This window comes from Cryptomeria japonica, chromosome 4, assembly GCF_030272615.1.
Source record: "Cryptomeria japonica chromosome 4, Sugi_1.0, whole genome shotgun sequence".
Classification (NCBI taxonomy): Eukaryota; Viridiplantae; Streptophyta; class Pinopsida; order Cupressales; family Cupressaceae; genus Cryptomeria; species Cryptomeria japonica.
In genome coordinates this window covers 85,711,678-85,820,263 of record NC_081408.1, presented here as the reverse complement: position 1 = coordinate 85,820,263, position 108,586 = coordinate 85,711,678, and the positions used below count along the sequence as shown (strand labels likewise).

At 36.3% G+C, this 108,586-nt stretch overlaps 20 non-coding genes and 3 pseudogenes across 20 annotated transcripts; 19 read left to right on the top strand and 4 right to left on the bottom strand.

Moving 5' to 3' along the window:
* Nucleotides 1-19,488: 19,488 nt before the first annotated feature.
* LOC131055752 (laccase-11-like) lies at nucleotides 19,489-31,710 on the bottom strand (annotated as a pseudogene).
* Nucleotides 22,670-22,741, bottom strand: TRNAG-UCC (transfer RNA glycine (anticodon UCC)). Its single transcript has one exon. It is a non-coding gene; the product is annotated as a tRNA-Gly (tRNA).
* TRNAV-CAC (transfer RNA valine (anticodon CAC)) lies at nucleotides 22,960-23,033 on the top strand. Its single transcript has one exon. It is a non-coding gene; the product is annotated as a tRNA-Val (tRNA).
* Nucleotides 24,471-24,543, top strand: TRNAE-CUC (transfer RNA glutamic acid (anticodon CUC)). Its single transcript has one exon. It is a non-coding gene; the product is annotated as a tRNA-Glu (tRNA).
* Nucleotides 31,711-41,000: 9,290 nt separating the features above from the next.
* Nucleotides 41,001-41,073, top strand: TRNAE-CUC (transfer RNA glutamic acid (anticodon CUC)). Its single transcript has one exon. It is a non-coding gene; the product is annotated as a tRNA-Glu (tRNA).
* A 410-nt stretch (nucleotides 41,074-41,483) lies between these two features.
* TRNAV-CAC (transfer RNA valine (anticodon CAC)) lies at nucleotides 41,484-41,557 on the top strand. The gene has a single exon. It is a non-coding gene; the product is annotated as a tRNA-Val (tRNA).
* A 131-nt stretch (nucleotides 41,558-41,688) lies between these two features.
* Nucleotides 41,689-41,760, top strand: TRNAM-CAU (transfer RNA methionine (anticodon CAU)). Its single transcript has one exon. It is a non-coding gene; the product is annotated as a tRNA-Met (tRNA).
* A 2,794-nt stretch (nucleotides 41,761-44,554) lies between these two features.
* LOC131055751 (laccase-4-like) lies at nucleotides 44,555-47,128 on the bottom strand (annotated as a pseudogene).
* Nucleotides 47,129-50,767: 3,639 nt separating this feature from the next.
* Nucleotides 50,768-50,840, top strand: TRNAE-CUC (transfer RNA glutamic acid (anticodon CUC)). The gene has a single exon. It is a non-coding gene; the product is annotated as a tRNA-Glu (tRNA).
* A 558-nt stretch (nucleotides 50,841-51,398) lies between these two features.
* On the top strand, nucleotides 51,399-51,470 carry TRNAM-CAU (transfer RNA methionine (anticodon CAU)). The gene has a single exon. It is a non-coding gene; the product is annotated as a tRNA-Met (tRNA).
* Nucleotides 51,471-51,657: 187 nt separating this feature from the next.
* TRNAM-CAU (transfer RNA methionine (anticodon CAU)) lies at nucleotides 51,658-51,745 on the top strand. Its single transcript is given in 2 exon segments — nucleotides 51,658-51,695; nucleotides 51,710-51,745. It is a non-coding gene; the product is annotated as a tRNA-Met (tRNA).
* Nucleotides 51,746-53,808: 2,063 nt separating this feature from the next.
* Nucleotides 53,809-53,881, top strand: TRNAE-CUC (transfer RNA glutamic acid (anticodon CUC)). Its single transcript has one exon. It is a non-coding gene; the product is annotated as a tRNA-Glu (tRNA).
* Nucleotides 53,882-54,215: 334 nt separating this feature from the next.
* On the top strand, nucleotides 54,216-54,289 carry TRNAV-CAC (transfer RNA valine (anticodon CAC)). Its single transcript has one exon. It is a non-coding gene; the product is annotated as a tRNA-Val (tRNA).
* Nucleotides 54,290-54,423: 134 nt separating this feature from the next.
* On the top strand, nucleotides 54,424-54,495 carry TRNAM-CAU (transfer RNA methionine (anticodon CAU)). Its single transcript has one exon. It is a non-coding gene; the product is annotated as a tRNA-Met (tRNA).
* Nucleotides 54,496-54,673: 178 nt separating this feature from the next.
* Nucleotides 54,674-54,761, top strand: TRNAM-CAU (transfer RNA methionine (anticodon CAU)). Its single transcript is given in 2 exon segments — nucleotides 54,674-54,711; nucleotides 54,726-54,761. It is a non-coding gene; the product is annotated as a tRNA-Met (tRNA).
* A 25,568-nt stretch (nucleotides 54,762-80,329) lies between these two features.
* On the bottom strand, nucleotides 80,330-87,312 carry LOC131055750 (laccase-11-like; annotated as a pseudogene).
* Nucleotides 84,149-84,222, top strand: TRNAV-CAC (transfer RNA valine (anticodon CAC)). Its single transcript has one exon. It is a non-coding gene; the product is annotated as a tRNA-Val (tRNA).
* TRNAM-CAU (transfer RNA methionine (anticodon CAU)) lies at nucleotides 84,355-84,426 on the top strand. The gene has a single exon. It is a non-coding gene; the product is annotated as a tRNA-Met (tRNA).
* TRNAM-CAU (transfer RNA methionine (anticodon CAU)) lies at nucleotides 84,608-84,695 on the top strand. The gene is given in 2 exon segments: nucleotides 84,608-84,645; nucleotides 84,660-84,695. It is a non-coding gene; the product is annotated as a tRNA-Met (tRNA).
* A 967-nt stretch (nucleotides 87,313-88,279) lies between the features above and the next one.
* On the top strand, nucleotides 88,280-88,353 carry TRNAV-CAC (transfer RNA valine (anticodon CAC)). The gene has a single exon. It is a non-coding gene; the product is annotated as a tRNA-Val (tRNA).
* Nucleotides 88,354-88,717: 364 nt separating this feature from the next.
* Nucleotides 88,718-88,805, top strand: TRNAM-CAU (transfer RNA methionine (anticodon CAU)). Its single transcript is given in 2 exon segments — nucleotides 88,718-88,755; nucleotides 88,770-88,805. It is a non-coding gene; the product is annotated as a tRNA-Met (tRNA).
* Nucleotides 88,806-89,898: 1,093 nt separating this feature from the next.
* Nucleotides 89,899-89,971, top strand: TRNAE-CUC (transfer RNA glutamic acid (anticodon CUC)). The gene has a single exon. It is a non-coding gene; the product is annotated as a tRNA-Glu (tRNA).
* A 502-nt stretch (nucleotides 89,972-90,473) lies between these two features.
* On the top strand, nucleotides 90,474-90,545 carry TRNAM-CAU (transfer RNA methionine (anticodon CAU)). The gene has a single exon. It is a non-coding gene; the product is annotated as a tRNA-Met (tRNA).
* Nucleotides 90,546-108,586: the final 18,041 nt, after the last annotated feature.

Below are 108,586 nucleotides of genomic sequence, written 5' to 3'. Positions count from 1 at the left end.
ATAACTGTGGATATTGTATCACATCAAGGTGATAAAGATGAAGATATACCACAATGGCTAGAGTTTACCTTCGGGAAGAAAAAGAGAAAAGCAAAACTCTCAGAGGTCACTCTACAACAAGTAATCACTGAGGAACCTCCAAAGGTTAAAAAGATGAAAACCATCCATCATTTGTCAAAAACAGATTCCGGTGAGGTGATTGCAGATGTGGTAGTACCACATGAAGTTGAAGGACATGTCTCTCCCAGGTATCAAATATCCCAACTAAATTTGGGTAAGCAAACCAAGTGGGGAGAGCTAGATACCTTGGAGCTAGCCACAAGTGTTGTCAGAGGGTGCGTTGAAAAGGAGCATACCTCAAATATGGAGTTTAAGGTGCAACATGGGCAATATAAACAACTTCTGATAGAAATGAGTAAACCTTTAAAATCTTGTAGAACGGATGACCTACCTTCAACCTCATCACTGCCAGAGGGAGAAGTAAAGGCACTAGTGGAGGTGAGAGGAGTGGCTGCTGCCGCCAAATCTTGGACCCAGGTAAATGCAACCAAGATTAGGTTGTTCTTGTAGAATACAGTAGAAATATACCGTAAGGCAGTACAGGCAGGTGGAGCTTTGGCAACCTCCTCCACACAATGAGAGCGTAAGGAGAGCATTTTCAATAAACAACTCTGAATTTTGAAAAGGATACTATGATTAGGGGAAGAGGTGATAGTAAAAGAAGACCTCCTAGGAGGAGATAGCTATGAAAACTTACAGTCCTATGTATACATTTTGGAGCTAAAGATAGAGATGTATCAATAGTATATCAAGGATATGACTGACATTTGGGACCCTCTCCTCAGGGAAATTTTGTCATATGAGAATTTTGTGACGAATATACTGGGACCTTTTGGCCTCAGGATAGCTGATACCAGAATAATGGACCAGCAGTAAGTTTTGAATCAGTGGGATGCATATGAGGCACAACACCTAGGACCTGCTGCCCAGTTCGATGTCGCCCTTATGGATAGATACACACAACTGATTACTCAGTGTCAAGAGGTGGCAGATACGGTGAAGGAGTTAGAGGAACAAGGAGCACATGCAGATGATGTTTTGAAGAAATATAAATTTAGAATTAAACATGTAGCTAATCCTCCAGTCCAAGCAGTTGCATGTATAATTGAAAATTATAAAGCTTTTAGCAAGAAATAAAAAGTTAAGCACACAATTGCTAAAGATAGCAAGGCTTTTTCTTGTATTTTAAAATTGCTGCTCCTACTCAAGTTCCAATTTTGAGAGAAATCCTGCATGATTACGAAAATGTGGCTCACCAAGCAGGGTCTTCGTAGTGCTCATGCAATCCCCATTTTGTAGTTGTTAAGTGGAGTATCAAGGCAGAAACTTGCAAGTTAACTGCAGCTCCTAGGATTAATTCTTGATTTAGAATAGAGTTATTTCCTAGATAGTAGGGTGGAGAACTTCTATAAATTGAGAAGTTGAATTTGTTTGTAAGGGTCCCAAATTGATGATTTGTGGCCTACTTAGAGATTTTAGAGTATTTTGCAGATTGTTAAGAAGTTTGAGTTATTTTTGTTATACATTCATGGAGATTAATATGAAAAGCAGCTTGTAGATTGCGTGATCTACATTTATATTCTACCAAATTGTTCTGTGTAATCTGGTAATGTCTATTATTTTGAGTTAGCAGCGTGGTTTAATCTTTTTGTCTATCATTTTATGAATCATATTGCACACGTCAATGGTGTATGAGAATTATTGGGATAGGCCATATTGTTGATGATTTTATTTCTATAGATTTGTGAAATTGATGATTTTTCACGTTTTCTGGAGGTTCGTTGTTGAATGCTAACTTGGAAAATATTTGATAATTGCTTGGATTGCAGGGGACTAATTAAGTAGTTCATTAAGTTGTCATTATATCGATCTTTATTGTTATTTTCTTGTTTCCCTTTACGCTTCGCATTTTATTTCCCAGAGAATCTTAAACCATAAAAATACAAAAGAGAGGAAGTGCAATTATCCATAACCAATGAGTTTTAGTCCTAGCCAGTAGGCCGCTTTACAATTATAACCACATCAACCATTAAGCTATCCATCATCGTCGAGCCCTGACTACAGAGACCTTGGAGTAGTGAGTTCTTCCAAACTTGTTACTTTTCAGGAGAGGTGGTGAGTGTTTACATAAACTACCTGACTGTTGGTGAGTGTGTGAAAACACCCATCAACAGTAGCCTTTAACAGGGTATATAGCCATCCCTTAATCGGGTGATCCCTAATAGGATCGGTTCCTAACATAACCTTATTGTAAAGTCTTTAACCGGTCTAGGCTCCTAACAGAGTAGACTTCAAAAGAGTTCAAAACAAGCTTGTGGGTATTCATCCCCACCGTGGTTTTTCCTGTTTGGGTTTCCACGTGAAAAAATTGTGTGTTATGGGTTGTGAGTTTTTCATATGATGGTTGTGTGTTTTTGATTAAGTTAGATATGCATGCAGTGTTAAAGGGTTATGGTATTGTTGATACAACTCATGCATGATTATATCGGTGAAGTAGTCATTAAGATTTGAGATCTGTTGAATGTTGTCTGAAGTATCTATTTTTAACCGGTATATCAATGGTTATGCTCAGTGGTGAAGACAATCGGTCAACATTATTTTAACATGATAAAGTGTTGAAAAGTTTTTGTGTGTACTCATTCACCCCCCACCTCTCAGTACCGATTGAGACCTTAGTTGCTCATCATTATTCATCATAGGTGTCATCAATTCTATGCTGATGGGTTATCATACGAGGGAGTCAAAAACAAAAATATTAGTAAACAAGAAATATGTGCCATTTTTGTTGATCCTAAAACTGGTCAGTCGTTACCTCTTAATGAAAAGAGGTTTCCCATACATTGGTGTACCAATGTGTAGATGAAGAACCTTTTTTGGTAGAGGCGGTGGATGGTCTTTGATGATCCACCTTGTAATAAATATGAGGTGCCATTATATTTTTTGAGAAAAGTATACTGTGAGTTTGTGCTCAATGTGCGGCCAAACTATTTTGACATGAGAGAGTTCCATGGTAGAGGTGGTGGCTCTACCCAAGATAGATCCGAAGCCCGTAGGTGATTACCCATGGAGAGTCGCTGCCCCCTAGCACCCAAACCCAAGGTGCATCAGGTTGTCCTAGTAGATCTAAAAGAGTCGATGGAGCTACATACTCTTCAGGCAGCCACAACATTGACTGGTGCCATCATCCAACGTGGGACGTCATTAGCACATCCTATTGTACTGGATGATGATCCATTAGTTGCTCCAGGTGACGACAGAGAGCCCATTCCGCATATATGTGTTAGTTACTCGGGGATATGCTCAGGGATAGATGATGCGACTGGATTCACATCTCATCCGTGCATGATTTGTGGGAGTAGATGTCAGGCCCGCACGACTGAGGATTTCACGCTAACAAATGAGTTGATGGACATGATGTTTTCCCATCAATGAAAGACATAGGTGTGTTGATTTGAATTCATAACATTTTATTTATCAGTCACTTTAAATTTGTAATTACATAAATGAATTTTCATTTATACATCGATTTAAATTTAGACAAATAATATGCATTTTAGGATGCAACAGTGGTATCCCATACTCCTCCCCCAATTACTACAGCTGCAACTTCGATGCCTGAGGTATAAATTTTGTAACTTGTTAAAATAGAATAGTACCCTTTGAATTAAAAAAAATACAAGATATACTAACTATCTTTAATGCTTGGTCCAATTTTTGGTTTGTAGGTGGTGACAGGGGACCAAATGTTCGAGATTGATGACATCACACTCTCAGCGATCGATTTTGGCCTACAAGGCTATATGGTATCATATTTTGTACAACCATTTTTATGTATTATTTTGATGGAATATGCAAGTCATTTCATTTTAGATTTTTAAAATTATATTTAATTTATTATCTGTACTAATATCTCATGTTAATTTTTTTTTTTAGGGTACCCCCTCTACATCTAGGGCTTGTCCTAAGAAAAAGAATTCCTCAAAGACGCCAAAACATGGGAAGAAGGTAATTGAACACATTTTTAGTTTTACAATTGTTTGAAAATGTTGAAATCAAGTATTAGTTGGGGTTTGTAGATTGGTTAGTATTTTTTGTCTATTTTACATGTACAATGACCATTGAGCTATGTGGATTTGTTGAATGCACCTGATTCACTCGTGGATCAAGAGAGGGCAGAGGTATGTATCTCTACTTTATTTTCTTGATTTCATGATTGTATGCATGGGTACATGTGAACTTGTGATATATTATAATCTTATATTTTTTTCATACAAGAAATATCCATAGCTGTTTCATCAATGGCGAACCCTCCTCCATGCACTAGAGAAGCATCTCAGGATTCGGTACACTTTTGTTTTATATATTAAATTAATTTTTTTTAACCTACAATACTTATCATTATATTAATTGTATTTAATCTTTGATCTTTTTTGTATAGGTAATAGCGATAGTTTCTCCATCGATGGTGAGCCATCCTCAGTCCATTGGAGAAGCATCTCAGGCACGGGTACATCATTGTTCTCTATATTATAGCTTTTAAGTGTTTTTGATATATTTATGTTAGTACATTGTATTAATTGTACATTTAATCTACAATAGACCCTTTCGTGGTATGACCATAATGTGGATCCTTTTAAGTATGTCTTCAAGAAAACTCCTAAGAGCGACAAGGAGAGGAGAGCGAAGACATTAGCTCCTAGATCAGCTGATGAGGTAATCTACATTTCAATTGAAAAGGAATTATAGTTAAATGCATAGTTATGTTATTAATTATGAACTATTTTCTACAAAAGAATTCTAACTTGGCTTTTGAATTATGGTTTTGCAGCCATCTACAGATCCACATATTGCATCAAAGAGGCTTGATTTTGATGATCCACCACAACTTTAGGATCATATAGTATTAGTTTTGGTCATAGAACGACCAATACATGTAGATATATTCTACATTTTTATTGTATATCAATTTGGACATGGCATATGCCACATTTTTGTAATACTTGTATTGACTTGGCAGACATGCCTTTTTTTATATATATAAATGTTGATATTCGATCCAATAAATGTGTATTAAGTTTATTATGTTGTATTTGTTGTATTTTGTGGTTGTCCTTTTATAAATTTAATTGATCATTTGCCTATGTAATCAACAAGATGAATATAAACAACAAAAATATATGATATTAAACATTGCAATCGTGGAATATGATTTGATAAAATTTCTAAAATGTTGAATTAACCCTAAAAAATCCTTGTATTCAGTTCATTATTGTGTATTCGTTGTATTTGGTGGCTTCCCTTTTATAAATTTAAATGAATATTTGCATATGTAATCAACAATATGAATATAAACAACAAAAAATGACAATATGAATATAAACAACAATATGTGTTTGGTGTGAGAACACCCTCACGCTCGTAATGGTCAAATTTTGGTTGTCGTGTGCACAAACCGACGTCATGAGTGCGTCTGGGTGGGTAGTTTTATGCTAGGCATGCTCCTGTCATGCATCCCAAAGTGCCGGAACGTCAAGAATCATACCCTACCGGCACGATCTCTCAAGTGCCCTGAGTCCAAAAAAATGTCAAACTTTGACGGACTATTTCTTCCAATCCAGGATACATATGATCAATCTGTTTGAACCTATGGGGTTGCGTGAGGCTCCTCTACAATGGCCGATCTCAGTTTTTGACAACTCAGAGCGATTTTTAATTGGTATCATTTTTTCGCCTGCTGCAAAAATCATTAGTTGCATACAATGCAAAGTTGCAAGATTGGCTAGAATTGATTTGGTTTGTCATGTGCACAAACCGACGTTAGGAGTGCATCTGGGTGGGTAGGTTTACACTAGGAATACCCCTCTCGTGCATCCCAAAGTGCCGGAACATCGAGAGTCATACCCTACCGGTGCAATGTACAAGTTGCTTGATAACTTTTTTGAGAATTTTTTTGACAATAATGACAGTGTTTGCTCAAATTGTATCTAGTCTCAATCTATGACCCCTATGACTCGATAATGACTCAAATAATTCTCCATGATTATACAAGAATCAAGAATGCTCATGATTGACCTTATCACATCACATATACTCAAAACATAGTCACAAATTATTGATACAAAAAATAGTCACATATTATTAAAAAAAATTGCCTCTAAATATGGTCAAATTAGCTCTTGGCTATTGATTATACAAAAAAATGTCTTACAAATCATCTCATGGGTTTTTATACAAACTTTGGTATTACAATATGTGCAATTCAACTCATCGCCATTTTAATATACAAATTTTGACATGTACATATGTACAAATCAACTCATTGCCATTTAAATATACAAAATTATGCCCCTAAACATGTAAAAATCAACTCATGGGCATTTATATATACAAAAACCGAATATAGAACAATTCGTCAATGATTTATACAAAATTCTTAAAATCATTCTACTTTGAACCGTAGAATCAATCAAGTGAGCCTTCAGGATCGTCTCTAACCCGTATTGTGTCAAGTATTGCCTTGTGGTCAGATTCATGAACTTTCCATAAAATCTTGTTATGAGGTCTACCACCATACTTCATCAAATGAATATTTGTTGCAACAACAAGGTTAGAGAAATGAAGAATATGTCTGTGTGTTTCAAAGTCCTCGAACAACAAAACATCAAAATTCTTGATAGGGTATCTCCTAAGCCATGTTTCCGTCACGACAACAGACCCTATTGGGTACTCAATACCCTCTTTGTCAATGATTGTGATGGCCAATTTTCTTTTTGGCTCAAAACAATGACACAAATAGTAATCCGTTCCTTCTTCATTGTTCTCTTCTGCAACAACTGCATACACATGACCTGCATTTTATAAAGTGTTAATTAATACCAAAAATAAAGTATGATGTGTAACAAAATGAACCAAAAAGAATACTTGCAAAAAAATTAACTCAAAAAATCACCCGAATCCACTAGGTCAGCTACATGGTCAAAATCCATTGATGTCTCCATCTGGCTCAATTGTAGTGCTTTGGGAATTTGATATCTATCAATGGGAACCAACGGTCTACAAGACCATTTGTCAACCAACTCTTGTGATTCACATTCTTCCCACAAACAATACATGCATGAAGAGAAAAAACATACCATCTATCTCGTATAAATTACCAATGAACTTGAATTTGAACTCATAAATGAGTGCATGTCACTCGATCCTACAACTGTGCAACAATCTAGAAAACTTTCAATGTTAGATTCAGTGATCAACCAAAAAAATCTATGAACCATTGACGTACCTAGATTACCTGGACCCATCATAGACTTACACCATCGCACAATTGTTTCTACATCTATCAACTCAACACCACCTTCGTACTTCAATTCTTCTCTAGCTAGGGCTCTTTTTACACATGCTCCTACACCATCGTGCTCTCTCTTACCATGTCTATCCTCAGTGAAATTTCAAAAATGTTGTACACCGCTTGTCATATGCATCCTTGTCAACCAATTAAACATCCTTGCATTCTTGAATTGTGCGATGCAATTATCTAACCATATTAAGTGTTGGTTGTATCGTATGTTCCTTTCCCTTAAACTATCATAGAAAACTTTAAAGCGTCCTTGTATAAACTCCGATGAATGAGTACGATCATCACTTATGTAGAAGTGATACTCTCTTACAACCTTTCTATCCTCCTCTGTGCTATCATCTGCATGCATGAATGCTATGTGTACAAAAATAGAAACTTGTGTAGAATGATAATACATATATTGCACTTAATTTTGAGGTTGTAGTGTATAATTTTCAGTGAAATCAATGATAGAGACAATGGTGCCAAGAGGAAATGTGTCCTTACATAACTTGAATTGCTCATCTAACCATCAAGCTCTATGTGTATGCATTATGTACTCATAAACTAGTTTCTCTTCAAACATTTTCATAAATTCAGCTACACATTTATCATTTTTCACTAGCTCACATCTTTTCAAATCTTTTCCATTTTTAATTCCATATGTGAATGTCTTGTATTTTCTGAAAGAAACTAGTTTCGTACCAATTTCATGTGTGCTCTCCACATGTATGCATCTTGGTAAACATTGCAAACCACCACATATAGCACAAGAACCTTCCAAACAAGACATATTATAATAAATGCAACCATCATGTCTATTACATAGCACACTTGAAATAAATTCTCTTACCGACTTAGGAGGTGCTTGTATATTGCATTCCTACAAAACATCGTTAGTGTGCAAAGTAGAACAAATATGACGAAAAATATCATAGTGCATGGAAAATTCAATATGCATCCTACAACAACACGTGGTGCGTACATGACTAATCTTAATATAAAAAAGGTTTTGTCATTTCAAAAAATCTTTGAGAAATTCTTATTTGAGGAAACATTTGAAGGAATATTTCATAAAATTTAGTTTGAGTCATATCCAAATAGTGTTTGGCATGTGGTTCATGATTTGTAGACCCGATTCGCCTTCTAACAACATCTCTTTGGTTGGACAAAACTATTGTGTTGTCATGCCAAAAAAAATTAATTAATGTTCTTAGTGCATCAACAACAACCTTGTCTTTGCGTGGTAGTCTACCCGAGAATTCCCAAAGAGAATTATTGTTACGTTCCTCTATTTTTTGCTTTACTTAATGTTGTTCTACTAATGTTTAATGACTTACTTGTTTTTCTTATCAAATGATCTTTTTTTATTTTCTTTCTCATTATGGTTGATGTAATGACATGTCGAGTAGCATTAGAATCTTTAATACATGATTTTGAACCAATAGTTTGATATGCATCAAATAGATTTCTCACAATAGTTCTTTCACTGTTACTTTCAGATGATCTTAGGCCTAGAATTTTCATTGTCTCTCTAAAATTCAAAATTTTAATCATTTGAACAATTAATTGACATCTTGTGGTTTGATTTAAGTTTTCAAAATAGTTTTTCCATATTCTCTGAACCATTCATCTACAAGTTCGTTCATTCATTTTATTGGGCATTGGATTCAATATATTCTCATCAATGTTAATTAGATACTTTGGTTTCCTATGAATTATTCTAGGAGGTGTTAACATCAGTGCATTATGTACATTCAATTCATTAAATAGAGAAGGTGTATGTTCACCATTTAATTGATTATTCAATGTGGTATCTTCTTCAATTGCATTAGGTTCATACGGTAAATCAAATGTCTCTTCTTCAATTGCATTAGGTGCATTATGTTCATTTGGTAAATCGAATTGAGATGTTAAGGATGACATACCTTCTTCTCCCATTGTTCTTATGTCACGTAATTTCTTCATACACTGCCTTTGTCTTTCCTTTTCAGCCTCTCTTTGTTCCATCATTCCTCGCTTGTTCTTTCCCATGGTTGATATCGATTGTCCTAAATAGAATCATATTACATATATATGTAAATAAAAGTTCATAAACAAACAAATAACCATAAATATGCATCTTATCATTATTTTTTTGAATCAAACTATTAAACAATCACAATAATATTGACAAAACTAATAAGAACAACAATTCAATTATTTGAAATCATGCAAAAACAAAAAAATCACTTACTTATATGTATAAAATAATGATAGAAGTGCAGACACAGTTCCAGTGGGGCCTTCAATGACCTCAAAAACTTCTTTTGAGGTCGTTGAGGCTCTTGGGCAACTAAAACTATGTCTACGTACTGCATACGAGCTATATTAATAACCGCATATGCATTGTTAGTCCATAAAATGTTGGCAATCCCAACGGTATTTTTTCCCCATTTTGTACTAATAAGTAGCATGTACACGCTCCTAAGCTTAAAAAATGTTATGGCAGGGTAGCGAACTAATAGGCTCAATACCTCGTACGCACTTACAAGTAATAAGTACCGTGTACACGCTCCTATGCCTTAAAATATTTATGGCAGGGCAGTGAACTAATAGGTTCAGTACCCCGTACGCACTATTTGTAGTAGGAAAAATCTGAATGAAAAGGGAGAGAGAGAGAGAGAGGGGGGGGAGTAGGGGAGGAGAGAGGAGGAGGGTGGAAGGGAGGGAGGGAGAGAGGGAGAGAAGAAGGAGGGGGGGGGGGAGAGAGAGAGAGAGAGAGAGAGAGAGAGAGAGAGAGAGAGAGAGAGAGAGAGAGAGAGAGAGAGAGAGAGAGAGAGAGAGAGAGAGAGAGGGGGAAGGAGGGAGAGAGTGAGGGAGAGAGAGGCAAAAGGGGTATGGAGGAAGGGAGAAGGGGAGAGAGAGAGAGAGAGAGAGAGAGAGAGAGAGGGAGAGAGAGAGAGAGAGAGAGAGAGAGAGAGAGAGAGAGAGAGAGAGAGAGAGAGAGAGAGAGAGAGAGAGGTATGGAGGATAGGAGAAGGGGAGAGAGAGGTAGAGGGAGGGGGAGAGAGAGGGAGAGGAAGAGAGAGGGAGAGAGGGAAGGAGTATGGAGGAAGGGAGAAGGGGAGAGATAGGTAGAGGGAGGGAGGGAGAGAGAGAGGGAGATGAAGGAGAAAGGGAGAGAGAGGTAGAGGGAGGGAGGGAGGGAGAGAGAGGGAGAGGAAGAGAGAGAGGGGGAGAGGGAAGGGGTATGGAGGAAGGGGGAAGGGGAGAGATAGGTAGAGGGAAGGAGAGAGAGAGGGAGAGGAAGAGAGAGAGGGAGAGAGGGAAGTAGGGAGAGAGAGAGAGAAAAGGGGTATGGAGGAAGGGAGAGGGAGAGAGAAGGAGGGGGGAGGGAGAGGAAGAGAGAGAGAGAGAGAGAGAGAGAGAGAGAGAGAGAGAGAGAGAGAGAGGAAAGGAGGGAGAGGGAGAGAGAGAGAGGAAAGGAGGGAGAGGGAGAGAGAGAGAGGGGGGCGGGAGGGAGGGAAGGTAGAGAGAGGGACAAAGGTAGAGGGAGGGAGAGAGAAGGAGAGAGAGAGGAAGAGAGGGAGAGAGAGAGAGGGAAGGAGGGAGATAAGAAGGAGGGGGGAGGGAGAGGTAGAGAGAGAGACCATAATGACACCATATGGAGTCCTAAGGGGTCAAATGGTGTCCTAAGGGGTCGTTGGAGACCATATGACCCCTTAGGACACCATATGACCCCTAACGACACCATATGGTGTCCTAAGGGGTCATAAGGTATTCTAAGGCTCATAGGACACCATAAGACACATAACGACACCATACGGTGTCATATGGTGTCTTAAGGGGCCATATGGTGTCCTAAGGGGTCACAGGACACCATATGACCTCTTAGGAAACAATATGACCTCTAATGACACCTAAGGGGTCATATGGTGGGCTAATAAAATGATATATTATTTAAAATTATGAATAGAACATCATACAATAGAAGATCAGTAGTTTAGTTTTGATATAGCTAAGTTAGACCATTTTCAGCATAAGAGAGAATCCAAGCGAACAAACAATGAGGCTTTGCTAAAAAGCAAGTGTAAGAGCTTGACCTAACCCTAAGAGTATTGCCTTTCTAAAACATATGATGCTATTAAATTTGCAAGGTTATAGGACTGATCTTGATTGTGAGTATAGGAATTACACACTTGATTTCTTTCATGGGTATGTATCCTTCCAAGCCTTTTGACAAGTGATGATCATCATATACTACCACTGCCATGCTTACAACAAACTTTAATTTCTTTAGGTGATAGATGTTGTGTAACAACATGGGAACTCTTGCATACCCACCACTATCATTCTCTAGGACATCATCTGTGTTACTCTCCCTCTTTCTCTTCTTACCGGTTGTTTCCTTCTAAAAAAACATATTGCAAGTACTCTGACTCATCATTTTTCTTTGTTGACACTATCTTCCACATTTGCTCAGCTCATTAAAAACACATTTGAGAATAATATTGCTGCAGGTTTCCTTGTTTGTCATGGTAATGCACCCGTGTTTTGATTTCATACCCTTCTTCCTCCTATTCAATATACACACACAAATCCATCACTCAATTTTATTAGGAGAGCATACATGATAAAAATCAAAGAGGAAGTTGCAGACAAGAAATAAATTCACTTACTTCTATAGAAGTATAGACACAGTTGAAGTGGGGTATGGAGGGAGGGAGGGAGAGAAGAAGAGAGAGGGATGGGGTATGGAGGAAGGGAGAAGGGGAGAGAGGGAGAGAGAGAGGGAGAGGGAGAGAGAGGGGGAGACAATACACTTATATGTGTGTATATATATAATTAATATATTTTTCATATATATATATATACATAAATATTATATATTATATGTATATACAAATATTATATATACAATATCATATTATACACACACCCAAAATTTAAACAAACTTAGCGTGTACGCGCTTCTTACACCATAAGTACCTCGTACGCACATTTTATACCATAAGTACCCCGTACACGCTTTTGACTATTTAGGCTTGGAAATAGGCCTGGATGACAAAGCTACGGTTTGGAAGTTTGATTTCCCTCCATTTCCCTCATTTTTGATGTGTTTTATTTTATCAACTTGGTTTATCGACTTTGTCATCATCAGGATTACATTTCATCAAGTGGGTATTTCTAAAATTGCCACCATATTTTCGCCCATCTTCTGAGCTTTCTAACCATATAATTTTTAAAAAATTTGAACAAGAATAACATATTGTTATTGAATTTCTTTTACAAGTGTCTCCATCGTTCTCACAGACATAGGTGCACCATGTTTTTAATAACTTTTGATATACTTATCCAAATTTAAAAAACTTTATATATTATTGTAGTGCACTTGATTCTTTACAATTTAAAAATAAAAAAATTGTATTTTCGATTTGTTTAGTGCAACTTATGCTTCGCGCATGAACATGTACCTAATTTTCAGGATGTGCTTAATTGGAAAAATCTTTAAAAAAAAATACTCAACAAAAAATTACAAAAAATAAACATCTTCTAGTTCTCAATCTTAACTATATTTCTACCAAAGTATTTGTCAAAATACTAAATCTAACTATGACTTTTCTAATTCGCACGTCAGACACTATGTTATGTTTTTCAGAAAAAATTAGGGTCTAATTTTTGTGCGCGAAGGATTTGACCCCCTTAATCTTATTCAATTTTGGAAAAGTTTAGTAGTTTGGAAACTAGATTCAGAGTACTACAATATTTGTTCTTTGATTATCTTCATATCTTAAGTGGATGACTTTCAAATTTTGCCTCCAAGTTCAGGTTCACCTGATTTCAGAAAAAAAAAAAAAAAAGTGTCCACTTATACCCCCTTTTTGACCACCATCTTTGTGCACTTACCCAATGTATTTGTGGTAGTGGATAGGTTTATTAAAATGGCACATTTCTTGCCATGTAAGTCCACTAGTGATGCATCTTATATAGAAGATTTGTTTTTCAAAGAAGTAGCAAGGATCCATGGACTCCCATTGAACATAGTGTCTAACAGGGATGTCAAATTTGTTGGCCATTTTTGGAAAACTCTATGGAGGAAACTTGGCACCAACTTGTCCTTCTCATCAACCTATCATCCACAAACAGATGGATAGAAAGAGGTAGTAAATAGATCATTAGGGAATTTGTTGAGATGCCTTACAAGACAACATGGTGAAAAGTGGGATTCAATCTTACCTCGGTCTGAGTTTGCCTACAATGACACTGTAAACAGAAGCACGGGGAAGTCACCATTTCAGATTGTGTATGGGTTACATCCAAGAGGGGTATTGGAATTGAGAAAACTGCCCCATATGGATCCCATAAGTGCAGATGGTGAGACGTTTGTTGAAGCCATAAAGGAAGTTCATTAGCAGGTCAAGACATAACTTCAAAAGTCATCAGACAAGTACAAAGAACATGCAGATCAGAAAAGGAGAGAGGTACAATTTCATATTGGAGATTTGGATTGGGCAAATTTGAAGAAGGAAAGGTTGCCCAAGGGAAAACACACTAAGCTCATTCAGAGGAAAGTAGGACCATGTCAAATCTTGAAGAAGTTTGGCAGCAATGCCTATGAAATTCAATTACCACCAGATCTTGGCATATCTCTTGTTTTTAATGTTTGTGATCTAACTCCTTTTAAAGGTGATTCTAATGCAGGTAACTCACAACAGGTCCTAGAAGATGCAACATATATAGATCTTCCCAAACATGAGCCACCTCAACTTGAGAATATGTTGGACACCAAGATTGTAAAGAAGACCAAGAGAAATGAGTACAAAAATACTTGGTCAAATGGAAAGCAAACCAGACTCTGAAGCCATTTGGTTGGATGAAGATCAGATCAAGAAGCATGGCACTACATTACATGACCTCATCTGAAGTGGACTTGAGATTCATTCACCTCGGGAGTATGGTACATGAGCACCTCATGACTAAGCTAATAAGAGAAATAAAGGTTAAAGGTCACACATGGGAGTGTGACCTTTCAATCTATGTTATAGGATAGTCTTGTTTGTTTGATTTTTGTAATAAACCCCACCTTGTTACCCAATGACATGGATTTGGCAAGTTGATAAGCCACCATGGGCATATGGGCCTAGGGGTATTTAGTTGAGTATTTTCTAGGTGTTTATGTGTTGGAGATTTCTTAGAAAGGCTTACAACTCTAGGTAGGCAGACTTAACATGTGTCAAAAGTTGCTTAAACATGACAACTTTTGTTGACAACTTTTCATGACAACTTTGGCTACAAATAGCAACTTCTTTGCAATGATCACCTCAGTTCAAAAGGTGGTTGATAACCATTGAGTAAGGTATAAAATGTCATTCCCAATCATCATTGGGGGGAGAGAAATACTTTGTAAACAATTGGCATCATTGAAGCAATAAAATTCTGAGAATTTCCTGCAATTATGTTATTCTGCACGATGTACCGTACTGTACGAAAATTTTGGAATTAGGAAATTAGTGGGATGTGTTAGAGTGGCCAATCACATTTCATATGCATCAATTTTGAGGTCCTAATTCATCAAGACAAGGGAGAAACCTACAATTTTCTAGAAGTGGTCTAGATTTGACAGTTTTGGCCTAGGGTTTTGCAAAGAAATGGCCTCATCTTGCTGATCCTTCATTGGTGGTTCACGGATTTGGAGGAGATGAAAGTATGGCCAATTTATTTTAGGATTTTGAAGGCCTTTTTCAGGTTAGGACCAGTTGGAGGTGGGGGTTTGATGCATTAAGGTGGGCAACTCCATGTGGCCATCGTGTAAGTGGAAGCAAACATGTCTCACATTAGATGTTAGGGGTCTAATCATAGAATAGAACTTAGAAATTGGTGGATTTACCATGTCCTAAGAGTGTTCCTTGTGTTGGTTTGACGAAATAGGGTCTATGTCTACACACTCCTTTGTAAAATAGGCCTAATTGGGGCTATTAGGTCTCCTAACCAAGATAGGGATTGGATTCTTCTGTTCCCAAACTATCAAAACCATGGAGATATGTTTAGTAACTCTCAAAAGGGTATCCAAATATGGAATCTATTTTTTGGGTCCTTTGGAGAAATAAGGAGTTAATTGTGGAAAACTGGTCTGGCAGGGCTACTAGGATTAGTAGGCCTTATTGCAGCAGTTACCCCAAACTAGTATTGGGAACCTAAATTGATGATTGAAGGGGGTCTTCCTGACCTAGGGGACTTCAAACCAAACCTTAAATAGGAATTGATGCATTAGAGAGGGGATCAAACCATTGTTTTCTATAGGGTTCTTAAGAGTCTCTAGAAGACCTTATGAAGCACTCAGTGGAAGTGACCTTGTGAGGAAGCCTTTTTGGAACAAAGAGATGTGGGACCTATCAAATTGATATTTCCTGACCCCTTATAGTGTTTGTGATTTCTAGAGTCCTTGGTTTGTTCTTGGACTAGGGGAACCTATTCTATACCTATACCAAGGCTCTGCACCAGGCAGGGTGACAATTCTTTCCCGTCAATTAGTAGATAGTTTAATTTTATCAAGTTTTGGTTATTTTTTATAGCCATACAATTTTTTGTGTGCTATTGATATCTTGTAGGGTAAAATGTCCACAAGTGTGAATCTTCTTATCCAGAATACTACCATTCTTCATTTTATATGTCTTTTAAGTGTTATTAGTCGAGTGAACTGGATATGATTTTCATGTTTCAATTATTGATGTTAGAGAATTTCTGGTGAAGGTAATTAGATAGATCTTTTTGAAAATGTTGATTGGTTCCAGTGAGGGAAGATTTTTGAAGCATCTCTCAAATGAATCTTTCATTTGATTTATGTTTATACAGGCAGTAACTTCTGATGTCGTGGAAATGGGGACAAGGCAACAAAACAAAGTTCAATGTTAATATGTTTGTTCCAACCAAAAAACCAAAACAAAGAACTAAAACCATTCCAAACATATCAAAAGAGATTTCAAAAATCATGAAAGAAGTTTAACAAAAAAAAAGAAAGGAGAAGAGCCTCCCTAAGATTCTTCCATGATGTCTTTTGATGCTTCTCTCTTGTTTCTCCCCTCTCCAAGTCCCAAATGAGTGCACCTCTTAGCTTTTAGCACTATCCATGGATGCCATAAGGAGATTCAAGATGGCTGTAGATGATAAAAAAATGCTATGCAAGTGTAAAAGGGTTGCTATGAGAAATCTCCTAATGTCTATGTAAATTCCACTATAATAACAATGCTCTAATGCTCTCTCATCCCTTTTTTTGCTTGGAGAATGAGGTCCTTTTATAGGGAAAAATGTTGATTGAATGGTTAAGATTGAGTGAGCTTGTGAAGGGTCAAGATTGGTGGGTTTAGGATCCATGTGATGGCTTCAACCCAATCCCATGATGACAAGTGTCAACATGAGATGGCTTGAGAGGAGAGGTAAGGAGCATTTAATGCCTGAGGAGACATGAGGTTACCCTCATGTGGTTTGGGTTATTGGATAAATATTTTATCCAAGGGATAAACTCTTGTGCACGAGTAAAAGGGATAACCATGGTCAAAGCAATGAATGCTTGAAGAGACGCATGAGTTAAAGGATGGATGAGTTGGAGAGAAAGTCTCTAACCAAAGGTTGAGTTTGAGTTAACCATTTATGGTTATGTAAGAGCCTTTAATGGTTTTAGAATACTTTAGATGTTAGCTTGTTGGAGACACAAAGCCTTTAATGGTTATTGGAGACTTTTGAGTTGTTTTGAGAAGTGACCTTTCTTAAGGGATGTGCAAATGATTAGAGAAGGGGATTAGGCTAATTAGAAGGGGTTAGAAGAGTCTAGAAGAAGGGTTATATATGCAAGTGGATTTGGTGGGTGAGAGAAAATAGGATTTTATTTAGAAATAAAATCTATTTATGTGTGCAACTTGCATTGGTAGGAAAATGCAAGTGGGGTGGGATTTTAAATAAATATTGATTTATTTTTTAAAAAAAAAGGAATTTGATTTGTGCTTTAAATAAATGTTAAATTTATTTAAATGAGAGGAATGAGGGAAACTAAATAAATTAGATTTATTTAATAATTGGGTTATAGATAGGGATTTTTAGTTTAAATAAATTTATGTAATTTATTTAATTAAAATAGCAGAATGGAGGTTGAATGAATTAATTAAATGTGAATTGAATAAATAGAGGAATATCAGTACATTAAAATAAACATTAACTATTCATTTAATTAATAGACAAATTTATGTGTCTACAAATTCATAGTGGAGTGAATGAACTTAACAAATTTGTGATTCCATAGTAGTGAACTCTTAAGACTGCAACTTGTGATCTCATGGTTCTATGCACATGAAAGAACTTTGAGTCTAGAGCTAAAGGTTGTTGCAATTTGCGGATCTAAAGGGTGTTTTAATTGGGGTAAAATTGCTTTCAAGTATGTTGGTAGTTCCCACCGAGTAGTTGACAATGACCTGTTAGTTGAGAACATCATTCCATTATTTTGATGCAGGAGCACAAACATGATAATTCAAATTTTATGTGTTAAATTTCAACTAGCACACATTTTAGTCTTCCATTAGAAATGTTTGTTTGTTTTAATTCAAAATCACATTTTTCCTATATAGTTATAATTTTTTTTGTCATATTTTAGTTTCATTTTTTATTAAACATAGTTGTTACTATTGCACATAGTAGTACAAGTTTAAATCAAATGCATATTGTTGTCTGTGTAAATGCATCATTATCAAACAATTCAAAATTATAACTACATATAGATGAGACAATTGACATACTTTTGTATGGTTTTGATAGTCAAATCCACACCGTCAAGTTTCTAACCCACTAAAAACTCTAGAAGGCCCCATAATTACATGGACATTTTTAAGACACTCTTAATTGATTTTAGCAATCTATTTCAATATTCTTGATTTAAAAAATGGTCAATAATGTCATGCCTAACACTAGTTCAATTAGACAAATACTACTCTCAAATTGTTATATATATTTCTATGACTATTCATTATGTTTTGGTATTTAAAAAAATTATTTGTACAATTAATTCATATGTTTAAGAAGGAGCATTCATCCTAGGAACATTTTGTTGGTGTTGGAAATAAGCCACACCTGGACCGACGATAGACTGGTCCAAGAGGGGCCAGTAGCTCAGTGGTAGAGCACTCCAGCAGTGTATGGAAGGTCCTAGGTTCGAGTCCTAGCTAGTCCATGTCTCAACATGGTATCAGAGCTAGGTCTAGGCTAGGAATCCCAAGCACACGAGAGGTGTGGCTTAAGGGGGGGTGTTGGTGTTGGAAATAAGCCACACCCAGACTGACGATGGACTGGTCCAAGAGGGGCTAGTAGCTTAGTGGCAGAGCACTCCAACAGTGTATGGAAGGTCCTATAGAAGGTCCTAGGTTCGAGTCCTAGATGGTCCATGTCTCAATACATTTCAATTCAAATATTTAATTGAACATGTCTATATTGGAATTAGAACACCTTTGCATCTAGGATACATGTTTGAGAGTTGCGCTTGATATTCACCTAGGGCCAGAAAGCTATAATCTATTAAGGGGATTGACTAAGAAGAACTTGACCCTCACAATCCAATAGATCTTTAAGACATTTTTAAATAATGTTAGTCCTAAAACATCATCATACAACAAAGGCCATAGAGAAGCAAATAAAATAATTTTGTTTTCTTAGATCATAATTGCACCTCATAGATTTTTTTCTACTGCACCAGATTTGATCTTGACTCACTTAGACTTAATCCACAATTATTTTGAGTTTATTAAAATTTCAAAACAATGAATACATAAACAATATTGATTTGTTAATGTAAATATTAATTTATTAACATTAACAAGTCAATTGTACATCAAAATAATAGATCTTCTTTAGTATTCCAATAACTGAACACCAAAGAATTGAACAAAACATGCCCTAACACATGTGCAAACATTTCTCAATTTTATGCAATTTCACACTATTCCCCACATGATTTGGACCAAGTGGTATATTACAAGACCATTATGATGCACGAACCTTTTCTCACTCATTGTTTTGTAAAAACAATGTCTTGACATTTTTTTTCCCGATTAATGGCTCTAGGGCTAGGCTTAAATAACACTATTTTTTAAGACTGGACTAATTGCACTGATTGGTAGACACAATAAATCACTACACAAACCCAAACTTAATATCTGTTGTTTATGCTTGCACTTCGGGAGATCTTTGGGAGGCGGCAACATGGATTGATTGGGTCCTTTTCCATTCAACACCACGAATGTCATCTTCAATCCCCACGTTGTACTTCCAGATGGCAATGCATGAACCATACCCGTGTGCATATCAATTCCACAATCACATAACACAATTAAATAAAAAATGTAAAGGAGATGAATTGAGAAAATGAAAGAATATGGTGCATGCCCAGGTTATCAGCTATAAACCGGATGTCAGTTCACCCCCCTGTTGGCACTCCCACTGTATTACACTTTGGAGGGTCTACTAAATTAAAGATTTCCAAAACCTGTACCCACTATGAAGGAATTGAAAACATGGAGACGAATAGGATAGTTATCTATAGTCAGCACGCTGGTGTCCTGAAGAATTAACTGCATTGTTGAATTGTATGAGAGGTGTGTGAGTCTTGTTCCTTTGGAAGTGAAAAGGTTCTTTGGCGGCGCGCCTGTGTAATTGAAAGGAGTGGGAGGGTTGTCTGGGAAATCTTTTGTGAAAACCCCATTGATGTTGTTATAATGTGCTTGCAGAAGGGCAATGGTGGGCATGACAAGGATTACATTGTTGATTGAAGCATATGCACAGTTGTCATTAAAAAAAGTAGAGCATTTATCCAAGGTGAGCCCCACTATGAACAACAGATTACGGTCTACTGTCTGTGGGACTTTTGCAGGGTATTGGGCAGAATTTAAGCTCCTGATGGAGTTACTAAAATTGGTGGCAAATGCCGTATCATTTGGAGAAAGGATTTGAGGCATGACAATCATGTTGGAGGAAAAAGATGAATTGGGTGCATTGATATATTGTAAGATTGCAGTGATGGTTCTGTTGTCTACAGGAATAGGTGCATCCATAAAGGGGCGAGCAGCATGAAATACCTGCTAGGGTTTTTGTTTGCATGGAGCAAAATGTTTGTGGTTTGTCCCGGAGCAATTGCTACAGATTTGGTCTCAAATGGCTTGGTGTGCAGTGCATCCACCTCTACTACTTTGAGTTGGTGACTTGCCACATAGAAGAAGAGTTCATCATTCAGTGCAACATTGATTATTCTCAGTAGGTATGTTTTGCTCTGCTCAACTGGAAGCACAAAAGTATCTGCAACATAGGGGAGATTGCAATCTTTTGTTATAAGATTTCATCATTCATAACACACACTATTGAGCAAGAATTGTAAGAATGCTCAGGATTTGTAATTCTTTATACTACTAAACATTGTCAATATTCCTTGTATGGTAAGTGTGAGAGGAAATCTCATTAGGGAAGCTTAAGTAGCATATTTTAAGCTTCTATTTGTTTAGGTGGTTCATTTAAAGTTATATTATTAAGGCTTGCACATTATTGTGACTCCGTATCAGAATAAGAAATGGGTTATACGCTAGCATGATTCGTATGAACCATCTAAATAGATCAAAACTTAAATGTATTATTTAAATCAAACCCTGAAATGGAAAAGTCTCATGTGCCTAATGGACTTGGTTTTCCATTAATGGTGTTAGTATCAGATACATTGGGTGCTCCTCCTGACTTAAGTGTTGCATTTATAACAGCTTCCACGTTTGCATTCCACTACTCAAATAACTTAGTACTAGTGTTATATGCCATGACTTAATCATGAAATCATATCAAATATAATTCAAACCTTTCACTGACCTAGAATCAACGTGATTTCCTTATGGGGTTTTGAAAATGGATAAGGCACATTTAGTTTGGGTAAAATAACAAGGGCTCCATAGACTGAATTGCTCTCACCATAGAATATGAGCATGCCAGAAGAGTGTCCCCCGTTGCCCAGTGATGGTGAAGTTGTAAGTATAAGACTACCTAGTTTGAATTGGGCATTTGGTGATATAAGCAGGTCCATCAGCCCATCCTGTACACAACTATGTTATACGGATACCATGCCTGCAATGACAATTTCAACCATAATTCAAACCCATTACAAAGTTTCTATTATTCATTTATAATTCTAAATGAATAATAGTAATACCAGACCATAACAGTGAATGGAGAGATTGTATTTGACACGATTGGTGCATTTGGTGAGCAATGTATCACCCTCTCTAGCATTAATATTTGGCCCTGGAAACTGCACATTCACTGTGACAATAGGCTTGGTATGACACATTCTGCTAACTTTCTTCAATTGTATCTGCACTATCAATTGTGAAGTCATTCATAGTAAGATCAAGGGTGAGTATCAAGATATAATCCTTGTTTAAAAGGTTATGTATTTGTACAAGCAAATCTAAATATTGTAGCTTTAATAACATACTTTAAGTTTTGACTTGTTTAGGTGGCTCATAAAAAATCATACTAATAGATAGACCCTATTAGAAAAACTTACGTGATTTCAGATGAACCACCTCCACAAAACAAAATTACAGGTATGCTATTTAAACTTGCCCAATATAAACTATACAATATGAATATACTGATCCACAAGATTAAAACTCTAACATATAGTACTGACAAAATTGAATCTATACCCAAATAGATTCACATTGTAATAACCTTAAAGCCAAAAGTACTGTAAACCAGACATAACTCAACAAAACTAACATCAAATTTACAATGCCTGGTTTTTCCCTCTCTACCATCCAAACTGAAATAGAAAGAATCATAAGAAATACTATTGCTGTTGGCAGTACTGATATCACTGCTTTCCCCATTGTTTCTGAAGCTTCTTTTTCTCTGTTACTTTCTGTACTCGCTAGCCACAGACGTAAATCTTAATGAAATATCAGACAAGAGTTTGTTGGGTAACAATAAGAAAACAAAACGGAAACGTCAGAAGCAAATATAACTGTTTTGTGCGACCTCAAATTGCACCGGATCTTAAACAGGTCAAAGAAAAGTTTGGAATCGAATCAACAGGAGCAGAACTGAGTAGGCAATCCGTTGTAGTCTAGTTGTTTAGGATACTCGGCTCTCACCCGAGAGACGCGGGTTCAAGTTCCGGCAATGGAAAACCTTTTTGCTGTTCAATCTGACTATGGGAAATGACATTCATTCAAAAGAAGTGTTTCAGCTTCTTGTATATAATCAAATAGCTAAAAGTGCGTCTGCCGGGAGTCGAACCCGGGTCTATTGCTTGGAAGGCAATTATCCTAACCGTTGGACTACAAACGCGTTTGAATTTAACTTATATGGAATATTTTAAGTGAGAGGATAGGTTAGAAAACAACTATCCTGGCCGTTGGAGCCTAACAGCACACAAAATCCTGAAATGGGAATATGCATTTTATTCTTCTGTTGCAGAAAACACAATAGTAAATGTTTGTTCAAATTTTATTCATGTTACAAAGATTCTTTTAAAAAAGTCTATAGCTAACTTAACGCATGGAATCGTCTGGGTGGTGTAGTTGGTTATCACGTTAGTCTCACACACTAAAGGTCCCCAGTTCGAACCTGGGCTCAGACAAATTGGGTTTCGTTTTAGTATTTTATTAAACGAATCGTCCTAAATTTGTCACTGTAACGGTGCTCTCAGACATGGCGACTTGTTGAGTTTAGGGAATCCTTTATTTCAACAAATCAGAGTGGCGCAGCGAAAGCGTGGTGGGCCCATAACCCACAGGTCCCAGGATCGAAACCTGGCTCTGATACGAAGTTGTTATCATCTGAGGTTTCCGGAGATTGCCTACAATTTTCTTTTTCTTTTTGTGTTTATGTTACTACCTTATATCAATTGTTGCACTTCCGTACCAAACAAGTTTCTACAGTTAAACAAATTCAAATACAAGAAGTGAATTGCTTGATTAAAAAATATACAAGAACTGAATTGCTTGATTCAATATAAAAAATTACACAAGGTTAATTGGAAAAATATACAAGAACTGAATTGCTTGATTCAATATAAAAAATTACACAAGGTTAATTGGTAGGCCACATAGAAAATGGACTATCTATCTTTAAATCAACTATGCATCCACTTATAAGGATACTAACATAATTGAACTAAAACCTCTAAATCAAGAAGATATTTAGGCTCCATTATCAGCAAACTCGTGTTATGTTTGCAATAGGAAGAGAGGTGGAGATAGGTCTAGAAAGAGAGGGAGAGAGAGAGAGAGAGATAAATTGAGATGGAGAGGGGGATGGAGAAAAGGAGAGGGGGATGGAGAGAAGGAGAGGGGGAGGTAAAGAGAGGGAGGAGAAAGGGATATGTAGAGCTAGAAGAGATAAATATATATAGAGAGGGAGAGATAGAAAGATAGAGATATAAATAAAAAGTGATATATAAAGAGAGGTAGAGAGAGGGAGAAATATAAGGGTAGAGAGAGATGGAGAAATAATGAGATACAAATAGATGGAGAGATGGAACAAGAAATAGAAGAAGAGGGAGACAAATAGATATCCAGAGATAGAGAGAGGTAGAGGGGGTGATAAAGATAGAGACAAATAGAGAGAAATAGATAGAGAGATACTGAGGAATAAGGAGATATAGAGAGATATAGATGGTGAGATTGAGTGAAAAATAGAGATATATAAGGAGATATAGAGGGGGAGAGAGATATCATTGAAATAGAAAGAATCATAAGGAAGACTATCGCTGTTGGCAGCACTGATATCACTGCTTTCCCTATTGTTTCTCAAGCTTCTCTTTCTTTTCTTTATCTGTTACTCTCTGTACTCACTAACTTTGATTCCTTGGTCCTTTATACACAACATAAAGTCAGCCACAGTTGTAAATCTTAATGAAATATCAGACAAGAGATTGTTGGGTAACACTAAGAAAACAAAATGGAAACGTCAGAAGCAAATATAACTGTTGGTGCAACCTCAAATTGCATTGGATCTTAAACTAGTCTAAGAAAAGTTTCAAGTTGAATAAACAGAAGCGGTGCAAAGACGACAATCCGTTGTAGTCTAGTTGGTTAGGATACTCGACTCTCACCCGAGAGACCCAGGTTCAAGTCCCGGCAACGGAATTTTCTTTTGCTATTCAATCTGAATGTGAAGAAATTACATTTATCCAAAAGAATAAATTAATAAAATGTTTCAATTAAATTAATTTTCAGAAACAAGCTAAATGAAAAAGGAGAGGTCATTCAAAATAAAGCAAGACAAGTTTGCAAAGTTTATGCTCAAGAAGAAGGAATTGGTTATGGTGAAACTTTTGCACCTGTGGCTAGACTTGAAGGAGTAAGAACATTGTTGGCATATGCTGCTTTCAAAAACTTCAAGGTATATCAAATGGATGTCAAATCTGCATTTTTGAATGGAATATTAGAAGAAGAAGTTTTTATTGAACAACCTGAAGGATTTGTTGAAGACAATAATAAAGATCAGGTATGTAAATTGAATAAAGCATTATATGGTCTGAAACAAGCACCTAGAGCATGGTATGAAAGATTGCACTCTTATTTGATTAAGATTGGTTTTATAAGGACAAGTGATAATAGCAATATATACATGATGAATGATGAAAATGGAATACTGATCTCAGCCATATTTGTTGATGATATTATATTTTGTGGAAATGACTCTTTGTGTAAGAACTTTGGAAATGAAATGAGCAAAGAATTTGAGATGTCATTAATCGGTGAGATAAAGTATTTTATAGGTTTACAGATACTGCAAATGAAAAATGAGATTTTCATTACTCAATCCAAGTACATAAAGGAAATCCTGAAGAAATTTGGAATGGAGGATTCAAAACCAGTAAGTACTCCTATGACTACCAACTATAAATTATCAAAGAATAATGAATCTACATCTGTTGATGAGACACTTTACTGATCTATGATTGGAAAGCTACAATATGTTGTTCACAACAGACCAGACATAGCACATGCAGTAGGTATAGTTGCAAGATTCTCTGCAAATCCTAAGGAAACACACATGACAATAATCAAAAGAATTTTTAGATACTTGAAAGGCACAAAGGATTATGGCTTAGTATATCAGAAAGGAAATGATTTTGATTTAAAAGTTTATATTGATGTTGATTGGGCAGGCAACATTGATGACAGGAAAAGCACAAGTGGAGGAGCTTTCTTTTTAGGAGAAAGACTAGTGAGTTAGCTTAGCAAGAAACAAGGATGTGTTTCACAGTCAACAGCAGAAGCTGAATACATTGCTGCAACATTGAATTGAACCAACATTGCATGGATCAAACAATTGTTGGAAGGAATAAATGAGAAAGTTACCAAGCTAGTAACTATATTCTGTGACAATACTAGTGCCATTAACATTTCAAAGAATCCTGTTATGCACTCTAAGACAAAGCACATCTCTATCAAATATCATTATCTTAGAGAAGAAGCTCAAGAGAAGAAAGTGGTGTTGGAGTATGTTAGCACAAAGGAACAAATAGCAGATATCTTTACCAAGCCACTACCAAGGGACACTTTTGAATATCTCAGAAGTAAGTTAGGGGTCCTACCCCTATCTTCTACTCACTGACTGAGTTCGATGAAAGCATCAATTCAATAACTCTATTGAATATCTTTTTAGAGTTGATGCTGATTTACACACTTTAGGATGTTTTCTAAAGGTGTACAGGAAATAATACAGGAAACAATACAGGGAACAAGAATTGAAGACAAAATGCTCTGACTAAGACTCAGTTGATACACAACAACAGGAAATCACTTCATATAGGAAGAAATTATGTTTTAGTTCTTTACTTTTTGGCATTGTTGTCAAAGGGGGAGAAGACTAATATAAGGGAGAGAAGACTGATTGAAAAGACTGAAGAAAATAGGAGAAGTCTAATGTATGGGGGAGAAAATCTGTTGACAGCAAGAGAGCATTTCAGCATTTCAGAATCACAACAATCCAAATCCTTTTAAGGTCAAATCAATGGGTTTTGCCATCAATGCCAAAGGGGGAGATTGTTAGCATTTGACATTATAACAGACAATGGGAGATTGTTGGCATTTCAATAAGGATATTGAGAAGGTTGTTGATGATTATGGATATAATTGATTAAGGATGTTTATTGTCTTGATATTATTATTTTGTCATTGATGTCAAGAAATTGATTTTCTAATTCAATATGATGTTGCCATATCTTGAGAAGTATGATTTGAAGAGTATAAAGATGTCAATAAAAGACATAGAAAGAATATGATGAATGAGGGGATGAATAAGATATTCAATGGGCAACTATTACCGAGTCAGACAATGATGAGATCATGATGTTTAGATTGTTTTGACTCATACATATGTTGTAAATTGTAAGGATTAATACTATACTATGTTACCGAGCAAAGAACCTAGTCGGTAAACCCTAAGGAACCTAGTCGGTAAACCCTAAGGTTATTGCTATCGGTTAATGAAGGCAGAATGTCTACCGAGTGAAGTTTAGTATTTATCGAGTTGTTACCGAGTTGTAACCGAGCTATTACAGAATACATTAAATGGTTACATGCGTTATTTAATGAAGGAAGTTGATGAGTTGGAACTGATTAAATGATTGGTATGTCGTGCATGAAGTTTGTTATTAAATCTATGGCAAAGGAAAATCAGCATGAAGATCTACAGCTCAGATTGAACCGCAATACCCTAGCACAAGTTCCAAGAAATGTATGCAAGTTCCAAGGCAGGGTAAAATGTTTTCAGATCGAAGGATACATTGAACCTGTTCAAAGTTTGAAGATCTGATGGCTATGATTGATCATGAGAAATGTGATCAAGGAGATTAAGCGGTTAGCTAATTGTTTATAAATAGGGAACTATTGATAAACAATGTATGCGGACAAATGTATGCACAGGAATGCTACATAGTGATTACCGAGCACAGAAGCTTGAAGACCTGTTTGAATAACAAAGTATAGAAGCCCAGCAGATGGACAAGATTAGTTCTATGTCCAGATTGTATTGAACAAATAAGAATCTGCTTTAGCATTTTAGATGTGAAGCTGCAAATAGATTTTTATTACTGTTATTTTGTAAAAGTGACAGAAAATCTCTTAACCGAGTGGACTTAATAGTCTTATTTGTAAAACCCTCTAGCAAGGTGACATTCTGATTGAGTGTTTGAAATCCTTTAACAAGGTCACTTCTAACAAGGTGAAGATCCTAACAGATCTGAGGGAAATCCCTTAACCAGGTCACATCTAGCAATGTGCTTGTAATCTTTAACAGGATTTGCTTTTAACTGAGCATACTCTAGAAGAGTATATTTCTTAGTGGGTCCGAAATCCCATAGTGGTTTTTCCCTATTTGGGTTTCCACGTTAAATCTGGTGTTATGAGGTTTATGATGTTTATATGCTTTTGAGTTTGCATGTTTAACAATTTTGGTTATATTACTGAAGTATATGTTACCGAGGTTGAATCTAATGTTTTTATGGAAGATTAAGCTTGTATGATTCACACCCCCCCCTTCTCATCTTGTTGGACTGTACTTACATTAAGTATCAGAACTATCAATATAAAGCTTTTAACTGTTTATATATACGAGTTTAATTGATTTTTGAATTCAATTGTATAAATTTTTTTACATCAATATTTTTTGTCACACTCTAATCCATCATCAAAATGTAAGAGAACAACTGTAAAAAAATTACAAGATACAAAATAAAATAACAAAATTCTATAATATCAAATTGATTTTGCCTAAACAATGTTGTTTTAACACCTACATTGAACCAAGCTGAACAAAAAGACAAGAGTAGCTGTGTCTGTCACACCTTTCGAGAATAGTTTTGCTTTTTAAATGCTCAAATATAATATTAATTTGAAAATAGTGCATGAAAGAATCCTTAAATGTAAGTAACTTGTTTTAGTACAAATTGATCTATTACAATACTTTAAGATAAATTCATTGACATTCACAATTATTTACTGTCATATTGGCAACATTTTGTCACTTTTCCTAAATAAAAGGAACACAATCTTTTAAGGTAGTGGTTGTGATGGTAGAATGACAGTGGTAGTAATTTATTGTTTTAGGTTGGAGTCTTATGAAGGGGCTTCTAGTATGTATGTTCTCTATGATTTCTACTCTACTTAAACATCGTCTAGTTCAATTGTCAAAGAATCAATATTGGTTTTAGGCCTCATTCACACTAAAAGTGATAAATATTTATCCTTCTTTTACTAGCCAAAATTAATCATTCACTATTTTGTTTTGTACTAAACAAAGTTCAAAATTACAAGGAGATGGTCAAAAAAATGCTAAACAGAGAAAAATTAATCTTTACTTATTGAACTAAAGAGCGTTCAAATTTTCTTGGGTACATGTTTTCAAAATCCACAGTTAAAAAAAGAAAAAATACAAGCCCCAATTGCCTTCTCAATCAAAAGTTGGGCATCTTATAGCATTGAAAATGTAAGAAATATTTGATACACTGAAAAGAGCTATAAGAGACAGTTACAAATGTTGAGTACTTTGTATGATGCATGCTATAGCACATTATAAGGCATATTTGGATGGAGATAATGGAGCCAAACTAGAATGGCCAAGTTCATGAGATGATTATGACAACCTAATGACAAATGGAAGGAATATGTTCCTTTTAATCTATGGACTCATTGTTGGATTTTTAACCATGGATTTGAGTGCCACTTTTAGTCAGGTTCAACTCATGGTTTAGTAATTACTATTTTTTGGTGTCATGTATTGTCTCTCCTATTTATTGGATGTTTGAGATGGAGGTTTTGACAATTGATTTGCAAATATTGTTATGCTATTGGAATTATTCTAGAGTTGTATGTTAGTGATATTTATGTTGGGAATATTCCTTGGGTTTATGTTGTAACATTTGTTGTTCATAATACAATTGTTTAAAGTGATGATCTTTTCCCTCAAAAGAGGTTTTCTCCATGTATACTTATGTTGTAGTATAATTCTATTTATGCTTTATATGTTTTTCTCTATCTCTGTAATTGTAAGGATCTAAAATTTGGACATTACTCACCCTCTAAATTAGTTTAGGATTTGTTTTCATTCACCTTATTTCCTTTTAGGTTTTGGATACATTTAATAATGAATTTCTTTATGATGTGTGTAAGATTAAAAATAAGAGTTAATCAATATATTAGAAATGATATATTGTTTGGAAAACAACATACAAATTTTTGGTTTTCTAATTTTTTTTTCTCAAAAATATTAAAAAAATAGACATAAATAGTATGTGGGTTCATGTTATTAAAAAACCAGAGTAGATTTCAATTCTTGTTTGAGAGTCTCATGAGTTTGTCAAAGCTACAAAATATGATAAGATGATTGTCCCACTTATAAAAATTTATCAACTAACTATAAAAACTAATTCAAATTTTGTCACAATAAATTCTTTTAGTCAAAATAAGAAATTCACATCATAACACAAAATGACTTTAGAAATTCACATCATAACACAAAATGACTTTAGATTATCATATAAATTTATGATAAATAGTTTATTGTTATGATGTGAACTTCTTATTTTGACTAAAAGATTATATAAATAGTTTAGGATTCTGATGCAAGCCCCACTGTGAACAACAGATTGAATTGCCAAAGTTGGTGGCAAACACAGTATCATTTGGAGAGGGGACTTGAGGCATGAAAATCATGTTGGGGAAAAAGATGATTTGGGTGCATTGATATATTGCAAGATTGCAGTGATAGTTATGTTGTCTACAGGAATAGGGGCATCCATGAAAGGGTGACCAACCATGAAATGCCTACTAGAGTTTTTGTTTGCATGGAGTAAAACATTTGTTGTTTGTCCCGGAGCATTCACCACAGATTTGGTGTCAAATGGCTTGGTGTACACTGCATCCACCTCTACTACTTTGAGGTGGTGACTTGCCACATCGAAGAAGAGTTTATCATTCAGTGCAACGTTGATTATTCTCAGTAAGTATGTCTCGCCCTGCTCAACTGGAAGCACAAAAGTAACTACAATACAAGGGAGATTGCGATCTTTTGTTATAAGATTTCATCATTCATAACACACACTATTTAGCAAGAATTGTGAATCATATTAGGATTTGTAGTTATTTTATTCTTCCACTAAATATTTAATACTGTCAATATTGTTTGTGTGATACATTCTAAGAACAAATCTCATTAACATTGTGAATAAAATATGGGAGGTTTAAATATACATTCTTAAGTTTTGATTTATTTAAGTGGTTCATTTGAAATCACACTAATAAGAACCACTCATAACTATAATTTAGGTGGCTCATCTAAAATCATACTAATCCACACATTAATCTGAAATCACTCTAATGAGTAGATTCTGTTAGTGTGATTCACATAATCTATTTAAACAAATTAAAATTTAGAATATGTTGTTTGATAAAAAGAACTTTCCTTGTGACTAATTAGTTGCTTTACCTTTGATAGGACATGTAAAGGTGTCCAGTGTACCTGGTTTTCCATTAATGGTGTGAGTATCAGACACATTGGATGCTCCTCCTGACTTATCAGACACATTGGGTGCTCATTCTGACTTAAGTGCTGCATTTATAACAGTTTCCACATCTGCATTCCACCAATCCCCTGCATCCACAAGAAACCATAACTCAGTCTAGTGTTATATGCCATGACTCATCATGAAATCATATCAGAAAAAATTCAATCCTTTCACTGACCTAGAATCGATGCGATTTCCTTATGGGGTTTGGGGAATGGATAAGGCACATTTAGTTTGGGTAAAATAACAAGGGCTCCATAGACTGTTGCTCTCACCATAGAATACAAGCATGCCAGAAGAGTGTCCCCCGTTGCCCAGTGATGGCGAAGTTGTAAGTATAAGACTACCTAGTTTGAATTCGGCATTTGGTGATATAAGCAGGTCCATCAGTCCATCCTGTACACAATTGTCTTATACCATGTGTGCAATGACAATTTCAACCATAATTCAAACCCATTACAAAGTTTCTATAATTCTAAATCAATAATAGTAATACCAGACCATATCAGTGGATTACAAAGTTTATGTAATTCTAAATCAATAATAGTAATACCAGACCATACTAGTGGATGGCGAGATTCTATTTGACATGATTGGTGAATTTTATGAGCATTTTATCACCCTCCCTAGCATAAATAGTGGGCCCTTGGAATTGTCCATTCACTATGACAATAGGCTTGGTATGACACAATCTGCTAACTTTCTTCAAGTGTATCTGCACCATCAATTGCGAAGCCATTCATAATAAGGTCAAGGGTGAGTATCAAGATATAATCAAGATATAATAACGTCAGGTTCACCAAAATGTGTGGGGGGAAAAGTGACACTAAGCAAACATGCCCTAATCTCACCTTCAATCACACATTTGTGGAATACGAAAGAGCCTAGAGGTATCACACAATTGGCTACTTCTTCTTGTGAAAGAGAGAGCCACGGGCTACCTATTAGGATTTCTATTCCTTTGTTGTAATTGAAAGATAAAATGATGCAAGTTCAATTCCTAACCCCAAAATGCAAGTATGAACTAATGACAAGATTGCAGAATTGAACTTAAACAATGGAAAGCTATAAATACAAGGATAAGACAAGAATGCAAATGCGTACCCAGAGTTAAAATCTGACTGAAAATGTTCGGGACGGGGGTGCGGGCGCCACTGTCTTGATTCTGCCCCTGAAACTGCTCCGGAAACTGTTGTTTTGCAAAGTTGTCAAAAATGCTGAAAACTGCTGTCAGAAGGACCAGGGTGCCCAGCGCCCCTGTCCCAGGGACCAGGGCGCCCAGCGCCCCTGTCCTGGCAGGACCAGGGCGCCCCACGTCCCTGTCCTGGTCTTTTGCTCTGCAATTTGGTGTGGAGTGCTATCTTGACCTGCTTTTCCCGGATCTATCACCTGCGGCGTCGTCCGAGTCCCGAAACCTGCACTTATATCTGAAAAGGGTATGGGCGGCTATATAGGGTTTTGCCTTAGTCAAACCCCTGCTTCGGTGATTTCCACCTCCACGAATAGCCAAGTTGTATTGTAAAATGTATTGTGTGTGCAGACCTAGTGTGTGTGCAAGGTCCTTAAATGCAAGAAAGCAAACTAGAGCAACCTAGAAAGTAAACCCTAATTGCTTGTAAATGATAATGTAAATGCTCTAAATCAAGATGCAAAGTGATCTAAAACATGAATAAAGGATATATTGAAGCTTATGCAAAGACATGAAAACAACATGAAATCATACCCAACCCTTAAGGGAGGAGTACAAGCCAATCTTCAGTCAGTAATCTCCTATTGTTCTTCAATGTCTCCCAAGCCCTAAATGAATGAAATTGATAAATGCTTGATAGAAGGATGTTGAATGTTATTGAAGTCTTCAAAGATCTGCTCTTTCGCTGCATAGAAGGTCCCTCAAAGCCAAAAATCGGATCCTTTCAAATGAAGAAAGAGAGTTCTTATATATGAAACCCTAGGTCTTAATTTCGACTTTTGGCCGACCTAGAGATTGAATATCCCGCCAATTTCTTGGGGTTAAGCTTTATTTTATGATTGGATCGCGCTCCTAAAATTTGGGGAAAAATGTTCGGGACCATGTGCACGTCGGGCGCCATGGTCCCGACAACTTTTCACCAAATTTTCAGGGCCGTCGGATATGATGATTTTAGAGAGAATCCCGAAGTTACAGCTGATTTCGAGATGTTTTGACCCCCGAAATCAAGCCCCCAAGTTCAAAATAGGACCTAATTAGGGTTTTTGATTAAATGATGTATTGGAAGAATAAAATGAAAGGGGCACACTTTAATGAAAGGGCCCAACTTTATGATGTGGAAGATGATGAAATAGGACCTTAGACCTAATTAATTTGATTAATTAAGTGCTAAAGGGGAAATGCAATGCAAAATGCAAAATGCGCCAAGGCGGGTGCTAAACTAGGTGTGAAATTGTACCACCCTAGCAAGTGCGTACAATTTACGACGCTACATTTAGCCCCCACTTTAGCGGTCATATGAACACTACGTGCATATGCAAGCTAAAGTACAGAAAAGTAAACATTATTTGAAAAAGGATATATCCATAAGTCTATCGAACGAAGCCCCCAACGGTATCTGCAGTACACAGTTAGGAACCACAACCTACAAAACACACGTTAGATCACAAAATCACCTAATGCTTACTAAGGAAGGTGATGAAAATTCGAGGGTAGCTATATGCCCCCCCTGTTTCGGCTTGCTAATTTTAGTGAGTTGAAACAGGGTATCATGTTTACCACTTCGAATTGTTAAAGAATATTGATGACAAATGCTCACAAGAAGATTTGATATGAGATCAAAAAACTAATGGAGAATCATTTGGTAAGAAAGAGGACTAAACCTCAATTCCAACACAACAAAGAGTGTGAAGATTTGAGAGCTCTCTAACACAAGATGAAGGATGTAAATAGAAACAAAATGCAAAGAGAAGAAAAGAAAGGAAAAAGCATGAATACACACATTGGTGATCCATGAGAAGAATAATGAGAGAGAAAAACATGGACTTCTTGCCCCTAGATCTTGTCTAGGTGATCCATGGGAAAAAGGACATGGAAAACTAGCCCCTAGAGTCTGTCTAGGTGATCCGTGTAAGGGAGGAGAGTGAGAAAGTCTAGCCTTATGCCGCTAGTTCCACTCAACCTCATGCATGTGTGTGTAAGGGAGGTTAGAAGCACCTCATAGGAGTCTATGCCCGAGTATGCTACAACCTGTATAAGTATAGTACAAAAGCATGAAATCTCGCTCTAAGAGTTTGTGCTCTGGTTCCGAGAATAATCACCTTGCATAAAAGAAAAATAGAGACATCTCACTCTAAGAGTCTGTGCTCTGGTTCCAAGAATGACCCATTGCTCAAAAAGTGTAATGTTTATGTCATAAGAAAAGTAGAACAAGGATACCTACCTTCATCACACAAGAAGATACCCCAAAAATGCAACAATGTCATAGATCCAAGCAAGAGAGTTCTGCACTCCTTAAGCAAGGATAAGATAGTTGAAAAGGGATATCTTGTAGTATGTGTAAAGGAGATCCTTAGAGGAGAAGAGATATTTGTACAAAAGACACCTATCCCTGAGAGAAATTGTCTTAGACAAATATAACATCTTCTAGAATAAGACAAAGAAGAGAATAAGAATGCAATACTTCCTTCTTTTGCGAGGTGAAAGTGATTCTTAATGAAGGATGACGCTCTTTTTAACCCAATTAGGAGAGTGAATTCGCTATGGATGTATTTTACCAAGTGCAAAAGAGGTTGTAGTCAAGGACTTACACCTCTTGTAAGAGAGAACCCTTGAACAAACAACAACAAATGCCTACAAGGCATAACATCAAGTAATAAAGTCCACACCATCCACAAAATAGGAAAAAGTGGATCCTTAGATAAAAATAAGGAAAGATCATTGCCTCCCAAGGATAAGGACAATGAGAAGGACTTACACAATCTTCTAGGGAGGGATTTAAACATAAGCAAAATGTACTACATACTCACATGAGTTCATGCAAGCAAGACATTAGTGTATGTAAAAATGCTCCTTACAAGAAGTGGGTAAGGTAAGAAAGAGAATACACATCTTCTCCCATATCTAGGAAAAGAGGATTCTAAAGAAAAGATGATCAATATTTCCACACTATTACCCCATAGGAACAAGAGATAACATAGAAAAATTAGGCTATTATGTTGCTTCAAAAATATGATTGCACTTGAGATTGTACCATCATGAATGACAATGAGCCCCCAGTAAATGAGCTACCAATGTCACATAATGATGAGCAACATAATAGCCATTAATGTTATTTAAAGACATGATAGACTAAATGAGGTATTTGAATATGACATGCTAAATGCTCAACTATAAGTGAGATCAAAAACATGTATAAAATGATAAAAATTGAAGAAGAAAAGTCACATGAAATCTTAGAAGAGGGATGAGTGTAATTTATTAGAGCCTTATCCCTAGAGGAAAGGACTTTATGATGACTAGGAGATAAAGATTCATAAGTGGATTTAGAAATTTGAGGGGATTCATAAAGAGATTTGTTCATTGCCAAGATTTCCTTATGAGGGGAATGAGAGTTGATAGAAGTAGAAGATGATTTAGTTGAAGTGAGATCATCATCACTACTAAATATAGCATTCACATTGAGAGATGGTCTTTTAGATGCTTTGGTACGTTTGCAGGGATTATAGCCAAGTCCAAAGGCATAATTGTGAAAATTAGTCTCTAGAGGAACTTTTATCCCTTATTCATGAGCGCCACAACCATTTCCACGATACCCATGCTTAGCAAAAATGCGAAAGCCACGACCATAACGATCAGCCATTTCAGGAAAAGAAGGTGGTTTTTCATAAGACAAAGAATCAAACTCTTCATAATCAGAGGTGTGAGGAGAAGAAGTTTGAGAAGCGGCCACAAAATTATTGCTCATAGGTTCAAGTAAGATTGATTGATTTTTAGTTTCTTCCCTCTTTTTAACTTTAAACTCTCTAGGAGGAACCCTATACTCACCTACAAAGGTGGGATTAAAGTCAAGAGATCCCCAATCGTCTTCTGCGAGAACCTTCTTAGGATCAAAAGCCTTTTTATGCGTATATTCAAGTCGAGAAGGATCTTCTTCAGGAGCTTCAGACTCATCCAAAGAATTTTGATTATTAGAGGGTAAGGATTCATCCATAGGTATCTTGTTCAAAGAGTCATTACTAGAAGAGGAAGGCTTAGATGTTTGCAAACAAGCTTGAAAATTAGTATCACCTATCAAGGTATATGTCTTATTTTTATAAATGAATTTAACTTGTCTATGCAATGTAGAGGGGACAACTTGCATACCGTGAATCCAAGGTCTCCCTAATAACAAGTTGTATGTTAGATTTCCTCACATAACATGGATAGGAGTAGGCAAAGTAATGGGTCCCACTGTGATGGGTAAGGTGATAATACCTAATGAAGACTTAGCCACATTATCAAAGCCTCGAATGGGATGAGAGTCAGGCTCAATAAGGGATGTATCCACATTCATCTTATGCAATAAATTAATGCTACACACATTAAGGCAAGAGCCATTATCTACCAGTGTTCGTCTTATAGCAGTGTCATTTATGATAACCACAATCATCAAGGGATCATATTGTTGTTGAATTTCACTAGTAGGCAACTCATCTTGGGTAAACACAATTTGAGCTTTAGGATTCATCACAGAGTTAACCAAAGACACTATATTACTAGATGTATTAGGTGGAGGAACATTCAAATCTTTCAAGGCATCTTGTAACATTCCATGATGAGCGGAAGAAGTTTGGATCAAATCCCAAAGGGATATCTTAGCAGGGGTAGCTTTAAGTTGTTCTATGAGATCATATTCCTTACCAAGAACTTGTGAAATACGTGGAGCTTGAGGAAGAATAGGTTGGGAAGGAGGAAGTGAAGTTGGGATAACTAGAGAAGGATTAGGTTGCCTATTGTTTCTAGTATTATAAGTATGGGCAACCGCATGATAACTCTCTCTAGTCAATTGCTTAGCATACTCATAAGGGCTCTTAGAGGAATAACCTCCTTGCACAGTAATAACAGGTTTCTTAGGAGTGCAAAAAGAATCATTAGCATAACCACCTTGAACCACTAAGATAGGCTTATTTAAAGGTTGAGAATTTTGAGAAGGACAAGCACCTTGGACAGTGAAGAGAGGTTTGTTAGGTGTCTCATTCACATGTATCAAATTGATTGAGGATGGTTTAGAGGAATGAACAAAAGTGTTGGAAGAATTATTGATAGTCTTCTCTTGCACTAAAATCTTATCACGGATCAAATCAATTTTAGGAGAGAGACAAGGGATAGGCATTGATGTTCTAGTAGGAAGAGTAATACTAGGAAAGGTCATATCATCCTTTATCATCACAGGATCTACATGGGGAATAAACTCTCTAGGAGAAGGATCAATACTACTCTCTAAAGTCTCACTTTTGAGAGGGAGATCTTTGAAAGAAATGTTAACCATCTTGCTTTAAACTAGGGTTTCCTTATGAGTAGAACCAAGTTGAGGAGAGGGAGATGCTTTATTTTTAGAGGGAGAATAATTGAGTTTCAAGGAAGGAGAGAAACTATCAAGGGAGTTTCCAATCTTGATTTCATCCCCTTTGACTAGGGGTAGAGAATAATCTATACCTTCTTCTAATGGTTCATCCCAAATAGTGAGGTTGTTGAAAGGAATGTTTGAAGTGTTGTCAATTTCGGGAGAGGAGATAACATTGTTTATTAATTCCTCATCCTTAGGAGGGAGAGCATCAATAGATGTGTTAAACTCATCCTCTTTCCTCAAAATATGTTCAATAGGGGAGAGAGAATTAAGGAAATTGCTTATTATTTCATCTTCTTTCTCTAAGGGATGCTTATGGGTAAGACCAACTTTAGGAGAAGGGTAAGCATTTACCATTAATTCATCATCTCTAGTGGGAATTTTGTTGGAAAAGGAAAGGCCATCACTAGGAAATGTAGGGATAATGTCATCTTCTTGCACAAAAGGATCCTCATGAAGGGAGTGTTTTTTAGGGGACACAAAGGCATCAAGGGCATCATTCAACAAAGCATGATCATATCTATTAAAAGGTTTATCTTTTGATTCAAAAGGAGATATCTCTTCATAGAGGGGATCATTGAAAACAACCATGTTACTAGATTTAGTGGAAGAGCTGATAGGATTGTACCCTTGAGAGGAATCATTCGACTTATCTTTCTCATCACAACGAAATGGCATAGTAACAATGTTTATGAGTTTTTGGTAAAATGAAGGTTTGGTATATTTAGGTTTCAAAAATTCATCTAAAGCTTCATCTAACTCATAATCATCACAAATATGAACATCTTGCAAATAAAAATCTGACATTTTGAAATTGCATAAAATTTTAAACACACAATGCAAAGAAACACACTTTTTTTTTTCTTTTTTTTCTTTTTAATGAAAATGAAATGAAAACACACTAAATCTAGATCTAGATCTAACAAATGCAATGCAAGAGGAAGCAATGATAGATTCACGTCGGGTTCACCAAAATGTGTGGGGGAAAAAGTGACACTAAGCAAACATGCCCTAATCTCACCTTCAATCACACATTTGTGGAATACGAAAGAGCCTAGAGGTATCACACAATTGGCTACTTCTTCTTGTGAAAGAGAGAGCCACGGGCCACCTATTAGGATTTCTATTCCTTTGTTGTAATTGAAAGATAAAATGATGCAAGTTCAATTCCTAACCCCAAAATGCAAGTATGAACTAATGACAAGATTGCAGAATTGAACTTAAATAATGGAAAGCTGTAAATACAAGGATAAGACAAGAATGCAAATGCGTACCCGGAGTTAAAATCTGACTGAAAATGTTCGGGATGGGGGCGCGGGCGCCACTGTCCTGATTCTGCCCCTGAAACTGCTCCGGAAACTGTTGTTTTGCAAAGTTGTCAAAAATGCTGAAAACTGCTGTCAGAAGGACCAGGGCGCCCAACGCCCCTATCCTGGCAGGACCAGGGCGCCCCATGCCCCTATCCTGGTCTTTTGCTCTGCAATTTGGTTTGGAGTGCTATCTTGACCTGCTTTTCCCGGATCTATCACCTGCGGCGTCGTCCGAGTCCTGAAACCTGCACTTATATCTGAAAAGGGTATGGGCGGCTATATAGGGTTTTGCCTTAGTCAAACCCCCGCTTCGGTGATTTCCACCTCCACGAATAGCCAAGTTGTATTGTAAAATGTATTGTGTGTGCAGACCTAGTGTGTGTGCAAGGTCCCTAAATGCAAGAAAGCAAACTAGAGCAACCTAGAAAGTAAACCCTAATTGCTTGTAAATGATAATGTAAATGCTCTAAATCAAGATGCAAAGTGATCTAAAGCATGAATAAAGGATATATTGAAGCTTATGCAAAGACATGAAAACAACATGAAATCATACCTAACCCTTAAGGGAGGAGTACAAGCCAATCTTCAGTCGGTAATCTCCTATTGTTCTTCAATGTCTCCCAAGCCCTAAATGAATGAAATTGATAAATGCTTGATAGAAGGATGTTGAATGTTATTGAAGTCTTCAAAGATCTGCTCTTTCGCTGCATAGAAGGTCCCCCAAAGCCAAAAATCGGATCCTTTCAAATGAAGAAAGAGAGTTCTTATATATGAAACCCTAGGTCTTAATTTCGACTTTTGGCCGACCTAGAGATTGAATATCCCGCCAATTTCTTGGGGTTAAGCTTTATTTTATGATTGGATCGCGCTCCAAAAATTTGGGGAAAAATGTTCGGGACCATGTGCACGCCGGGCGCCATGGTCCCGACAACTTTTCACCAAATTTTCAGGGCCGTTGGATATGATGATTTTAGAGAGAATCCCGAAGTTACAGCTGATTTCGAGATGTTTTGACCCCCAAAATCAAGCCCCCAAGTTCAAAATAGGACCTAATTAGGGTTTTTGATTAAATGATGTATTGGAAGAATAAAATGAAAGGGGCACACTTTAATGAAAGGGCCCAACTTTATGATGTGGAAGATGATGAAATAGGACCTTAGACCTAATTAATTTGATTAATTAAGTGCTAAAGGGGAAATGCAATGCAAAATGCAAAATGCGCCAAGGCGGGTGCTAAACTAGGTGTGAAATTGTACCACCCTAGCAAGTGCGTACAATTTACGACGCTACAGTATGACACAATCTGCTAACTTTCTTCAAGTGTATCTGCACCATCAATTGCGAAGCCATTCATAATAAGGTCAAGGGTGAGTATCAAGATATAATCCTTGTTTGGTTTAGTTTAGACCGGGATTTTAGATAAAAACTCATTTCTAAAGGTTATGTACTTTTACAAACAAATGTAAATATTGTGATACAAGAGGTTCTAAAGTTTGACTTGTTTAAGTGACTCATCGAAAATCATACTAGTAGATGGATCCTACGAAAAAATACTTATTTGATTTCAAATAAACCATCAACACAAAACAAAATTTAGAATGTGCTAATTAAACTTGCCCCTATACAATGTGAATATACTGATCCACAAGATTAAAATTCAACATACAGTACTTACAAAATCGAATCTATACCCAAATAGATTCACATTGTAACAACCTCAAAGCCAAAAGTTCTGTAAAACAGACATAAATCAACAAAACTTCCATCAAATTTACAATGCCTGGTTTTTCCCTCCACCATCCAGACTGAAATAGAAAGAATCATAAGGAAGACTATCGCTGTTGGCAGCACTGATATCACTGCTTTCCCTATTGTTTCTCAAGCTTCTCTTTCTTTTCTTTATCTGTTACTCTCTGTACTCACTAACTTTGATTCCTTGGTCCTTTATACACAGCATAAAGTCAGCCACAGTTGTAAATCTTAATGAAATATCAGACAAGAGATTGTTGGGTAACACTAAGAAAACAAAACGGAAACGTCAGAAGTAAATATAACTGTTGGTGCGACTTCAAATTGCATTGGATCTTAAACTAATCTAAGAAACGTTTCGAGTTGAATAAACAGGAGCGGTTCAAAGACGGTAATCCGTTGTAGTCTAGTTGGTTAGGATACTCGGCTCTCACCCGAGAGACCCGGGTTCAAGTCCCGGCAACGGAATTTTATTTTGCTGTTCAATCTGAATGTGAAGAAATTACATTTATCCAAAAGAATAAATTCCGTTGCCGTTCAATCTGAATGTGAAGAAATTACATTTATCCAAAAGAATAGTTACAGCATGTTGTAAAGTCTACTTTAATTATATAAGCGAGTGCGTTTGCCAGGAGTCGAACCCGGGTCTATTGCTTGGATGATCTATTTAAAATATGAATACTTACTGGATAGCTTACAAAACAACTATCCTGGGCGTTGCAGCCTAACTGCCCATCGAATGCTGTAATTGGAATATGCCTTTTTTTCTTCTGTTGGAGAGGATACAATAGTAAATGTTTGGTCAGATTTTATTCATGTTACAAAGATTCGTTCAAACTACTCTCTGAGTAATATATTGCATTTGTAACAATAAAAGCGTCTGGGTGGTGTAGTTGGTTATCACGTTAGTCTCACACACTAAAGGTCCCCAGTTCGAACCTGGGCTCAGACAAGTTGATTGTTTTTTAGTATTTTATTAAACGAATCGTCCTAAATTTGTCACTGCAACGGTGCTATCTTTACTTAGTCCTGGCTCTCAGACATGGCGACTTCGTGAGTTTAGGAATCATTTTATTTAAAGACATCAGAGTGGCGCAGCGGAAGCGTGGTGGGCCCATAACCCACAGGTCCCAGGATCGAAACCTGGCTCTGATACGGAGTTGTTATCAGCTGAGCTTCCGTTATTTCATTTTTTTTTCCGTTAATTTCAGGATCATAACATAAGATAATTACTATAAGCTAAGCATCAGTGGATGATTAATTCCAGTTCAATTTCTATTGGATATTATAAAAAGTGAAATTGTTGATCACCACCTAAAAACCAGTTAGGAGTGCACATTGACGACTCTAATCTTCCTTCTTGAACATGGATCATAGTTTCCTTTAACATCTCAATGGATCACTTCCATCAATCAATTTTTCCTTTCATGTCTATGTATCAATAATCTAGTTAGGAGTGCACATTGACGACTCACAATCCTGACAAAACTTCTGGGATAGCTTATTAATTCAAAAAATTGTTGTTTGTCAAAACTTCCCATTAATGTTGGCCTCTTGGAATGTGTTCTAATGGTATATAATAGCAGTGGTATGTGGTACCTCTTGTTTTAGTTTTCCCCAATAATTGCTAACTGTAGAAATGTGAATTTTGTTGATTTAGTATATCACTAGAGGCTTCCTAGAAGTAGCATCTATTTGCTTTTATAGCAGTTGTTTTTTTTGCAAGCTTAGCCTTCTAAAATAACTGCATTAAGTTGATTCTTATTGAACATTATGTTTTTTATTAAACATATTACATTTAATTAGGTAAACAACAACCATTGATTTATGAGTAATTTGTTTAAAACAAGAGGTCAGAACTTAAGTCTATCATGGTAAAGAGAGAATGCCATTGCAATTCCTTAAATCAAACCTTTAACAAGATAAAACACATCATGAATGGATTGTTTTTCTCAGACCCACATGCTACATATTAGCATAGGTTCTAAAAGATGCAAGGAATTAAAAGAAATCTTCAACTTCTGCAAATTTGTTTGATAGGTACCCATCAAACTCATGTTGTTCTTTCCTCTGAAAGAGTCTACATATAAATTCTAAATTTGATATAGATGTGCTCATTTTAAGGTCCAAATTGAAATTTTAACGACTCTCTGAAAGTACCATGACATATCAATAAATTGAAAGCAAATAAGTATAATTGGTTCATAATGATTAATAGAAAAAAGGTAAAACTTGATGATTTTAATTTAATATTTTAGAATTTAAGGGTAAATCTTGAGCCTCTCAAAATTAATCTCATGTATGGTGGAATTGACCTAGCATAAGAAGGTGCAAATCTCAAGGTGTAGATCAAATGTATCTATATGTTTGTGATCCCATGTGAGTACACTAAATGAACCAATAATAATGAATATATAGGAAAGTGTGAATGGTTTAAAATAAGACCATATTTGGATGGAGATGATGGAGCCAAACTAGAATGTTCAAATTTGTGAGACCGTTATGACAATTTAATGGCAAATGGAAGGAATATGTTATTTTTACTCTATGGACTCGTCGTTGGATTTTTAACTATGGATTTGAGTGCCACCTTTGAGGTGGTTTCAACTCATGGTTTAGTAATTACTATTTTATGGTTCCATGCATTGTCTCTCCTATTATTGGATGTTTGGGATGGAGGTTTTGACAATTGATTTGCAAGTTTTGATATGCTATTGGAATTACTCTAGAGTTGTATGTTACTAATATTTTTGTAGGAAATATTCCTTGGGTTTATGTTGTAACATTTGTTGTTCATAATACAATTGTTTAAAGTGTTGTGTTTTTCTCTCAAAAGGGCTTTTCGCCATATATACTTATGTTGTATAATTCTATTTATGCTTTATATGTGTGTTTTTTTTTTTTTGTAATTGTAAAGATCTTAATTTTGGACATTACTCCCCCTCTAAATTAGTTTAGGATTTCTTTTTATTCGTCTTATTTCCTTTTAGGTTTTGGATTTTTAATAATGGATTTCTTTACGATGTGTGTAAGAGTACACACAAGAGTTAATCAATATATTAGAAAAAAAATATTGTTTGGCAAACAACATAAAGATTTTTGGTTGTCTAATATTTCCTTTCTTGGAAAAATTAAAAAAATAGATACAAATAGTATGCGGGTTCATATTATACAAAAAAAGCCAAAGTAGATTTCAAGTCTTGTTTGGGAGTCTCATGAGTTTGTCAAAGTTAGAAAACATGATAAGATTCTTCCACTCATAAAAAAATATTAACTAACTACAAAAATTAATTCAATTTGTCATACTAAATTCCCTTAATCAAAATAAGAAGTTCACATCATAACACAAAATGATTTTAGATTATCATATAAATTTAAATAAAATTATAAAAAAATTATAGGATTTAGGGTTTCTTTGTTGTTCTAATTACAAAATACTAAAGAATTGAACAAAACATTTCTACGCCCTTGCACATGTTCAAACATTTCTTGATTTTATTTAATTAAACTGTTAAAAATAATTTCACAACTTAATTTTGACCAAGTAATATATTGCATGACTACTATGATGCACCAAGCTTTTCAATGTTATGTAACAACAATGACATTTTTTTTTATAACATTGGACACAAAGCTAATTAATTGCTATAAGATAGACTTAAATAACAACATCTTTGACTTGCTTCTATGACTCACCTGGAATTGCACAAGTCAGGGACGATGCTATTTTGGTTCCAAAATGGCATACAACACGACTAACACGCGATGTTTGTCGCAACTTTTTAACTGTAGATTTTTTATTAGATGATTGAGATTGCGTAACACGTCATTGTTATTCTGACAAATTCAACCATTTTGGAGCTAGAATAGCATCGTCCGTCAGGGACGATGCTATAAGTCGGGTCTTTTGACAAAATTAGTACAATTTGAGATAAACCTAATAATATTATCACTTTGGAAGATCTTTTGGAGGAGGCAATATGGATTGATTGGGTCCATTTCCATTCTCCACCAAGAATGCCATCTTCAATCCCCACATTGTGTGCACTTCCAGATGGCAATGGATGAACCACACTCTTGTGTGCATTTCAATTCAACAATCAGATGACACTCCCACTGTATTACACTCTGATGGGTCTACTAAATTAAAGCTTGTTGAATCCTTATTTGGGTTGTAGCTGCCAAAATTTCTACCCACTATGAAGAAATTGAAACCATGGAGATGAATTGGATGGTTATCCACAGTCAGGACGCTTGTGTCCCGAAGAATTAATTGCATTGTTGAATTGTATGAGAGACGAGTGAGTCTTTTTCCTTTAGAAGTGAAGAGATTATTTGGCGGTGTGCCTATGTAATTGAAAGGAGTGGGAGGGTTTGAAAACCCCATTGATGGTATTATAATGTGCTTGCAAAAGGGCAATGGTGGGCATGACAAAGATTATATTGTTGATTGAAGCAGATGCACATGTGCCATTCATGCAGGATGAACACGAGTCCAATGCCAGCCCTACTGTGAACAACAGATTGTGGTCTACTGTTTGCGGGACTTTTGCAGGGTATTGGGCAAAATTTAAGCTCCTAATGGAGTTACTAAAATTGGAGGCAAATGTTGTATCATTGGGAGATGGGATTTGAGGCATGACAATCATGTTGGAGGAAAAAGATGAATTGGGTGTATTGATATATTACAAAATTCCAATGGCGGTTCTGTTGTCTACAGAAACAGGGGCATCCATAAAGGGGAGAGTGGCCATGAAATACCTACCTAGGTTTTTGTTTGCATGGAGAAAAACGTTTGTAGTTTTCCTCAGAGCAATCACCACAGATTTGGTCTCATATGGCTTGGTGTACACTGCATTCACCTCCACCACTTTGAGGTGGTGACTTGCTAAATCCAAGAAGAGCTCACCATTCACTGCAACATTGATTATTCTTAGCAAGTATGTTTTGCCCTGCTTAACTAGAAGAACAAAATTATCTGCAATATACAGGGGAGATCACAATCTTTTGTGTGATTAGGTGGTTCATCTAAAATTATACTAATGAGACCATACAATAATCTAAAATCATGGTCATGTGAACCATGTAAATAGATCAAAACTTAAGTGTGCTATTGAAATCAAACCTTGAAACAAAGAAGTCTAATGAAAATAAATTTATTTGAGACCGACTGCTTGTTTACCTTTGATAAGACATGTGAAGGTGCCTAGTGGACCTGGTTTTCCATTAATGGTGTGAGTATCAGACACATTGGGTGCTCCTCCTGATTTAAGTGTTGCATTTATAACAACTTCCACATTTGCATTCCACCCCTCCCCCGCATTTCTAAGAAGCATAACTTAGTACTAGTGTTATATGTCATGACTAATCATGAAATCATATCAAACACAATTCAATGGTTGATAGCCCTTTCACTAACATAGAATCAATGTGATTTTGTTATGGGGTTTGGGGATGGATAAGGCGCATTTAGTTTGGGTAAAATAACAAGGGCTCCATAGATTGTCCCTCGCAACCATAGAATATGAGCATGCCAAAAGAAAATCCCTCGTTACCCAGTGATGGTGAAGTTGTAAGTATAAGACTACCCAGTTTGAATGGGGCATTGAGTGATATAAGCTGGCCCATTAGCCCATCCTGTCCAGAATTGTCTTATACCATTCATGATGATAATTTGAACCATAATTCAATCCCATTTCAACCATCAATATTAGTAATACTAGACTATACTATTAATACTCGACTATACCAGTGGATTGAGAGATTGTATTTGACATGATTGGTGAGTTTGATGAGCACTCTATCACCCTCCCTAGCATGAATAGTTAGCTCTGGGAACTGCCCATTCACTATGATGATGGGCTTTGTAAGACATAGTCTGCTAACATTTTTCAATTTTATCTGCACCATCAATTGCAAATCCATTCATCATAAGATCAGGGGTTCAATTTAGAATGGGTTTGATTCCAGACAATTTTCACAAAATCTAATTTAGAATTAAATACTTGTCAATTTAAATCTACATACAAAAAATTAAATCAGGATTTCAGATAAAAACCCATTTCTAAAAGACTTTGTACTTGCACTAGCACTAGCAAGCCTAAATATTGTGGTTTAAACAACACACTTAAGTTTTGACTTGTTTAGTTGGCTCATGAAAATCATACTAATAGACCTGGACTCTACTAGAGAAACTTGTGTGATTTTAGATGAACCACCTACACAAATTAAAGCTTAGAGTGTGTTGTTTAAACTTGCCCAACATAATAAACTAACAATGTAAATATACCAATCCACAAGATTAAAACACACACATACAATACTCACAAATTTGAATCACCAACAAATAGATTCACATTGTGACAACCTCAAAGCCAAAAGTTCTTTAGAACAAACATAAGTCAAGAAAACATACATTAAATTTATAATGCCTGGTTTTTCCCTCCACTGTCCAAACTGAAATAGAAAGAAACACAAGCAAGACTGTCATTGTTGGCAGCACTGAGATCACTGCTCTCCCCATTGTTTCTCAAACTTCTCTTTCTTTGTTACTCTCTGTACTCACTTACTTTGACTCCTTGGTCCTTTGTGTTGGGTATATGAAGCCTAACGATCACATGACTGTTTGAATTCCCCAAGCTATTCATTTCATACCTAAATATGAATGTATAAATGTATGTGCACTCGATGTATTGTATAGTATTGGAGATTGATTAATGAAGTTATTCCCTGTGGTTAAAGTGGATGTAGCCATTTGATGAGCCACTATAAAATTTATGTGTTCTTGTCTTTGTGTTCTCTTGTTCATTTATTTTATTTCTCTGCTTGTTTTAATCTGTACAATTGGTATCAGAGCCATGGTTGGCTTGAGCGGAGATGGAAAGGTAGATAGATAGAGGATTGAAAATTCTCAAGAAGATGCAGAAGTTCGAATTTAGAAAAATTAGTTGTTGGTATTGTGGCAAGCGAGGCCGTGTCAAAAGAAATTGTTGGTCTTTCAAGGCTGAAAGGCAACTAAAAGATGAAGACACCAATTTAGTCATCGATGAATTTATTGCAAATTTAGACTTGGTGGAGGGTAAAATTGTGCAAGTGAAGGCTAAAACGAAGCGTCATGTACATTGGTGGGATGGCTGGAAAGATGAGGAGAATTTGGAAGAGGAAAGATCTTCACAAGGAAAGCTGGATGGAAGGGAACCGAAGAGGCGGATGGCTGATCCGATTGCTCGTAAACAACTGACAGAAGTGATGAAACTAGCGGCAGAGGTCCAAGTTGAGTCCATTGTGGAGTTTTCCTCTCGAGATGAGGAAGTTGTAGTCTGGACTAGCATTGTCGAGGAGGCACAAAATTATGGCCTTGGGAGGCTTGGCGATGATAATAAGAATGTATTCAATATGGATATTGCTCGAAATACATTGAAAGCCTCGAGTGGTGATATCGAGGGTGCAACTGAAATGGACAATTGCGCAGTTTCTATGAAATTGAGCCCATTGGTCGTGTTGTGTGATCATGTAGTGTCTCTAGTAGAAGGCGTTGATGATTGGGGCACATTCAAGAAAACTTTGAACCTCTCTTCAAGGCAAATCAAGAATCAGTTTATTCCAGATATGGAAAACAAGGAAGCTGTGAGAATTGGGGCTGATGTGTGGAGTCCCTGTGAAGATTTCAGAGAGTGCGGTTTGAATTCATGGGATGCTAAGGTGGTGAGGGATTTGATTTACGGGTACCACACACATGATGTGTTAGCAAAGCACTTCTCGTGGATGGTGGCACAATGGATGAACACGCCGGTGGAGTTCGTGTGGCCGGTGGTGAGCCGTTTTGACAAGCCACAATCGTACAATCGCTTTGTATGCAGCTGCAACATAGTGTGCGGTGATGGAGATGCAAATCTGCAACAAGGATTTTTGGTCAAATTACCTCTTCATGGAAGTGGGCTAAGAAGGGAGGTGGGGCTTCTGAGTAGGAGTAGCACTAGCAACGGGTGGTGGTGGAGTGACCAGAAAGATTTGGCTCAGATGGTTGATTCCAAGGCGCAAGTTGCAAAATTCCTGCATGGTAAAACATGCCAAATTCCCGCTTTACAAGCTCAAGTCGTAGAGCTTCAAGATAAGTTGCAGCTAGTTGATTTGCAATTACAAGAACATATTTCAAGTGGATTGAAGTTAGTAGAAGAAAGGGAGGCGACCTTGAAAGCTGAGATAGAGGACCTCGGGGCTAAACTAAGTTCTATTCGAATGGATGGTCAGATGAATAGACGTGAGAGTGAGGATGGAATATTAGTGGAAGTGGAAGAGTTGAACGAGGAGGTTTCTATGTGCCTAGTGATGGGAGATCCAAGGAGAGAAAGGGTTTCAGAGCTCAAGGACAATCGTGGGTGGAATGCGCTACATATTGCGGCAGCACAAGGGCATGGTCACTGCATGGAGGCCCTACTTAGAGGTGGTAGTGATGAGGATGCTGCCAGTTTTCATGGCGCCACTCCTCGATTTTGTGCTACCTCCAGATGTCGTGTGACCATTGTTGAGGGTTTATTAGATTTCTATGCAAACAAAGAGACAGGATTGGATCAACATGCAATTAGAAAGCTTGATGAGAGGGTTGAGATGGTTACAAGGACTCTACTTCAGAATGTTGGATTAAATGCAACTGAGATTATCTCCTCACTTTATGCAGAACATGTTACTGCCAATATCAACGTTGGCATTGATTTAGAGAAGGGAGTATGTAGAGATATGATAAATGAAGTTATTGAAAGTGTAGGTGAGGATGATGAAGGTGTAGATGATCAGGTCGTTAAAGTGGTTGACGTTGTTGAATTTATGGATGTTATGGATGGAGGAGCAATATATCTTGAATCTGCAAAAAGTGGTGTTTCTCATTGTGGATTATTGCACAAGTTTGTGCTTGGCAAGGTAGCATTTGATGATGGTTTTGACAAGAGAATTATTAATTTTGATTTGACACAAAGAAGGCTTGTTCGCAGTGTTCGTGAAAAGTCTTTGGTGAAGTTAAAATCTTTTATGGGCCTGGTTCTGTAAGGATCGAAATGGAGAGAAGAGGATGCTATAGTGCATGAATGTGTCGGTTGAACTTCACGGGGGAGATTGTTGGGTATATGAAGCCCAACAGTCACATGACTATTCGACTTCCCCAAACTATTCATTTTATATCTGAATATGAATGTATAAATATGTGTGCACTCGATGTACTGTATTGTATTTGAGATTGATTAATGAAGTTATTACCTGTGGTTAAAGTGGATGTAGTCATTCGACGAACCACTATAAAATTTATGTGTTCTTGTTCATTTATTTTATTTCTCTGCTCATTTTAATCTTTATACTTTGTACACACCATTTAGTCAATCTTAACAAAATTTCAAACAAAAGCTTGTTGTGTAACAATAAGAAACAAAATGGAAACGTCAGAAGCAAATAAAAGTGTTGGTGGACTACGTAACTTGTTACTCCACGTTTGGTGCGACCTCAAATTGCTATGTTCTATAAACCATTTCATCAAATTTAAACCCATGTAACTATTTCCAAAAATTGTTTTGTACAACAAACAATCCCTTATAAAAGATTGAATAATGGTACATATCCCTCAAAATCTACCACCTCAACCTCCATTTTTGAAGCTTAAAGAAAAAGATTTATTATTATGATTTGTCTACCTTTGGTTGGTTTAATGCACTTTTGAGTGTGTTGATTGTGAAATTATAAATATTAATAAAAAATAAGGAATGTGATTAGCTACATGAGAGAAGTGCACGCCTCCATATAGTAATGTTAGTCAAAAGCTTTATTATTATAATTTGTCTACCAAAGGTTAGTTAGATATAATTATGCTGAGAGGTATCTACAATGACATACAAATATCCATAAATAAAAACTTGATTTTGAATAAATTTGACGTGTAGATGACAGGTAAATGCATGCATGTTTCATTGTCACTTATCTTTGAGCATATGAAATTGTTACATCTTTAATGAGAATGAAAGAATACAGCATTAATCAGTTCCATGTCCTTCTTGACAACTAATAAACATGCAGGATGACACCACTTGTAAGCACTTGCATACTTTCCATAAAATCAGATCCTAAACTCGTCTAAGAAAAGTTTCTAATACAATGAACAGAAGCAACCCAAAGTTTTAATTCCGTTGTAGTCTAGTTGGTTAGGATACTCGGCTCTCACCCGAGAGACCCGGGTTCGAGTCCCGGCAACGGAAAACATTTTTGCTGTTCCGATCTCAATGTGAAAGAAATGACATTTATTCAAAATAAAGTTGCAGCATCTTGTGAAATCTAACAATTTAGTGCGTTTGCCGGGAGTCGAACTCGGTCTACTGCTTGGAATCCTAACCGTTGGACTACAAATGCATGTACGATTGCATTTTAGAGGTTTCACAGGTGATTGAGTAGGTGAGAAGACAAGTATCCTGAGCACGCCACATTTTTTTTTTTTTTTTTTTCTTTTTTTGCATCCTCTAAATGTTTGTTGAGATTTTATTCATGTTACAAAGATTCTTTTAAACGATTTTCTGTCTAATATATTGCATATTGTTGTAAAGGAATCGTCGGGGTGGTGTAGTTGGTTATCACGTTAGTCTCACACACTATAGGTCCCCAGTTCGAACCTGAGATCAGACAGGTTGAATTTGCTCTTTTAGTATTTTTAACTAAACGAATCGTCCTAAATTAGTCACTGCAGCAGTGCTCTCTTCACTTCCTCCTTGGTCTCAGACGTGGGAAGTCCCCCAGTTTAGGGAAACCCTTCGTATCAACACATCAGAGTGGCGCAGCGGAAGCGTGGTGGGCCCATAACCCACAGGTCCCAGGATCGAAACCTGGCTCTGATACGAAGTTGTCATCAGCTGAGGCTTTCGTTATTCCTGTTTTGTATTCTGTTATTTTGAAGATTATAAGCTCAATGGTTGTGACAGGGAACATAAGATAAGCTAAGCATCAGTGGAGTAGTAATTTCATTTCAATTTCTGTTGTATCTAATGAAAACTGAGAATGATGATTACCATTTCAAAATTAACAGGGGTGGTGGCGCAGTTGGCTAGCGCGTAGGTCTCATAGCTGAACTTGAGTAATCCTGAGGTCGAGAGTTCGAGCCTCTCTCACCCCACCAAAATTTTTGCTACTGTATTCATTCAGCTTGGAATTTTGCTCATATCTTATATCAGTTGTTGCACTTACCCATAACACAAGTTTCGGCTAAGCTGAATTTTGCTCGTATCTTATATCAGTTGTTGCACTTACCCATAACACAAGTTTCGGCTACTGTTGTACATTTAAATAAATAAAATCTGTAATACTTTATCTAGCAAAGAATGCATTGCATTGTAGTTCTAGAAACTGATTTTCCTTCAGATATGCAAAATGTAAAAGCATAAACTGATCACACTTAATAATCTATCATCATGTAAGAAAACAAAAATAACAAATTGATTATACCTGAACAATATTGTTGTGAACAAAACAAGAATAGTTGTCCGTGTCACTTGTTTTAGTAGAAATTAAACTGCAATTATCTAATGTCATATTGGCAGTATGACAGCAAATCGTCTCTTATGCTAAAACAATAATGAAGAACACAATTTTTTTAAGATAGTGGCAGCGATGGTAAAATGATAGTGGTTCTAATTTATTGTTCAGGTTGGGAGGCCTTCCTAATAAAATTTAGATGGTCTGTAATTATGTATTTTATATATTCATTGGATTTTATTGTCCAATGTAAGAAATAGTTTTCTTATATTTTTTCACATCTTGGACTATGCTTTTTTTGTATTGGTTCAATTTAACAATGAGTGGATCAACCTCAAGCTACATTAAAAAATTCAAGTTTCTATGATGAAATCTTTTTCACTAGGCATTGCAAGCCAACCGTTCTTATATGTAAATGTGTGACTATTCACCATGTCTTGGTATTTGAAAACACTCATTTGTGTAATTAATCCATGTATAAGAAAAAGAATTCATCCTATGAATGTTTAAAATTAAATATTAAAATATGCACATATATATTGGAATTAAAATATCTTAGAACCCTAAGGCACTTTCAAATATTGCTAGTCTTAATGTATCATCACACAAAAAAGATCATAGAGGAGCAAGTCAATTAATTTTGTATTTGCTTAGCATCTAATAGGATATTTTTGTTTTGTACCCAATATGATCTCAACTCACTTAAACTTGATCTTCAATTTTTATGAACACATCAAAAATATCAATTTGTTAACATTAACAAATCAATTGTGCATTACATTAACATATATCTTTTCTATTGTTCCAAGAGATAAAATTGAACAAAATATTTCTATGCCCATGTGTTCAAACATTTCTTTCTTTTATTCAATTAAACTAAACTTCAAAAAGTAATTTCATATGAACCACTTACACAAATCAAAATTTAAAGTAATCTATTTCAACTTGCCCAATATAAACTACACAATGTGAATAATCTTGATCCACAAGATTAAAACTCAACATACAGCACTTACAAAATTGAATCTGTACCAAATAGATTCACATTGTAACAACCTCAAAGCCAAAAGTTCTGTAAAACAGACATAACTCAACAAAACTTACATCAAATTTAGAATGCCTGGTTTTTCCCTCTACCATCCAGACTGAAATAGAAAGAACCATAAGAAAGACTATCGTTGTTGGGAGCAATGAGATCACTGCTTTCCCCATTGTTTTTCAAGCTTCTCTTTCTTTTCTTTCTCTGTTACTCTCTCTACTCATTAACTTTATCTCCTTGGCCTTTATACACAGCATAAAGTCAGTCACAGACGTAAATCTTAATAAAATATAAGACAAGAGTTTGTTGGGTAACAGTAAGAAACAAAATGGAAACGTCAGAAGCAAATATAACTGTTGGTGCGACCTCAAATTGGTATGTTCGAAGTTAAACTTGCCTAGCTTTAAAATCATTAATTCAACATTATAATTTTAACATAATCTCTGAATTTCACTTCATATATGAATGGAAATAAAATTTGATTTACCAAACGCACAAAAATATCTAGGCAGAATGGAGAGTAAGGTTGAGATTTTAGGTGTCCATACGTAAAGAAAGACCTCAGAAAAATTGTAACTACTTGCACGCCGTCCGTAAAACCGGATCTTAAACTGGTCTAAGAAAAGTTTCGAATCGAATAAAGAGAAGCGGCATTAAGCAGGCAATCCGTTGTAGTCTAGCTGGTTATGATACTCGGCTCTCATTTTAGAGACCCGGGTTCAAGTCCCGGCAATGGAAAGGTCTTTTGCTGTTCAATATGAAGTGAGAAATGACTTTCAAAAAATAATTACAGCATGTTGTAAAAACTATTTTAATCAAATATCTAAGTGCGTTTGCCGGGAGTCGAACCCGGGTCTATTGCTTGGAAGGCAATTATCACTGGATAGGTTAGAAAACAACTATCCTGGGCGTTGGAGCCTAACCGCACACGGAATCCTTTAATGAGAATATGCATTTTATTCTTCTGCTGCAGAGAACAAAATAGTAAATGTTTGTTCAGATTTTATTTATGTTACAAAAATTCTTTGAAAAGAGTCTTTGGATAATATATTGCATAATGTATGCTAAAATCGTCTGGGTGGTGTAGTTTGTTATCACGTTAGTCTCACACACTAAAGGTCCCCTGTTCGAACCTGGGCTCAGACAAACGTGTTATTTTCTTTTAGTTTCTTGCATTGAGTAAACTAATCGTCCTGAATTAGTCACTGCAACTGTGCTCTCTTCACTTACTCCTTGCTATCAGACATGAGGAATTGCCTAATTTAAGGGGTGTTCAACGCATCAGAGTGGCGCAGCGGAAGCGTGGTGGGCCCATAACCCACAGGTCCCAGGATCGAAACCTGGTTCTGATAGAAGATTGGTATCAGCTGAGGCTTCCGTAGGTTCCATTTTGTATGCCGTTATTTTCAAGACATCTCAATGGTTGTGACAGGGAACATAAGATAAGCATCAGTGGATGAGTAATTCCACTTTCATTTCTATTGTATATAATACAAAGTGAAATTGTTGATGACCACCTGAAAATAGCTAGGGGTGGTGGCGCAGTTGGCTAGCGCGTAGGTCTCATAGCTGCTATTGAGTAATCCTGAGGTCGAGAGTTCGAGCCTCTCTCACCCCATTTAATGGTTTTGCTACAAATTTATTTTGGTGTTTTGCGACTACCTCATATCAGTTGCACTCATAAATAAATAAATAAAATGCGTAATACCATCTAACAATGGATTTGTTTTTGTTACTACCTTATATCAGTTGTTGCACTTCGGCATAAAACAAGTTTCTACATTTAAATAAATAAAATGGGTAATATCTTATCTAATAAGGACTGCATTGCATTGTAGTTTGGGAAACTGGATTTTTGTAACAACATGGTCTTCCTAGTCAAGTTTGTCCATGTTTGGTGCGTTGTCAAGCCAAATGAATTCATGTATATGTGCAAATCCTTGATGTTGCCATTCATATCTATACCAATAATCTATTACACAAAGGAGCTTATCCATTACTTATTCACGAAAGATAGTGAATCCTTGATGCAAATATAGGGATGCGATTGAGAGCAAGTGTAATGCAAATGATCTAATATATAACTTGAAGATGTGAGGAGAATTAATACAAATATTGGATGCAGTATTCGATGCGGTTATAATTGAAGGAGTTGTAAAACCGCATCAACCCGTGACATAATCGTGCATTAAAAAAGATTATTAATGTAATAAATACCAATAGTGGTATGTGGGTTATTAATAATGTTGTTTGTGTGATCTTTGTTAGTTTGCAGTCTAGATGGCATGCCATTCGAAATTGTCATAAATCTGACCATTTAGTATCTGCAACATCTAATATGAAGGGAGTAGGGGATCCTATTTAATTGATCATATTTGAAAGTTCACTACGACACTTGTTCCAATATGAACAGGTCCCTCTTAAGGAAGATCCAAAATGCATCAATTCTTCACTTAGTTGATTGTTAGGCATTTGTTGTATACGGAGGTGAAGACTATCGATGGTGGTTGGTATGCAATCCTTTGCATTTTTCTTGACACAAATAGATGAAAGTCCTTGGCTTTGATGTCTCATCATTAGATTCAATATGAAATATTAGAATCTTGGATGGCTTCCAAATCTATTATCATGAAATCTCATCAAGTGCAACACATATTCTTGCATCTCAACTTGTCTATATCGAGGTTGCGATTGCAATGCAATACCATTTGGGAAGAGTGTAGGAAAATCCATTTCTAGAAGGCCCTCAGTATTGTATTCATTGGCGAAGAGTGAAGTTGTGGCCAATGAATAAGGGTGTCATATTCATCTAAAATTTGCAAGGTTTCTTTGATGATTTCCAACTCATGGTGCCTATTTGATAATTTAGCCATAAATTATGATGAGTGTGTTATTCCATTTTCAGGTTGATCTTCAATATTCATACATTCAATGTTTGTTGCTAGCATTTATTCATGTTCAACATTAATGGGTAAACGCACAAAGTTGTGTCACACTTTTATAAAGGAAATGGCCAATGTTGATTCAACTTTTAAAATTGCATCAATAGAAAGTGAAACATATGTTTTGAATTTTGAAATGATTTACAAACTAATAAAATGTATATTTTTTTTCTGTATTTTATGTTTGTAATTTTTTTAAAAAAATTTAAAAATATTTGAATATACTTTCTTATAGAGTAAACACTATAATTTAGTTGTTGATAAAATACTGAAATTGAAGTCACACAGGGCGTCACACTTTATAATGTAGTATGGGACATATTTGATTTTATATTGTAATGCAACCCATACGCGACCTCTACTCACATAGCAATCATAATTGTTCCCTTATGTATGTATTATTCAAACAATTAGGACATCTAAGTTTGTAATTCTATGTGGGAGATATTTTGCTATTGTTTTGATATCTTGTAGGAAACTAATTGTGTGACCACTAAATTTGTATTGTCCTCCATGAACATGGGTTACTTGAACTATCATATTTACTCATGCTATGAGCTTCTCTTCGACTTGGGTTAGATTTTTTAACTCGTTTATAAACTGTCCCATAAATTGAAGAATCTAGTACAATATTCTCCAATTACATGTCACCAATATTTTCCCACACTCTAGATCTTCTAGGGTATGGAGGACATACAAATTGTGACGACTTTAGTAAGGAGAATGGTCCAATATTCTCTAGTTACATGTCACCTTCAAATTTACAATCATCTACAACATGCAACTCAATTTCAGAAAATTCCATATATTCATTCCATGGACACACTTCTTCGAATAAAATATCATGCTTGTGTTCTTGTCAAACAAATGCAAGTCAATCATGACGACTGTAATCTTCCTTCTTTAAGATGGATCATAGTTTCCTTTAACATCTCAATGGATCACTTCTATTAATCAATTTTTCATTTCATGTCTACGTATCAATAATCTAATTAGGAGCAAACATTGATGACTCACAATCCTGGGATAGCTTATTAATTCAAAAAATTATTGTTTTTCAAACCTTCCCATTAATGTTGGCATCTTGGAATGTGTTCCAATGGTATATAATAGCAATGGTATGTGGTAAATCTTCTTTTAGTTTTCCCCAATAATCACTAACTGTAGAAAGGTGAATTTTGTTGATTTAGTATATCACTAGAGGCTCCTTAGAAGTAATATCCATTTGTTTTTATACTAATTGATTTCTTTTGCAAGCTTAGCCTTCTAAAATAACTACATTAAGTTGATTCTTATTGAACATTATGTTTTTTATTAAACATATTACATTTAATTAGGTAAACAACAACCACTGATTTATGGGCAATATATTTAAAACAAGAGGTCAGAACTTAAGTCTATCATGGTAAAGAGAATGTCATTGCAATTCCTTAAATCAACCCTTTAATGAGATAAAACATACCATGAATGGACTATTTTTTTCATACCACACACTACATATTAGCAAAGGTTCTAAGAGATGCAAGGAATTATAAGAAATCTTCAACTTTTGCAAATTTGTTTGATAGGTACCCATCAAAATCATGGTGTTCTTTCCTCTCAAAGAGTCTACATATAAATTCTAAATTTGGTATAGATGTGTTCATTTTAAACTCTAATTGAAATTTTAATGACTCTCTGAAAATACCATGACATAACAATAAATTGAAAGAAAATATGTATAATTGGTTCATAATGATTAATAGAAAAAAAGATAAAAATTTATGATTTTAATTTAATATTTTAGAATCTAAGGGTAAATCTTGAGCCCCTTAAAATTAATCTCATGTATGGTGCAATTGACCTAGTATAAGAAGGTGCAAATCTCAAGGTGTAGATCAAATGTATTCATATATGTTTGTGATCCCATGTGAGTACAATAAATGAACCAATAATAGTGAACCTATAGGAAAGTGTGAATGCTGTAAAATAAGACCATATTTGGATGGAGATAATGGAGTCAAACTAGAATGTTCAAATTTGTGAGAACGTTATGACAATTTAATGGCAAATGGAAGGAATATGCTATTTCTAATTTATGGACTCACCATTGGATTTTTAACCATGGATTTGAGTGCCACCTTTGAGGTGGTTTCAACTCATGGTTTAGTAAATACTATTTTATGGTGTCATGTATTGTCTCTCCTATTCTTGGATGTTCGGGATGGAGGTTTTGACAATTGATTTGCAAGTTTTGATATGCAATTGGAATTACTCTAGAGTTGTATGCTACTGATATTTTTGTAGGGAATATTCCTTGAGTTTATGTTGTAACATTTGTTGTTCATAATACAATTGTTTAAAGTGTTGTGTTTTTCTCTCAAAAGGGGTTTTCACCATATATAGTTATGTTGTATAGTTCTCTTTATGCTTTATATGTGTTTCTCTTTTTTGTATTTGTAAAGATCTAAAATTTGGACATTACTACCCCTCTAAATTAGTTTAGGATTTCTTTTGATTCGTCTTATTTCCTTTTAGGTTTTGGATTTTTAATAATGAATTTCTTTATGATGTGTGTAAGAGTACACACAAGAGTTAATCAATATATTAGAAATGACATATTGTTTGGCAAACAACATAAAGATTTGTGGTTGTCTAAATATTTCCTTTCTTGGAAAAAATTAAAAAATAGATACAAATAGTATGTGGGTTCTTGTTATACAAAAAAAACCAAAGTAGATTTCAAGTCTTGTTTGGGAGTCTCGTGAGTTTGTCAAAGTTAGGAAATATGATAAGATTGTCCCACTAATAAAAAATTATTAACTAACTATAAAAATTAATTCAATTTGTCATACTAAATTCCCTTAATCAAAATAAGAAGTTCACATCATAACACAAAATGACTTTAGATTATCATATAAATTTAAATAATTTTTTTATAAATCTATAGGATTTAGGGTTTCTTTGTTGTTCTTGATGCACGCTAAAAAGGAGCACAAAGACACACAAGTTCAAATTGTTAGTCTGTTAGTGACAATAAAAAATGAAAGGCAAATGAACCTATGATCCTTAACATGCATATCAAGAGAGATATAAAGCAGCCAATGAGAAGCATACAAAAATGGAAAAGGGAAAGAAAACTCCCCAAGATGTTCCTCACAATGCTCATAGTTGCTCCTCCCTTGTTCCTCTCATCTCTTAGTTCCACATGAGTGTAGCCCTCAACTTTTTTGCACTATCTATGGATGTCTTATGAAGACTCAAGATTATGAAAATAAGAACAAATGCCTATGCAACTGTAAATAAGCTACCATGAGAAAGCACCTAATTAAATCTATGGTAATTTTAGTAAAATAACAAAGCAAATACTCCTAAATGCTCTCTCTTAAAATGACTATAAGTTTGATGTATAAAGATTTCTGGATCCTTTTGAAGAAGGAATGGGCTCTATTTATAGGAAAAATGGAGAAATGGATGGTTGAGATTGAGTAATCTCAACAAGGTCCAGGATTGATGGGTTTGTGATCCATGTGAGGGATTTCAACCCAATCCCAGGATGACAAATGTCAACATGAGATGGCTTGAGAGGAGAGGAAAGAAGCATTAAATGCTTGAGATGACATGAAGGTTACCTTGGGAGGGTTTGGTTAGGCTTGAGTTAGTGAATAAAGCTTTTATCCAATGAATAATGCCTTTATCCAATCGACAAACTCTTGTGCAAGAGTTAGTGGGGATAACCATGGTCAAAACAATAAATGCTTGAAGAGACCCATGAGTTAAATGGGGGTTGAGTTAGAGGGAAAGCCTCTAACCATGTGGGCAAGTTGAACTAAACATTAATGTCTATGGAAGAGCCATAAATGGTGTAGTCACATAAATCTGTCCATTTTATTTAAATGAATATTTGCTATTTATTTTTAAAAATCCACTAGCCGTTAGTTAATTAATGTAATATTTAATTAATTCATCTTCAAACATTCTCCTATTAATTAAATAAATTATTCAATTTATTTTAATTAATTCATTTAACCAAATTCACAATCAATTAAATGAATAAATTCTATTTATTCAATTTAATCCCCTTTCTTCTTTTAAAAAAATCAAATAAAACATTTATTTAAATCATTTATTCCCCCCCACTTGCATTTTCCTACGTCTCCCACTTGCCCTTCCTAAATTCTTCTAGAACCTATCTAATCCTAATCAATTAGCCTAATCCATCCCCTAATTATTGTCACATTCCTAAGCAACTTGGAGTCACTTCTCAAAGACTTCAAAGTCTTTGAAAAGCATTAAATGCTTGGTGTGTTCAACAATCTAACCTCTAAAGTCTTCCTAACCACTTATGGCTCTTACATGACCATTTATGGTTAGCCCCTAGCTCAACCCTCCTGTGACTCATGTGTCTCCTCGAGCATTTATTGCTTTGACCATGGTTATCCCTTTTACCTTTGCACAAGAGTTTATCCATTAGATAAAGGCTTTATTCTTTGAATAAAGAATTTATTCACTCAACCCAACCTTGACCTTAACTCCCAAGTTATCTCTCAGGCCATGTCAAGCATTTAATGCTTATTCCCTCTCCTCTCAACCCCTCTCATGTTGGCACTTGTCATCTTGGAATTGGGTTGAAAGCCATCACATGGATTGAATATCATTCAATCCCGACCCTTGTTGAGATTAATCAATCTTAACCATCCATTGCTCCATTTTTCCTATAAATAGAGCCCATTTCTTCATAATCCAGATCCTGAAAAACTTGTATGCATTTAGTCTATAGTAAATTTTAGAGAGAGCATTTAGCATGAATCACATATATTGTCATTTTGGACTAAAATAAATCTTAGTTCATTTCATAATATATCTAATTAGTTTGTTTTACACTTGCATAGCATAGTTAATCATCTACAATCTTGAACCTCCATAAGAATCCATAGTGCAAAAAGCTGCTGAGAGCTACACTAATTTGGAACTTGGAGAGGAGAGGAACAAACGAGAAAGAGTTAAGAGCATGTTAGAAGGCATTTGGAGATGCCTTGTTGTATTTACTTCCATAGTTAAATATTTTATCATGTTTTTAGTGTCTCTTTTGATATGCCTGCTTAGATTAGTTTTTGGTTGATTAACACTAACGTTTGTCTTTGTTTCTTGTGTTATACGACCATAGGATTTTTGTCTAACCTTGTCCATTTTGCAGAGCATCGTTTGGTGAACTCGATGTGAATCCAACACCCAACAACTTTTTTTGTTTTCAAAACTAACTTTTGACTGTTTAGCTTGACACACAGGTCGCACTTTGGCGCTTTTGCTTGCACTTTAGCACTATTGCAATTTGATATTCTAGCACTATTGTAAATATAATAGTGCTATTGTCTCAAATTTAGCACTATTGTTCGTATATTAGTGCTTTTGAGTCTTAAGTAGTTCGTTTGTCCATGTTTTAGCGCACTTGTTTTTGTTGTTAAAATTTTTAGTTTAGCACTTTTGTCGTTATTTTAGTGCGTTTGTGTTAAGTAGCGCTTCTGTTTGCACACAGAGTAGCACTATTGTAACAGAATGTTGTAAAAAATGCCATGTAATCAATAAAATAAATTTTCTTAGGCTTGTGGAAGCCCACCATATGGTCAGATTTTACTAACTTTTTGCTTCATGTGCAAGTTTTAAAATAACCCCTTTGTTACTTAAAATCAAAAACTTTCATTTGGTGCTCTAAAACTCAACAACACAAATTTCATTCCTTGCAAGTCGGGATCCATTTTGTTTTGGTGCTCTAAAACTCAACAACACAAATTTCATTTCTTGCAAGTTAGGATCCATTTTGTTTTGGTGCTCTAAAAATCAACAACACAAATTTGCTTTCATTGCAAGTTAGGGATACACTTTATTTTGGTGCTTAAAACAAAACAAAACAAATTTTTCTTTTTTTCATCAAACTTAAAAATCACAATCCACACTTCAATTTTTGGGAAAGTAAAAAGAACAATCAATTTGTGTCACTCTTTGTTGCAAAACGATTTTACTTCACCCAAACGTGTTTTTCATTAAATTGACCAGGATTTCAAATTCTAGTTTACTCAAACATATTGCCTTTGAAGTTAAAAAGAACATCATGGTTGTTGGAGCAACATCTCCAATTATATAGAAAATCATTTGCAATGACAAGTTAAAAAGAACAAGTGTATTTTGTGTTTGGCACACTTGTGCAAAAGAGTTTGGTCGAGTGGTCCTACTTCTAACACACACTATCCTCTCCCTTGGCTTTCGTGGTCCTAGGTGCAAGAGAAAAGTGTTAGTAACACTCAAGTTTATCTTTTTAAGAGAGGCCTACCAAGAGACACATCACTCTTGGGAATGACCTCATGCGGTAAATCCTTCTAGCCGCTATAGAAATTAGGTGAGAGCGAAAGCTATAGCCTTGGGTATAGTTGTTCCTATAGTGTAACTTGCCGAAAGGACAAATGGGCCCCACCACAAGTTACAAGGCTCTTAAGTGAGTCACTGCAGAATGAACTTATGTCCAAAAACATCAAAAATTACTAAACACTTTTAAGTAGTATCCCACTCGTTCTATTGATTGAGGATATTTGTGAGAAGTTCAGTGCAAGAGCATAGATGGTTTTGCTCCCAAGATACTCACCATACATATTTCCTTGAGTAGAAACATAGGTTTTTGAAAGGTTACTTGTAGCCCGATAAAAGTGGTGACTCTCCCATCATAAGGATCATCTATTTGTTATGCTTGTGCAAGACTTAGTATATTACATCCTTACCTGCCACGACGGGATTCATAAGGTATGTAGTACCAAAGTCGAAGAAATATCAAGATGTGGGCTGAAATTATTGCAAATGACCATTTGACCATAGGGATAAAAAGTGCTTGAAGTTTTTTTCGTTTTTGAGTCAAGACCAGTGCAAATTGAGCCGACTTCAGGCTTTGGAAAACAACTAAAACACATTTTATGGAAAGGGTCATAAAAAGTTCAAAAGATTGGGTTGATCTAGACCCATACTTACTTGTGCCTTTTGAGGCAACATTCTTGTGTTTGTGTGCTTGCTTTGTTTTCTTGTCAAAGAAACATCATAAATCTAAAATCCAAAACAAGTATTCATCCAACACAAACATTTTCAAAAAGATTTAAAACAAAGAGAAAACTATATGACCATTCTTCACATCTTGAGAAAGAAGAATCTTCATCAACACATCAACTTGAAGAAAAGACCATTAAGCTCAAAGGCTTTTATCAAAAGGAGGAAATTCTTCTATCTTAATAGACAAATCTTTGTCTCTCATAGAACCTTCTTACATCGCATGTGTCTTTACCTTCAAAGGAAATCAAATGAATTTGATCAAGAGTCATTGAACCATAGAGCTTTTATGCAATATCGAGCTTTGAGTTATCACAAGAACAAAGGAGGCAAAATCAATCCTGATTTCTTTCCCGACATTTGCATCACATATAACATAGCTCAGGAAGAACCACCAACTCTCGAAAGAGAAGAGGAAGAATTTGTCCCATATGTGACACAAAGCTTTTACTGAAGTTCACATCTCATCCATTATTGTATCCATATCTCATCAAATCCACTTCCAACTCTCAAAACATCAAAAGGTTTTTGTCCTAAGTTCTATTTTCAAAATTGCTTGAATCAAACACAATACATCACTTTTTAGAGTGTCTCTACATCTAGGATAAACTCATCCTAAGAGACATTTCTATGCAGGTTAAAACTAGTCTCTGAGGGTATCCTCTCATTACTAGGTAGTTGAGTCTGTAACACATCTTAGTTTCCTCTACACCTTATCACATCACACTTTGTCAAAACACAACAAAGCAATTCAAGATAGAACTTTTGGTAGCATCTACCTTTAGTGCTAAGGATCCGTATGCAAAACATTCCACCAAACATCAATCTTTCATTCCATCACCAACTCATTATCATTTTCATCAAACTTCAACAAAAACTTATAAACAAAATGGCTCATACTAGATCAAGATCTAGACAACAAGAAATTGAAGAGGAAGAGGAGGAAAATATCAATGAATTCCAAGAAGCCCTTGGAGGAAATGTAAAGGATGAAAATCCAGGCACTCCTACTCCTGCGGCAATAGAAAGGGCACAACACAACCCTCTCTTCAATAGACTTTTTGATGAGATACTCAAGAGTAATGCTAATGCTCACTTTTTAAGACTTGCTCAAGAAGGAGCTAAACTACCCCCTGACTTTGATTTTGCACAACTAAGACAAGTATCAAAATGCCAAAGTCGTAATGAGGATGAAAGAGGTGAAGAACACATTAGACATAACTTTCATCAAGGTAATCCCCCACCTCCTCCTCCTCCAAATGAAATAGACATGTTGTGGCAACAAGTCAAAAATCTCGCCCAACAACTTCATAGTGGTGTAAGAACTAATCAATTTTCACTCAATGACATTTGTCCCTATCCCTTTGATAGGAACCTTCATAAGCCACCTTTTCCATGAGGGTTCGAAACACCCAAGTTTGAAAAATATAGAGGAAAACGAGATCCTCATGATCATGTTCGAGAATTCCATTCAGCTTGCCTCGAAGTGGCATACGAGGATACGTACCTAATGTGCCTCTTTCCCCAAAGCTAGGGAGGAACAACCACATAATGGTTTTCCTAGTTACCAGGTGGCATTAGGACATTTGAAGAACTCATCCAGAAGTTCTTGGCACATTACTCACACAATATTGAATGTGATATCACAATGGCTGATCTATGTAACACTAAACAAAAACTAGGTGAGCTATTTTCAATCTTTCTGCAATGATGGCGTCAAATGTCTAGCAGACGTTCTCTTCAGTTACCTAAACACGAACTAGTGGAAATATTTATTTCTAACTTAAACGAAGAAATAGAATTTCACTTAGATGTGAAAGACACAGATTCTTTCAATGACATGATCACAAAAGGCTTGAAATGTGAGCGGGCTCTCATCAAGAAAGGGCTTATCAAAATCTACAATGAACCAAAGGATGGCCCTCATCCCCGCTTCAATAGTGACAAGCCTAACTTCTGGAACAAAAACAAAAACTTCATCATTGACGGGGTTGTGGATGCAAGAACTATCAAAAGTGCACAACATGTGGTTCAATTTGTAGGACAAAACCCCCCACCCAAGAATAACACAATTGCTCCTCCAAATCAAGGATGCAACACATCTCAAGAGGAACCCAGACAACGTCAACAAAATTTTAAACCAAAACGAACATACACTCCCTTAGGGGAACCCATCGAAACAGTGTTATGACAGTTGGTTTCTCAAAATCTGGTGACCTTACCCAAAACATCAAATTATGAACCTCAAGTCAAACCTTCATGGTGGAGGGATATTGAACATTGCGACTTCCATCAAGGGAAAGGACATAAGACAAGAAATTGTCATAGATTGAAAGATCTTATTCAGGATCTTATTGATCGAGGTGAAATCGAAATCGAAGGACATGATCCAAAGACAATAAACAATGATCATCTCATGTTTAAAAATCCATTTCCATCACAAGATCAAAGGGGTCCTTCCACTTTAGGGAGAAACACAGATACTACTGATTATATGCAAGCCGCGTATAATTACACTGTAAATCACCTATATGATGCCAGTGAACATATTGCAACTATAACCATCAAAAATCCTAGCTGCACTTGCAATGTTGTTACACGCTGCAGCAAGATTACCATAAAAGCAGCTCCACAAGGCACCCCATCTATCCCAAAGTAGTATAACCTTGTGGAACAGTTAGACAAAACACTCGCACTAATATCTATCTTAGAGCTATTGCGCCTATCTCCATCCCATAAAACAATCTTGGATCAAGCTCTCCAAGAGGCATCAGTCCCTGCAAACCTAAATATCAGTTCCAAGCCATGGTTGGAAATATAGGGTCATCACCTTGTCTCACTTTTTCTGAAGTGACAACTCCTCCTTCCAGCAACCTCACAACGCCTCACTCCACATTGAAGGGTTTATCAACCAACATAGGATCAAGCGAGTCTTGATCAATAATGGAGTAGGCCTGAATATTTGTACACTACAATTAGTCACAACTTTGGGATATGCAATTGAATCAGTGGATCCTCGCAAGAAGATCACAATCAAATCTATGATGATGCAGAGCGTTCATCCAAAGGAGCTTTGGTGCTACCAATTCGAGTAGGCCCTATGGTGAAACACATCATCTATCAAGTTCTGGAACTTCCTCTGCCATAAAATTTATTATTAGGAAGACCTTGGGTACACACCATGCAAGTCGTCCCATCCACCTACCATCAGTGTATCAAGTTCCCACATAATGGTGTAGAAATCACAATCATGGGCGATGCAAACCCCTTTGCATTATGTCATAATATCAGTCATCAACCAGAGATTATTGTTCCCAACAATAGAGAAGCCATCTCCTTCACATCATACGTAAGTCCAACCTCTCTTTCCAGTTCAAACACCACTATACCAAAGCAAGAGAAGCTCAAGATGAAAATAGCAGAGGAAGGTCCTGGGGAATACAATCTCAGCCAACTCTTTTGTGTTGGACAAATGCCCACTTCTCCTAGAACACATGGCAAACCTCAACGGTTACTTCAACAACCACTGATCAAGCCAACATGTACTTTGATGTCATTCATCCTTGGAAAGAGTCAAGAAGAAGAGACCAGAGATGAGGACTTAGCGGAATGGATCTATAAAGATCCTATCATCACCGCTATTCTGCAAGCTAAGCTTCCCATAGATCAGTATGGCAAAGGCCTTATCATTATGCAAAGAATGGGTTATGATGGTCAAAGTGCTCTAGGACCTTGCAAGCAAGGACAACATAAACCGCTGCAGCCAGAATTAAAGCCCAAAGATAACACTGGCCTAGGCTTTCAAAAGGAGATTCTTCCTAAGCTTAGATTCAAAGGAAAACCCAACCAACCTCTATATCAACCTATTACAAAGAGGTCACCTTTGATTATAAAAGTAGCATCAAACACCATGGCAACTGCCCTATCGAGGCTAAAAATCCCAGCAAAACCATCCACAACACCAATCATCCCACCAAACAAACCAGTAACCCCATCAACAACAGCAATAACATCAAAAGCACCATTAGCAGCAACAATTGTATCAGCACCCACAATAGTATCAACACCACCGGCAATTCCAGCGGAAGTAATAGAGACAACACTACTGATACTCCCCGTATCAGATCCCTTGATCCCCATAATCCTTCCTGTAGCACCAATCATTTCATCTACAAAGGTACATCAACTGATCACACCTGCAGCGTTTAACTCAACGAATATCCCAGTATGGTACAGTAATTGGTTACTAGAAAGTGACTCAGAAATTGACTTACATGAGTAGGAATTTGATTCCATACAGCTTAACACTTCAGATGAGGAAGACGCATCACTACCTCCACCCCGCAAAGACATCCCTATTTACGGAGAAGCACAGATAAAGACCTCTTAGGTTCCTGAGCTAGAAACATCTTCCACAGACCCTACGTCACATCCTACGCCTAATTCTGATAGGGAGAGTACCATGAACGATCTTCACCATAATGTCTTAACCCTCACTAACACATCTAATGAACTTAACCTAATCGATGAGGTAATGCCCATTATCCATCTTGAACTCATCGAATAGAACCAACCTAATCCCCCATGTCTTGACCACTTCCAAAATGATGAGGCAATCATTGACTTTTTGGAACTACAGAATAACATACCAAGCGGGGATCACAAAGCTGGATTTGCCATTGAACTTAACAGTGCAACATACTTTGGGGCGGATGCCAAACCTTTCAGCTGCAAAAATATAAAAAATAAAACATGGATCTTCCAGTGAAAACCACACTGTGGCATTGTTTGATCCCACAAAAGTAAAAAGAAAGAGCGTATCCAATGGTAGAAACCTCTTTGAGGCGTCGGAGGATGAAAGGTTTGACATTCTCCCTTCTAGTACACATCAGGAATGATCAATGATTCTCATCGAGGAAACTGAGGAATACAATGTGGGGACTTCTCAAACACCTCACCACATACATCTGGCATCTCTTTTAACTCCAGAGGAACAACCTAAGTTTGTAGAGTTCTTCCAGAAGTGTTAGATCAACTTCGCATGGTTATATGCAGACGTGTCTAGGCTTGATCCTGATTTAGTCATGCATCACCTCACCGTCGCAGAAGGAGCCAAACCTGTCAAACAGAAGCTTCAAAAGATGCATCCTCAAATTGCAATACTAGTCAAAGCAGAACTTAAGAAACTTCTAGATGTTGGTTTTATCAGACCAATTGACTATGCAGATTGGATATCCAATATTGTGTCTGTCGGCAAACCAAATGGGGGCATCTGTATCTATACTGACTTCAGAGATCTGAATAAAGCATGTCCTAAAGGTGACTTCCCCCTACCAAACATCGACATAATAGTGGACCTAACGGCAGGGCATGCCATGCTTTCCCTCATGGATGGCTTTTTAGGGTACAATCAGGTAAAGATCGCATCAAAGGATCAACATAAGACGACATTCACATGTCCATGGGATGGAATGTAATGCCTTTTGGTCTAAAGAATTTAGGAGTGACCTATCAACAAGAAATGACCACCATCTTCCATGACATGATGCATACCATAATGGAAGATTATGTTGATGACTTACTAGCGAAATCACTCACAAGAGAAGGTCATCTGGAAATATTAGAGAAAATCTTTGATAGACTAGAAAAATATCATGTGCGACTCAACCCAAAGAAATGCGTCTTTGGAGTAACCTTAGGGAAACTTATAGGATACATTATCTCAAGCAAAGGTATTGAGGTCAACCTAGCAAAAGTCAAGGAAATCATGGACATGTCACCACCAAAGAACATCATCCAGCTAAGGACACTACAAGGGCGGCTTCAATCTATCTGAAGATTCATTGCACAACTGGTAGATAAGTGTCACCCATTTACACACCTGTTACACAAAAACATCTGCTTTTAGTTGGATGCTAGATGCCAGCAAGCATTCCAAATGCTTAAAGATTATCTCATGAATATGCCATTACTGATCCCACCAAATCCAAATAGGCCTTTATTGCTCTATATCTCAGCAACAAATACAACATTGGGTGTACTACTGGCACAACACAATGCAGAAGGGAAAGAGCGTGTTGTTTACTACATCTCTCGCACATAGGTTGGCTATGAACTCAATTACACACCTATTGAGTGAACTTGCCTAGCAGTAGTCTTGCCAGACACTAAGCTAAGACACTATCTGTTGACACATAAAGTACAGCTCATTGCAAAGATTGATCCACTCAAATACTTACTCAGCAAAGCAGCATTGATAGGTCGCTTGGCCAAATGGGTGATGATTCTAAGTGAATTTGACATCGAGTATGTGGACCGTAAAGCTATCAAAGGACAAGTCATTTCAGATCAGTTGGCCGATGCACCACTCATAAGCAATCATCCTCTCATTTCCAATTTTCCAGATGAAGAGATATTCATGATCACAACAACACAACCATGGAAACTATACTTTGATGGTTCATACACTAAGCATGGCTCGGGGACAGGCATTCTGTTTATCACACCTCAAGGTGACAACATCCCGAAGTCTTTCAAGCTCACCTTTCCATGCACAAACAACATAGCTGAGTATGAGGCCTTGATCACAGGACTCAGGCTAGCCATACAATGGAAGTTACAAGAACTGCAAGTATATGGAGACTCTCAACTGGTCATTCGACAAGCAACTGATGAATATCAGACTAAAGATGACAAACTCATGGCGTACAAACAAATGGTGGATAGTCTAAAGGCATCATTTACTACTATCACCTTTGAGCAAATACCAAGAGATCAGAATCGAGCTGATGACGCTATGGCTACCATTGCATCTCTCCTAGATCTTCCACAGAATTCAACACACTAGGAGTTCTTGGTAGAACATCTTTGGATCCCCGCTTATGATATCCCCGAATCTGAGATGATATGTCGCCATATCGGTTCTAAATCCCCATGGTACGGTGAGTTCTACACCTACCTCCATGATCACACACTCCCTCCTAACCAATCGAATAACCAACGTAAAACCTTCATTCACCAAACAACTCGATATACCATTATTGATGAAACCCTATACCGACGTAGTCTTGATGGTACTCTCCTTTGATGTCTGGAATAGGATGAGATAACAAAGGCCTTGGAAGAGGTACATGAAGGAATTTGTGGAACTCATGCAAGCGGTCTGTCACTAGCCAAGAAACTCATGCGCACTGGATACTATTGGCCATTCATGGAAAAAGACTCCTACTACTTTGTCAGAAAGTGCAAGAAATGCCAAGTTCATGGAGACTTGATACATGCACCAGCACAAGAATTGCAACCAATCACAACACCATGGCCTTTTTGCCAATGGGGCCTTGACCTTATGGGTAAAATCCATCCATCTTCATCCAACAACCACAAATTCATTATTACCGCCACCGAATACTTCACCAAGTGGATCGAAGTTGTTCCACTTACCCAAGTCATCGACAAGAAGATCACCTCATTCATCCTTAATTACATCATCTGCCGATATGGTGTACCCATGTCCATCATCATAGATAACGGTCTTCCTTTCAAAAATCAAGATGTTCGTGAGCTCTGTGAAAAATTTCACATCCAACACCGCTTTTCCACTCCCTATTACCCATAAGGCAATGGTTAGGCCGAAGCATCAAACAAAAACATATTGAGAATCCTCAAGAAGACAGTCAATGATGTCGGTCGTGATTGGCACGTTCAATTGAATCCAACACTATGGGCATATCGAACTAGCATTCGAGCCCCTATAGGCGCAACTCCCTACTCACTAGTTTATGGTGCAGAAGCTATCCTTCCTATTGAGGTCGAGATACCATCTCTACAGGTTTCCTTGCATAATCTTATAGATGACGAAGCCTACAGAGTGTCACATCTTCAGGACTTAGAGTTACTTGATGAAAAATGACAAGCTACATACAATCACCTCAAGGCCTATCAGCAATGCATGAGCAGAAGCTATAATCATCGAGTTAGACCTCATACATTCGAGGTAGGTGATCTTGTTCTTCGAGAGAATCCTCGTAACCAGCCCAACCGAGAACATCAGGGAAAGTTTGAATCAAATTGGTTGGTTCCATATGTTATCATTGTTGTATTTGGGTCCAGGGCATATCAGTTGGCTACTTCAGAAGGAGAACCGCTAGCAGATCCGATCAACATCATGCACCTCAAACGGTTTTATACATAAGCTGCACAAAGCGTCAGGCTCCCATGCATATCGGGAAAACACACCAAAAAAATTCAGATAAATGTCCTAAAGAAAATACAAAAATAAAAATAGTAAAGAAAAATCATGTATCCAAATGGTGAACAACCACTCCGGTGACACCTTGGGTAAGTACGATGGTGAAAACCTGGAAAACAAGAACTACTTGTAAAGGCTATGGCTCCATTGTCTTTCAGACTTGTTGCGATCACATTCATTACATGCACACATCCATTCATCCAAACCATGGCTCGTTATTGATCTGCAACTAAGGATAGTATTTCATGTGTCTGGCATCCCACTTTTTCATAGTCATGTCTAAACTGGGGGCAATGCCCTTAATCTAGTTGATGGAAGTGGATACTACATTGTTTTGTGATTCACTGAGTTCTACATTGAAAACTATCTCGCAAAATCCAAAAACATTCAAAATTATCTCACAAAATACCAAAAACATTGGAAACCAATCAAAATCCAAAAACATGATAAAACATCAAAAATCAATCAAAAACATGGCAAAGCCCTGTACATACTTTTTTCAAAGCAGATACCAAACAAACATTGTGAAATACTCCAACGATGACCACTTATCTGATCAACCAAACAATCAACATCAAACACACAAATTGTCTAAACGAGGATGCATCCTTCCTTACCAAAAATAAAGACAAAATGACATTTTCTTTGACAAGAAAATTTTGTTTAAGCTATCAAATACTTGGTTGATTTGTGGGTTATTTATTCATACCAAGTTCCTACAACACTGTTTGTGTATCTTCTGCGAATTATTCCGATGAAATTCTAGGGCATGTACTAATGGTGTCTACGTGGGAAGTTCACTAAGCTACGTGATCTTATGCGAAATACAGTCATAGATCACTACAACTTGCTGACTACAACGTATACCTCGACCATATGAGCATGAACCATTATCGAGGATCCATATTCTTTATTCTTTATATATGTTGTTTATCTACAGATACAATGGTCCATCTTTGGTTCCCACTGCCTCATCCAAACTCGATAATGGTTTATCTCTAACTACGATATTCACTTGTCTTAGGATATGATTGGCAAAAGATCAAAGAGGACGTTCCAAGTCATGCATGAAAGGAGATAATCCTTGTCTGTTTCGCAAGCAATATTCAGGTCAACTTGATCCATTATATCAAGTTGCTTGTATTAACTTGATATATCAAAATCCATGTAAGGCAGACTTAGACCATCTTGAATCATTATGTCAAGTTGCTTGCATTTTATTACAACATTTTAAAATCTCAATGATGAAAATAAAGCACTATGGATCGTCATTCCATCTCATCCGTTTATATTGCATTTCGTTCCATATCGCCCATCCATTTACTCATTCATTATTCATATATGTGGTTTTGTATGCAAGTGTGAACAAAGTTGAATATGAGCCGTTATGTGAAAATTAAGCTGGTCTTGGATACAATCGTGATACAATACTCTGATACATCATCAGTGCATCATGCAAAGTCTAAACAACCTTGCATTCGTCTATCATGATCATATCATCATTACATTTAGTTGCATTTGCACCGAGTGCATTTCATATTATTTAGTTGCATAAAATTACATATAGTTTATTAACATTAGTCTTTTTATATCATTTTCATCATTGCATAATCATGACATTTAGATTCATTCATATGATAAATTGTCCTTGATTGTATTAGCTATTCCTATGCATTCATTTAATATCATTTACAACTCATCATTAATTATCATTTAAACTTATTTTCCATACATTTGTTTGGATTCCCATAGTTGCATACATTTATTTATCTATCCATTAGTTAAGTGCATTCATTATATTCATTTAGTATATCCTTATACTCATTCATTTCATTTCATTTACGATTTGTTACGAAAAGGCATTCATTCTACTTTTTAATTACATTAAGGTGCAATTACCCATGAGTTGCATTATCATTATCACTTCATCATATTTTTTACCATTTAGACTCATAAAACCAAACCATTTGTTTCCACATAGGTTCATCTATTATCCGTATACGTCATTTAGAAATCATCATTTCAACATTCTTGTACTTTACATTTGTTACTTTTGTTTAACCAACATCTAGATGCATTTACACATATAAATCATTCATTTACCGCATTAAATCCTAAAAACATTGCATATCATTATCTCATTGTCTCATCAAAATCCAAACAACCATCATAATCATCATGGCATTACATACATAAGGCATTACATCACCAACACATCATACACACATATATAAACCTGCATATACACCATTAGCATCACATTCATAAAACATGCATATAGACATCGTGTACGCATAAATCATCATACAAACATGCATATAGGACTCATATCATAAACACATACATAAAGAAAGTACAACTATTCCATAAAATCATCATCCTGCATAAGCATCCATACATGTCATCAAAAAGCACAACAACACAAAATATGGGATCTCCTCATATATCATATCATATTGCCACAAATATACATGTATCAGAGTACAATGATGTCCAAAATATCGGTTACCAAGAGCCATCCAAGACAGTCCAAAATAACAATGATAAAATACATGCATACAAAATGCTCTCTCAGATGCCACTCTGACCAGATGCTGCACCCCCATCTCTACCTGCTCCCCCACTAGTCCCCGCCCTACCTAATCTATCTCTCCGTGGAGGAACCATCACACCACCACTGCTTTGCATCCTCTGAGACCACTCTGATCTTGCCCGCCGTATCTGTGAATAGCTAAGTACTCGCTGACTAGCTGGCACCGCCTGCTCATATAACCTCCGCCAATAATCTATCTCCTCTTGTTCTCATCGCATCTCCCTCATCACATTTCTAGTAGGACCCTATGCTCCTACTCCTACTCCCACCCGTACTCTCTCCCGCAATGCCACAAATCTCTCCATGGCCTCATCCCTCTCCTGCAACACCACAGTAAGCTCTGAATCTTGCGCAAATAGCTGCACATCTCTAGCCGCCACCTCTACCTCCAAATCCTCTACGCGAGTCTGCAAATATCCTATCATATGATCCTACAGATCTCCACCTGTAGCTCCCTCCCCCATATCCATAGGTGCCTCCCTAGTGGCTCCCTCCTCTGTATCCATCAGTGCCTGTCCCTCACCTGCATCCCTGCCACCTAATTTCATACCTCCCTACATCAATGGTCCTTGAGATAGCCACAATGGCTGCCCACCTCTCCCTCTCCGCTGTAATCGACCACCACCCCCACCTCCACCTCTGAATCCGCCACCTCCTCCAAACCCACCACCCCCTCCTCCTCCTCCATCCCCACCACCACCATCTCCATCACCAATATCCCCTCTCCCCCATCCTCCTACTACTCCACGACCTCCTCTCCTCCTCCATCTTCGTCTCCTCTCCTCCTCAAAATCTGGAGTCGGCTCTACCGGATTTGATATCCGAAGAATCAGATGAGCCGCAATATACTACGTATACTCCTCTGACACCCCAACATCCACCATCCCCAGCCTCATATGCCATGGTCTCGCCTGAAGTGTGTGAAACTCTACTAATGCCTGATCATACAATAATATTGACCCCCATAAGTACCTCTCTCGGACCACCCTGACATACTCTCCTGAACCCCTAGGCAATCCTTGCCTCCGCCCAAACTGTCTCAACACCCTGCCCGGAAGTTGTCTCTCCACATTGTAGGTTGTCCTACGAATGAGGAATCGAGTCATAAAAACATATGGCAACGCCTCCGCATCATCCTCCCATGGCTCACACTCAATGTACGGCCTCCAGATCACTGTATCCAAGTCATCCAATGCCTGCCGCCACCACTCTAACTTCCCCAGGTGGGGTTGACTCATCATACCACCATACATATATACATATGGCTGATCCACTACTCGGAATCACAGACTGACTGGTCGAGTCACAGGTAGATGCTCCCATGCCCAAATATGCAGTAACGTGGTACCGACTCCCAATGAGCACCTCCCTCGGTAAGTGACCTCATGAAGATCTCGATATAGGTGCGATAGAACGCACGATCCCCATGCAAACTGGGTCCCCTCTGTAATCATCTACTCGATCACCTACCCCCACCCAACGGCCAGTCCATGTGATCGCCTATCCGGACATAGCAGTCCCCCAACAATCCCTTATAGCACTGCTACTAATGGCTCATACAATGCGGCTATGTCCTCCTAGGCTATCGATCCTTCATCAATATAGACTTCCTCCTCAAAAAATCTCTGCACTGCTAGGGTCCCCCACGCTCAGTCATAGCTCACCAGCTCTCCTCGGATGGGAATGTGCAGGATGCACCATACATCCTCCAGAGTCACTGTCATCTCTCCCTGCTCTAAGTGAAACGTACATGTCTCACTATGCCACCGCTCTACCAATGCTATAATCAAACCGTGATTCATTCGAATCACGAACATATACATCACATCGTACAAGTCTGTCACTACAATGCAATTAACCTCGACCTCTGTCAACCGATCACACAACTATAAGACGCGAAGATCCTCCTACACAAGTGCATCAACCGTCATCATCAATTATTTTGTTTCAAACTTTCTTAAGTTTAAACCTAGACTATCAACATATACTTTGATCAAGTATCTTCGGGTCTCAACAAGTAAGCAATCATGGCACACCTAGACTTCAACAGGCATTTATCCTAATGACCTAAGTCTCATCAGGGCTGCTATGGTTCAAAACAACTCTCACCTCATCTCTCCATCCATCCATCATTGGCATCAAGAGATTTTTGTTCAAACAAACTGGGGCATCTATTTTTTCTACACAAAAGCACTATCTTGCACACCAGAACGCTAATCTCTTAAAAAAAATGCTCAATCAACTAGGCAATCATGCTCAAACAACAATAGCGCTATATTAACCACACAATAGCGCTACCTCACCACAAAAGCGCTCAATCAACCACCCCATAGCGCTAACAAAATAGAAGTGCTAAAACAGTTATGCAATAGTGCCAAACTTGACAAAAACACTAAAAACACTATGCAATAGCGCCATAACGACACAATAGCGCTAATTAAGTTAACAACAGTGCCAAAACACAGTTTGAGCGCTATTGTCTTGACTCAACTTGGACCTAGCTAAAAACATATAAAAAATGCACAAAAATACAAAATTCAAATTCACATACTGTTGGTCTGTAGTCGTCTGGCCACTGGAATCGATGAACTTGCTCTAAACGGTGTTCTGATATGGGAACCGGCATCCTGACTGCTGCTTGCTCCTCCAAAAAGTCAAAACTAGAGCTAAGATTTCACTATGGACGCGAATGCAAATGAGCCTGTTTTCACCCCTTTCTCCCCATATAAACCCTTCGCTGTAACCCTAATTTTTCCCCTGCTCACCGTCGTGAACTTTTCGAGCCTCCCATTTCTTCATTTTATCTCTGATTTCTTCTATTTTCACTAGTATTGCTAAAATCTTCTCTTCTACCACCCAGCCAATTTTCATTCTTTTTCGAGAGATCGTCCAATTTTTCAAAAAAATTCGGTCCATCTCTCGAGGGGGCATACCACCTGTTAAATTAACATTTTATGGGGCATTTCTTCACACCTATTTTTCTTTCTTTGAAATGACGTGATAAACCGCACCGTCTCAAAGAGGGGTAAATGTAGTCACATAAATCTGTCCATTTTATTTAAATGAATATTTGCTATTTATTTAATTAAAAATCCATTGGCTATCAGTTAATTAAATTAATATTTAATTAATTCATCTTCAAAAATTCTCCTATTAATTAAATAAATTATTCAATTTATTTTAATTAATTCATTTAACCAAATTCACAATCAATTAAATGAATAAATTCTATTTATTCAATTTAATCCCCTTTCTTCTTTTAAATAAATTAAATAAAATATTTATTTAAATCATTTATTCTCCCCCCCCCCCCCCCACTTGCATTTTCCTACATCTCCCACTCGCCCTTCCTAAATTCTTCTAGAACCTATCTAATTCTAATCAATTAGCCTAACTCATCCCCTAATTATTGTCACATTCCTAAGCAACTTGGAGTCACTTCTCAAAGACTTCAAAGTCTTTGAAAAGCATTAAATGCTTGGTGTGTTCAACAATCTAACCTCTAAAGTCTTCCAAACCACTTATGGCTCTTACATGACCATTTATGGTTAACCCCTAGCTCAACCCTCATGTGACTCATGTGTCTCCTCAAGCATTTATTACTTTGACCATGGTTATCCCTTTTACCTTTGCACAAGAGTTTATCCATTGGATAAAGACTTTATTCTTTGAGTAAAGAATTTATTCACTCAACTCAACCTTGACCTTAACTCCCAAGTTAACTCTCAGATCATGTTAAACATTTAATGCTTATTCCCTCTCCTCTCAACCCCTCTCATGTTGACACTTATCATCCTAGGATTGGGTTGAAAGCCATCACATGGATTGAATATAATTCAATCCTGACCCTTGTTGAAATTACTCAATCTCAACTATCCATTGCTCCATTTTTCCTATAAATAGAGCCCATTTCTTCATAATCCAGATCCTAAAAACTTGTATGCATTTAATCTATAGTAAATTTTAGAGAGAGCATTTAGCATGAATCACATATATTGTCATTTTGGACTAAAATAAATCTTAGTTCATTTCATAATATATCTAATTAGTTTGTTTTACACTTGCATAGCATAGTTAACCATCTACAATCTTGAACCTCCATAAGCATCCATAGTGCAAAAAGTTGCCGAGAGCTACACTAATTTGGAACTTGGAGAGGAGAGGAACAAAGGAGAAAGAGCTAAGAGCATGTTAGAAGGCATTTGGAGATGCCTTGTTGTATTTACTTCCATAGTTAAATATTTTATCATATTTTTAGTGTCTCTTTTGATATGCTTGATTAGATTAGTTTTTGGTTGATTAACACTAATGTTTGTATTTGTTTCTTATGTTATACGGCCACAGGATTTTTGTCTAACCTTGTCCATTTTACAGAGCATCAAATGGTTATGTAAGAACCATTAAAGGTTTGGAAGACTTTAGGGGTTAACTTGTTGAAGACATAAAGCCTTTAATGATTTTTAAAGAACTTGGAGGCTTTGAGAAGTGACTTCTCTTTGCTTAGGAATGTGACAATAATTAAGGAGGGTGATTAGGCTAATTTGGAATGGATTAGAAGAATCTAGAAGGGGTTTAGGATGCAAGTGCATTTGGTGGTTGAGAGAATAATAGGATTTTAATTACAATAAAATTCATTTGTTTCAACAAAAATTGTGCAACTTGCATTTGTAGGAGAATGCAAGTGGGGGGGGGAGTTTAGAGATTTAAATAAATATTTATTTATTTATTTAAATGAGGAAAGGGGTTAAATTAAACAAATATGCTTTATTCATTTAATTGATTGTTAGAGTATGGTTTAATGAATTAATTTAAATAAATTGAATAGTTTATTTAGTAAATAGAAGAAGAGGTTTGAGGAAGAATTAATTAAATATTAATTTAATTCATTGTTGACTGATGGTTAAATAATCAAATAAATACTAAATATTCATTTAATTAAGTGGACATATTTATGTGTCTACATTTGCCCCTCTTTGAGATGGTGCGGTTTATCGTGTCGTTTCAAAGAAAGAAAGATAGGTATGAGAAATATGCCCCATAAATATTAATTTAGTGGGTGGTATGCCCCCTCGAGAGATGGGCTAAAAAAATTCAAAAAATCGGGCGATCTCTCAAAAAAAAGAAACAAATTGAGGGGAGGTAGAAGAGAAGAAGTTAGAAATAATGGTGAAAGAATGGGAGAAAACTGAGTTAAAATGGATAAATGAGAGGCTAGTGAGTACCCTTAGGTCATGCAAGAGATAGAGTGCAAATGTAGTGTGTGCTTTTGATTGATGTTATACAATTGATCAAAATTGATTGGAAAATATGGTGCAATCGGTTAAATTGCCTTGGTTGAGTCAAAGCATGACACTTGATGTCAGTTGTTCGCTTGGACAGGATAAAGTTTGAGTAAGTGAATCAAAGTGACCTGTTGTGACTTAGACAATTGATGTAATTTCCCATTGAAGTCAAGGTATCTGAAGCAAAATACTCGTTGAGACTTAGATAATTGAGGTAATTGTCTGTTGTGATTATGTTTGATTAGTTGATCAATTAATAGTGTTTGTGTTGTAGGTTGTTTGTGGTGAATCATAGCAGGCCCGCTGAGACTAGGTCATTGTAATAAATGCCTGTTGTAGTCTAGGGTGGTCATAATTGATTACCTAATGAGACCCAAAGATACTTGATCAAAAAGTATCTGTTGATAGTATAGGTGTGTGGGAGTCGATGTACCTGTGTAGACAGAGTAACTTTCTTTTCTTATAGGATGACTTAGGATGGGAAACTCAACCCCTCCTGTTAGAGATGGACGGTGATGAATGTGGCTTGACTGGGTTGATGGGACATGATGTAGGGTATGTGATTTATGATGATGACCTGGATAGGGAGGGTGAGGGGGGGATTCAGTGTTAGATAGAAGGTATGGAGGACCTAGGATGGGAAATGATGCATGGTATGCATTTATGATGGCAACCTAGAGAGGGAGGTTGAGGGGGATGATTCAATGTTAGATAGAAGGTATGGAGGACCGAGGAATATTCCTATAGAAGAGGATCAACAAAAGAGAGTATGCATTGTCATTACTATGTATGAATGATATGCAACGATATATATTTATGGATGGATGGAATGCAATATATACAGATGAGATGAAATGATGATCCATAGAGTATTCATAGTTCTTTATTTTCATCATCAAGCATGGTAGTATTGATCTTGGCCAAGGTAGAAAGAACCAAGGTTGAGCGTTTCACCTGTAAGTAAGCATCGCAGACAAGGAAAGTTCCCCTCCATTCTGGTTCATGTACAAATGGTCGAGGTATACATTGTATTCAATAAGCCATAGTGATCCATGACTATATACAAAGGAGGTGAGGGGAAAATGAAAGAATATGGAGTATATCTAGGTTGTCAACTGTAAACCGGATGGCAGTCCACCCACCTGTTGGCACTCCCACTATATTACGCTCTGGTGGGTCTACTAAATTAAAGCTTACTGGGTCCTTATTTGGGTTGTAGTTGCCAAAACCTGTACCCACTATGAAAGATGAATTTGATGGTTATCCGTAGTCAGGACTGTGGTGTCCTTAAGAATTAATTGCATTGTTGAATTGTATGAGAGACGAGTGAGTCTTGTTCCTTTGGAAGTGAATAGGTTATTTGGCACTGTGCCTGTGTAATTGAAAGGATTGGGAGGGTTGTCTGGGAAATCTTTTGAGAGAACCCCTTTGATGTTGTTATAATGTGCTTGCAGAAGGGCAATGGTGGGCATGACAAAGATTACATTGTTGATTGAAGTAGATGCATAGGTGCCATTTATGCAGGATGAGCACGAGTCCAATGCCAGCCCTACTATGAACAACAGATTGTGGTCTACTGTCTGTGGGACTTTTGTAGGGTATCGGGCAGAATTTAAGCTCCTGATGGAGTTACTAAAATTGGAGGCGAATGTCGTATCATTGGGAGATGGGATTTGATGCATGACAATCATGTTGGAGGAAAAAGAAGAATTGGGTGCATTGATATATTGCAAGATTGCAGTGGCGGTCATGTTGTCTACAGGAATAGGGGCATCCATAAAGGGGCGAGCAGCCATGAAATACTTGCCAGGGTTTTTATTTGCATGGAGCAAAACATTTGTGGTTTGTCTTGGGGAAATCACCACGGATTTGGTGTCAAATGGTTTAGTGTACATTGCATCCACCTCAACTACTTTGAGATGGTGATTTACCACATCAAAGAAGAGCTCATCGTTGAGTGCAACATTGATTATTCTCAGTAGGTATGTTTTTCCCTGCTCAACTGGAAGAACAAAAGTATCTGCAATACAGGGGAGATTGCAATCTTTTGTGTGATTAGGTGGTTCGTCTAAAATTATACTAATTAGACCATACATTAATCTGAAATCACATTAATAAATGGGCTATGCAAATGGACTATGTTAGTATTACTCACGTGAACCATCTAAATAGATCAAAACTTAAGTGTGTTGTTGAAATCAAACCCTAAAATAGAGAAATTAAGTGTGTTGTTGAAATCAAACCCTGAAACATAGAAGTCTAATGAAAATAAATTTATTTGAGACTGACTGCTTTCTTTACCTTTGATAGGACATATGAAGGTGCCTAGTGGACATGGTTTTCCATTAATGATGTGAGTATCAGACACATTGGGTGTTCCTCTTGACTTAAGTGTTGCATTTATAACAGCTTCCACATTTGCATTCCACCACTCCCCTACATTCCTAAGAAGCATAACTCTGTATTAGTGTTATATGCCATGACTAATCATGAAATCGTATGAAATACAATTCAATGGTCGATAACCCTTTCACTGACCTAGAATCAATGTGATTTCTTTATGGGATTTGGGGATGGATAAGGCACATTTAGTTTGGGTAAAATAATAAGGGCTCCATAGACTGTTGCCCACAACCATAGAATATGAGCATGCCAAAAGAGTGTACCTTATTGCTTAGTGATGGTGAAGTTGTAAGTATAAGACTGCCCAGTTTGAATGGGGCATTGAGTGATATAAGAAGGCCCATCAGCCCATCCTGTCCAGAGCTGTCTTATACCATTCCTGCAATGATAATTTCAACCATAATTCAAACCCATTTCAAATTTTTATAATTTTGAATCAATATTAGTAATACTAGACTATACTAGGAATACTAGACTATACTAGTGGATTGAGAGATTGTATTTGCCATTATTGGTGATTTTGATGAGCACTCTATCACCCTCTCTAGCGTAAATAGTTGGCCCTAAGAACCACCCTTCACTATGACGATGGGCTTTTTATGGCACAGTCTGTTAACATTCTTCAATTCTATATGCACCATCAATTGCAAATCCATACATCGTAAGATCAAGGGTTCAGTTTAGACTGGGTTTGGTTCCAGATAATTTTCACAAAATCTAATTTAGAATTAAATACTTGTGAATTTAAATCTACATACAAAAAATCAAATCAAGACTTCAGATAAAAACCCATTTCTAAAAGACTTTGTACTTGCACTAGCAAGCCTAAATATTGTGGTTTAAACAACACACTTAAGTTTTGACTTGTTTAGGTGGTTCATGGAAATCATATTAATAGGTGGACTCTACTAGAGAAACTTTTGTGATTTCAGATGAACCACCTACACAAATTAAAGCTTAGAGTGTGATGTTTAAACTTTCCCAACATAAACTAACAATAAACATGCCCAACATAAACTAACAATGTAAATATACCAATCCACAAGATTAAAACACATACATAAAATACTCATAAATTTGAGTCACTGACAAATAGATTCACATTGTGACAACCTCAAAGCCAAAAGTTATTTAGAACAGACATAAGTCAAGAAAACTTACATCAAATTTATAATGCCTAGTTTTTCCCTCCACTGTCCAGACTGAAATAGAAAGAAACACAAGCAAGACTGTCACTGTTGGCAGCATTGAGATCACTGCTCTCCCCATCGTTTCTCAAACTTCTCTTTCTTTGTTACTCTCTGTACTCACATACTTTGACTCCTTGGTCCTTTGTACACACCATTTAGTCAACCAGAGACGTCAATCTTAATGAAATTTCAGACAAAAGTTTGTTGGGTAATAATAAGAAACAAAATGGAAATGTCAAAAGCAAATATAAGTGTTGGTGGACTACGTAACTTGTTACTCCACGTCTGGTGCAACCTCAAATTGCTATGTTCTATAAACCATTTCATCAAATTTAAACCAATGTAACTATTTCCAAAAATTGTTTTGTACAACAAATAGTCCCTTACAAAAGATTAAATAATGGTACAGATCCCTCAAAATCTACCACCTCAACCTCCATTTTTGGAGCTTAAAGCAAAAGATTTATTATCATGATTTGTCTACCTTTGGATGGTTTAATGCAATTTGGAGTGTGTTGATTGTGAAATTATAAATATTAATAAAAAACAAGGAATGTGAATAGCTAGCTACATGAGAGAAGTGCACACCTTCATATAGTAATGTTAGTCAAAAGATCTATTATTATGATTTGCCTACCAAAGGTTGGTTAGATGTAATTATGCCGAGAGGTATCTACAATGACATATAAATATCTTTAATTTGCGTACCAAAGGTTGGTTAGATGTAATTATGCCGAGAGGTATCTACAATGACATATAAATATCTTTAATTTGCGTACCAAAGGTTGGTTAGATGTAATTATGCCAAGAGGTATCTACAATGACATATAAATATCTTTAATGAGAGTGAAAGAGTGCAGAATTAATCAGCTCCATGTCCTTCTTGACAACTAATAAACATACAGGATGACACCACTTGTAACAACTAATAAACTGGTGTAAAAAAACTTTCCAATAAAATAATAAGAGCAGCCATTCCGTTGTAGTCTAGTTAGTTAGGATACTTGGCTCTCACCCGAGATACCCGGGTTCGAGTCCCGGCACCGGAAACCTTTTTTGCAGTTCCGATCTCAATGTGAAGAAAATGACATTTATTCAAAATAAAGTAGCAGCGTCTTGTGAAATCTAACAATTCAGTGCGTTTGCTGGAAATCGAACCCGGGTCTATTGCTTGCATTTTTTTTTGGCGTCCTGTAAATGTTTGTTGAGATTTTATTCATGTTACTAAGATTCTTTCAAAAGATTCTGTGTGTAATATATTGCATACCATTTTACAGAAATCGTCTGGGTGGTGTAGTTGGTTATCACGTTAGTCTCACACACTATAGGTCCCCAGTTTGAACCTGGGCTCAGACAAGGTTCAATTTACTTTTTTGTATTGTACTAAACGAATCGTCCTAAATTAGTCACTGCAACAGTGCTCTCTTCACTTACTCCTTGCTCTCAGATATGAGTAGTTACTCAGTTTAGGAAACTTTTTATCAACCCATCAGAGTGGCGCAGCGGAAGCGTGGTGGGCCCATAACCCACAGGTCCCAGGATCGAAACCTGGCTCTGATACTAAGTTGTCATCAGTTGAGGCTTCCGTTATTCCATTTTGTATTCTGATATTTTCAAGATTATAAGCTCAATGGTTGTGACAGGGAACATAAGCTAAGCATCAGTGGAGGAGTAATTTTATTTCAATTTCTATTGTATCTAATGCAAATTGAAAATGCTGATCACCACATAAAAGTTATCAGGGGTGGTGGCGCAGTTGGCTAGCGCGTAGGTCTCATAGCTGATATTGAGTAATCCTAAGGTCGAGAGTTCGAGCCTCTCTCACCCCACTTGAATTTTAGGTACTGTATTATATCAATTGCTGCACTTCTCCATAAAAACAACTACTGCATTGCATTGAAGTTCTCGAAACTGGATAATTTGCATCGATGTTTGAATAGTTTTGTTTCTTAAATGCTCAAATATTGAATCAAAATAGTGCAGGTAAGTCACTTGTTTTAGTAGAAATTAAACTGCAATTATTTAATGTCATATTTGCAGTATGACAGCAATTCCTTAAAAAAAAAATGAGGAACATAATATTTTAAAATAGTAAAATGATAGTGGTACTAATTTATTGTTTAGGCTGGGAGGCCTTCCGAATAAAATTTAGTTGTTGTTGAGTTTTTTCAGGATTATTTGAAGGTCATTTTTTTCATTCGTTAATTTTCATGTTGCTGCTTAAGTTAATGGAAGTATAGTGCTTTGTTGTTGGCTGGTGAAGTGTTGTAATGATGTTGTTGTTCATGGTATTTTTATTTTGAGCATGTTAATTCAAATTATGTTTAATTATGTGTTTTTTGTGTACTTCAATTATTTTATTATTATGAAGATCCTTTCAAGTATTTACTTTTGTTCATCTTATATGCTTTAATATATATGCTTATTTTAGAATTCAAACACCTTTTAAAGTGAAGGAAAAATTAAATAATAAATGTTTTATATCTATGTTGAACTTCCCATTAGTTTTGGATCCATTTTGATAAAATATCTTAACTTGATTACATGGCATTTGATGACAAATTCTTTGCTAAGTTTTACCTCTTTCCTTAATCCTTTATACATCCCATTTAGACATACAATTTCCAAACATTTGACCTTAATTTATCCCCTTTTGAATCCATCTGCAATCATTCACGATTATTAATCATGCATTGCACCTATGATCACACTATTATCCATGCATTTATTCCTTGCCTTGAGAACTATGTTTTTTTTAACAATGCATGGGTTAACCTCAAGCTACATTAAAAAATTCAATTTTCTATGATGAACTCTTTTTCACTAGGCATTGCAAGCCAACGGTTTCTATATGTAAATGTGTGACTATTCACTATGTCTTGGTAATTGAAAACACTCATTTGTGTAATTAATCCATGTCTAATAAAAATAATTCATCCTATGAACGTTTAAATTTAAATATTAAAATGTGCACATCTATATTGGAATTAAAATACCTTAGAACCTTAGGGCATTTTCAAATATTGCTAGTCTTAATGATTCATCATGCAACAAAGATCATAGAGGAGCAAATCAATTAATTTTGTATTTGGTTAGATCATAATTGCACCTCATAGGAATTTTTGTTTTGTACCCAATATGATCTCAACTCACTTAAACTTGATCTTCAATTTTTTTTGAGTATGTTAAATTTCAAAACAATGAACACATCAAAAATATCAATTTGTTAACATTAACAAATCAATTGTGCATTACATTAACAAATCAATTGTGTATTACATTAACTTATATCTTTTCTATTGTTCCAAGAGATAAAATTGAACAAAATATTTCTATGCCCTTGCACTTGTTCAAACATTTCTTGCTTTTATTCAATTAAACTAAACTTCAAAAAGTAATTTTATATATTTCTGGATTTGATTTGGAACAAGTGGCATATTACAAGACTATTATGATGCACCAAACTTTTATGTAGAAACAATGTAAGACACTTTTTCGTTTCCAAAATATTAATGGTAAAGTCAATTAATGATAATAAACCAAACTTAAACAAGAGATGCAAAGCATCATGTTCCTGCCATTAGTATGGTTAGTTTAAAGATAAAAAGATAGAGATAGAGAGAAAGAGATATATAAGTATATAAGGACATGAAGAGGGATAACTTGTAATAATTTTATGAAAAAAATATATAATTTTTAAGATTAAAATAAAAATAAAATAACTATATTATATAAATCTATAAAAAATGAATTTCCTTAATATATAAAATATAGTGTATACATAATAGTAATACCAGATCATACCAGTGGATGGAGAGATTGTATTTGACACGATTGGTGAGTTTGATGAGCAATGTATCATCCTCCCTAGCATAATTAGTTGGCCCTGGGAACTGCCTATTCACTGTGACAATAGGCTTGGTATGACGCAATCTGCTATCTTTCTTCAATTGTATCTGCACCTTCAAATCGGCAGCCATTCATATAAAGATCAAGGGTGAGTATCTAAGATATAATCTTTGTTTTATTTAGTTTAGGCTGGATTCGATTTTAGATAAAAACTATTTTAGAAGGTTATGTATTTGTACAAATAAATCTAAATATAGTGACTTTAACAACACACTCTAAGTTTTGACTTTCTTAAATGGCTCATCTAAAATCATACTAATAAGTGAACTCTACTAAAAAAACTTATGTGATTACATATGAACCACCTACACAAATCAAAATCTAAAATACACTATTTAAACTTGCCCAATATAAACTACACAATGTGAATAATCTGATCCACACGATTAAAACTCAACATATAGCACTTACAAAATTGAATTGGTACCAAATAGATTCACATTGTAACAATCTCAAAGCCAAAAGTTCTGTAACTACATCAAATTTACAATGCCTAGTTTTTTCCTCTACCATCCAGACTGAAATAGAAAGAACCATAAGAAAGACTATTGTTGTTGGCAGCAATGAGATCACTGCTTTCCCCATTTTTTCTCATGCGTCTCTTTCTTTTCTTTCTCTGTTACTCTCTGTAATCATTAACTTTATCTCCTTGGCCTTTATGCACAGCATAAAGTCCGCCACAGACGTAAATCTTAATAAAATATAAGACAAGAGTTTGTTAGGTAACAGTAAGAAACAAAATGGAAGCGTCAGAAACAAATATAACTGTTGGTGCGACCTCAAATTGGTATGTTCGAAGTTAAACTTGCCTAGCTTTAAAATCATTAATTCAACATTATAATTTTAACATAATCTCTGAATTTCACTTCATATATGAATGGAAATAAAATTTGATTTACCAAACGCACAAAAATATCTAGGCAGAATGGAGAGTAAGGTTGAGATTTTAGGTGTCCATACGTAAAGAAAGACCTCAGAAAAATTGTAACTACTTGCACACCGTCCGTAAAACCGGATCTTAAACTGGTCTTAGAAAAGTTTTGAATTGAATAGAGAGGAGCGGCATCAAGCAGACAATCTGTTTTTGTCTAGTTGGTTAGGATACTCGGCTGTAATCTGAGAGACCCGGGTTCAAGTCCCCGCGATGGAAAGGTCTTTTGCTGTTCAATATGAAGTGAGAAATGACTTTCAAAAAAGAGTTACAGCATGTTGTAAAAACTATTTTAATCAAATATCTAGGTGCATTTGCCGGGAGTCGAAGGTAATTATCCTAACCGTTGGACTACAAACGCAGCTGGGGTTGATCTGTAGAAATTATGACATATCAATAGATAGGTTAGAAAACAACTATCCTGGGCGTTGGAATCCTGTAATGGGAATATGCATTTTATTCTTGTGTTGCAGAGAACACAATAGTAAATGTTTTGTTCATATTTTATTCATGTTACAAAAATTCTTTGAAAAGAGTCTTTGGATAATATATTGCATAATGTATGCTAAAATCGTTTGGGTGGTGTAGTTTGCTATCACGTTAGTCTCACACACTAAAGGTCCCCAGTTCGAACCCGGGCTCAGACAAACGTGCTATTTCCTTTTAGTAAACAAATTGTCCTGAATTAGTCACTGGAACTGTGTTCTCTTCACTTACTCCTTGCCCTCAGAGATGAGGAATTGCCTAATTTAATAAGTGTTCAACGCATCAGTGTGGCGCAGCGGAAGCTTGGTGGGCCCATAACCAACAGGTCCCAGGATCGAAACTTATATCTGATACAGAGATGTTATTAGCTGAAGCTTTCGTTATTTCATTTTTTTTCCGTTAATTTCAGGATCATAACATAGGATAATTACTATAAGCTAAGCATCAGTGGATGAGTAATTCCAGTTTAATTTTTGTTGCATCTAATGTAGATTGAAAATGTTGACCACCACGTCAAAATAATGAGGGGTGGTGGCGCAGTTGGCTAGCGCGTAGGTCTCATAGCTGAGGTTGAGTAATCCTGAGGTCGAGAGTTCGAGCCTCTCTCACCCCATTTTCGGTTTTTGGCTACAAATTTAATTTGGTTTTTGGCTACAACGAATCAGTTGTTGCACTTCCCCATAAAACAAGTTTCGGGTAGTTTTCTACATTTAAATAAATGGGTAAATCTTATCCAAAGAGGACTGCATTGCATTGTAGTTCCTTTCAAGCGTTGGCAATTCAAAACTGGAGTTTTGGAATAATATACATACATACATCCATTATATCATAATGGAAATTGGATTTTTAGATTTGGATTTTTACATTTAATTATGTAAAAATATTTACATCAACATTTAAATTATATAGCAAAATTCTAATATGTCAAATTGATTTTATCTAAACAATTTTGAAACTAATATGTCAAATTGATTTTACCTAAACATTTTTGTTTTAACACTTGCTGTTTGTGTCACACATTTCCGGAAATATTAATTCAAAATAGTGCAGGAAAGAATGCAGTGGTGATAAAATGATAGTGATAATAATTTATTGTTTTAGGTTGAGGTTTTATAGAGAGGGCTTTCTAGATATATTTAGTTGTTGTGGAGTGTTTTCAAGATTACTTGAAAGTTTTTTTATTTTTATTTTTTTAATAAAGATTTTAATTTATCTTCGAACAATTATTTTAGTTCTATGGGATCTCCTACTTCTTAAAATAGACTCAAAAAAATGGAACTAAACTTAAAGGTCATAAGTTAGAAAAAGGCAAAAATTAACATGTTAGAAGTTGTTTGTCTTAATTTTTAGAAATCGATAGAAACTCAACAAGATAAGGAAATAAAATATGAAGAATACCACTTTCTTCTATTTTGTAATCTTTATTTATTAAAATAAAATTAATCATATTAAAATTATTTAATGTAAATAAAAAATAATTTTATTTTAAGTTAAAGGAGGATGCAAATTATGTGGTTGATCAAGGAGTGGTGCAATATTTATAACTATCAAACTCATGTTGTGCTTCTAGTGTGCCGGTTAAGCCGGGCCAAAAATATGTAGGCAGAAGACTTTTTAACAATGGAGCTTAAGGTGTCCACGTAAAGAAAGAGCTCATCGAAGAAAAGTTTTAAATAGACCAAAAAAGAGCAGCACCAACAAGCCCATCCGTTGTAGTCTAGTTGGTTAGGATACTCGGCTCTCACCCGAGAGACCCGGGTTCAAGTCCCGGCAACGGAAAACCTTTTTGCTGTTAAATGTGAACGTGGACAAATGAGATTTTTTGGAATCTACTTAAATCATATAACTCAGTGCGTTTGCCGGTTGTCGAACCCGGGGCTATTGCTTGTAGGGCAATTATCCTAACCGTTGGACTTCAAACGAAGTTGAGACCATTCCAGTTGAGATATAATATCTAATAATATTGGGAGTCTGTAGGTGGGTTAAAAGACAACTATAGTGGGCGTTGGAGCCTAACCGCACACGGATTCCTGAGGAGGGCACATTGATTTAATTTGCATCCTGTAAATGTTTGTTGAGATTTTATCCATGTTACAAAGATTCTGCGTATAATATATTGCATATCATACTAATGAAATCGTCTGGGAGGTGTAGTTGGTTATCACCTTCGTCTCACACACTAAAGGTCCCTACTTCGAATTTGGGCTCAGACAAGCTGATTTTCCTTTTTCGTATTTTACTAAAGTAATGATTCTACTCAATGCGAATTGTACATCAACAAATCAGAGTGGCGCAGCGGAAGCGTGGTGGGCCCATAACCCACAGGTCCCAGGATCGAAACCTGGCTCTGATAGAAAATTGGTATCAGCTGAAGCTTCCGTAGGTTCCATTTTGTATGCCGTTATTTTCAAGACATCTCAATGGTTGTGACAGGGAACCTAAGATAAGCTAAGCATCAGTGGATGAGTAATTCCACTTTCATTTCTATTGCATGTAATACAAAGTGACATAGTTGATGACCACATGGAAACATCTAGGGGTGGTGGTGCAGTTGGCTAGCGCGTAGGTCTCATAGCTGCTACTGAGTAATCTTGAGGTTTTTTTAGCTACTACCTCATATCAGTTGCACTTATAAATAAATAAATAAAATTCGTAATACCATCTAACAATGGTTTATCAGTTGTTGCACTTCGGCATAAAACAAGTTTCTACATTTAAATAAATAAAATGGGTAATATCTTATCTAACAAGAGCTGCTCAGGGCGAGTATGGCATAATGCTCTTTGTATGTCTCAGATTGTATGTTTCTGTTAGAGGATGTCAGATGTTTTTCCTCGAGCATAACTCTTTTCCTTGGCATAATCCTCTAGCATAACTCTTTTCCTTGACATGAGAAACTGAAAGTTAATTTATCAATTAATTGGGCTATAATAAAAAAAATTGAAAATAAAAAACTGCTGTAAGTAGATATAAACAGAAACATAAAAAGAAAGCAATTTCTGATTGGCTGCTTCCTAAGAGTTTAATCACGAGTTATAGCAGGAACTAATAACAAGGACTGCATTGCATTGTAGTTTGGGAAACTAGATTTTTTAAATGGATTCTCCTTCCACATATTTTCAGAATGTAATAAAATAGCTGTAAAAAGAAATTACAACAGATATTGCAAGATACATGGCAAGATTTTGACATGTCAAATTGATTTTGCCTAACCAAAACAAGAATAGCTGTCCGTGTCTCACGAAATAATTTTGTTTTTTAAATGTTAAAATATTAGGACAGATGACCTACTTCATACTGTGGAAATTTAAAAACACTCCCAACTTTTTACAGCAGCTTACTTGGCAAGTCCCTTGCTTATAACGAGGGTTTTAGGGCCACATCATCAAATATGATGCCACATCAGCATATTTTATTCAATTATTGGTATTTATCATACAACTATTGGTGCAATATTGTACAAAAGTTGGACATTAAATCATCAAGTATGGAGTATTAAATCAATAACTTCTATCACAAGAATTTGAACGCACTCAACTAGTGACCCTTTCCCCTAATTCAAAATAGTGCAGGAAAGAATCCTTAATTGCAAGTCACTTGTTTTAGTAGAAATTAAAGTGTTAGAATAAATTTTGATAAATTCATTGACATTCACAATTAATTAATGTCATATTGGCAACAATTTGTCACTTTTGTTAAAAATAACAGTGACATCAATTTATTGTCTTAGGTTGGGGTTTTATGAAGTTTTCTAAATAAAAATAGATGTTGTTGTTGAGTTTTTTCAAGATTATTTTAGAGTCTGTTTAGTTTCCTACCTTTTTCATTTGCTTAAATTTCATAGATCTAAATAATAGGATTGTTATTTTTCAAGGAAAAGATTTCAATTAATCTCGAAACAAATTTTCTAGTTTAAAAATGGGACTAAACTTAAGAGCCAGTCCTTAGTGGAGACCAAAAATTAATGTGTTAGAAGTTGTTTGTCTTAATTTTTAAAATTCAAAAGAAGCTCAACAAGATGGGGAAACAAAATATAGAGAATGCCACCTTCTTCTATTTATGTAAGATTTAAAATAAAATTAACAATATTGAATTATCTAATTGTAAATAAAATATAATCTTGTTTTAAGTTAAAGAGAAATCAAGTAAATAATGTCTCATAGTCTTAACAAGATAAATTATCTTCATTGAAATTGATTGATAGAGATGCAAAAATGATGTGGTTGCTCAAGGAGTGGTGCGAGATTTGTTTGGTAGGTACCCATCAAATTCATGTTGTTCTTTCCTCTCAAAGCGTCTACATACTAGCACTTGCACTAGAAGGGTACAAGGGTTGCACCAATAGAATGGTACAAGAAAATTAACATGATATTGAGGTATATATTCTTTATTGTCTATATAGTGTTGTAGTAAAAATTTAAAATACAAATATTGTTCTCTTAACATTTGAAAAATATTTGAACTACATATTTAATTATAGTTAGGTGAAGGAAAGATTTGTAAATTTTGAATTTGTAGAAATTATCATTAATGATTCCCTTTTCTTGTATGAAATGAATGAAGAAAGAGTTTTTACTTGTTCCATTTTTCTTCCTACATATTGAAATAATAAGATAGTGGACTTATATAATAAATGCATGGTTGGTCTCATGTTAAAGATACATAGTCTATGTTAAACAAAGGAATTATAAGTGAGAGAATATACTATTGGTAATATGAGAAATTAGTTGAATTTGAAATGTCGAGGTATTTTATTAATAAAAGGAAGACCCTAATTAACTTTAAAAGCCATCTCATAGTAGTTTATCACATCATTTCATTCTAGAGCATTACATTAGTGTCAAAGATCCTAAGGACAATTGAGGAATTTTCATGGTTGCTTGAAATGTCTTTCAACTTACTTAAAGCTATTAAATTAGATTATATTTTGACCAATTATAGCTAATAAAGAGAAACAAATTCGTAATAATCAAAAGTGTTGAGGGTTTTTCACAACAAAAGATCAAATAGCAATAGAGGCCGAAACAATTGAACACAATTCTATAGCATTGAATGAGTTTAGTACTTTTATATGATTACTGACATACAACAAGGAGAAGGTTACTCTTTTAATGCTAAACCCCAAAGTGCATATCTAATGCAATGTATTAGGTAGGATTTTCATGTCCCTGTTATTTCTTATATAATCATGTGCAATGGTTTCTTGAAGGAATTATCATTAAAATGTTCTTTAATAATGGTAAGTGCTAGTTCCTTTTTGGAAGATAGTGGATATCGTGAAACATCGAACTATAATGTGGATTGTTCATCTTGTTGGGACATCTTGTTTGTGCTTATGAAAATGTTTTGTGTAGTCTCATGTAAATGTAAGATAGAAACTCCCATTCATTCATTTATATTGTATTTCTTATATCTTTCTCATTGTTAATATCCTCATCTTGTTCATTGTTATCCTCTAGATCAACCAAGCAATCAACATGCAACACATAGTATTTATTTACATTCATTTATTTCCAATTCACAACAATGTCATCTTTGGTGAGACCTATATCTATAGAAATATTACAAAAAATGCTTGTATAGAATTAGCTCACTCCAACAAAATGTTTCTGATGCTCTACGAAATGGGCAATGTTAGACTAAAACCTGTGGTCATATAACACACAAAAACACAAGAAACAAAGACAAACGTTAGTGTTAATCAACCAAAAACAAGTCTAAGAAGGCATACCAAAAGAGACACTAAAATCATGATAAAATATTTAACTATGGAAGTAAATACAAAAAGGCGTCTCCAAATGCCTTCTACCATGCTCTTAGCTCCTTCTCCCTTGTTCCTCTCCTCTCCAAGTTCCAAATTAGTGTAGCTCTCGGCAGCTTTTTGCACTATGGATGCCTTATGGAGGTTCAAGATTGTAGATGATTATGAAAAGTACGCAAATGCAAGCTTAGTAACCAAAGAAAGATGAGTTATCTAAATGCTATTTGTTAATTTTAACCAAAAGAGTGAATATGACTAATTATGTTAAAATGCTCTCTAAAATTCTCTATAACTTAGATGCATACAAGTTTTCAGGATCTGGATTATGAAGAAAGGAGCTCTATTTATAGGAAAACTGGAGCAATGGATGGTTGAGATTGAGTAATCTCAACAAGGGTCAGGATTGAATGATATTTCATCCATGTGAGGGCTTTCAAACCAATCCCAAGATGACAAGTGTTAATATGAGATAGGTTGAGAGGAGAGGGAAGAAGCATTAAATGCTTGACTTGACCTGAGGATTAACTTGGGAGTTAAGGTCAAGGCTGGGTTGAGTGAATAAATTCATTATCCAAAGAATAATGCTTTTATCCAATGGATAAATTCTTGTGCAAAGGTTAAAGGGATAACCATGGTCAAAGCAATAAATGCTTGAGGAGACACATGAGTCACATAAGGGTTGAGTCAGGGGTTAAAGTTTTTAACCATGGGTGCAAGTGTATTTAACCATAAATGATTATGTAAGAGCCATTAATGGTCATGTAAGAGCCATTAGTGGTTTGGAAGACTTTAGAGGTTAGCATTTAATGTTTTTCAAAGACTTTGAAGTCTTTGAGAAGTGACTCCAAGTTGCTTAGGAATGTGACAATATTTAGGGGATGAATTAGGCTAATTAGAAAGGGGTTTAGAAGAATCTAGAAGGGGATTAAGATTGCAAGTGGGTTTGGTAGGTGAGAGAAAATAGGATTTTTATTAAAACAAAATTCATTTATTTCAACAAATAGGTGCAAGTTGCATTTTTTAGGAGAATGCAAGTGGGGGGGGGGGGGGGGATTTAATGATTTAAATAAATGTTTTATTTAATTTATTTAAAAGAGGAAAGGGGATTAAATTAAATAATTATTATTTATTCATTTAATTGATTGTGAATTTGGTTTAATGAATTAATTAAAATAATTTGAATAATCTATTTAATTAATAGGAGAATGTTTTGAAGATGAATTAATTAAATATTAATTTAATTAACTGATGGCTAGTGGGTTTTTAATCAAATAAATAGCAAATATTCATTTAAATAAAATGGATAGATTTATGTGACTACAGTTCCAAATTGTTTATAATCCTCATTCAGAATAGCATAAATTATGGAAAGACATTGACAATTGCCTTTTCTTTCCTATCTTTCCATTTTCACCCTTTGCAAGTGGAAGAAAATGAGAAAGATCTGACAGATTCAATGAATGTTATTGTTTTCATGTCAACAAGGTGTTGTATGTAGGAGTGTAGATAGCTCAATTGTAATGTATTTTCATTTGGTTTTCTTTTGATTTGGTAGAATACTTTCCTTCCAACATTTAGTGTCATATTTTAGCAGTTGCAAACAACAAGCGGTAACTTTTGTAGCATAGAAAATGTCTCTTGTGCACCAATATCATGGTCTACAATGATCTTAGCCATAAATTTGTGATATTCTACTATTGTTTGGTCTTCTATTGCTTTATTTTTACATATTCATGTTAGCATATCAATACAGGACTTTGATTTTCTTTCTACTTTGGATGCATATTTCACAATATATTTAAGAATGAGTTCTTTTTATGCAACGGGTTGACATTCCATATTAGCTCTCCATATTGAAATCATTTTTGGGTTATGTATATTCAAGCTATCATCATTTCATGCAAGGGCATATGTCAGTTTCATCACATGACAAGGAAGAGCTAACACATTCGGTCCAATGAGCTTTGTAATGAAACTCTAAAAGTTGACCTTGCTTGTGGGTAAGTGTACCAAGATGGTGAACAGAAAAGTGGCCACATGCAAAACAAATGAAATTTTTCATAACGCATGTGTGTTCTATGAAATTCAAAAACGTGCTAGGCTTGGTAACACCAAGCCTAGCCAGAAATAATAATAATAATAAAAGTTCCTCAAAATCTATATGGGTTTTGAGGAACAATTTCTCATAACCCGTATTGGTTATGCGAAACTACAAGTTTTGGCCTTAGTTCTACATAACCCATACGGGTTATGTAGAACTAGGAACCAAAGAGGAAGTGGAGAGAGAGAGAGAGAGAGAGAGAGAGAGAGAGAGAGAGAGAGAGAGAGAGAGAATGGTCAAGGGAGGGGGAGGAGGAGAGAGAATAGGATAAGATAACGAGAGGGGGAGGAGAGGGAGAGGGGGAGAGGGAGAGGTAGGGGAGAGAAAGAGAGAGAAGGGGGAGAGAGTGATAATAGGATAGGGGGGAGAGAGAGAGAGAGATAAAGAGAGAGAGAGACAGAGAGAGAGAGTAGAAGGAGTGGGTGATAGACATGAGGTAGAGAGAGAACGAGAAGGAGAGGAGGGTGAGAGACTCGACAGAGAGAGAAGTGTGAGGGGGAGAGAGATGAGATAGAACTCAAGGAGGATAATTAGGGCTCATAATAGACAAAGACGGTGATGGAGGAAGGAAGATGAGAGAGAGGAAAAGAAGAGAGACATGAATGTATACAAACATATATACATATATCTATATAAATATATATATATATAACTATAAATATGCATATATACATACATAAACACATATTATATATGTATGTCTATACATATGTGTATTAAATGCTAAGTTTACAAGCATACATTTTGATGTCTTCATAACTCGTATGAGTTTTGTGAAACTCAAAATGATGTTTTCATAACCCGTACTAGTTTTTCAAAAGGACACCATGTGACCCCTTAGAACACCATATAGTGTTATTATGGGTCATATGGTGTCCTAACAGGTCATATAGTGTCCTATGACCCCTTATGACACCATATAACCCCTTATGTGTCGTTAGGGTTCACATTGTGTCCTAAGGGGTCATATGGTGTCATATGACCCCTTAGGACACCATATGGTGTCATTATGGGTTGTATGGTGTCCTAAGGGGTCATATGGTGTCTTAAGGGGTCATAACACACCATATGACTCATTAAGACACAATATGATCCGTAACAACACTTAAGGGGTCATATGGTGTCCTATGGCCCCATGGGACACCATATGACCCCTTAGAACACCATACGACCCATAATGACACCATATTGTTTCCTAAGGGGTCATCTAAGGGGTCATATGACACCATATGAACCCTTAGGACACCATACGACCCATAACGACACCATATTGTGCCCTAAGGGGTCATATGGTGTCCTAAGGGGTCATAGGATACCATATGACCCCCCATGACACCATATGACCCCTTAGAACACCATATGATGTCGTTATGGGTCATATAGTGTCCTAAGGGGTCATATGGTGTCCTAATGGGTCATATAGTGTCCTATGACCCCTTAGGATAACATATAACCCCTTACATGTCGTTAGGGTCATATGGTGTCCTAAGGAGTCATATCATATGACCCCTTAGGACACCATATGACCCATAATGACACCATATGGTGTCCTAAGGGGTCATATAGTGTCCTAAGGGGTCATAGGACACCATATGACCCCTTAGGACACAATGGGAACCCTAACGACATGTAAGGGGTTATATGGTATCCTAACGGGTCATAGGACACTATATGACCCGTTAGGACACCATATGACCCCTTAGGGCATAATATGGTGTTGTTATGGGTCGTATGGTGTCCTAAGGGGTCATATGGTGTCCTATGACCCCTTAGATGACCCCTTAGGACACAATATGGTGTCATTATGGGTTGTATGGTGTTCTAAGGGGTCATATGGTGTCCCATGGGGCCATAGGACACCATATGACCCCTTAAGTGTCGTTACGGATCATATTGTGTCTTAACGAGTCATATGGTGTGTTATGACCCCTTAAGACACCATATGACCCCTTAGGACACCATACGACCCATAATGACACCATATGGTGTCCTAAGGGGTCATATAGTGTCCTAAGGGGTCATATGACCCCTTAGGACACAATGTGAACCCTAACGACACATAAGGGGTTATATGGTGTCATAAGGGGTCATAGGACACTATATGACCCGTTAAGACACCATATGACCCATAATAACACTATATGGTGTTCTAAGGGATCACATGGTGTCCTAAGGGGTCATTTGGTGTCCTAGGACCCCTTGGGACACCATATGACCCCTTAGTACACAATATGTGTCATTATGGGTCATACGGTGTCGTAAGGGGTCATATAGTATTCTATGACCCCTTAGGACACAATATGGTGTCATTATGGATCGTATGGTGTCCTAAGGGGTCATATGGTGTCCTATGACCCCTTAGGACACCATATGACCCCTTAAGACATAATATGGTTCCATTATGGGTCGTATGGTGTCCTAAGGGGTGATATGGTGTCCTATGGGGCCATAGGACACCATATGACCCCTTAGGTGTCGTTAGGAATCATGTTGTGTCTTAACGGGTCATATGGTGTGTTATGACCCCTTAAGACACTATATGACCCCTTAGGACACCATACGACACATAATGACACCATATTGTATTCTAAGGGGTCATATAGTGTCCTAAGGGATCATAGGACACCATATGACCCCTTAGGACACAATGTGAACCCTAGAGACACGTAAGGGGTTATATGGTATCTTAAGGGGTCATAGGACACTATATGACCCGTTAGGACACCATATGACCCCTTAGGACACCATTTGACCCATAACAACACTATATGGTGTTCTAAGGGGTCACATGGTGTTGTAAGGGGTCATATGGTGTCCTATGACCCCTTAGGACACAATATGGTGTCGTTATTGGTCACATGGTGTCTTAAGGGGTCATATGGTGTCTTAAGGGGTCATATGGTGTCCTATGGGGTCATAGGATACCATATGACCCCTTAGGTATCGTTAGGGATCATATTGTGTCTTAACGGGTCATATGGTGTGTTATGACCCCTTAAGACACAATGTGACCCCTTAGGATACCTTATGTTGTCATTATGGGTCATATGGTGTCCTATGGGATCATAAGACACCTAATGACCACTTAGGACACCATACAACCCATAATGACACCATATGGTGTCCTAAGGGGTGATATAGTGTCCTAAGGGGTCATAAGACACCATATGACCCGTTAAGCCACAATGTGAACCCTAACGACACGTAAGGGGTTATGTGGTATCCTAAGGGGTCATAGGACATTATATAACCTGTTAGGATACCATATGACCCCTTAGGACACCATATGACCCATAACAACACTATATGATGTTCTAAGGGGTCACATGGTGTCCTAAGGGGTCATCTAGTGTCCTATGACCCCTTAAGACACCATATGACCCATTAGGACACAATATGGTGTCGTTATGTGTTGTATGGTGTCGTAAGGGGTCATATGGTGTCCTATGACTACTTAGGACACTATATGACCCCTTAGGACACAATATGGTGTTGTTATGGGTCGTATGGTGTCCTAAGGGGTCATATGGTGTCCTATGGGGTCATAGGACACCATATGACCCCTTAGGTGTCATTAGGGATCATATTGTGTCTTAACGGGTCATATGGTGTGTTATGACCCCTTAAGACACCATATGATCCCTTAGGACACCTTATGTTGTCATTATGGGTTGTATGGTGTCCTAAGGGGTCATATGGTGTCCTAAGGGATCATCGCACATGATAAGACCATACTGACCCCATATGGTGTACTAGGGGCTCATATGGTGTCCTAAGGGGTCATAGGACACTAAACAAACAATACTGACACTATATGGTGTACTAAGGGGTCATATGGTGTCCTAAGGGGTCATAGGACACCATATAACCCCTTAGGACACAATATGACCCCTAACAACACCTAAGGGGTCATATGGTGTCCTATGACCCATTAAGACACCATATGGTGTCATTATGGGTTGTATGGTGTCCTAAGGGGTCATATGGTGTCCTATGACCACTTAGGAGAGAATATGGTGTCGTTATGGGTCCTGTGGTAACCTAAGAGGTCATATGGTGTCTTATGACCCCTTAGGACACCATATGATCCCTTAGGTGTTGTTAGGGGTCATATTGTGTCCCAAGGGGTCATATGGTGTCCTATGACCCCTTAGGACCTAGAGAGAGGAGGGAGTGAGGAAGAAACTGAGGGAAAGAGGTGAGAGAGGGAATTAGATGGGTGTAAGGATGAAGAGGGAGATAGCTCGAGGGATAGGAGAATAAGGGAATTGTGAGAGCTAGAGAGGGGAGGGACAAAGAAGAGTATGTATCTATAAGAATGAAGAGCTCGAGAAGAGGCAAGGGGAGAGAGAGAATATGAGATCTAGTTCATAGAGAGAGATGGAACTACGAGATGGGGTTTTCTATATACACATTTGGCACTCTCCCTATTTGGCGCGTGCCAAATGTGGAATATAGACCACATTTGGCATGCACCAAATGGAAAAATCCATTCATCACATTTGGCGCACGCCAAATAGGGCGAGCGCCAAATAGGGCGAGTGCCAAATAGGGCGAGCACCATATTTGGTGCGCGCCAAATGGCCCGCTTTGGGAAACACCAAATCTATGGGTTGGATTTTCCTTGGGCATCCAACCCAAAGGTTTGGACGACCATTTTAGGTTAGAGACATGTTTTTATCAGAACATTGAAAATTTTGACATATTTTTGGTCGTGCTCTCCATCAGGTTTGCATGTGTTTCAATGAAGTTAAAAAAAAATACCGTGGTAAACTTGAGCTCCCTCTTAGCTATCCAACAATGTAATTTATTTCAAAATTTGATTTTGTTAAGTCTTTCATCTATAATTTCTTTTGTCAGTGTGTCCGTTTTTTGTCAAAAACCAACATGCACTATTTTGGGTATAGATTTTTACACGTTCATCAAATTTTGAAAAAAATTACATTTTTAGAAATTAGACTCCATTCTACACAATTTTTAAAAAAAAGTTTTTATTTTTGATTAGTTTTCAATGATTTTAGGGGGAGCACGCTCAAATTTCTATTTTTCAGGATGTGTCCACTTCAAAAATTAGTAAAAAATCATATACTCATTAAAAAATTAGCTGAAAAATCTGGCATAAACTACAAGGTGTTAGCTAATTTCTCACCAAAGTGATTTTAAAAATTCAAAAAAAGTTAAAATTTTAGGGGGGCCACAACAGACGCTATGTTATGTTTTTTGCATAAAAATAGGACCACTTTTAGTGGCCCCCTTTTTGAAGCCCTTAATCTCCACCATTTTCAAAAAAAATTAGTAGTTTAGAAAGTAGACTCGAAGCACTCTAACTCTTGTTCTTGTTTCATCTTCAAATTTGGAGTGTAACTATCTTCAATTTGTCGTTGAAGTTCAGACTTTGCTGATTTCAGAAAAAAAAAAAAAAAAAGTGGCATCTTAAGACCCTCTTTTGGTACCACAACTTGGTGCACGCACCCTAAAACCGCTTCAACCCGTGACATAACCGTGCATAAAAAAATATTATTAATGTAATAATTACCAATAGTGGTATGTGGGTTATTAATAATGTTGTTTGTGTGATCTTTGTTAGTTTGCAGTCTAGATGGCATGTCATTCAAAATTGTCATAAATCTGGCCATTTAGTATCTACAACATCTAATATGAAGAAGAGAGTAGAGGATCCTATTTAATTGATCATATTTGAAAGTTCACTGCAGCACTTGTTCCAATATGAGCAGGTCCCTCTTAAGGAAGATCCAAAATGCATCAATTCTTCAACTAGTTGAGTGCTAGGCATTTGTAGTATATGGAGGTGAAGACTATTGATGGTGGTTGGTATGCAATCCTTTGCATTTTTATTGACATAAATAGATGAAAGTCCTTGGCTTTGATGTCTCATCATTAGATTCAATATGAAATATCAGAATCTTGGATGACTTCCAAATCTATTATCATGAAATCTCATCAAGTGCAACACATATTCTTGCATCTCAACTTGTCTATATCGAGTTTGCAATTGCAATGCAATACCATTTGGGAAGAGTGTAGTAAAACCTATTTCTAGAAGGCCCTCAATATTGCATTCATTTATTGGCGAAGAGTGAAGTTGTGGCCAATGAATAAGGGTGTCATCTTCATCTATAATTCACAAGGTTTCTTTGATGATTTCCAACTCATGGTGCCTATTTGATTATTTAGCCATAAATTATGATGAGTATGTTATTCCATTTTCAAGTTGATCTTCAATATTCATATCATCAATGTTTGTTGCTACCATTTATTGATGTTCAACATTAATGGGTAAAAGCACAAAGTTGTGTCACACTTTTATAAAGGAAATGACCAATGTTGATTCAACTTTTAAAATTGAATCAATAGAAAGTAAAAACATATGTTTTAAATTCTGAAATGATTTACAAACTAATAAAATGTATATTTTTTGTGTATTTTATGTTTGTAATTTTTTAAAAAAATTAAAAAATTATTTGAATATACTTTCTTATAAAGTAAACACTATAATTTAGTTGTTGATAAAATACTGAAATTGAAGTCTTACGGGGGCGTCACACTTTATAATGTAGTATAGGTCATATTTGATCTTATATTGTAATGCAGCCCATATACGACCTCTACTCACATAGCAATCGTAATGGTTCCCTTGTGTATGGATTCTTCAAACTATTAGGACATCTAAGTTTGTAATTCTATGTGGGAGATATTTTTCTCTTATTTTGATATCTTGTGGGAAACTAATTGTGTGACCACTATATTTGTATTGTCCTCCATGAACATGGGTTACTTGAACTATCGTATTTACTCGTTCTATGAGCATCTCTTCGACTTGGGTTAGATTTTTTAACTCGTTTATAAACTGTCACTTAAATTGAATTCATGCTATGAGCATCTCTTTGACTTGGGCTAGATTTTTTAACTCGATTTCCCATAAATTGAAGCATCTAGTACAGTATTCTCCAATTACATGTTACCAATATTTTCCCACACTCTAGATCTTCTAGGGTATGGAGGACATACAAATTGTGACCACTTTAGTAAGGAGAATGGTCCAATATTATTTCGTTACATGTCACCTTCAAATGTACAATCTACAACATGCAAGTTCCAACGTTTAGAAAATTCCATATATTTCATGGACATGCTTCTTCGAATAAAATAACATGCTTATGTTCTTGTCAAACAAATGCAAGTTATTCATGACGATTGTAATCTTCCTTCTTTAACATGGATCATCGTTTCCTTAAACATCTCAATGGATCACTTTCATTAATCAATTTTTCCTTTCATGTCTAAGTATCAATAATATAGTTAGGAGCAAACATTGACAACTCACAATCCTGGCAAAACTCCTGGGATAGCTTATTAATTCAAAAAAATATTGTTTGTCAAAACTTCCCATTAATGTTGGCCTGTTGGAATGCGTTCCAATGGTATATAATAGTAGTGGTATGTGGTACCTCTTATTTTAGTTTTCCCCAATAATCGCTAATTGTAGAAAGGTGCATTTTGTTGATTTAGTATCACTAGAGGCTTCTTAGAAGTAATATTCATTTGCTTCTATACCAGTTGATTTTTTTGCAAACTTAGCCTTCTAAAATAACTGCATTAAGTTGATTCTTATTGAACATTATATTTTCTATTAAACATATTACATTTAATTAGGTAAACAACAACCACTGATTTATGAGCAGTTTGTTTAAAACAAGAGGTCAGAACTTGACCAGTCTATCATGTTAAAGAGAGAATGCCATTGCAATTCCTTAAATCAAACCTTTAATGAGATAAAACATACCACGAATGGGCTATTTTTTTCAGACCACACACTATATATTAGCAAAGGTTCTAAGAGATGCAAGGAATTATAAGAAATCTTCAACTTTTGCAAATTTATTTGATATGTACCCATCAAAATCATGGTGTTCTTTCCTTTCAAAGAGTCTACATATAAATTCTAAATTTGGTGTAGATGTGATCATTTTAAGCTCTAATTGAAATTTTAATGTCTGTCTAAAAATACCATGACATAACAATAAATTGAAAGCAAATAAGTATAATTGGTTCATAATGATTAATAGAAAAAAAGGTAAAACTTTATGATTTTAATTTAATATTTTAGAATCTAAGGGTAAATCTTAAGCCCTTTAAAATTAATCTCATGTATGGTGAATTGACCTAGTATAAGAAGGTGCAAATCTCAAGGTGTAGATCAAATGTATCCATATGTTTGTGATCCCATGTTAGTACAATAAATGAACCAATAATAGTGAATATATAGGAAATTGTAATGGCATAAAATAAGACCATATTTGGATGGAGATAATGGAGCCAAACTAGAATATTCAAATTTGTGAGACTGTTATGAAAATTTAATGGCAAATGGAAGGAATATGTTATTTCTAATTTATGGACACACCATTGGATTTTTAACCATGGATTTGAGTGCCACCTTTGAGGTGGTTTCAACTCATGGTTTAGTAACTACTATTTTATGGTGTCATGTATTGTCTTTCCTATTATTGGATGTTCGGGATGGATATTTTGACAATTGATTTGCAAGTTTTGATATGGCATTGGAATTACTCTAGAGTTGTATGTTACTGATATTTTTGTAGGGAATATTCCTTGAGTTTATGTTGTAGCATTTGTTGTTCATAATACAATTGTTTAAAGTGTTGTGTTTTTCTCTCAAAAGGGGTTTTCACCATATATACTTATGTTGTATAATTCTATTTATGCTTTATATGTGTTTCTCTTTTTTGTAATTGTCAAGATCTAAAATTTGGACATTACTCCCCCTCTAAATTAGTTTAGGATTTCTTTTGATTCGTCTTATTTCATTTTAGGTTTTGGATTTTTAATATTGAATTTCTTTATGAAGTGTGTAAGAGTACACACAAGAGTTTTTTTTTTAATATATTAATAACTGCAGAGGGGCAGCACCCTTGTATTCATCAAAAATTGAAAAATACATAACTGGTTCAGAAAGAGTCATAGGGGGAAAGAACCAGTAAGAAAACCCCCTACCATTACTCCAACAATAAATACAAAAATACCAACCACGCTGGTCGAGATGCTAAAAAGCTAGGAGAAAACAACTAGAGGAGAAAAATGTCAGTTGAACCAAAGGCCTACAATCAACTAAACAGTGTATGAAAATGAACATAGAGATCAAGATTCTTCTGCACTTGAATTTGGGTCTTCGGTGTTGGGAGCAGAATCAACAACTGAATCCAAAATTACCGAGCAATCATTCCCACAAGCTGCATGGGCCAATGATTTTGCTTTCTCCCAGGGGTGACGGTCATCATTTGGAATCCACTCTTCTCCACGACCAAGCCCCCAAGAGTTGCCTTCAACTATGTCACCATTGGTCATAATACCAATTTCTTCTCTACCCGAAAGCCCTTCCTCCTGGATATAAGTGCTTCTCCAGGAATCTGTGAAGTCGGGTAGAATACTGACAATCTTGCAAAGGAACTCAATATTTCTTGTAATAATAGGCCAGGAGGCTTCCAAGGCATTGAAGTCCAGAGAGGTTACAATCACCTATTTCTGCACCTCCACACCATTTCCCAAACTCATAGAATAATTTTGGGGAAAGGGTAATATGAGATTGCCATCAACATTATCCAATACTGCATCAATTTCCCCAAGAAAGAGATGCTCAAACACCATTTGGGTGAGAAGCTTCGCCCTTTGCTTGCTAGTCCCCACATAGAGCAGCATGGCTAGGAAGAAAGTCGAGATGTCTGCATTAGCTCTGTATCTATGGTAAGAATTAAGGAATTCCTCCCCCAAAATTCTTTTAACACGGTGCATAATCAAAGGGTGACTCGAGGAGAGAACTGATTGTAGGTGCTTATCAGAGATTTTTCTTAAGAAATCCATCTGATGACAGGTTGCCTCCAACAAAATTGGTGTTTCCATTGTAAGCATCAGAGCAAGAAATGGGAAGAGTTTGATATATTAAGAATAAGCAGGTCATCCTTTATTTATCTCGCCAGCTCATAAAGGTTGAGGAGCTTGAGGGCTTAGCTAATGAACCAAATTACTTCGTACAAACAAGGTACATCTTAAGCATGCCTCCTTAATCGTAATTTATTGCCTCATTGATGTTAGTCGCCGTCTGACTTTATCATATCTAAAAGTAATGATGAAGATTAGATATCTTCTGACAACATCTAAATCGGAGCTTGAGTTAATGACCCTGGTAAGATCATAATACCGAGACCATAAAGAATACCGGTAGAGGATAATCAAGAGTCCAATAAGAATACATCTCCCGGTAAGAACTACCAACCAGTAGGGGCAAAAACCACCGGGGGCACAGACATCCCTTCCTTGAACAAGATCGGTTGTATCACTTGCTCCATAATAATCACCATAATCAAAATTTAGATGTGCCTCAATCCAAATTGGGTATCTGAAGAGAGAACCAAATGTAGCCGCTTATCAAAAACTTACTAGACTAACGTTCTGGCGGCATCAACAATGGCACTGGAGTAACCCCGAAGAGAACCTGAACCGGAGTGTAAAAATTACCAGTTGAGGGAAAAGTGCAAGAGGCCTATGTAAACAACGACAATGCCAACTTGTAAAGACTGGGTAGCTGGGATGGATACCCCTACTGGTAGGAGCCAAGAGACCACTATCAAAGGGAGACCCATACCCAGTAAGAGTACATCCCTCGGTATGTACTCCCAACCGGTAGAGACCTAAACATCAGGGAACCAAAGTAGTTCATTCCTCTGCCAAAATAAATGCAGCATTACACCATAATAATTGCTATAATCAAGATTTACCTATGCCCGATCCGTATGCTCGGATCAAGACTTCCGTCAGTAATTGCCATTTTAGATAGTTTGTCTGCTTCCAAATTGCCTTCTCTATAGATATGGGTAATCGAAAAAACTTCAAAGGTCTCAAGAAAACCCACCATAGGATGAAGCCATAGGTTGAGACACCAATTGGGGGTATGGTTACTATGAACAACATTGATAACATTTAATGAATCACCCTTCAAATGGATTCTTTTTAACCCCAACTCAGCCCCCAATTGCAAACCTCTTAATGTCGCTCGGAATTCAGCCTCATTTTTGGTGGCTAGACCGATGTCTTCTTAAATTTCCTTAATGCAGATGCATTTAGAATCTCTAATACAACATCCAATTCCACTACGCCTCAGATTCCCTATAGAGGCACCATCGAAATTAATCTTATGCCACCTTGGTTCTGGGGCCTCTCAATTAACATTCAATCTTGGATTAACCAGTATCTCAGGATTACCAATTCTGAAAAGCGAGGGGATGATCAAATTTGGGAATGCAAGCTTTAACTTCCAATCCCAGTCAGTGTATAGATTCTTTTTCAGCGATTTGGATTTGGATGCTTCGTTCAGGAGCTCAACCATGTGGTTCTCAATTTTCCCATAGAGGGCTAACTGGCCCATCTCTTTATCCTAGAAAATTCTTCGATTCCTTTCTTTCCAAATTTCCCAAATCATCAGTGAGTGTAGGATAACAAATAACTCCCCAAATAATGCCTTGCATTTTGATCTAGGCCATAGTAGAAACCAATCATCCAAACCTTTTGGCAAAGGGCGTACCAGATTTAACTTACCCATAAAATGCCACCAATAGTTGCTAGAGAAATTCAAGCGTAGCAAAAGGTGATCAATTGTTTCCTCTTGATTCTGACATAATACACATCTACTAGGCCCATTAATACCTAATTTAAGGAGTCTTTCATTGGTTAAGATTTTCCTCTAAAAATCCATCCAAGCAAAGGAACCAACTTTAGGAAGTAGATGTTGATGAATAATGATGAACAGTAAATACCCAACAGGTACTAAGAGGGGGGGGGTGAATCAGTACACACAAAGACTTCTTAAACAACTTAAACTGCAAAGACTACACTTAATTGGAAAACAATATCATCGATCTAAATCAAGGCACTACCAGTAAAACACAGTATGACTATGAAAGACATAAACCGGTAACATCTAGATCTTCTCAAAACCTAATATCTCATCTCAACTTCACCCATATGCTTAAGCAGGTAACGCATCAGAAATATAATGACCATTGGATCAACATGCTTTTACCGCTTAACAGAAAACACTAAAACATCACATGAAAAAGCATCACACATAACACACTGATTTTTCACGTGGAAACCCAACTAGGAAAAACCACGGTGGGGATGAATACCCACAAGTTATTCTTAAACTCTTCTAAAGTCCATTCTATTAGGATCCTAGTACGGTTAAAGACTTTACAACAGGTTCTGTTAGGGATCACCCGGTTAAGGGATGGCTAAATACCCGGTTAGAGGTTAAAACCCTGTTAAAGGTTACCTTGTTAGAGGATTTAAAGAACTCAATGATTTTGAGTCACCTTGTTAAAGGATTTACAAAAATCCTATTAAAGCTACCCTGTAAAGGGATTTTCCAACTACTAAAATGGTTAGAAGTCAACAGGCAATACACTAATATGATAACATCACTTAATGCCAAGGTAGA